Source organism: Aotus nancymaae, unplaced genomic scaffold (assembly GCF_030222135.1).
Source record: "Aotus nancymaae isolate 86718 unplaced genomic scaffold, 86718_ANA_hifiasm-v0.15.2.pri h1tg000250l, whole genome shotgun sequence".
Lineage (NCBI taxonomy): Eukaryota > Metazoa > Chordata > Mammalia > Primates > Aotidae > Aotus > Aotus nancymaae.
Genome location: NW_026988665.1, coordinates 2,538,155 through 2,674,148, shown reverse-complemented (window position 1 = coordinate 2,674,148; position 135,994 = coordinate 2,538,155). Strand labels below are relative to the sequence as shown.

Sequence of the window (135,994 nt, the reverse complement as noted above, 5' to 3'; positions counted from 1 at the left end):
CCACACAGCCTGCTCCCGACCCGAAACCTCCCTAGCTCCAGCCGCCCCCGCCAGCCTCCCCTCCCAGGCGCTCCCAGATGGGCCACTACCTGGGCCTGACGCGCAGCCCCCATCTGGCCTTCAAGCCTCTCTCCAATACATCCACCCCTGTGGCCGGATCACAGGCTACATCGGACCCATCAGCCTGGCACCCAGGGCCCTATGGACTGGCTGCACCTGCCTTCTCTACCCTGTTTGCCCTTCCCTCACAGACCCTCCACCAGGCCTGACTCCCCCTGCTCCACAGGCCCCCTGCCCAGCCCTGCTTGGTTTCCAAGGCCAGGAACAAGGCACCTCCTCTGGGAAGCCCTCCCTGGTTGCCTCGTCCTCCACAGTGTCCCAGACACGACCTTGCCCTGATTTTGAGTCTGCCCTTCACATTAAGATCATGAGGTCCCTGAGAGCAGGGAGCTGGTGCCCACTGCCCTGGAATACTCTGGCCAGGCCTGGCTGTGATGTTTCAGGCAGTGCCTTTCCTTGGCGGCGAGGAATCCAGCCTGACTGATGGGCTGCCCCAGGGACCCGACCCAGGACCCTCCCCCAAGGGCGGCAGTCAGCCCCAGGTGAGCAGATGGCTCGGGGCCAGAGACCCGGCTGGGAGGTCTCAGAGGCCTTTCTGCAGCCTGAGGTCACCACTGAGGACAGACGGCCCTGAGAGGCACACCTGAGCACGGCAGAGAGAGCACGTGCGTGAACCCAATCAATGGACCTAACTGGGTAAATGTGCAATCCTCAGTGGCTAAATTTAGAAAGTGTGTGTTTCATCTTGCACCGGCATCTGCTCTGAAGACGTCCCGTTCTCTATCAGAACTCAAGACAGCGAACATGTGGTCGGATCAGCTGCTTCCGACTCGGCCTGTAGCCCGGGGACAGCCCTGGGGTCGGGGCCAGGCCTGGCCAGCACAGGGGTGGATGGGAGCCCACAGGGCATGCCCAGACCTGACACAGCAGGGCTGAGCCTCCTGCTCCAAGACCCCCAGGCACTTTGCTGCATGGGCTGGTGCCAGCGAGAAGGGCAAGGACACCCTCAGGGCGCCAAAGGGCTGATAGGCACCGCCTGCCGTTGGGAATCATTGAGGTGTGACACACCTTTTTCTCTGAGGGGGAAACTGAGGCACAAGGACAGAAAGGCACCTGCCCGGGGTCCCCAGAGATTTGTTGTCTGGCCTTGAAACAGCCTCTCCGGGTGTGGGTGCCCACAGGAAGGGGAGGGGTGGTGCCTCTCCACACAAGAAGGGAGACATTGGCAAAGGAGACTTTGCTACCAGGTCTAGCAAAATAGGGCCCCTGGGAGCTGGGCCGGGGCTGCAAGGGCATAGTCAAAGCCACTTCTACCCGCAGCCACCATGTGGCCAGAGCTGGGCTCCATCGGCCCGCCCGTATCCCCGGGCAGGCAGCCCACATCGGCGGAGTAGGGCAGAAGACAGTACCGTGGGGGGAACGGCCCCGGCTCCCACCACACACTGGGTTAGCTGGGCCTCCTTGAGGCCCCAGATCTGCAGGGAAGGTGCCCATGGGACCAGAGGCCCCTCTGGCACACAGGGAGGGTGGGAGACAGAATGATCTGAGCCAATTTGGAAGAAAATGGACCTCCAGGCTGTGGGGGCAGGTGCTGGGAGGTGGTGGCAAGAAGGGGCCTTCACCTGCCCTACCCAGGGTGCCCTCCTGGGCAATGGGCGAGGACCATGTGGAGAAGCATGGGCCCCTCCCCTTCCTGCAGGCACCCACACCCAGAGCCCCCGCACTGCCCTCTCTGATGGAGCTCAGGGTCACGCCTGCATGCCCTTCCCGGGGTGAGCTGGAGGGGACGTGGCGGGGCACTGGAGATGGGTGCTGGAGGGAGTACCCTCCCGGACAGAGCCTCCCCTGGGCCTCCGGCTGACCTGGCCAACCCTGGGCCCCTCGGCCTCACTGAGTCATGCCCTGGGGGTGCCAGGGAGCAGAGGCCAGCAGAACCCAGGGACACTGGGCCCTGCCCTCTCTTCTCACCCCACACCACAGGGCCCACCGCACGCCTCCTTGTAAACCAACTGTCGCCTGCACACGGCCAGATGCCAGCGTCGTCTGCTGAGCAGCGTTCATCTCCACGCTTGCTCATTTCCACAGCAAGGAGAAACTTTGCTACCAGGTCTAACAAAACAGGGCCCCCGGGAGCCGGGCCGGGGCTGCGAGGGCATAGTCAAAGCCATTTCTACCTGCAGCCGCCACGTGGCCAGACCTGGGCTCCATCGGCCCGCCCGGATCCCTGAGCAGGCAGCCCATGCCGGGTGTCTGAGACAGGCACGCTCCGAGTGTCCCCAGGGCTCCAGGCCGGGTGTCTGGGAGTGCAGTGTGCCCCTGCCCTGGGGATACTCAGCCCAGGACCTGCAAAGCCAGCACCCAACCACGTTGCCGAGAGCTTTAGAGACGCTGAGGCAGGTGCCAGGCAGGCCTGGAGGGGCCTTGGCGGCTGCTGGGTAAAAACAGGGTGGCAGAGGCAGGCAGGGGCCAGATGGCAGAAGGCCTTCGAGGCCAAAGGAGGAGGCGGCGACAGGCGAGTTCCTGAAAACCACAGAGATGGACGGCCCTGTGCATGGGTGCATGGGCGCATGCGTGCCATGTGCGTGGGTGCGTGGCTGTATTGTGTGTGCACGTGTGAGGTTTGGGTATGTGTGAGCATGTGCTGTGTGTATGTGCACATGTGTTTGCCTATGTGCGTGGTGCGTGGATGTACATGTGTGTGTGCATGTATGTGTGTGCATGTTTGCACAAGTGTGTGTGCCTTCGTGTGTGCGTATACCTTCGTGTGTGTGTGTGCATGCGTGTGGTACGTGTGCCTAGTGGGAGGGACAGGGAGCAGGCAGGCGATGGCCCCTGCGTAGCCAGGTGTGACTTGAGGGTGGTTCAGAAGGGGTGCAGCAAAGAGGGGGTCTGAGACAGGTTGATGGCTCAGAACTAGGCCCGCCACTGACCTTGGAGGAAGGGAGGAGGGGGAGGGGCCTCACTCTTTTTCTGGCCAGAGGGAGAGAGATGATGAGAGCCCAAGTCCCAGCAGCAAATTCAGCCCCACCCTGGGCAAAGCAGATGTCCCCACCCAGCCCCCAGGTGCAGGCCACTCACTCCAGGCTGGGCTGGGCTCCCACCGCACAGGCCATCCACAGTGCTCACCCCCACCACCCCGGCTGTATTCCACAGCCATCAAAGGACCTGGAAACCCAGTCTCCCCTCCTGGACATCACAGCTGGCCAGATGTGCCATGGGCTCTGACAGCCGTGTCACGCTGTACTCAGGCACTGCTGGTCTATCCCCACCTCTGTCCTCCCCAGGGACCCCATAGAGGAGGCTCCAGCCCCTTCCCCAGTCCCTCAGAGAGAGGCCCCCATGCCTGCTGTCCCAGCCTCACCAACACATGGCTCCAGCCTCCAGCCTCGCAGAACATAAAACAGCTTTGCTGGTGCCCCCTGCTGGTCTGAGAGTACTGGTGAGCCCAGAGCCCGGGGACCCTGGGCATGAGCCTCACTCCCCTAAACACCCAAGCCCAGGCGCCCTCCCTGCAGGAGGCAGCACCCAGGCCCCCGCCCACAGCCCCTGCCCAGTCTCTGGCCTGCCCACTGTCCTCAGGTGATGGGGGTTCCTGGAAGAAAGGTCTTCACCCCCGGGACCATCTTGTACATGCTCTCCCTTGTCCGGTGAGCCCTGCCCCTCCTCCAAGCAGAACTCCTGGACTGCCCACTTCTCTGCAGCCCGGGCAGGCCCGTCTGGGTTAGTGCACCTGCCTCCTGCTGCCGGCACAGCCAGGTCCCTGTGCCCCACTGTTCTGCCCGGCCTGCTGCGTGCTGAGGTTCTCAGGCCACAGACTTCTCAGAACAAATCCCCCTGCGAAGCCAGCTCTGGGCCGCGGGGATGCAGGTTAGAGGCCTGCCTTCCCGTGGGGGCTCAGGTCTCCTGGGCAGCCTGGGTACAGCATGGGCACCCGAGGACGTACACAGCTCACAGCTCACAGCTGATCCTACACAACCTGCCTGGGAGTGATTTCCACAGGGAGCCTCAGTTTCCCGGTGAAGCACATCATCAGTGCATGTGGTACCAGGGAGAGGAGCCTGCAAGGTCCCTGAGTGCGTGTGGCTCTCCCCACCTCTCATGCAGCTGGGCAGCCCAGGGCTCCTCTACAGCCTGGGGGAAGGGGTTGCCAGGAGCCAGGCCCTTGCCACACTCAGCCCTTCCAGAACTGGAGGGTCCCAGGGGCCGGTGTCCAGGCTTCTGCATCTCAAAGGAGAGTCAGGGTCCCTGAGGCCAGGGATGGAGCTCGCGCTGCCGGGACCTGGCAGTAGCTGCTCTGTCTATAGGGGCGGAGTTTGATTTTGCTTTCCACAGCCAGGCTGCATTCTGGATGCAGATACAGAGACAGATAAGGAGCCTGTGCATGAGGGACACGCGTCCCTGCCAGAGCCCCCGTGGGTGCCTGGGAGACAAGGGGCCCCATGCTGCCACTACACGAGGAGCCGTGGCCACTTTCCCAGGTTGTAGACGGCTCTGAAGGTGAGTCCGTGTGTCCTGCCTCCTTCTAGAAAAGCCTCTGGCCCGGCTTCAGGCAGGGAGTGACCCAGGGAAGGCGCAGTGCCCTCTGCACAGGCGCCCAGGCAAGGCCCCCGCCAGCCCCCGCCACAGCCAGCCGCCTCCTTGGTCGCTCAGTAAGAAGCTGAAGGTGGGAACTTCAAAGAGCTCGGCGCACACACATCAAACACCGCCCAGGGAGACCCGCCAGGAAGCTGGACGGGCGATGCCTGAGCGGGAAGCTCCTGCCGCCCTGATGACAGCAGCGTGTCGAGTTTCCTGGGTGCCCGGGAGACGGCACTGCTGCATCCTCGGAGCTTGAGGCAGACGCTCAAAGCTGGGCTGCAGAGGAAAATTCAAAGGTTCAAAGGGACCAAGCAGCTGGCACCATCCAGGCCCCTGCACGGGTGCGGGGGAGGGGGACAGGCAGGGGCCCCGCCTAACCCAGGTGCACGAAGGTGCGAAAGAGCCGGGAGGGGACGGCGACGCCTGCTCTCATTTCCCCCCGGTCTTCGTATTTTCCAAAGCTTCTCTGAGTCTTGCTTTCATGACCAGGGAAAAAAGAGACAGACAAGAGCCGCCAACAGAAGGAAAGACAACAGCTCCAGCTCGGCAAGAATGGGGGACACACGCTCCAGCAGCCCCCAGCCCCGAGGGCCACAGCCTCCTGCCAGAGCACACCAGGGGACAAGAGCACTCCGGGGGGCAGGAGCATGCCCAGGACAGGAGCATGCCAGGACACAGGAGCACTCTGGGGGCAGGAGTTTGCCGGCCCAGACAGGCCTCCGCAGCCCCCAACCAAGTAGGCTCGTGCTGCCAGCCTCATCCACACGGAGATGCCCGGGAGGGCCCCGGCAGCCTCAGGTGCACATGTGGTCAGCCCCACGAGACCCGCCTGCCTCTGCTGCAGCGTCACCACCCACACCACAGCACTGGTCCTCCCCGACACCCGACACGTGAGCAGCGGGAGCCATGCGCTGAGCTGGGAGGGGAACAGCGGACGCAGGACCCCCTTACTCTTGCTGGCTCAGTACTGGGGGCCAGCCCTAACAAGGCTCCCGCCTCTGAGTTCAGTGGGGCCCCAGGTCCAAGCTGCCAGATCCTCCCAGAGGGAAACGTGGCCCCAGTCTCAGAGGCGGGAGGGGGCAAGGCGTGGGCACTCGAAGCCCAGCCATGGGCACTGGTGGGTACAGACAGGCAGGGGCCCCAGGTTCTTCTACCCAGCCCACGTGTGAGTTGGGAAGGGAAGGGGCCAGCGCCACAGATCCCTCTTCACTGGACTGACAGGAAAGACCTCCAGGCCCCTCTCAGGGGCGGCTCCTGTGACGCCCCTCCAGACGGGTGATGGGGACCCTCCCTGCTGTGGGAGTGCCATGGTGCATCCAGGCTCTGACCCTCCACCTCTGGCATCTGGCCCCAGGCACTGAGAGACTCGGGATCCGGAGGGGCGGCTCCTAGAGCCTGGAGGGTGCCCTGTCCAGGCAGCTCAGACCCTCGGCACACCCAGCAGGGCCCCCGGGCCCAGGGCGCCAAGAGTGGAGGCCGGGTGCACACCCCAGGCTGCACCACGTGCCTGGCCAGGTGCCCAGTAGTCATTTGCATTCCCCCCACCCGTTAGCCCCCGGAGCCAGATCAAGCTGCTCTAAATGAAAGCCCGTTACCACGGATACATGGGAACTCGGGTAAGGCAAGCTGCACAGGGGATGGGGGGGCCTCAGCCATGAGGGGCCGGCAGGGCAGGGAGGCCCCCAGTACTGTCCCATGACCCCCAACCTGGCCCCATGCTGTCCACTTGCCCCAGTCCCAGCAGGGGTTCTCCGTCCTTCACCCCCAAGCTGCACTCTCAAGCTGACCCGACCCTCCTCCCCATCACTGCTCACGGCTTCAGGGCTGAGGGTGTGAGCCAGGAAGATGAGGCAGTCGCCAACCAGGCACCAGCCCCAGCGCCGTGCGGGCTTCACCGCCTCGTCTGCAGAGCGGGGCCTGGCCTCACTGTGGGTGGCCATGGCCGTGAGTCCCAGAGGAGGCAGCACACAGCTGATGCCTGGTAAATACGTGAGGCTCCACGCAAGCCCCCCAACCCAGGCCCCCGAAACCCAACAGGCCAGGGCCGAGCCCGTCCCGGAGCAGGCCCGAGGCCGCCACCCCCTGGGGCCCTTTGCCGACCACCCCGCAATGCACACAGGTGACTGAGCTGGCATCAGCGGGGCAGGCTCCAGCTCGAGGGAATGGGACACAGTTCAGGCTCAACCAGGAAGGAGCCTCCCAGAAAGACCCCCAGGACGAGGGTAGGCCCGGCACCCAGCAACAGTCTGCCCGCCCTCAGCATCTGCCAACCAGGCATGGGGCGGAAACAGGGACAAGCGGTAGGGACAGAAGCAGGGACGGTGACGAGGCGCAGGGCCAGCAGCAGGAGGGGACACAGCAGGAGTCCCCTGTCCTGGGAACCATTGCCCCTGGACCCGACACTGTTTGTGCACATAGGACTGCTGGCTCCTCCCCGCTCCAGGCCCTGCCAGGGTTGGGGGCTCTCGGGGACTCCGGGAGCCCTGGAGGAGGGGGCGCAGCTTCGGCCTCCCCTCCCCCTGTACCTTCCAGACAGCGCTGAGAGCCACGGCCCCAAGCCCAGCAGGGCTGTGTGCGGCTGCACAGGCGCAGCTCCACCCTCGGACAGGGAGACCTGTCTGGGCACATCTGGAGAATGTGGAATCAACAAGCCGGAGCCACCTCTGCGTGGCATGGGCATGCACAGAGCAGGAACACACGCACGCACTTGGGCACATACCACGCAGGCACAGGTGCAGAGCCTGGCACGTGCAGCCAGACACATGCGCGCGCACTGCCCTGGCTTTTGCCTGGGAGCAGCCGCCCAGGAACAGCAAGGGCCCCCGGGGGAGCAGAAGCGGCAGGTACCGCTGTGCACACACGCGCGCGCAAGGCCACCCAGCAGCAGCTCAAAGTCCCATGCCCCAAAGTCCCACACTAAACCCCAGAGCTATCTGCCGCATCGGGAGACCTTCACCCTTCTGACGTGAGCAGCAGGGGCACCTCTCCCGGACCCCACAGCACAGCAGGAGGGCGGAGAGCCGTCCCCCAGGAACGAACCCAGCCCTCTCTGCCCACACACTGGGAGCTCTTAAATTGCCCGCCAGGCTGCTCCTCTGCATCTGGTGGCCCTGCCAGTCTTGGGGAGCAAACAGAGCCCAGTTCCCTCCAGGTGACATCACGGGACATCACGGTCACTGAACTAAACCCTGAACCATATCCTCCCTGGGCTCCAGGACACAGACTCATTCAGCAGGAAAAGAACAATGTTCTCTGGCTCGGCATGGGCAGCCAGGGCCTCACTCACCCACAGGCAGAATGTTGGCGCTCAAGAAAAGCCACCTGCTTTCCAGATCCGGCCCTGGGTCCTCGGGCGGAAGAGCTGGGCCAGGAAGGGGGCCGGCTGTCGGGGGAGCCATCATGGAGGGACCAAGGACTGTCGGCGAGGGCAGCAGCTGAAAGCTGGGACTGACTGGGATCACTAGCTGCAGCCAGCAGTCCACAGGAGGCAGGAAGAGGCCACTCTGAGGTCCCTCGGCTCCCAGGGCCCGCGGTGTCCTTTGCCAGGGTGCAGCCTAGACCGGCTGCTCATCACACACCTAGAGAGAGCAAGAGGGACTCGGTGGGTGAGGTCTGTCCAGGCAGGTGCATAACTCGGGGGCAGGAGCACAGTGTGTGCCCAGCGACCTCTGCTGGCAGGCGCTGCATTGCAGCCCAGCTCCACTGCACCCATAGGTAAATAGGTCTCCAGGGTGGGTCAAGCCCGGGCAGCGAGGCCGGGCAGCTGTGTCCAAAGAGTCAGGCGGGAAGGACCAAAGGGCAGGGCAAGAGAGCCACAGGACCCTGCCCCAGAACCCCAAGTCTCTGGGGGAGTCGGAGAGGAAGCCAAAGGGCCAGGGACTGAGCCAACGGCTTCCTCACCGCTCCAACTGTTTCTCTGGCTGACCCTGTCCCCACAGCTTGATGAAATTCAAAGGCAGAACAGGAAGCACTTTATAGGAACCAGACGGCCTCCCAGGAACACGTGCAAAGCGTGAGGTGCCGGGTGTCTCTGAGCCCGGCCAGCCCCTCCCACTGTGCTGGGTGCTGGAGGCACTTGCCAACCCTCGGGAGCCCCAGGCATGGCGAGCAGCCCTTCCCCCTTTCTCCAGTCCTGTGGTGTCACCACAGTGTCACTCCTGGGCCAGGGTCTCAGGCTCTTTCAGTCACCACTCAGCCCATGCAGTGAATCAAGGCGCTGCTGGTCCCCCCGGTAACGTCTGCAGCCCTGCCTGGCCAGCTCCAGGCCCCCAACTCTCACTGCTCCCTGAAAGGGGGCCCCGGGCTCCAAGCAGCCTCCTTGTCCTGGCCCAGAGGTTCCATCCCACCAGCCTCTGCTCAGCCTCCTGCCCAGAACCCACCTTCCCACTGCACCATCCGCCAGCCCCTCACTCTCAGGCCAGCTTCCTTCCGAGCCTTTCTGGCACCTTTTCCTCGCTACCCGGCCATCAGGGATTAACGGGGCCAGGCAGGAGGCCTTACCCATTGGGCCTGGATACCTCCCAGCCAGCCCAGTACAGATGGACATCAGGAGGCCTGGGCCCTCAGATGCCAGAGCCATGCTCTGCCCAGGTACGAGGAACAGCCAGGGCTGGGAGGACCTCCTGGTGGCAGGTCTCTCTCCCAGGGCCCTGAGAGCAGCCCTGGCAGGTAGGACTCCCACCTTCAACCTCACCTCCCTCCTCACACCCCATCCCCAGGAAGGAGAGCCCCTCTGCCACCTGTCCCTCACCCTGCACGCCTCAGGCCCCGGCCCTCCAGCCTCACCCGTCCCCTCCAATCGGCACAGACCTGGACTTGGCCGGCCCGGTGCCTCTGGCAGCCCTGGCCCCAGAAGATGGCAGGGAGAGGGCATCAGGCCGCCCGACAGGGGCTCCCAGGACTCATGGCTCAACCTCAACCAAAGGCCTCCCTCTTCGCCCAAGCCCGGTGGTGCCCAGGCCTCTTTCCAGCGCCTCTCACCACCCTGCCCTGGCTCCAGGCTCGCCCCCAGGCATGGGGTCTCCCAGCCCAGGCTCCCCGAGGCGGCTGGAATGGGTGGGCAGCCCCTCAGCCGCAGGGCCCTGGAGGCTCGAGCTGCTCCAGCCACCGTCCGGCGACCGGCAGCTTCCCGAGAAGCTCCTGCAGCAGCGGGAGGAGGGAGCCGTGCCCCGACACGTCTGCCGGGCGCGAAGGCCGGGCGTGGGCTCCGGCGGGGCTGGCACAGTCCAACCTAATTAGACAATAGCGCCACGTCGGCTGCGCAAGCCCAGGCGGGCCGTGGAGGACCGTGAGGTCAGCCGTTGGCGGGGGCCCCACGCAGCACAGACGCAGTTCACGCGTGCCCACCCAGTCCTGGCCCCAGAGTGGCACCCTTGCTTCCAGCCGCTCTGGTCTCTGTGGCTCCTGGAGGGCCTACAGGTCACAGGGGCACCAGCTGGCCTTGTCTCGGGGCCATCCCCAGCGAGGCCTGCTGCTCCTCGCCCTGGCCTGAGAAGGCGACATTGCCGGTGCCAGGTCTTCAGCCTCTGCCTGAATGCTGGCCCTGCTGCCATAGGCAGCTCCCACAGACAACCTCACTTGGGGCCAGGCAGGGCGGGCCATGCTGGGGACAGGGTGGAGAGGTCCCCTGGACTCTGTCCCCGTTGAATCAGGAAGCACAGCCTAGGCCCAGCTCCAAGCCGAATGCCCACAGGACAACGACCAACACCCAGCCCGGCGGATCTTCCTCTAGGCAGGGACCTCTGCCCTCAAAGCCCCCGGAGGATAAAGTGGCACCCACTCAGCAGCCTTGCACCCTAAGTTCCCAGCGCGCCTGCCCACAGCTCACCCACGAGGAGAGCCCAGGTACCTGCTCAGGGACATCGAGTCCAAGCCGGCTCCGGCCTCTGCAGGGCCCCCACCCCCGGACGGCCCCCAGCCGCCTCTGTGTCAACACCTGCGGTGCCTCCTCCCGCTGTCTCTTGGATCCTGAGCTCCCAGCAGAGGTACCAGAGGCCCCCACATGCCCCAGCCTGCTCCTCTGACATCCGCCCCTCCTCCCTCCCACCTTCTGCGGCAGTGCCCAGGAAGTAGGGTGCCACACCCTCGGCTGGCATCCCCTGGCTCCGGAAGCCCCCTGAGGGCAGGTAGAAGTGGGAGCCCCAACCTCTCCAGGAGGGATGTCACAGAGGGGCCCCCTCTCCCTCCTGGCCTGAGGCCCTGCTGGCCACCCAGCCCACGACAGAGTCCACTCTTGGGAGGGAGACTGAGCTCAGAGAGGGCAGGACCCCTCCCCCCAGAAACAACCAGTGGGGGTGGCTGAGCTGGGGCAGGTCCGCCTGCTCCCAACACCCAACTCCTCCCAGACCTCCTGCCCCAGGCCCTCATGTGAGACCTAGCGGGTGAGGGGACAGCCCGCCTGCCCCAGCTGCCCTCCTGGCCCCAGGGCGCCCCACTGCAGCCCACTGCCCAGCTCCTTGACGCCCCCAGGAGCTCCACCCCGTGGGCCCCTCGCCACCGGCACCTGCTCTCACACAGAGGCCACCTCCTGCCACGTCCCTGCTGCCCTGACTGCAGTATCCAGGCTGAACTCAGGTCCCCGGCACAAAGACCCCCAGCCAAGATGTCCCGGGCATGGGAGGCAGGCCGGGCCCCACGGCAGTGGGCCTAGGGCTGGGCCTCTGCAGGGACCGCTGGCTGCCCGCAGTCCTCCCCACTCTCCCAGCCTGAGGCCCCTCTGTGAGGCCCTCTTCCCACCCCTGAACTTAGCGGGTGCAGGGAACACAGAGCTAAGCCCCAGAAGAAGCCGCAGAGAAGCCACAGGCCCCCGCAAGCTCAGCCACTGCCACCAGGCCGGTGGGGCTGCTGGAACCCGCCTGGCTGCACATGGAGACAAGGAACCCAGCAGCCCTGACCCCACAACCGTGTCACGAAGTGCGGGGCCCAGGTCAGGCCCCTGCATGCTCAGAGCGGACGGGAAAGTCGGGCTGCACATCTGCGCCCAGGGGCTGGCTTCACGGAGGGAGAGGACACAGGGACGGGTGTTTGACGAGGGAAGGGAACACCACAAGGGGCCTGTCCTAGGTCAGCTTGGGGGCACTGGGCCGAGCACATGTGTGCAGGCTGGGATCTCAGCCACTCTGCCCCAGAGGGAGAGCCCCCAGGATGCCACGGGGACTCAGGAGAATGCTCACGGCAGCCCAGGAGGAGGCCATGGGATGAGGGACCCCCAGAGACCCCCTCAGTGTTAGAAGCAAGAAGAGAGAGGCTGACTCAGGAACAGGAGGGGTCTGGAAAGCTTAGCACCGGGTGGAGAACGTGATCAGAACGGGGTGCTTGGCCCAACACTGGGCCATAGACACTGCTCCCCAGAGCTCAGCCCACAAAACCCTGAGGTCCCTAGAACCTTCTAGGAGCCTGCAAGGGCTACGCTGTTTCTATATAAAGGAGGCTTCCCTTCCCGAGTTGACATCTGCCCAGATGGTGAAAGGCTCTGATAGTGTGACAGCCTGGGCCTCAGCTCAGAGACAGTGTCCGTCACCAGTGCGTGCTCAGAATTAAAGCAGAGAAGACGCAGTTTCCCTAAAGTAGTACAACGACGAACCGTATTTAACCTCCATTCCGTGCAGGGAGGACGGAAGAACACACACAGCTGCAAAGGGCGTTTTCCCGGGAGGAGGCTCTGGAGCGACCCGGACTCCAACCGAACTAGCAGGAGGACACGAGGCATGGGGGGGAGCACGGTTTTGCCAGAAAGACAGCCCAATCAACCCAAGTGTCCACCAGTGGATGAGTGGGTACAGAAAACGTGTGTGTGTGTGTGTATATGTGTATGTGTGTACATATGAGTATGTGTGTGTATATGTGTATGTGTGTATATGTATGTGTATGTATATGTGTGTGTATGTATGTGTGTATATATGTGTGCATGTGTGTGTATGTGTGTACATATGAGTATGTGTATGTGTGTACATGAGTATGTGCATGTGTGTATATGTGTATGTGTGTACATGAGTATGTGTATGTGTGTATATGTATGTGTATGTATATGTGTGTATGTATGTGTGTATATATGTGTGCATGTGTGCATGTGTGTATGTGTATGTGTGTACATATGAGTATGTGTGTGTACATGAGTATGTGTATGTGTGTATATGTGTATGTATATGTGTGTATATGTATGTGTATGTATGTGTGTATATATGTGTGCATGTGTGCATGTATGTGTATGTGTGTACATATGAGTATGTGTATGTGTGTATATGTATGTGTATGTATGTGTGTATATGTGTGTGCATGTGTGTATATATGTGTATGTGTGTGCATGTGTGTGTGTGTGTACATATGAGTATGTGTATGTGTGTATGTGTGTATATATGTATGTGTGCATGTGTGCATGTGTGTATATGTGTGTGTACATATGAGTATGTGTATGTGTGTATATGTATATGTGTGTATATGTATGTGTATGTATATGTGTGTATGTATGTGTGTATATATGTGTGCATGTGTGTGTATGTTTATGTGTGTACATATGAGTATGTGTATGTGTGTATGTGTGTATATATGTGTGTATGTGTGCATGTGTGCATGTGTGTATATGTGTGTGTACATGAGTATGTGTATGTGTGTATATGTATATGTGTGTATATGTATGTGTATGTATATGTGTGTATATATGTGTGCATGTGTGCATGTGTGTATGTGTATGTGTGTACATATGAGTATGTGTATGTGTGTGTATATGTATGTGTATGTATGTGTGTATGTATGTGTGTATATATGTGTGCATGTGTGTATATATGTGTATGTGCGTGCATGTGTGTGTATATGTGTGTACATATGAGTATGTGTATGTGTGTATATGTGTGTGTATATATGTATGTGTGCATGTGTGTATATGTGTGTGTACATATGAGTATGTGTATGTGTGTATATGTATGTGTATGTATGTGTGTGTATATATGTGTATGTATGTGTGTATGTATGTGTGTACATATGAGTATGTGTATGTGTGTATATGTATGTGTATATATGTGTGTATGTATGTGTATATATGTGTGCATGTGTGTATATATGTGTATGTGTGTGCATGTGTGTGTATGTGTCTGTGTGTACATATGAGTATGTGTATGTGTGTATATGTGTGTATATATGTGTGTATGTGTGCATGTGTGCATGTGTGTATGTGTGTACATATGAGTATGTGTATGTGTGTATATGTATATGTGTGTATATGTATGTGTATGTATATGTGTGTATGTGTGTATGTGTGCATGTGTGTATATATGTGTATGTGTGTGTATGTGTATGTGTACATATGAGTATGTGTATGTGTGTATATGTGTGTATATATGTGTGTATGTGTGCATGTGTGCATGTATGTGTGTGTACATATGAGTATGTGTATGTGTGTGTATATGTATATGTGTGTATATGTATGTGTATGTATATGTGTGTATGTATGTGTGTATGTGTGCATGTGTGTCCATGTGTGTGTACATGAGTATGTGTATGTGTGTGTATGTGTATGTATATATGTATGTGTGTATGTGTGTATATGTGTGCATGTGTGTATATATGTGTATGTGTGTGCATGTGTGCGTGTGTATATGTGTGTACATATGAGTATGTGTATGTGTATATGTGTGTATGCGTGTATGTGTGCATGTGTGTATATATGTGTATGTGTGTACATGAGTATGTGTATGTGTGTATATGTATATGTGTGTATATGTATGTGTATGTATATGTGTGTATGTATGTGTGTATATGTGTGCATGTGTGTATATATGTGTATGTGTGTGTATGTGTATGTGTACATATGAGTATGTGTATGTGTGTATATGTGTGTATATATGTGTGTATGTGTGCATGTGTGCATGTATGTGTGTGTACATATGAGTATGTGTATGTGTATATGTATATGTGTGTATATGTATGTGTATGTATATGTGTGTATGTATGTGTGTATGTGTGCATGTGTGTCCATGTGTGTGTACATGAGTGTGTATGTGTGTGTATGTGTATGTATATATGTATGTGTGTATGTGTGTATATGTGTGCATGTGTGTATATATGTGTATGTGTGTGCATGTGTGCGTGTGTATATGTGTGTACATATGAGTATGTGTATGTGTATATGTGTGTATGCGTGTATGTGTGCATGTGTGTATATATGTGTATGTGTGTACATGAGTATGTGTATGTGTGTATATGTGTATGTATATGTGTGTGTATATGTGTACATGTGTGTGTGCATGTGTGTGTATATGTGTATGTGTGTACATATGTGTGTATGTGTGTGTATATGTGTGCATGTGTATATATGTGTGTGTGCATGTGTGCGTGTGTGTGCATGTGTGCGTGTGTGTACATGTGTGTGTGTATGTGTGTATATATGTGTGTATGTGTGTGCATGTGTATATGTGTGTGTGTACATATGAGTATGTGTATGTGTGTATGTGTATGTGTGTGTATATATGTATATGTATATGTGTGTATGTGTGTATATGTGTGTGCATGTGTGTGTACATATGTGTATGTGTGTGCATGTGTGTGTGTGTATGCACACACAGCCATGCAATGGAAGACTCCTGCCTTTTTTTTTCTTTGAGACAGAGTCACACTCTGTCAGCCAGGCTGAAGTGCAGTGGTGCAGTCTCGGCTCACTGCAACCTCTGCCTCCCAGGTTCAAGCCTCCTGCCTCAGCCTCCTAAGTAGCTGGGATTACAGGCATGCACCACCATGCCCAGCTAATTTTGTGTTTTTAGTAGAGACAGGGTTTCACCATGTTGGCCAGGCTGGTCTCTTGAGGTCACTTCTGGCCTCAAGTGATCTGCCCACCTTGGGCTCCCAAAGTGCTGGGATGACAGGCATGAGCCACCGCACCTGGCCTCAGCCTTTAAAAAGGAAGAAATTCTGTCATTTTCAACAACGTGGATGGAACTGGAGAACACCATGCTAAATGACATGAGCCAAGGCACAGAAGAGAAATACCACGCGTCCTCACTAAACGTTTAGGTAGGATCTCAAACAGCTCAACTCATAGAAGCAGAGTGGAACACTGGCACTAGAGGCCAGGGCTGGGGGGAATGGGAGATGATGGCCGAAGGGCGCCAGGCCTCGGTCAGACAGGTAGGCTCTGTTTTGTGGTTTTGGGGGTTTTGGTTTTATCATACAGCATGGTGAATATAATCAATAATGTGCATTTCAAAACTGCTAAGAGTACATTTCAGACGTTCTCACCACAAAAGATGCTAAATATCTGATTTGAGGGTTATGTTAATTAGCTTCACTTAAACTGAAAAGCTGTATTACAAAGTCACAGCATCACTGTCTGCCTCATAAATACCTACAACTACAATCTGTCAAATATATACTTTTTAAAATAAAAGTTAAAAATAAATGGGCTGAGCACAGTGGCTTGTGCTGGGAGGCCAGGGCGGGAGCACCGTCTGAAGACAGGGATTGAGACTGAAATCATCCCTGTAAACTTTATAAAGTTATTCAGGGAAGAACGGAGGGGAGAATGGAAAGTGAGCAGGCTGGCGGTGCCCGCAGCAGCCCGGTGAGGTGGGCTCGCTCTCCAGCCTGCCCTCGTAACTGCCAGTGCCCACTGCCCCAGAATCACACAGACCCTGTCCTAAGATCACAGTTCCCCTAACTGCTGTATAGAGAACAACTTCAACATTGTAAAACATTGCTTTCCATCTGAGATATGCTTTCAGGTCCTGCATAACAGTGAAGTTACTGACACCAGCCGGTCGGAAGGACTCCACAGGAGCTGACTCACCAGCAAATGCAGTTTCCACCTCTTGCTTTCATCCCCTATACCCCGACCAATCAACGACTCCAGTTTCTCCAGCCCCTCACCCTCCATGATCCCCTTAAGAATCCCACCCCAGAACTCCAGGGGAAGCGGATTTGGGGGTCTCCTCCCATCTCCGTGCTTGGCACCTGCAATCATTAAATTTTCTCTGCTGCAAACCCTGTTGTCTCTGTGTATTGGTCAATTACTGTGCAGTGAGCACACCAATCTGGTGGCCCTGTAACAAGGACAGCCTGGGCAACATAGCAAGATCCCATCTCTTCAAAACAAATTAGCTGGGTGTGGGGGAATGTGCCTGTGGTCCCAGCTACTCAGGAAGCTGAGGCAGGAGGATTGCTTCAGCCCAGGAATTCAAGGTTATAGTGAGCTGTGACGGTGCCACTGCATTCCAGCCTGGGGGACAGAGCAAGACTTTGTCTCTAAAACAAGCAACGAACAAACAAAAAACTAAATATAACCCTCTCCAAAACAACACAAAACAAAACAGCAAATTGCAGGATCTATTGCCAATAATAAAATTCAAGCTAAAGTAAAAATCAGCATCTTGGAAAACTTGTATTCATCACTGTAAGTCTACCAGTTTCCAAATATTTAAAGGCTTTTATCGTGAGATCAGGGTGATAGTAATGTGATTTTATATTATTGTAATATTTACTATTATAATATTTAATTGTAATAATGTAGCATTTAATAAAATGTGTCAAAATTTAAAAAATCTTCATAACTCAGTAAACCACTATTTTTCAAATTATTCATACCAAAACATGGCCTTCCAAAATTATGCACAGGTAAATTTCCACTCAAAGTGAAAACCTGGGCCAGGTGCAGTGGCTCGTGCCTGTAATCCCAACACTTTAGGAGGCCAAGGTGAGAGGATCCCTTGAGGCCAGAGTTTGAAGCTGCAGTGAGCCACGATGGTGCCACTGTACTCTAGCCTGGGCAACGGAGCAAGACGAAACACGAAGTGAAAACAGACCAACAGATGATAACGTAACAGAACACAAGAAGTCCATTGGTCCGGTTTCAGATTCCGTTATCGAAACCACCTGTAAGGATCTCCGCCGTTCACCCAGTCTGGGTGCGCCATCAGAGAAGAGTGTCCACAATTACCTGACAAGGTGGCTCCGCCCTGTGGGGCCAGATCTCGTCACCGATTTCAACCAAGGCACACTGCGACAGGTGGAACGCAGGCACAGACGAGCATTCCAGAGACTGCAAAAATGCAAAGCCACGTCCCTCCTTTTACTGGATTCTTATGTTTTGAACAGTATTTTTCATAAAATGTTAACAGGCTGTTTCCATTAATATGTCATTGGTTTATCATGTGTTTGTTTGTTTGTTTGAGATGGTCTCACGCTGTCACCCAGGCTGGAGTGCAGTGGCATGATCTCGGCTCACTGCAACCTCCGCCTCCCGGGTTCAAGTGATTCTCCTGCCTCAGCCTCCTGAGTAGCTGGAATTACAGGTGCCCACTGCCATGCCAGGCTAATTTTTGTATTTTTAGTAGAAACGGGGTTTCACCAGGCTGGTCTCAAACTCCTGGCCTCAGGCGATCCTCCCGCTTCGGCCTCCCAAAGTGCTGGGATTACAGGCGTGAGCCAGGGTGCCCGGCCCATTGTTATTTTTAATAAGCCTTCATTAATAAATATCTTTAAATGATCAGTTTGAATTTCTATCGTGGAAAATATCAAACGACGTAAGTATTGTGCTAGTCAAGATTTAATGGCAGCTCTCTCTGCTCTGGCACTTTCCGTGGCGTAAACATTCCCATGCGACCCCACAGAGCACAGAGACGCGCACAGACCGCACCAGATATACCCAGATAACAGCGAGGATTACGGTAAGCCAGAAATAATTCGGAAGCGATACATTTTGAGTGTTTATGTCCTTTGCTTTTTATAGCATTTTTGTGTTTTACATAATTTAATTAGTTAAATTTGATTTGAATAATGGTTGTGTCCAACAACCAGCTGACGAGATTCCTGGAGATGCTACCGCAGGCTCTGGTGAGGGGCACAAGCCTGCTCCTGCACACACAGGAGACGCACCCCAAAACCAAAGCTCCTCTGGCTTCTCAACAGCTGCTAAGAGTGTTGGGGCCCCGCACAGTGGCTCAGGCCTGTAATCCCAGCACTTTGGGAGGCCAAGGCAGGTGGATCCCCTGAGGTCAGGAGTTCGAGACCAGCCTGGCCAACATAGTGAAACCCCGTCTCTACTAAAAATACAAAAATTAGCCGGGCATGGTGGCGTGCGCCTATAGTCCCAGCTACTCAGAAGGCTGGGGAAGGAGAATCAATTGAACCCGGGAGGCGGAGGTTGCAGTGAGCAGAGACTGCACCACTGCACTCCAGCCTGGGTGACAGAGTGAGACCCTGTCTCAAAAATAAAGAGTATGAACAGGTCCTGAGGCCACAACGTTTGCACCCCACTAATAGTGTTTAAAATACTCACACCAGAACACCACCACCTTCTGGAAAATACAAAAAACAAGAGATACACGCTAAGCACTCCTCAGAAGGGGTCCCAAGGGGGAAGACGGGGGGCTGCTGATGGGGGTAAACACAATGAATCGATCAGTCTCTCCCCGATCGAGAGAGGAACGGCTCCCACAGCCCTCCAGGCCTGACGCTGAAGAAGAAATTCTTCAAAATGGGGGTCCCTGAGTCAGAGGTCAGCTTGAAGCCTGGCCCTACGCTCCCTCTCTGTGACTCGGTTTCCTCATTTGTAAAGCAGGGTGCAGAAAGTGTGCCCCAGCCCTGGGGTCCTGAGAAGCTGGGCCTGGCAGGCGGACCTGAGCCCCTCTCTGTGATCTGGCTCCAGGACTCCCAGGCTCCCCGGCCCTCAGGGCTCCTTCTGCAGCCCCTATAGGGACAGAACCGTTCAGCCCCGCATCCCACTGTGGATGCACTGCCGGGGCCTGGCTCTCCCTTGCCAGCATCACTGGGCCCCACAGGCAGCCCTGAGCCCACTCCTACAGGAGCTGGAGGCTAGCCTCGAACTCCTGGCCTCAGGCGATCCTCCCGAGCATTTGATGCCCAGCCAAGAATGTGCCGTCCTGAACTCACCAGGCCACCCGGGATCAGGACCTGCCCTTGGGAAGCTTGGTCCTGAAACCAGAGGTCAGGGGGCTTAGAGCGGAACTGAGCAGCAGGAGGAGAGACGGGAGGTGGGTGCTGCCTGGATGCTCCCTCCCAGACACGGGCTCCTTTGGGACCCAAGTCTTGGGGAGGAGGTGGGGTCAGCTGAGAGGGATGCGGGATGGGGGGCAGGGGCCTGTCCGAGTCCTTTACCCAGCACTGATGAGCTCCTGACCGATGACCAGAGATGGCGGGGGGCTGGAGAGGCAGGCTGTGCTGGCGGTGCCCGCCCCCTCCCCCGCAGCTGCACCCAGGCCAGCACCAGAGAGGCTGGGGGGAGGGCACAAAGGGGCTGGGTGGGGGGACTCGGCCTGCTATGCTTGAGCTTCGAGCTGGCAGGAGCCCTCTGAGGCGGCAGGTGCAGTGCTTCCGAGGCAGGAAGGGCCTGGCTGGCCCTAGCCCGGGGCCAGCTTGAGGGTCCCAGTCCAGAGTCTACAGACAGCTTCAGATTCATCCCCCAAGGATGAGTATGGCGTGGCCCACAGGAAGAGGGATGAGTGGCCCCACATCTCCTGTTGCTGTCACCACCTCCACCAGAGCCAGCAGCACCTCCTCAAAGCTGGCTCCCAGGACTGTGGATGCCAGGATCAGGCACCGGGACCCTGCAGTGAGCTCTGGGCAGGGAGAGCTGGCGGGGTGGTGGGGTGGTAGGGCTGGAGAGCCCCGGGCCCCCTGCCTGCTCCCCTTCCTCCCTCACCGGCCTCACATGCACAGGGGAGACCCCGCACCCCACTGCCAACAATAAACGGAAAACCCCACCTGACCAACGGCCGCGGCTGGGGCCTCAGAGGGTGTCATGGCTCTGCAGAGGCGCCCGCACGGCCCGGCACCGCTGCCCCTTCGATCCCCTCTAGGCGATGTCTCTTCACAATAAGTGAGAAACTCAAGGACCAGCAAATAGGACCTCCAGGGGCAACCAGGACCGGCTGAGCTGGGGGAGCAGAGGGACGCTGCTGGCGGGGGACAGATGGACGGACGGACAGCAGCACAGCCCAAAGCCCCTGCTGCGGAGTGAAGCCGCACCATGCAGACCAGGCCGGCAGCCAGGAGGGGACAGATGACCACAGGCTGGCAGGTGGGAGGGGTCAGGGCAGGCTGTCCTAGGACGGGCCCCACACAGGGAAGGGCAGGGAGCTGGGCAGAAAGATGGGGGAGGCTCGAACGCCACATTCTTGGCTGGGCGTCACATGCTCGGGTCAGAGGATGAGCCATGCCAACGACAGAGAGGGGCGTCAGGAGCAGACCCCAAGGGTGGGTGGGTGGCGAGGTCCTCTCTCGGGTAGGGGAGAGGTAGGAAAAGTCAAGGGTTATTCGGCTGCAACCTCAACAAGCTGGGTCTTTCACCAGCATTTCCCTGCCCAGTGTGGGCTGAGGTGGGCAGAGACCTGGGTATAACTGGGCGCTGGGAGGTCGACAGCCAGGGAGAGGGGGCAGCCAGGTCAAGGCCGTGTGCAAAGGACAGGCCGTCACGGTACACAGGTCGGGTGTCTGCAGAGCGCATGGCTGACTCCCATTCGCAGAACAGGACCTGCAGAGGCAGGCGGGTGGCCTCGGGAGTCCAGGACAGCATCCCTCTAGAACTTGGGCAGCCTCTACCTGACTGAAGCCCCTGAGCCCTGAGGAGCAGCCTCGTGGGGAGCCCTTACCGTCCACGGGGCATCAAACGCCAGGTTCAGACCTAGAACTTCATCCTAGGAGCTGGGACGCCCGAAGGCAGCAGGACAGAGAACAGGAGCGAATGACCTGCACCGTCCAGCCGGTCGGAGGACAGCAGGAGGCAGTGGGGGGCCCTCCTGCCAGCATGCAGCAGGGCAAAAAGACCAGAGCCCCTGCCCCCTCCGCTGAGACGCCCAGAGCTCACTGCGGGAGCCCCCGTGCCTGACTGGCGGAGGCAGCTCCGGTCACTTAAACGTGCCCCTCCTCTCTCTCTGTCTAACTGAAGGTGCTCGGAGGATGCTGAACGCTTACTGTCAGCAGCTGCTCGTCGGTGTGAATCAGTTCTGGGCAGTTTCCAAGAACGAAATTCAGAAACCAACTGGCTATGGGGCCGAAGACAGAACAACGTGGGCTTTGCCCGGAATTCTCGGGGCACCTGCCTCACACCGGTCACACGTCTTCACCGCAGCGGCTCTGCAGCGCCTGCCCATCCCCTCCTCCCAGGGCTGCCCAGCTCCAGGCCCCGACCCCACCGTGGGGAGGCTGTGCCGCGGGAGGTGGCTCCAGGGTGCCCTCCAGCACAGAGCCCCTCAGTGGCTGGCCACCCTCAGCACAGCCCGGCTATGCAGCACTCCCAGGACAGGGCTGGACTCTCCACGGCCCACCCAGATGCTCACATCCAGAGTGGATGGCACTCCAGCTCAGGCCTCCCTCACGGCCCCTCTCTGGCCTTGCCTAGTGCCCACAGGTCCCAGACTCACCAGGCCCCCTCCCTCTGGCCTCACAGAGGAAGCTGGGAGGCTGGGCAAGGCCCATCCTTAGCACCCCCCGACACAACACCCCCAGCCTCCACATGTCAGAAAAGGCCATGCCTCTCACATGGACAGAGCCCTCCCTCCCTCTTACCATGCAAAGTCTCTTCCTCCAGGAAGTCCTCCCAGAGCTCTTCTTTTGGGGGCCCTTGGTTTCCAGCCCTCAGTTATCAGCTGGTTCAGCCCAGGATGACAGCTGCACAGCAGGACCCCTTATTTCCCATCAGCAAGGTCACAGTGCCCAGCACCCCTCCCCAAGCCCAGCAGCAGGTAGAGACTGGAACCCGAGTGGGCAGAGTGACCTGGGATCCGCCCTGTGCCTGCCTCGGACCAGGCATGGCCTGCTGGGCTTTGGTTTCTCAGCTCAGGCCCATGCCCCTTTCTCCACAGCCGCCCGACCCCTGTTTCTCGTTTCCTGTCCCTCAAAGTCCTGAGAGCAGCCCAGAGCCTCCGAGCCCCAGGCTGGCTCTGCTCTGTCGGACCCACAGTTCTGCCAGGAATTCTTGCCTGATGGCCCCCAGCCAGCAAGGAACATAGGCAGAGCCCCCGGCCACCTGCCTGAGCCCCAGAAGTGCCCAACGTCACTTCCCGGGCCAGCCCACGCCCAGACCAACCCTCTGCACTCTGGGCCCTTGTCCTGACCTCACCTACTACACCCCAGCCCGGGCACTGTTCCCACTGAGGCTCCAGGAGGCCTTCATCCACCAGCACTTCCTGCCTCTGCCCGCTGGGCCCTGCCCTCCCCAGCTTGGTTCTGGGGCCTCTGCCTGACTGTGCTCGCCCAGGGCTCGCTTCCCCTCCTTGGGCCCAGTGCTGCCCGGCGCCCACCCTCCCCCAGCTCACACTCTGTAGGTAGCTCCAGGGCCCGGGTCTGCCACAGCCAGTGGAGTGTGGCTCCCAGGGCCTCCAGCCAGGCGGAGGAACCCGTTCTCCTGGTTTGTGGCTGGCGCTGCGAGGGGCTTCCTGAGGGCCGCACCCTAACGGTCCTGTCCCCGTACCTGGGGCCAGCTTGGGGGAGGCTGCTCCTCAATCTCAAAATCCATTTATAGCTAAAGAGAAGGGAGGGGACACAGCCACACCCCTGAAGCCAGAACTGCCACCCTGGGCAGGAGCCACTCCCCTCAAGTGGCACGAGCACCCACCCCTGCTCTGTGTTCCAGGCACCTGCCCAGTCAAGGACCCAGACATGCTTCATCCAGCTCCTGGGCCACCCTGCCCTCCTCGGCGTCCTGAGCAACTGCTGGGTGCCAGGCAGCATCCCAGGCGTGACAGGCACAGCAGCCCCGTTCTAACCCTAACCCCACCACAGAGGGAACAGGGAGCAGCACCCGATGCCGTGCCAGATCACCCGCAGGGCTGCCCACTGCGCTGGGGGTGTGGGGGTGGAATGGGGATCCGAAGGGTGGGACCGACGCTGAGCTTCCTCTCCGCCCCGGACCCTGAGCTCCCCAGAGCAGAGGAACTGAGTTCAGAGGAGCCACAACACAGACCCTCCAAAGGAAGGATTGGGATGGGACGCCACACCGGCCGCTGCTGGGCGGAAGGGGGCAAGTGTGAAGGGCAAAGCTGAGAGGCCTGCTCCATGCAGGCGTGGTCTGGGTGCTTGCTGGGAATGCAGAACCGGACCTCGGTCCAGGCCCATCCAGCCGGACCTGCACTGTGACCAGATCCCAGGCTATGTGTGCCCCAGATGAGAGCGAAGCAGCCTCTTAATAAATACCAGCTGATTCTTCCCCATTCCCATTCCACAGGCCAGAAGACGGAAGCGCAGGGGAGTCAGATGGAATGGGTGTGAGAGCCCCCTGAAACGGCAGGGCCAGCGGAGGGCACGGTGGGCTGCAGTCGGAGGCCAGCCCGGAAGCGCTCCTGTGCCATGTCCCCAGAGCCTGGCTTGAAGCACGGCGGGATCTAGGCTGAGTGGCGAGAGCTGGAGAGGTACATCAGGGTTCCTCGATTACAGAACAGGCTCCTCTAGAAGGATAGCAAGCACCGCCAACAGGAATAACACTCGCTTTAAAGACTGTGCTGATCCCTTGCTGGAGCCCAGCACGTGGTGGTCAAGAGACCCAAGACTCAGGCTGGACCCTGCCGGCCAACGCTGCCCGATGCCTGAAATCCACAGCCTCCACCTTCCTGCCCTCGATCCCAGAAGCAGAGAGGGACAGAGTCTGTGGCAAGTCCCATGGGCTCGAGAGAAGACAGCCACATGGAGGCAAGGGTGCCAAGCAGCAAACACCCCCTCTCCTGGCAGGACCCCTTATACCCCGCCCCAGAACCCTGGAACCAGCCAGAGCTCCCAGGATGCTGCAGGACAGGGAGACCTGACTCCTGCCCCACCTCCCTGGGAACCGCCCCCAGCAGGCACTTCCTTCCCTCCGCCGTTTCGGGCAGATGGTCGCTCCACTTCGCAGATGGTCATTCCACTTCGCTGGTGGTTCTGATCTAGGTTCAGTTGACTTTGGGGCAAAACTTACTGCCTAATCCCCTATAACTCTAGTGGGGAGCTGGGTGGAGAGCAGATGGGCCAACGCTGCCACCTGCTGGCCATCCCAGGATAAGACCGCCAAATTCAAATCGTCCTCAGGAAGGACCCTCAGGGCACCAGAGGCCTTCAAACACCCAGTGAGTGAGGAAACTGAGGGTCAGAGGCACCATGGCATGACCCAGCCAAGGCCTAGAGCCAAGGCTTGAACCCTGGAGGACCCCCTAGCCCCACCTCCCCAGGAGCAACAGACACGGAGACACTTGGCTTCTGGTCTTGCCCAGGCCCCTCCCGCTGGAGGCTGGGATTTGTGTGCAGATGAAGAGTGTCGGATATGCCAGGACAGTGGTGGGGACACCTCCCGGGGCAGGCCACCTGCCAGGGGCCCATCCTAGAGCCGAGCGTGAATCCAAAGGAGGTACCAAAGCCTCCTCCTCAGAATCAGACTTGGAGCTGTGACCCCAGGGCCCAGAGTGGCTCAAGGGCCAGGAAGGAGTGCTGCACCTCGAACTGTTGTCTAAGCATTGACCAGAACACACGATCACCTCAGCAGCTCCTCATGGGCGACGCCTGCTGCCTGGCCCATGGATGAGGGGCCTGGCCAAGCTGCCCGGCCCAATCAGAGGGCAGTCTCTGTGTCCAGGACACATGGGCACACCTGCAGGGTCAGGTCTCCAAAAGGGTGCAAGGGGGCTTCAGTAACCAGAGGGGTTGCGGAGCCACCAGGTCATGCCCCTTCCCTCTAAGAGGGGCCATTCCTGTAGGGTGGGGCTCTGGCTTTGTCACTTAGCTGTGTCAGTCTGGGGACCATGCCACAGCTGAGCCCCTGTAGATGGAACCAGAGGTGAGGCAAGGAACTGCACGCCCCCCCCACTGAGGTCATCAGAGTGCAGATGCCCCCTTGTCAGTGTCCCGCCTTCCTCCTGCAATCCTAAAGGCCTCCCTAGCCCAAGTGCTGCCCTGGGCCAAGACAGGGCCACTCAGGGCTGTGCGGGCTGCCCTCCCTGGCCAGGTGGCCCCAGAGGCACAGGCCGCAGAGACCGCGGGGACCTGCGTTGGCCTCCAGTTCCCACCCCAGTCCCTCCCATCCCCAGCTCCAGACAGGTCCAGCTGTGGCCAGCGGCTGCGGAAGGCTCTGTCCTTCCAGGTGTGCGGCTTTGGCAAGTGCCTCAGGCCTCCCTCTGCCCCTCCCCTGTGAGCAGAGGGGTCGAAGCGCCTGCGATGTGGGTCCCCAGAGTACCTGCGGGGCTCAGGACAGGCAGGGTGGAGTGTAGAGGGCCACCTTCCGCCCGTCCTGAAACCACGTGGCGGCCTCCCGGCTGCCCCCACCCGCCAGGCCCTGCCTGACGCCCTCCCTCCCGTGACCTCTGCCCTGCGTGGGCACCAGGGTGGCGTGCACACCAAGCCGGCCGTGTGTTTTCGCGAGGGATGACTGGGGAAGGCGGCTGCTCGAGGCCTGGAAGGTCCCGGATCTCGCCTAGTGCCCCTCTGGCCCCCAAACCCCCCGGCGCCCCGGAACCGGCCAACCCGCGCTTAGAGCCCGCGCAGCTCAGAGGGCGAGATGGCGAAAGCGCGGGACCGCCGCGGCCGGCACGAGGAGCTCGGCTCCCGGGGGCCGGTCCAGAGCCAAGCGCCGGCCTCCGTCTCCCCAGCGGGAAATCGGTGCGCACCGTCTCCACTCCGCGGCGCTGTCCCCAGAGGGAGATCGGCCCGTGGACGCGCAGGGAGCAGGGCGGGGGGCGGGGGCAGCGTAGGACCCTGGGGGCGCCGCAGACGCACCGCCCCGACTCCCGCCCCGCCCCCGCCCCGCCCAGCGCCCGCCACTCCCTTCCCGCAGCCCCGCCCCGCCCCGCGCCGCGCCCCGCCCCTAACTCCCTTCGCGCCGCGCTGGTTCTGGCTCCAGCCCTGCTTCCGCCTGGGGCCCGGCCCCGCCTCCTGCCCCGGCCGGCCCCGCCCCCTAGCGTGACGCAAGGCCTGCGCCGCACGCCGAGCCACGTCATGCCGTCATCAACCCTCGCCGCGTGGGCGTGGCCAGCGTGGCTTCCCGGGACCACCCGAACCCGCGGCCATGTCCCCGGCCGCCGCAAGCCCCCCGGAGGTCATCCGCGCGGCGCAGAAGGACGAATACTACCGCGGCGGGTTGCGGAGTGCGGCGGGTAGCGCTCTGCACAGCCTGGCGGGTGAGGGCCGGGCGCGGCCGGACGTCCCCGCGAGCGGCCCAGGGGGCGTTGCCCCTCAAGGAGGCGGGGTGTCCGCCGTGGGTGGTCACCGCGGCGCGAACGCCTCACACCTCGGTCCCGTTGACATTGACCCGGGCCTTCCTAGGTCTGACCAGCAGCCCGGGCCCCTCGCCCTGCTGACCCCGGGGTAGGCTCAGCAGGCCCTGCCTGTCTCACCAGGCCGTGAGCTGAGTACAGAATCCAACGAAGCATTGCCTGTCATCCCAGCACTTTGGGAGGCGGAGGCGGGACGATCGCTTGAGCCCAGGAGTTTGAGACCAGCCTGGGCAACGTGGCAAGACCCCGTCTCTACAAAAAAATCTAAAATTAGCCAGCCGTGCTGGCGGTGCCTGTAATCCCAGCTCTTCAGGAGGCTGAGGCAGGAGAATCGTGTGAGCCCGAGGGATGAGGCTGTAGTGAGCCATGACTGCGCTACTGCACTCCAGCCTGGGCGACAGGGCCAGACTCCATCACTAATTTAAAAACGAAAAACAAAAACGGGCACGGTGGCTCACGCCTGTAATCCCAGCACTTTGGGAGGCCGAGGCAGGCAGATCACTTGAAGTCAGGAGTTTAAGACCAGCCTAGCCAACATGGTGAAACCCCGTCTCTACTAAAAAATTAGCTGGGTGTGGTGGCAGGCGCCTGTAATCCCAGCTACTCGGGAGGCTGAGGCAGAATCACTTGAACCCAGGAGGCAGAGGTTGCAGCGAGCCGAGATCGCACCACTGCACTCCAGCCTGGGTGACAAAGTGAGATTCCGTCTCAAAAAGAATAAAAATTTTAAAAGGCAACGCCATCAAGTCTTTGGGGGTGGGGCAGGCAGTTGTTAAAGGCATCAACTCCCAGGAGAACATTACCCGGAGCAGTGGCACTGGAGCCCAGTGGCAGGGATGTCGTGGCAGCAGGAACAGTGCCATGGGACAGGAAGAGCATGCATAAATCTCAGAGGACAGCCAGGCTCCGTACGGGGAGGGCCATGGGTGGCAGGTGGCAGCCATTGGTGGATTCTGAACCGGAGAGTGACGTGGTCAGATTTGTGTGTATTTTACAATACACTTGGCACCCCTGTGCCGCACACTGTTCTCCATGTGTTACAAATATTAACTTATTTAATCTTCAAACATCCCTACAGGTAGGACCTACTATTACTTTTCTGATAGATGAGCAAACCGAAATCCCAGAAAGGCCTCACAACCAGGAAGTTGGAGAGTTGCTCTTTGATGCTAGACAGTTGGCCTCTGGCCTGCACTCTTACTACCCAAGACCGTCTTTCCGTGTGGCCCTCGTAGGCCCTCCCAGAGCGATAGATGGGTGCAGGTGGGAGGTTCTCAGGAGACTGCAGCTCAGGCTAAGGAAGGTCGAGGTGGAGACAAGGTGGTGCCTCCAGAGACAGAAGCAGAGACGGAGGCTGGGGAAGAGAGTGTTGGCTTCGTGGAATGGTGGGACTGGATCTGGGCCTGGGCAGCTGGGGGGGATGGTGGTCCCTCATCCTCAGGGGATGCCCGCCAGCGCCCCCGGACTAACACCGTTTCTCCTCTCAGGTGCGAGGAAGTGGCTGGAGTGGAGGAAGGAGGCTGAGCTGCTCTCAGACGTGGCCTACTTTGGCCTCACCACACTTGCAGGTAGAAGCCCCCTCAGGACCTCAGGACTGAGGAGCAGCCACACACCAAGTCCAGGGCATGGTGGCCAGGGGGCTGCCAGGCAGTGTGAGAAGCTCCTGGAACTGGCCGAGGTGGTGATGCTGCCTCAAGGAGAGCAGGAGGTGCTGGCCCGAGAGAGGCTAGGCATCAGCTCCCAGCAGGGAGCCCATCCTTCCAGCCTTCGTGTGTCCCTGAGGACCTTTGTCCAGGACTTTACCTCGGGTGCCATTGAGACGCATTTCTCAGTGGCCAGTCCTGGTGGCACAAGCAAGTCACAGTGCTGAGCCATGTCACAGGGTGCAGTACCCTGTCAGGTCCAGGCTGGGCATCAATTGGGTGGTGCCGGCTGTGTGGGTGGTGGCCAGCCATGGGACCAAATCCGAGCACTGGGGCTGGGGGAGGGGGTGGGGGCGGCTGGGGAGAAGCCGGGAACGGGAGGAACACCGGCCAGCCAAGGTCCCAGGAGCCAAGGGCAGCCATTGGCCGGGCCTGTCACGTGCTGCCTGAGGTCACGGTGAGACCGATGGGCTTAGCAAGAGGAGGTCATGTTGGCCTCCGCCAGTGTGGGGCGACAGTGGGCTCAAGGGTCACAAGATGGGGCTGTTGACAGGAGCCAGCAGAGGGCGTGGAGGCCGGGAGCCCGTCCCTGTGACAGGCCCTCTCAGCTTCCACGTACCCATCCTCTTCCTCGTAGGCTACCAGACCCTCGGGGAGGAGTATGTCAGCGTCGTGCAGGTGGACCCGTCGGGCAGGCGGGTGCCCTCCTGGCTGCGCCGTGGCGCGCTGGTGACGCTGCATGCCGTCCTGCCCTACCTGTTGGACAAAGCCCTGCTCCCCCTGGAGCAGGAGCTGCAGGCTGACCCTGACAGTGGGCGACCCTCGCAGGGGAGCCTGGTGCCAGGCGGGCGCGGCTGCTCAGGGGCGCGGCGCTGGGTGCGTCGCCACACTGCCAGTCTGCCTGAGCAGCAGAGGAGGGCACTGCTGCGGGCGGCCTTTGTTCTCCGACAGGGCCTCGCCTGCCTCCAGCGGCTACACATTGCCTGGTTTTACATCCACGGCGTCTTCTACCATCTGGCCAAGAGGCTCACAGGGATCACATACGTAAGTAGCAGATGCTGAGGACACAGCCGCTTCGGCCACCCTTGTCACCCCTGCTGGACTTGGGAGTGTGCACAGAGCTGGCCCTCCAGGCCTCTCAGCCAACAGGGTTCCAGCATCCATGTCGAGGAGGAAACCCAAGTCCTGTCCTTGGAAAAGGCAGGTTTTGTTTAGTTGCACTTGGCTGAAAAATCCAGGGACGTGCAGACCCCGAGGGTATCATGAGCCCCTGCTGCAGGCCCTGCACTCAGCCTTACTGACCGGGGGCCTGGGTCATGCCTCACAACAGATCCCTGAACCCGGTGGGCCTGTGACTGCCCATGTCACTGCTCTGGGGAACAAGCAGCTTCTCCCAGACAGTGTGGGAGCAGGGACTCCGGCCCCGGCCCCTCACACCTCACCCCTGCACGCCCAGCAGTCTGCCCCATCAGACGGCCATTCTCACCTCTCCCCTCCACAGCCGTTGGCACCTCTGCCCATCATGACCCCCAGCTGACGCCCCTGCTTCCAGATTCAGCAACAAAGCCTCCCCCACAGTCCTGCTGCCATGCTGCACATGCTCCTTCCAGAACAGCCCTCCAAGGGACCCCCTTCCTTCCTTCCGTCCTCAAGGGCATGCTAGGCTCCTGAGTCCCCAGTCACCAGGCGACCTCACCTCCACACACACCCTGAACAGGAGGCCACCATGACCTCATCACAGAGCTAGTGGTCAGGTCTTGGTCCTCAGCGTGCCCAGCCTCACGTATTTGATGTGACTCCTCGCCGTGTCCATGTTAGCGAGGGTTTGCTGAGCTGCTGTGACAGAGGCCTGGAAACAGGGCTCAAACCAGATGGGAGGCTCCCTCGCCTAGGACAGCCAGGAAGTGTCGACCCCCAGGGCCCACGCTGGTGGTGTGACCTGCACCTCCGTATGCTTTCCAGCCCTGAGCTGAGGCCATTTGGCCATCTCCATTTCCCAGCCAGTGGGAAGGGACACAGGAAGCCGAGGGCAGTCAGCTGTCCTTCCACAGCACGGCCAGAAGCCACACACGTCGCCAGCGGCAGGAGAGCAGGAGCCACATCCCTGGGGCCAGGTGCCTGCTACACTGGGGCTCGGTCCCTGGAGCAGGGCAGCTGCGGGGCACATCTCCAGCCCCCCATTTCTGCCCCCCAGCTCCTTCTCTGGCCGCCCTGCAGGAAGTCCCTGGATACCCCCACGTCCTCAACCGCTCCCCCGCTGCACCAGCCTCCTCATAGTTCAGAGACCCCCTCTGTGCTGATGATGCCAAGGCCAGTCTGGAGCTCGGCCTCTCCCTTATGCTAGGCTGCGAAACGGGCACCTGGGACACCCTGAACCTGTCTCCCTAGTTTGTTTTTGCCGGGCGCTCCCAGTGCCAGGGAGAGGCCTGGCTCTAATGCCACCCTCCCAGCAGGCGCTGAGGCCAGATCCCCTCAGGGTCCTGATGCACGGTGTGGCACTGTCTGCCCTACAGCTCCGTGTCCACCCCATGCCCGGAGAGGACCTGAGAGCCCGCACGAGCTACAGGCTACTGGGGCTGGTGTCGCTGCTGCACCTGGCGCTGTCTGTGGGGCTGCAGCTGTACGGCTTCAGGCAGCGGCAGCGAGCCAGGAAGGAATGGAGGCTGCACCGTGCCCTGTCTCACCGCAGGTGTGCTCGGGGGCCACGTGGGGCTGGGGGTGCCCTGGGCACTTGGCGAGGACCTGCAAGGCGCACCCACCTTGACACTGTGCCCCACCTTCCCCAGAGGCTCCCTGGAGGAAAGAGTCGTTTCCAGAAACCCCCTGTGCACCCTGTGCCTGGAGGAGCGCAGGCACCCGACAGCCACGCCCTGCGGCCACCTGTTCTGCTGGGAGTGCATCACCGCGTGGTGCAGCGGCAGGGTGAGGCGCGCGCCTGCCGGGGTCCTGGGGTGGCCGCAGCACAGGTGGGGAGTCTGGCTGGAGGGTAGGGAGGCGGGCATCTTTTTAAAGACTCCCAGGTAGGTCAGATGTGGGGCCACTGGGGGGTTAAAGTTCCAAATTCAAGCATACTGAGGCTCTGCTGAACGCAGGTTGGGGCAGCAGCCAGCCCTGAAAGGCGCCATGGCTGCCCCATGCACCCCAGCACATCTTTCTTCCCAGGGTCCTCACCACACTTGGAAACCCTGGCACACTGACTCACACCCACCCAAGACACCGGCAGGGTGAGGGCATCACCTCACCAGGAGCCAGGCTGCCTGGGCTGTGTCAGCTACAGGAGCAGGCGGGAACCTCAAGGCCGAGCCAGCCCCCAGCCCCGCCCCAGCCCCCACTGGGACTTGGCCTTCTGGGAAAAGGCTGCCTTTCTCTTTCTTGGTCATTAGCTGAAGGAAATAGAACATGTTTATATTCAATGTCATGGGCAGAGAACGTGGACGGGACAAGAGGTGCCAATGGGTGTGGGCACGGCGCAGGCGGTCTCAGCCGCTGTGACCCTTCTTCCTCTCTGCAGGCGGAGTGTCCCCTCTGCCGGGAGAAGTTCCCACCCCAGAAGCTCGTCTACCTTCGGCACTACCGCTGAGCCGCACCTGGGCGGGCCTGGGCAAGATGACTTCCACCGGAGTCTGACCGCCAAGATTTAGCCTCAAGGTTCACCTTGCACAGAAATTAGAACATTCTCACACTGTCTGGTTTTTGTCCTGTCATACACTAACCCAGCCACCCTGGCAGGGTGCCCGAACATGGAGCATTTCCCCAAGCCCAGCCTGGCGCGACTCAGCCACTTCAGCAATCTCACTGTTTCCCTCCCTTCCCCGCACCACACAGTTGAGAACTAACTTCAGAAGTAGCCAGAAGACACTTTATTCATTTGTATTGTGAGAAGATGGTTCCATCAGGCTCGTGTTAAGGCAGTGGACTGAATGAGTGTGTGTTGAGTTGGGACGGGGCACCGGGGGCTGTGGTTTGCTTCAGCCAGAGTGGTCAGAACGACAGCCCCAGGGCCCCTGTGGGAGGCAGTGGGATTCTCCCCCGGGGCAGCTGGGCAGGGCCTTCCACCAGGACTCAATGACCACACGGGCAGAGAGAAACCAAGGAAGGTCAGCACCTGTCTGAAGCCTTTGGCACACCTTAAACACACATCAAGGCTGCTTCCAGTTCTAGAAAATAGAGGGCTCTTCCTGACCCACACGCACTCGCATGCCAAGTCCTCGGGCGGAGCAGGGTAGGGGGCTGCCAGGGGCACCCAAGCCCTCTCCTGGGGGCCTGCTGACCTAGGGTCACTGCTGTGTTCAGCCCCTCAGCTCAGCCCCAGCCTATTTCCTGCCTCCCTTTGATGTTTCCAGGTTTTTAAAACTGCATTTAACCTGTGCCAGAGACAACCTCGCCACTGGCATATTTAATAAACTAATTCCACTGAAATGTGGGTGCGTTAATAACAAGACTGAACTTGAGAGTTCGCGGAGCGCGCTGTGAAAATGCCTCAAGAGCGTACATCACATTCCCCTGCTAACTTAGGAACACCAGGTTAGTCAAGGTCAGCTTGCGGGGTGGGGGGGGCTGGGACCCTCTAGACTGGGCGGAGCACCAGGAGAGGCACTGGGGGCTGCAGACGGGTGGGCAGATGCCTCCGTGCTTCCCACAGAAAGCGCGTGGTCCTCCACGGGTCCATCCATCGGCACCCAGTCCTGATGCACACTGTGCTCTGGCCACGTGCACGCAACTTCCTGTCACATCTTGGGCCCGAGCGCTTACTAGGAAAACAGTATGGAAAGTGACAAACGCTCCTGTCTGGAGTCTGAGAACCCCGAGTGCCTCAACACAGCACCAAGAGCACCAACTGGGAGCAGCACTTGCTGACCTGGGTCAGGGACACACGAGCGGGACGGGCCTCTTGAGCTCGATGTCAGATATGCAGACACTGGCGAAAGAATCCAGACCAACATTCACCGTCTAAATTCTACGACGGAAACGCTGCCCAGCGTGGGGCGCCTGCAGCCGGGGGCCCTGGAGAGCCTTCCCTCACGCGTCCGTGTCTTTCGCCTGGGACCACCGCAGGGGTGTTCTGCTGCTGGCAAAACGGGCTCGGCTTTTGGGAAGGAGCTTTCTTGTGTCCAGCGACATGTTTTAGATAAAGACTACACAAGAAAGGGCACGCCGTCTTTAATAAAGGTGGAGTGAAAAATCACTTGGTAAAACGGTTGAGTATTTCTTCTATCACATCAAAAGAGCTGACATGCAAGTGGGTTCTGCCTCCCCCCGGGCAGTGGGGGGGCCGAGGGCTGAACCCACAAAGCCAGTCCGCTGCCGCCAGCTTCGCCACCCCTTGTGGGGGTTGCATGAGGACAGATTTAAATTAAAAACGAAACACTCTTTACGTATCAAATGTGTCAAAATAATCTCAAACAATTAAAATATAATATATATATTTATAATTCCAGGCCCTCAGAAGCAATCATGGTAGTTAAGAACAAAGTTTTGAGTCATCAGGATAGAGGCCGACTGTAAGCATCTCCAGTGAGATGAAACGAGGAAACTGGCATCAGAACCCCACAGTGACGTGACAGCCCCTTTCAAGCGTTCAGTTCTTTCAAACACGCAGGAATCAGGCTAGATGGTCCCTGAGGCTCCGTGGAGCGGCTGTGGCACCACCTCCGGCTGGTAGGGAAGTCGGCCTGGCGGGGAGCGGCCGTTCCTCCCTCACAGGCCTCACTCCCGCCTGCCCACCCGGCACCGCGGGGGGACCGGCCACCCGCCCTCGCCCCCGTGGGCTCCACCCGCCTGGCTTCCTGCCTGCAGCTGACAAGAATTCCATCCATGACAAACACCTGAACGTCACTGAAAAAGAAATCCATTCGATTTGGTTTAAGTGCCAGTTTCTTCAAGAACCTGATATTTCAGCTACAAATCACTGAAGCTCCTTTTTAAAAAGAAAATTCGACTCCCACGTAATCAACTACTTTATGTGAAGAAAAGGCATTGTTAACAATGGCTCAAAACCGCCCTGCAGCGCGAGGCGTCCTCAGTCCGCTTCTAGCTGGCGAAGGCCTTGCCGGCGTCGTCCTTGCCTCTGTACCTCCTCTTCCCGTGCGTGAACGGGATGTACCGGTACTTAATCATGTGCTGTGGAGAGAAACACGCAGCTTCTGCACCACCGCCTCCCGTCAGCCACTGTCCCCAGAGCTGAGTGCCAAAGGTCCCCCATCTTTTCTACGCATCAGACAAGGGGAATCGGGACCCCGATGGCTTCTTGCGCCCCCGTCAACAGAGCAAGACCTTCCAGAGCCCACGAGTCCCAGGTCTGAAACCCCAGCAATGCAGGTGTTTCGTGAGCCTTCCGTGGAGGAAGGGAGAGGGGGACGGGAGGTGGCCCAGGGCCGTCTCTGCGGCCAACACCCCAGGCACAGAGTGAGGCCGAAGTGGCAAAGCCACCCCATCAGGGCACAGTCCGCAGTCCTGGCCGGCCTCCCCCTAACGCCCTCCTCCTTGGGCAGGCTGGCGCAGGGCCCTGGGTGCCCTAGGAGGAGCCACAGGACGCTGCACACACGCAGGCTCTCCCATCCAGCTCCCACCAAGCTTCCACCAAGAGCCCGCTCGCCCCGACAGCCGCGCTCCCCGGGCCATTCACCGGCCGTGCTGGGGAACGGAACGGCGTCCTTGTCACACACAAGACTGCCACTTAGCTCCACATTCACACCAGGCAGACTCTGCCGCCACCCGCCACAGCCCAGCACGGCTCCCCTGCGCCTCGGGAACGGAAGAGCGGCAGCGGCCGGCACGGCGGCAGCACCTCCTTTACCTTGATCTGTCTCTTCATTGTGATACAGAAGAGCATGATGAAGTACATCACCAGGATGGGCCAGAACACCGGGACGTTGAAAGCGTCGAAGAAAGTACAGACCATAGCCACAAGGATGCCCTTGGTAGCCGCGTGCCTTCAAGTGGGGAGAGAAGGTTAGCGCCGCACCTGCAGCCGGCACCAGGCCCCTGCTGGCCGCCTCCAGCCTCACAGCCCCACCGAGCCCGCAAACAGAAGCCTCCCTGTGGAGAGGAGGGGTCTGCCCTGGGCACAGCAGGAGCACGAACCTTCACACGTAGCTCACATACATTACTGCCCTAACCACAGAGACGCCTGCTCTCACACCCTTCAAAGGTACAACTCTTCTTACAACTACACAAGGTACAAAGCATCAGGGCCGAGGCAGCGTGCCCCATGCCCGCTGCTGGACCTGCGATCTGGAGAGAAACCCAGGCTGTGTCTTGAGGACCGTCCAGGGCCTTCAGCTCGCCACTGTGGCATGGCCACCAGTGTTCCCTCCCGTCCCAGCACATGGCCGGCAGCTGCCATCACCTTCAAGAGACTCAGCTCTCCCTTCCTAGTCCAAGCTTCTGTGGGCTTCCAGAGCCCCTGATCTTTCTGCTCCACATTCCACCCTGAGAGCTCAGCAGGCTCCTTCCGTTCACTGAGCCAACAGACCTGGGTTCCTCCCCAGGGTGGGGTATGAGGGATGGAGCAAATGCATGCAGTCACAGAGCTCCCGTCATTCTGGTGGCTGTGTCACCCACCTCTGCCTACTCGTATAGACACGGGCACTTCTGCTCAGGCCCATCTCAAAAATGTCTCAAGGAGAAGGCTAGTCCTCCTCTGCCAGCCACAGGGAGCCACAAGGCTGGGGATGGGAGAGAGGGAGGAGGGAGGGGAGAGAGGGAGGAGGGAGGGGAGAGAGGGAGCAGGGAGGGGAGAGAGGGAGCAGGGAGGGGAGAGAGGGAGGAGGGAGGGGAGAGAGGGAGGAGAGAGGGGAGAGAGGGAGGAGGGAGGGGAGAGAGGGAGGAGGGAGGGGAGAGGGAGGAGGGAGGGGGGAGAGGGAGGAGGGGGGAGAGAGGGAGGAGGGATGGGGAGAGGGAGGAGGAAGGGGAGAGGGAGGAGGGATGGGGAGAAAGGAGGGAGGGGAGAGAGGGAGGAGGGAGGGGAGAGAGGGAGGAGGGAGGGGAGAGAGGGAGGAGGGGGAGACAGGGAGGAGGGAGGGGAAGAGGGAGGAGGGAGGGGAAGAGGGAGGAGGGAGGGGAAGAGGGAGGAGGGAGGTGAGAGGGAGGAGGGAAGGGAGAGAGGGAGGAGGGAAGGGAGAGAGGGAGGAGGGAGGGGAGGGAGCAGGGAGGGAAAGAGGGAGCAGGGAGGGGAGAGAGGGAGCAGGGAGGGGAGAGAGGGAGGAGGGAGGGGAGAGAGGGAGGAGGGAGGAGGGATGGGGAGAGGGAGGGAGGAGGGGAGGGAGGAGGGAGGGGAGAGAGGGAGGAGGGAGGGGAGAGAGGGAGGAGGGAGGGGAGAGAGGGAGGAGGGAGGGGAGAGAGGGAGGAGGGAGGGGAGAGAGGGAGGAGGGCAGAGAGAGGCGGGAGGGAGGGGAGAGAGGCGGGAGGGAGGGGAGAGAGGCGGGAGGGAGGGGAGAGAGGGAGGAGGGAGGGGAGAGGGAGGAGGGAGGGGAGAGGGAGGAGGGAGGGGAGAGAGGGAGGAGGGAGGGGAGAGAGGGAGGAGGGAGGGGAGAGAGGGAGCAGGGAGGGGAGAGAGGGAGCAGGGAGGGGAGAGACTGGCCGAACAGACACGCCCTCCCCAGGCCACGACAGCAGAAGCCAGTGAGCACTCCATCCCAGAACCAGCCGCCTCTCCGCCAGCCTCCAGGGCACTGGTGCTGACTTGAAACCGAGCACGCGGCAAGATAGTGAGTGGCCTCCCCAGGAGAGCCCCTGCGACTCCCCGGTGCCCCGCCCCGCCCCGCCCAGTATAGCAGTCATCTTTTTGGTGACTTGAACAAAACTCGGCGCAGTCTCAGAGTCTCATCGGCCACCCCTGAGCACAACGCTCCTTCTCAAATACCGTGAAGAATTAGCTCACCAAAATTTAAACTCTGGAAGCCTTCGAATGAAGGGGCGAAATTCCTCGTTCTGTTTGGTTGGCAGCGAAGGACCGTCATCTGCAAGGCAGAGCAACCGTCAGGGACAACGCGCCTCTTTTTACTTCGACCGCATCTCTAAGTGTTCTCCTAAAGGCTTTTGACTAGCAGGCCTCACAAACGTAAACAAAGGTTTGTATCGTTTAACCAAAGATAAAAATGGGGGTCTGCGGTCAAGTCACCCATCAATTCATCAACTCACTGCTTTTAGAAGACACTGGCAGAATCTTTTAGAAGACGTCCACGTTTTAAATGCACAAAGAACTCAACCACACACAAACGTCCAGCAGCACATCAGCTGTTCCACATAAAGGAACAAAACCCAGCGCAGAGAACAGGGCGGGGCCGAGGCGGCGCTGACTGTGGAACCCAGGGCCAGGCCTGTCCCACCAGCAGCTGCGTCAGGCCCACTCTCACCCCACCTCCCTGCCGGTCAGGTGCCGCTCCCCATTTACAGATGGGAAAACTGAGGTCTGCAGAAAAGGGGCTCGTTTTCTAGTCTCCCCCAAACAGCAACAACAAATGAGAGGAGCCGTGTTCCCGTCGAGCTTTCCATCACATGCTCTACACAAGACTCACAGGCTTCCGGCCCCGCGATGAGAAAACACTGCTCCCGACAGCAGGTTCCCCAGCACGGGGAGGGTCCTGGTAGGGGCTGCGCGTGCGTTTCCCCACAGTGGCCACGACGTCCTGGAATGCACAGGTGTCTGCTCCTCTCCTGGGGCTGGCCTGTCAGCCATGAACTTGGGGCCCCTACCTAGCCAGGCAGGCCCAGGAGCAGCGTTGAGTCTCCAGGCACGGAGCACAAAGCACCAGGAGCGCTTCAGCTCACGGCTCCTCAGAAACCAGAGAAGGCCGCCCGAAGCCTGGCCTAACCTGACGTTGGCATCAGGGTCCCGGCGGCCTCCGTGAGCCAGTGAGCTGCCTGTGGAACCCTCTGCCCAGGGGAAAAGGTAACCTCGCCATGGCCTCCTCCAGTGATTCTGAGGGGCCACTGACTGGGGTGGGGCGGGTGCTGGAGTCAACCATCCGCCTCAGACCCCTGCTGTCTGCGGTGCTCTCTGGCCTTGAACACGTTACCTAGCCCTCTACGCCTCAGTTTCCTCATCTGCAAAGTGGGAAAACACAATGGACACCCACTTCGTGGCTGTCAGGAGGGTCTGAAGAGTGTTTCTACAAACGTATCCTGATCACCCAACATAACACGTACATTTCAACCCCAAGAGCAGAGCCTCGGGTATTTCCAGAGGACACCAGGCAATCCCGTCGGAAATGCAGGCACCAGCTGCCACACAGCCCAGTGCACAGCCACTCCCTACCTGAGTCTTCCATTAAGGAAGGATCCACTTTGGGAGAAAGAAAAGCTATGAAAAGGTTGAGATGGTAGATTCCCAAGGCATAGGTCACAATGTACCACCCCTGAAAGAGAAGGAAAGAGAGTCAGTGGTGCACTCCAATGCCCGTCCGCCTGGTCCAGCTCATGGCTGCACTCCGGTTCACTCCCAACTTGGCTTCAACTGATCTTAAAAACATAGAAAATTTACTTAGAGCAAGGACAAGGAAGTACAGTGAAATCCCATGGTAACAATTTACCTCAGATTACACCCTGTGGGTCCTGAGACTAAGTGGACAAGCCAGGGCCCAAATGAGCAAAGCTCTTCAAGGATCCAGTTAGACCACGTGGCCCCTGAAGTCACAGGCGCCCCACCAGGAGCGCAGCAGAAAAGGAGGCTTTTCTCAAGAAGCACATGGCCGAGTTACACCACAGGCTCGGGCGGCCCAGGCACCTGAGGATGCTGGGCAGAGCCCCAACCAGGAGCACGGTCATCAGAAACAGAGGGCAGAACCTCAGCTGTGACGAGAGGCATGCTGGCTGATGTTCCTCCAACAGACGATTCACATCGCCAGAAACACTCTGCCAGGAGGGTTAAACCTTTGCCCAGAAGAAATCCACACAGGAAATCAAGAATGAGGCTTCGAAAAATGTGCTTCAGCCAAGCCTTCCTCAAGAGATGCAAAGTGGGGAGAATTCTGGCAAGATGCCTGCATGCAGCACACTTACTTGCAACTAATTCATCTTTAAAATGATGAGGTATATCCCATTAGAAGCCAGGACTGCATTCTCAATTTTAAAAGCCTTAAATTTCTCAGCCAGGCGCGGTGGCTCACGCCTGTAATCCCAGCACTTTGAGGCCGAAGTGGGTGGATCACCTGAGGTCAGGAGTTCGAGACCAGCCTGGCCAACATGGTGAAACCCCATCTCTACTAAAAATACAGAAATTAGCTGGGCATGGTGGCACATGACTGTGGTCCCAGCTGATGGGGAAGCTGAGGCAGGAGAATCGCTTGAATCCAGGAGGTGGAGGTTGCAGTGAGCCAAGATCACGCCACTGCACTCCAGCCTGGGTGACAGAGCAAGACCCCATCTCAAAAAATAAAATAAAATAAAATACAAAAGCTTTAAGTTTCTCATACAAACAAGAAATCTTTCTGCCCACAAGCTTTTCAAGTCAGACGGCTAAATGCTGTATGTGAGAGTTAACTGGATGTCTGTGTATCCGCCTTCCTGCCACAGGGCCACGCGTGAAGGGCCTGGGTTTACCACATAGTAACCTGTGGGTGTTGCACTCTTCCCGCCCCCTCCTCCTGCCTGAAATCCCTGATTCAAGGTTTCCAGGTCATTCTTTCCATCAGAGAATGGACCGAGTTCAAATTTTAAAAAAAAACTAAACTGAAGCCAATTAAGGTGTGTGCTCTAAACAAGGAGGTATTTTCCACAGTCCCCAGAGAGAAAAGAGCCCGGGCAAGGCTTTAAACCTTCCTGCTCTGCACACAGAAAGACTAAACAACCTCCTCTAAAGATCTGCAAAGAACTCCCATCTTACAAGCTTGCTCCTAGAAATCACGTGTTTACTAGAAAGTAAAGGAGCACCCAAGGTGAGGTCTGAGATGTCGCCTGACCCAGGGACGCCTGGAAACACACTAAGGAGACCCTCGAACCCCTTCAGTCAGTCTCTTATTTGACTCGTCTCAACCCGCACTGTCCTCTTTGGCCTCATAGGAGGTAGAACTCAGGAAAGGCTAAATAAACCCTTTCGAATGTCAAATCATTCACGACACCCAAAGCATGGAACCTTCAACCGAGGAATGAGGCAGCCGCAGAGCGCCACCTTGTCCTGACCACCATGCAGCAGGGTCAGTGGGTCAACAGCGGCTCACTGTCCAGGCCTGAACACGCCCAGGGCAGGGCCAGGCTGGGCTCAGGACTGCCTGGGTGCACTGAAAAGCCTGGAGAGGGGACGGGACAGACTCCAGGTGAATCATAAACAACCCTGTGTTAAAGACAGTCCCTGAGATCGTTCTGACACTTGGCACTTAGCTGAAAGTGACTCCTAGAGACCACGTCCTGCAAGACAAACGATCAGCACCACGTCCCGGGAACACAGACAGAGCTGAGTCCGCCACCTCAGCCCACACCTACCTGTAGCAGGTAAACTCGAATCATGTAGACGAAGCTCAGGCCCAGTGTCACAACCCATCGCACGGCCGTGTAGGGTGTGGACTTGTCTAGCCAGGACTGATAAATCTAGAAAGACAAGAATGCAAAGGCATGAAGCAGGCCCTGTAAGTTCTGCACTGACCCTGCCACAAAATGCATCTTCTGCTATGGCTGGTTTTCCACTCTTAAAAAGCTAAGTAGAAGAGTGAGTTAAAACAGCAAGAGATCGTCTGTGTATCGGCACACAGCATGACTACAATTCATCCAAATGTATTTGCAATAATTCCTGAAGCAGGTTCATCTCTTAGGCAAGAACATTACACAACAGTCTCCTAGAAGATGGTGACATGGTGCTGGCCCAAAGGGCTGACTACGGGGAGGACCCAACGTCACCCCACAGACGACTGTGCATCTCAAATCCCCGCCCTACAGCACAGCCCTTATCGCCACGTCCCAGGTCAGCTCCCTTATCTGCTGCCGCCAGCGCCAGCCTTGCCCCGCCCCCAGGCCCACTGGCCACAGCCGGACCCCCGCAGCCACACCTGCATGTGGGGGCGTCCAGACGGCTATGGACGAACCGTGGGAGCCCTTAGTCTTTACATACATACATATGGATGAACTTTTACATTTTTGTGGTTTTTTTTGAGATGGAGTCTCGCACGGTCACCCAAGCTGTAGTGCAGTGGTGCCATTTCACCTCACTGCAATCTCCGCCTCCTGGGTTCAAGCAATTCTCTTGACTCAGCCTCCCAAGTAGTTGGGACTACAGGCATGCACCACCAGGCCCAGCTAATTTTTTTTGTATTTTCAGTAGAGATGGGGTTTCACCATGCTGGCCGGGATGGCCTTGATCTCCTGACCTCATGATCCAACCGCTTTGGCCTCCCAAAGTGTTGGGATTATAGGCAAGAGCCACCTGACCCAGCCAGGATTTTTAAATTTTAATTTTGAAATTTAATTTTTGTAAAACTTCAAAATTCACAAAAGTAAAAAGATTGTGTAAGCCCATATATACCCATCACCCGACTTCATAGATCGTCATTTTCATGTGTGATTTAATTACGAAGTTGACAGATTTTTATCCGAGCTAGAGCCTCAGCAGCTGGAACTGCTGGGTGACCCAGGCTTTTCCTGAGACGGAGCTTCAGGCTCCAGTGATCAAAGGCAGCTCCAGGCTCCTCACCCACCAAGCAGCGCACACACAGCCCACAAACACGTAGCCCAGGCCCCAGGGCCACACAAGAGCCTCCCGCCCTCAGGGGCAGCACCGTGGATGGTGACACGGAGAGGGTGGGGGTCCCAGCACCAGGGGATGTGGGTGGCCAGGAGGGGACAGCAAGAGCAGAAAGCAGCCGCGACCACGTCTGTCCTGCCTGGGAGCTGAGACTGGGCTTCATGTTTTTAAAGGTTGGTAAAAGGAAAACAGAAACAGAAAACACTTATGTGACAGACCACATGTGGCCCCAGAGCCCGATCCCTCCACAGCTGGCCCTTGACAGAAAACCGCAGAGCACAATACGGTGGAGAAAGCACCGTGCTCGGCAAGTTCCAGCCTGAGGGTGTCACTTCTCCATCGGGAACACCAGCAAACGGATCCTTCAGGAAAATGCTGGGAGTCCACAATTTCTTTTTTAAATATTTACCAAAAATATTTAAAATCATCTACCAAATCATCCTTTTTAAATCATCTACCAAAAAACCCACCAACCTGTCCGAGTCTCGTGAAAAATCTGTACACCACCGAAGGCTTCCCGTGAACGGACTCTCCCACACTGTCCCCTTCAGACATTCTGCAACTGAGAAAGACACAAGACGTTTCAATAGGAAGCATTCGAGGATGTGAAATCTTGGCCCTATGTTCACCAGCACTGTCAAGTAGGTTCCAACATTCAGCATCGCGTCCACACCATTTGTGTTTTTACCATCAACTGTTCAGGAAAAAGCAGCAGGTGCACAGGCTTCCGTGGAGGGGAAGGGCGGTGTGAGGCGGACTTGCCCAGGAGCACGAGTCCCACTGCCGGCACCTCAGTCACCTGCGCGTGGGCAGCACCGTCCACCCCACTGGCCCCAGGAGCAGACTGGCTGTCGGGTCCCTGGGCTGGTGCCTGGCACGTGGCATTGTACATCCTCCCTCCAGGGATGTGGCTCCCTCGGGGTCCCCCCCAGGCACCTGTCCTGGGTCTCTGGTCCGGCAAAAGGGTCCTGTCCTCTCAGGGCCAGGTCCTCCACCCCACACACAGCAAAACATTAGCTACAGTTCTCAGCTAGTCCATCCGTCTGCGTCCCAGTTTCTTATCTGGCAAGTGGAGGTAACGGATCTGCTCCTATTTCAGCACGCTGCTGTGATGCCGTGAGGAATTCACCTCAGAAGCCAGGTGCCAGAGGTCACAGTTTATCCACTTAATTCCCGGATGCCCAAGTGAAGGGCATCCTTACCCCCATCTCACAAAGGACCTAGTTGCAAACAGTGGAAGCCACGTGTCCAAGGTCCCGTCACAGTTCTGCTTTTGAGCAGGCCGAGCCAAGCTTGACTGCCACCTGGCTGCTCAGCCGAGCATGCGCCCACGTCACTCCTGAGCCGAGCTGGCTTCAGGACCCGCCGCTCTTCCGGAAAGTGCTGCTGAGTACCCAGGGCCTGCCAGTTGTCACTCCTACTTTACAGATGAGACGCCTGCTGGCCCCTGAGCTAGAGAAGATGCCAGGGCAAAGTTCACGTCCTCCCCATCCCCATCTCTGCCTCGGCAGGGCAGTGAGGAGAAACAGCCTCCAGTCTCAAGTCTGGCTTATAGTCCCCCCTGTGCTAAGTGGCTGTGAGGCCTTCAGGAAACCCTCTGCAAGCAGCCAGCCTCCGTTTCCTCATCTGTAAAACGAGGCTCTAAGAAACTGGCAGGCACTGGCCGGGCGTGGTGGCTCACGTCTATAATCCCAGCACTTTGGGAGGCTGAGGCAGAGGGATTGCCTGAGGTCGGGAGTCGGAGACCAGCCTGGCCAACATGGTGAAACCTTGTCTCTACTAAAAATACAAAATTAGCTGGGCATGGTGGCGTGTGCCTGTAATCCCAGCTACTCAGGAGGCTGAGACAGGAGAATCACTTCAACCCAGGAGGCAGAGGTTGCGGTGAGCTGAGATCTCACCATTGCACTCCAGTCTGGGCAAGGAGAGCGAAACTCCATCACAAAGAAAAAAAAAAAAAAGAAAGAAACACCAGACACAAAGGCAAAGACATTATTCCTCAGCAACCCTTGCAGTCAGTCTTACGGTTCTCATTTACAGATAAGAAAACAGGCTCACAAAGGCTAACGAGGTGCCCCCGCCCATCAGCACGGTCCGCAGTGGGCGTGAACTGGAACCTGCACCTTCCTGAAACCAGCGCTTTTCCAGTCACCGAGCACCGGGGCATCTTCCCTCGGGGTTGAAGGAGGCAGGTGGCCAGAATCGATCCCCCAAGTGCCTCCACTTTCCCATCACAACTGAAGCGCTGAAGTGATCCGGGCAGCTCCCTCCACATCGCCAGGGCTGTGCAGAATGTGGCTCCGTGACCGCTTCCTGGCTCCTCTGTGCAGAGGCCAGGCAGGCTCGAGGAGACCAAGGAGCCCTTTGGACCAGCCGTGTAAACAGAAGACACGCAGGAGCACCTCTACTCTGCACTGAGAACTCCACATTTAAACAGGGGCTACACTAGAATGCACCACCTGGAATGGGCACCCTATTTAGGCCAAAGCCAGGCCATCTGAAAGGGACTTCAGTCACATTCTTCGTCCTATTGCTCCTTACAAGTTTCCGCCTATTTTACTCAGACGGAATGTTTCCCATCAAAGCACCTTTACTTGGCTGGAGGTGAGGAGTAACGTTAGAGAGAAAACTCCTGGCTCTCCCATGTAAGGGTGTTCTCTAGGTAAAGCTCAGAACTTCTCACTCTCCAGCTGAACATGTGGAAAACCTACTAAATATGCATCAGTCAATTCTGCTTGTCTGACACACACAACACGTATACCAAACACGGCTCGCACTCTAAACAGCCCAAGGCAGCGCGGCAGGAGCAGGAACGTGCACTTTGGACTTCAACGGCCTTTCAGAGCCCGGCTCTGCCTCGCTCTGCCAGTGTGACCTGGACACGCTATTCCAGGATGCCTCAGGCTCCAGTCTGTGCAATGGGACAACAGCACCTCTCCTGCCTTCACCAGGCTCTCGCGAGGAGTCAGTGGGCAGCCGTGGAGCACCCTCAGCGCCAGGCGAGGCAGTGCCAGCCCTGTTCCCAGATCAGGGCCAGCCCTCACAGCAGCTGCCCCCCTGCAGTCCTCTTCTCTGCTGTTTGAAGGCCACCTCCCCTTAAGAAGCCTCTGTGACCACCCACACTGACCCCAGTCCCTTACATCACATCACCGTTATTTATTTATTCTTTTTTTTTTTTTTTTTTTTCTCAAGACAAGAGTCTTGCTCTGTAACCCAGGCTAGAGTGCCATGGTGCAATCTCAGCTCACTGCAACCTCCGCCTCTTGGGTTCAAGGGATTCTCCTGCCTCAGCCTCCCAAGTAGCTGGGATTACAGGCACCTGCCACCATACCCAGCTAATACTTGTATTTTCAGTGGAGAGGGGGTTTCAGCATCTTGGCCAGGCTGGTCTCCAACTCCTGACCTCATGATTCACCCGCCTCGGCCTCCCAAAGTGCTGGGATTACAGGCGTGAGCCACCGTGCCTGGCCCATCACCCTGTTTTATTTTGTGTACAATTGTTTTCTGACACCTTTCTGGTTTCTCAATTTTCTGCTAGAATGAAGCTCCTTGAGGGGTCCCTCGTCGGGTTCTAGACTGGGCCCTACCACCTAGAAGTCCATCACATAGTAGGCAGCCCATCAGTTACCTGTTGAAGATGACTACTTTAGGCCCAGTCACAAACAAAACAAAGAGGCGGCGAAAACCAGTGCAAGCAGAGGCCATGAGGGCATGCCGGGAAGTGTGAAGCTCTCCATGTGCCTTGTTCCACGGCTTGCCACATTCATCCACGTGCGTGGTCCTTCACTAAGACAGGAAGCGCTGCGTGGCATGGATGAGTCCTCTGCCTCCCGCCACCTTTCTCTTCACGTCCCCATCCCAATTCCTCAGGACGAGGAAAGCCCCGCCTGCCGCACCAGGCTTTATGCCTCTAGTGTTGTTCCGTCCTCTGAAATGCCCTCCCAGATCCTGTCTCTTCCTTCTTCCCAAGGCCACATTCCAGCCTGGGCTCCTCTCTCCTCTGCGCCTGACCATCTCACATCTGCACCTGGCTCTGACACACCGTAACCGCGGTCACCTCGGGCACACGGCAGAAGCCAGCCAAGTGAGAGTTTGAATTACTGAGGACCCTTCATCCACTTAGGGGATAACTGCATCTTACTAGGAAATGTCAACCCAGCTAAGAATAAAGTGCTTTCGAAACTACCAGCCAGTCCCTACTCTTCATAAAGAGAGAGCGGGAAAAGCCCCCTGAAGGTACTGAGGCTGAAAGCAGGTCTCTGCGCGGAGGACGCCTGGCAGGGACACGCACGGTGACTTTATCAGTGGGACCACACACCAGTACCAAGTCAGCCGGGAGCATTTATGACTTTATTGCCTATTTCGAACACGATCGAAACCGATGTGGCCAGTTTCCCTCCAGCCCGTCAGGGACGCCTTCACCCCAGGGCTTAACACTAAATCCTACAGATTTGCTCTGACCTGGACGCCGGATGGGCAGAGGGCACATCCCCGCTCGAATCCAGCCCAACGCAGACCGCTGCGGGTCGGCAACTGCCCGCTTGCCCGGATGCCCGGCAGGGGAATCGGACGAGACGCGGCCCGGGTGCGGAGGGCAGCAGCCCCCGCCTGGCCCCTCTCCCGCTCCCCCGCCCCTCGCGGGCCCGAGGACTCGGCCTGCACCTCCGGACCCCTCTCCGCCGCCACCCCCCAGGCCCCTCTTCCCGGGCCCGCCCCGAGGCGCGACCCGTACCCCCCGGGGCCGCGGGTCGGGGACAGGCTCCCCGCGGCCACTCGGGCCCCGACGGCCCTCCCCGTCCGGGCCTCAGCGCGGCCCCGCCCGCCCGCGGCCTTGACAGCCCGGAAAGAGCGGAGGCGGCGCTGCCCAGCCGTTCCCGCGCCACGCAGCCCTTCCCGGCACCTCGCAGCTCCGCTGCGGCCGAGCCGCGGTCTCCCTCACGGCCGCGGGAAGGAGGACGGCGGGGCAGGGGCGGCCGCCGGCGCTGCGCTCGGGCTCCGGGAAGGTGCAGCGAGCACTTCCGCTCCGTCCTGCGCGGCACCGCCTCCAGGGCCCCCAAGATGGCGCGGGGGCGGGGCCGAAGGATCCAACCATTTCCGCTTCCGGCGCAGACGCGCAAGCCGTTGGCGGGCGTACCTCTCGGCGGAAGAGACGACAGCGGCGGAAACGCGCCGCGTGCACAGGCGCAGCTACGTCCTCTGGCTCCGGGTCCGGCTAGCTTCACTCCAGAGATTGCGCGAGCCCAGGGACTAGGCCCGTGGCCACACCCCCTTGCGACAAAGACCAATGGAAGCGTGCGTTGCTGGTCGTTAAGGAAACCCCCGGCAGCAAGATGGCGGCGGCCGGCGAGGGCACCCAGAGCTCCCGCGGGCCGCGCTGGGACCCGCCGAGGCGGCCGCCCCGGGACGGTAACAACTGCGGGCTACAGGGCGGGTCGCTGTCCTGGGCTCCGTTCGGAGTGCGATCGCTCTACGCCCTCGACCCCCAAATGCTCACCTCGGAAAATGGAGGTCCAAGTGCAGCGGCAGAGCCGGGGCCACCCCCGCGTTCCCCACTCCCATCCAGAACTCGCCGGGCGCCTACCTAGGCCGGGCTCGCACCCTTTCCCGAGCCCTCCTTCCGCAGCGGGTCCAGCCCTGCAGGGGGTCGCCCCCCGCGGGCTCCTAGCAGGGAAGGCCGGGTTCGGGCTGCAGCGTCGCAGCCAGCCGGGTCTGGTGTTGCCATGAGGATCCCTAAGCTCAGGACGCGGGGCGAGGGCAGGCGCAGGACCAGCACCAAGCCTCATGCCTTCCTGGCAGGTGCTGTCTAGAAACTCGAGGATGCATTTCAAAAGCAGTTTTTGCCTGTACTCCCGGCACTTTGGATCACCTGAAGTCTGAAGTTCGAGACCAGCCTGGCCAACATGGCGAAACCCTGTCTCTACTAAAAATACAAAAAGTAGCCAGGCGTGGTGGCGCTTGTAGTTCGAGCTACTCGGGAGGCTGAGGCTGGAGAATAGCTTGAACCCAGGAGGCGGAGGTTGCAATGAGCCGAAATCGAGCCGCTGCACCCCAGCCTGGGCGACAGAGCAAGACTCCGTCTCAAAAAAAAAAAAAAAAGAATAGTTTTTGATAGGAACTGTTCCTAGAATCAAATAAACGGGTCTGAAATGAACTCAGAGCTCACACCAGTATCTTCAGGTAGAACCTTACTGATTTGGGCATATACAGGAGCCTGTGGGAACCCCCTGCCCTCCTCCCCGACATTTTCCCATAAACCCTGCCCCCAAGATGTGCCTGGGAAGCTGGTGGGGAGGGAGCCTTGCCCCTTCCAGGAACTGCGGGAGTTGACTGGCACACTCAGCAACTGAGCGGGAAGACATGAAGCTGGCCAGGCCCTCCTTGGGTATGAGTGTGGATTTTGTCCCCTGAGGATAGGAGGCCCCTGAAGGGTCACAGCAGGGAATGGGAGGGTCTGCTCCTCCCCTGTGTGCCTTCACTGACGCTGCTCCTGTGCCTTCCCCCGGCTCACTCATCCCCTCTGCAACAAGCACCTCTGCTCTCTCAAGGACCTGCACTTGTTTCAACCCAGCCCTCCTCTCGCTGGGCCTGTCTTCTTTGCACCAAGTAGGTGCTCATCCTTGTCCCATAAACACATGAGCAAATGGATGGACCAACAGTAGACAGGAGAGCTCATGAACCCCACAGGGCATTTCTGGGCAGTGGAAGGTGAAGGGCACCAACCCCTTGAATGCCCTTGAAAGAGCTGCACTCCCTCCCCCACCTCTGAGTGCTCACCTGTGTGTCTTCTCCGTGCTCAGGTTACGGTGTCTATGTATACCCAAATTCCTTCTTTCGATACGAAGGAGAATGGAAAGGAGGGAAGAAACACGGTGAGAAGCCTCTGGGGTCTCTTCCTGCCACTGCCACCCCGAAGCTGATGGAGCCGGTTTCTCCCCGGGAGGTTGGGTGGGCAAGTGGCATTTCCTGTAACTTTCAAGAACACTGAACCCTGGTGCTTCCCTGGCTGCTGGGGGTAAGGCCAGATGGGCAGGGGAAGCAGGATCCTGGGAGACCCCCCCCCACCGGAGGGACACCTTTAGCAAAGGAAGCTGCGACTTAGAAATTCTCCCTGGAGATTGAGTTTGTCTTTTCCAGAATGAAAACTGACTTTATGGTTTATTTCTGATATAAAGAGAACCTACTGTTGTAGAAAGTTCAAGTAATAGAAAAAAGAAAGGATAAAGTCGGGCCAAGCACAGTGGCTCACGCCTGTAATCCCAACACTGTGGGAAACCAAGGTGGGCGGATAGCTTGAGGTCAGGAGTTCTAGAACAGCCTGGCCAACATGGTGAAGCCCTAACCCTATTAAAAATACAAAAATTAGCTGGATATGGTAGTGCACACCTGTAATCCCAGCTACTTGGCAGACTGAGGCAGGAAAATCCCTTGAACACGGGAGGCAGAGGTTGCAGTAAGCTGAGATTGTGCCGCTGCACTCCAGCCTGGGTGACAGAGTAAGACTCCATCTCAAAACCAAAAACAAGTATAGTCGGGACCCCCCAACCCCAGGCAAGTGCCATGACCCTTCTGGGGGGACCCTCCTGTCTCCATGCTCCTCTCACACAGTTTTGTGTCTGCCATCTGCCAGTTTTATTTCTTTTTTGAGACAGAGTTTAGCTCTTGTTGCCTGATTGCAACCTCTGCCTCCCAGGTTCAAGTGATTCTCCTGCTTTAGCCTCCTGAGTAGCTGGGACAACAGGCGGGAGCCACTAGGTCCAGCTAATGTTTGTGTTTTTAGTAGAGACGGGGTTTCACCACTTTGGCCAGGCAGGTCTCAAACTCCTGACCTCAGGTGATCCGCCCACCTTGACCTCCCAAAGTGCGTGAGCCACCACAACCAGTCACTCTGCCCAGTTTTCTTTTTTTCTTTTAGCTAGAGTCTCACTCTGTCACGCAGGCTGGAGTGCAGTGGTTCGATCTCGGCTCACTGCAACCTCCGCCTCCCAGGTTCAATCGATTCTCCTGCCTCAGCCTCCCAGTAGCTGAGATTACAGGTACTGCCACCACACCTGGCTAATTTTTTATGTAGCTTTTTAGTAGAGGCGGAAGGGTTTCACCGTGTTGGCCAGGCTGGTCTTGAACTCCTGACCTCAGGTGATCCGCCTGCCTTGGCCTCTCAAAGTCCTGGGATTACAGGCGTGAGCCACAGCCCCCAGCCACTCTGCCGTTTTCTACTGGAGGGCTGGTCTTCTGGCATTTTTCTATATGAGCTATTTTTGTATCTGCCAGTATTTTCTGTATTTTTAAAACGTTTAACTTTTTTTTAGTGTTTTACTACACAGATGCTTCTTTAGGGTCTGATATGAAAGATTCTTGTCCCCCAGGCAGGCCTGCTGGCTCCTGTCCATGACTACTGTCAGAACCTGGCCTGGACGGGACGTTCCCCCTTTTAGAATGTGCTCTTCTGTGGCGCTGTGTTCTCCAGACTCTTTCTTTCCTCACGTTGACAGGAGCAGGGTGATGGGAGTGTCCCCTCAGGAGGCTCAGGGATGAGGTCTCATCCTGCACTTTTATTTATTTATTTAGTTTTGAGGCGGGGTCTCACTGTCACCCAGGCTGGAGTGCGGTGGTCCAAACATGGCTCACTGCAGCCTCAACCTCCTGGCTCAAGTGGTCCTCCCACCTCAGCCTCCTGAGCAGCTGGAACCACAGACACGCACCATCATACCCGGCGAATTTTGAAGATGTTTTGTAGAGTCAGGATCTCTCCATGTTGCTCAGGCTGGAGGTGCAGGCTGCTCAGGCATGTTTCAGCGGATGTTTTGAGAACTTTTTTTATTTTTAAATGCGTGTATAGCATGAGTGATGGAGCCAAACACAGCTCTTCGCTCTAAGAAACGTCCCGATACTGCACAGGCCATTCGTAGCCATCCCAACCACTGACTTCCCGTGACGCTTTCTCTTGCCAGGTCACGGGAAGTTGTTATTTAAAGATGGCAGTTATTACGAAGGGGCGTTTGTGGACGGAGAGATCACGGGAGAAGGTCGCCGGCACTGGGCCTGGTCAGGTGAGCGCCAGTCGGGATGGCACATCCACTCCGTTCTCATAACCCACTGGGCTCAGTCGGCCCCTCGAGTCTGGATGCGGAAGGTGTGATGTGTAGACGGGGCCTTTGTGCTATGAGGAGACTGCCCTCTGGAAAGCCCTGGGATCAATTACTTGGACTCTAGGGAGGCTCTATGGTCACCACGCAGAGCAACTCAGGCTTCCAGAGACACTTCTCTGGAGTAAAGATGTGTCAGTCCCGAGTTACACTACTGCTTTTTTCTTTAAAGCTATTTCAGCCACGTTGTCTCTCTAGATGGGAAACCCACCGTGGGGACTCCATGCGGGTGGCCAGGAGCTGTCTCCAGGAACCTCAGAGCCTCAGGGCAGAGCGGTCCGTGGGTGTCCAGTGGAGCTCTTTCCTCTCAGGCTTGGCTTTCAGTTTTTAAAGAGCCAGGGAAAAAGCTCACTCTGCAGACTCTGACCAGAGGGTCCTTTGCCCCCTGGCAAGGGGAGCGGAGCCCTCGGGACGGATGCCCACAGAGAGTGTGCCTAGGCTGTCTGCCCGCCCAGCTGTTGGGGAGGCCAGACCTGCTTACCACGTTTTCCCTCGTGAACCAGACGGAGTGCTGTGATGAAGGCAGGGGCGCCCGTTCTGAAGGGGTTCCTGCGTCTCGCAGGCCAGGGGCGGCGGAGCCAACTGAGGCTGCAGGCCTGACCCAGGCTTTTGTCGCTCTTCTCGTCCACACGCAGGGGACACCTTCTCTGGACAGTTTGTTCTGGGAGAACCTCAAGGACGTGGCGTCATAGAGTACAAAGTCGGCGGGCGTTACGAAGGGGAGGTCTCCCACGGCGTGCGGGAAGGTCTGGCGTTCACGGGAGACGGTGCTGTGGGGGCGGGCGCTTTTGGGGGCTCGGAATCTCCCATCCACTCAGGCTTGGGAACCTCTGATAGGACCTGTCTGACTTCAGAGGGTGGGAAAGGAGGTGGGGAGGGCCCGTGCCCTCTTCTCCCCACCTCACCGTGGCCCATGCCCTGCACACCCCAGTGTGCCCACCGGGTCCTGTGGCACTCGGTGCATCTCCGTTATTTGCTGCCACGGAACTCATGCCCGTGGCTTAGGGGTGAAAACGGCCACTGCTTTAGTAACTGCTCCTGAGCCTGGGCCCCACAGGGAGGGGCTTCTGGTCACATCTCACATGGGGTCACTAAATGGCTACAGTCACAGCAGCTCTGCCAGGCCCGAGGGTCCCCGAGGTCCTCATAGGCCTGGGAAGCCAGCTCCATGTCCAGGCGTCTTGGTCAGCTTGGCTACTTCCTCCATACTCTGCGGGCCCAAGCAAGTCAGGAGGCCAGACTCAAGCCAGGAGGGCACTCTGCCCTGTCCCTCTACCCAACCAAGCCAGGCCCATTGCGGTCCGCAGTCCCCCGGCCAAAAGGCCACCCACACCTGAGCAGGAGTCTAACGCGTAACAGCCCCACCCCAGATGGAGCTTCCTCTTTGTTTTCCAGCGTTTGCCTTATGTTAAAAAGCAGAGGCCAGGCGTGTAATCCCAGTACTTTGGGAGGCCAAGTCAGGAGGCCTGACTTGGGCTTTTGTTCACTTGAGTTCAGGAGTTTGAGACTAACCTGGCCAAAATGGCGAAACCCTGTCTCTACAAAAAATACAAAAATGACCTGGGCATGGTAGCAGTGGCCTGTAGTCCCAGCTACTCGGGAGGCTGAGGCAGGAGAATCACTTGAATCAGGGAGGCGGGAGTTGCAGTGAGCTGAGATCAAACCATTGCGCTCCAGCCTGGTTGACAGAGCGAGACTCCAAAACAAAACAGAAAAACAAAAGAAGCAGAAATACTCAAATGTCTGAATTGTCCAAAGCCTGAAAATCCCGCAGTTTACTGAAGCCCCATCCTCTTGAGCTTTTCCTCGTTCGGGTCAAGCCCCGCCCTCCTCACTGTGAACTTGGTTTCGTGTAAAAACAAACGTCAGGCCCAAACGGAACCTGTCTCCACCCAGAGGACACGGAGGCCATGCAGTCTCTAACGCGGGCAGTCTGCAGGGCCCCTTCAACTGCACCTTTGAGAGCGGGACCCCAGGGCCGCTTTTGCTGCCCTGTGGACTGACAGCCCTTCCCAAAGCACATCTGCCCTTCCCGTTCAGAGCCTCCCCGAGCCGTGCCGGGGCCTCTGTGTAGCTGGGCCTGGAGGGTCCCTTGACCTCCTGGGGGGCCCTGAGCCCCACGCCTCTCCTAGACCCCCTGCTTCCCTCCTGCCCGCCCTCCGAGGAGTGGGGTGCAGATGCCTTCTCTGATGCAGGAGGCACAAAGCCACATGTGTCTTGGTCCCTCCTCCAGGACACGGGTTTCTGGTGGATCGGGATGGACACGAAGCCACGTGTGTCTTGGTCCCTCCTCCAGGACACGGGTTTCTGGTGGATTGGGATGGACACGAAGCCACCTCTGTCTTGGTCCCTTTTCCAGGACACGGGTTTCTGGTGGATCGGGATGGACACAAAGCCAAGTGTGTCTCAGTCCCTCCTCCAGGTCACAGGTTTCTGGTGGATGGGGATGGACACGCAGCCACATGTGTCTCGGTCCCTCCTCCAGGACACAAGTTTTTGGTGGATCGGGATGGACACGAAGCCACGTGTGTCTCGGTCCCTCCTCCAGGACACGGGTTTCTGGTGGATGGGGATGGACATGAAGCCACGTGTGTCTCGGTCCCTTCTCCAGGACACGGGTTTCTGGTGGATCGGGATGGACACGAAGCCACGTGTGTCTCGGTCCCTTCTCCAGGACACGGGTTTCTGGTGGATCGAGATGGACATGAAGCCACGTGTGTCTCGGTCCCTCCTCCAGGACATGGGTTTCTGATGGATCGGGATGGACACAAAGCCAAGTGTGTCTCTCGGTCCCTCCTCCAGGACACGGGTTTTTGGTGGATCGGGATGGACACGAAGCTACATGTGTCTCTCGGTCCCTTCTCCAGGACCCGGGTTTCTGGTGGATTGCAATGGACACGAAGCCACGTGTGTCTCTCGGTCCCTCCTCCAGGACACGGGTTTCTGGTGGATCGCGATGGACAGGTGTACCAGGGCTCCTTCCATGGCAACAAGAGGCACGGGCCGGGGCAGATGCTCTTTAAGTGAGTATGAGTCGCGCAGGCGCTGCCTGGCGAATGGCAGATGCAGAGCAGGTGTGAGGCCACGTGGCCTGGGGACATAGACAGGACTGACTATAGGACACCCCGGGCCTGATCCAGCCCCTGTCTGCCCCCAGCCCCTCCAGGGCCAAGTTGTTTAACTGCATTCTGTGGTTTTGGGTGTCATTCTCCCTATTTATTGAAATTGACCGATTGTGTGTTTAGTAGAGAAAGCGTGACCCCTGCCCCGTTAAAATACCTCCTGAGAAGATCAGGCAGGCGGAAGGGTGGTGCCACAGGAGCCCCTCCAGGTCTGGATGAGGATGGGGGCGCTCTCCGGCCGGCAGAGCCTCCCGCCTTCAGCAAGTGCTAGATGTCTTCAGCTGTGTTGAAATTCCCGAGGCAGAGGCAGAGTCTCCACTGGCTGTGGAGACTGCAGGCCCCTCCTGCTGCCTCTCCCGTGTCATTGCCTGTTTCGAGTGGTGGAAGCCGAGTGCATCCCGAGCGGGCCTGCCGTCTAGGGTGGGGGTGGGCGGATGTGTCCCCACCGCCTGTCATCGGCCTCCAGCTGGCCCTGGCGAAGGAGGAGCTCTCGGGGCCATCTGCTCAGGCCTATTTTTGCTTTGGTCCCTCGGTGCCTGCGGAGCCCGGTGGGAGGAGCTGGTCTGAGTCACCGCGGCCACCTGGCTCCCCATGCTGACAGTGGACTCTGTGCATGTGTCCCCCAGGAACGGTGACAAGTACGACGGCGACTGGGTCCGGGATCAGCGTCAGGGACACGGGGTGCTGCGCTGTGCCGACGGCTCCACCTATGAGGTACCCGGGGGCACACAGCGCCCACTGCCCAGAGGGTACAGGACTCACAGTGGGCAGGGCGTGTGGGGTGTGTAGGGAGCCTCGCCCTGGCAGCTTCTCCACGTGCCAGGCCCTGCTCATCCCTCATCATCCTGTGTGGGAAGAGAAGTTTCCCTCTCCCCTCACAGAGAAAAACAAACAGGAGTGGGTTCGTCTGTGTACCTTGGTGTGCTCGGGGGGTACCAGAGAAGCGGGCAAGCTCACAGGCGGCTCTCGCCTTGGGTTCAGATTCCATCTTCAGCCAAACCAAAGGGAGAAGGGTGTTGGGGACCAGTCATGGGTAAGGCTTGTGACGTGGCTGAGGTGGGGCCTTCTCCACCGACAGGAGCTGTCGCGCCTCGATGATCTGGGGCCTTTCTCCTCCTCGTAGGAAGAGGAGACACTCTTACACGTGGAGTTTCCTTTTGGATGCAAATTTTTCTTACACAAGGGAAACTTCTACTCTGTTTTCAGAGCTTCTCCTGTGTCTGCAGTTTCTCAAAATAATCAGCTCAAAATAGTGCTGATGCCAAAGAGGCAGATTTTGGGGTGGCACATTCTAGTCTGCAACAGACCCTACGAGGCAGGGACTAGGATTGTTCTCTGGGGAGAGGGTCGGTGGCCCTGCGCATGCAGAGAGCAAATTCAGGAGGTTTGGAGGAGAAGGTGCCGGACTTGTGGACAGGTTGGATGTGCGGGCAGGGGCAAGGGAAGAGTCGAGGCTGGCGCCTGGGCTTTTGGCCTGTGTTCAGTGGACAGTGGGACCTGGTTCAGGACGCAGTCAGGAGACAGAACCACACCCATTGCCAGGCACGGTGGCTCACACCTGTCATCCCAGCACTTCGGGAGGCTGAGGTGGGCAGATCACCTGAGGTCAAGAGTTCGAGGACAGCCTCGCCAACATGGTGAAAGCTTGTCTCTACTAAAAATACAGAAATTAGCCAGGCGTGGTGGTGGGCACCTGTAATCCCAGCTACTCAGGAGGCTGAGGCAGGAGAATCACTTGAACCCAGGAGGCGGAGGTTGCAGTGAGCTGAGATCGCACCACTGCACTCCAGCCTGGCAACACAGTGCAACTCCGTCTCAAAATAAATAAATAAATAAGAAGCCACACCTGTCACTCCAATGGGGAAAGTGTAACGAAAGAGTCACTAACAAGGACGAGGCAGCTACCAAAGGGGCAAGAGAAGGGATGGCAGCATCGCAGAGTCAGGAGGGGTCCCGCTGACAGCCCCTTCCGTGGGGCCTGCGGGGGCTGCAGCTGTTGCCCGGGCTGGACTGCAGGCCTGAGCTCCCCTGACTAACAGGAAGGAGCCACACGTGCAAGTCAGCGCGGCGGCCAGGGCCTCGGAGAGGACTCCCTGGGTCCTTCGGGCCTCCGGGCTGCCATTGGTGAGAAATGCAGCGTTGATGGTGTGGGTCGCAGAATTACGATGTCAGCTGAATTCCCACGCTTGCCAGGATTCCCATGTGAACGTTGGAGCCATGGTTGGAGAGAACGGTCCCTGGAACTGGGAGGAACCCAGCACCCTCCTGAGACTCAGACCTCAACAGAGGGTGTGGCTGCCAGCCCAGGTGGGAGAAAGGTTTTCTAGGGTTCCAGGGGCCAGAGCTGCTTCTCAGGAAACTCCCCCTGAGGCACAGGAGACCCTTGCCAGAGACCGGACACTGGGGGGTTTTCTGCAGGCCACTGGCCCCGGCCGTAGGAGTTAAAAGTAGACACACTGCCTCCCACAGTCTTACCTGGTTCTCTTTGACAAAGCCTGGCATTGCACTCGCTGGCAAAGGAGAAACGTTTACAGGGGCCAGCTCCCATCGGAAAAAGTGGGCAAGGAAGGGGGTGCTGGGAGTTGAGAGGTGATGCGTTGGCAGTTGGCATGAGGCCTCATGGGATGGAGGAGATGGGGGTAGGGATGGGAGCCTCGTCCTGGCTGGTGCAGCTGCCCCGCAGCAGGGCCTCAGAGCTGGTCAGATGTGGGGCCCTGGAGGGGTGATCAGGCTCCCCCTCCTCATGCATGTCCACCCTCCCTGCTCTTGAAACAGACCATCCTGCTTGGGTAAAAGTGCCGCCCATGCCCACTCTGGGAGCGTCCTTGCTGGGCCGTGGGAGTCCACGCCAGCATCGCTGCTGCCCCCACTGGCCTGGGCCGGTGCTGCCGGTTCCCACCTGATCCACAGGCAGGAGGTGCTGTAGCCTGGCCAAGGCTCCACCTCTTCTCTCCCAGGGACGTGTGCTCGTCCTGCAGGACCAGGCTTCACGGCGTGCCGGGACAGCCACGACTCCCTTGCCTTCCCTCTCCAGAGTGGCAGTGGGAGAGACGGCCACGGGAGTCTCTGGGCAGAATTCTCTTCTCCCTTCCTAAGGCTGAGCGGGGCCTCGCCTTGCAGGGCTGGGGCGAGGCTGGGGCGGCTCTGGTGCACAGCTCTGGAGCTTGGGCTCGGGGGTGTGGTTTCACTTCCTGGATGCCAGATTCTGCCGTCTGCCTTTCAGTGCATTGGCTCAGTGCAGAGCGTAGGTGAGGAAGCTAAGGCACAGGGACCACGGGCTTCCGCGCCGGGGAGTGGACGCGCAACCCTGGGAGCCCCCGGCCACTCACCAAACCCGCACATTCCCTGAGACTCGGGAGGACCTGGTCAGGGCCCGTCTCACGGCCCAGGGACTCGAGTGCCACCTGCTGCCAGACAGGCTGTCCCCTCCGGCCTGGGCTGGGCAGGGCTAGGCAAGAAGCAGCTCCTGTTCCTCCAGAGGACCACAGATGGCTTTGTCCTCCCCACCCCCACTCCCAGCACAGCTCTGTCTCCAAAAGCTGTTCTGTCCCACGGGTCCCCTGGCTGCCACCCAGACACCAACTCTGGGCTACGCTGCCTGCTGGTCACCATTGGCCTGGGCCGAGAGAGGACGGGGCAAGGGACGGCTCCCTCCTTCCTGGGCTGATGGCAGCAGGGCACTCGGCGCGTCCACCAGGGGGCAGCCCAGCCCCTTCCCGGCACCACACTGGCCCGGCCTCGCTGGAGGGAGGCGGCTCCTCCCTGGGAGCCTGGAGCTTATTCCCAGCCCGCGGTGTGGATGGGCCCTGGGCCTGAGGGCTGGCTGCACACTCCTGAGAACAGGCCGGCTTGGCCCCCCAGCGCTGCTGTGCGGCTCTGTCGCCCCGGGCCTTTCTACTTGGGATGGTTTTTCCTCTTGGTGCTACAGCCTTGAATTCCTCAGAGTTTTGCAGAGGATTCTACAAAGGTCTTGGTGCAAACCCTTTAAGTGACCTACATTCCTTGGGGTTATAACATGACCTCCCTTCCCTCTGCCGTCCAGGCCTGGAGGACTGGATGACCTGGGCGGGCCCTGGGACTGCCGGCCAACCGAGGCCCACACACCCTTACCAGGCAGGCCAGTGGCCTGAGCTCCTTGAGGACACTGCTGTGTGCAGGTGCTCGCCGCCCCCTGTGGTCCCCTGGGCAATGTCCCCAGCAGCAGCAGTCCCCTGGCCGTGTCCACACTGCTGACACCTGCAGGCTCGGGCAGACCGTGGCCAGTGCCTGCAGCCACCGAGCCACCAGCTCCTCCCGTACCTTCTACAGGCATTGCCCCATGCCCAGACCGATGTAGACGCTAAGAACAGAGAAGGGCGCCCGAGGCCAAGAGGACAGGCTGGGCCCCATGCCCTCAGGATCAGGGCCGGGCCTGGGCCGCCTCCCGGGCAGCACCGTGGAGCTGCCAGACTGCACTTCGGAGGCAGGAGGTTTTCACATGGCTGTTTGCGCAAGAAAAAACAACCAGGTCTGTCCCCTGGCCTCCAGTTAATTAGGAGAAGCGAGGCTCTCGGTGCGTGGCGCCCGCAGCCCAGCTGCGCAGCTCTCTGCTCTGCGTCTTAGTGCTGGACCCTCTGGCCACGGTGCCCCTCCACCACCTTCAGCCTGGACAGTAAACGCAGTAGACCCAGGGAGGCAGCAGCGGCTGGAGAGGGGAGTCCGGCCGCACATCCCCAGGCCCGTCCCGAGTGAGGGGACGGCCGTTCCTCGTGATGTCATTCGTCAAATACTTAGCCCGCTTGAAAAAACACTTTGTCAGCCAGGCACAGTGGCTCGCACCTGTAATCTCAGTACTTTGGGAGGCCAAGGTGGGAGTACTGCTTGAGCCCAGGAGTTGAAGACCAGCCTGGGCAACATAGGAAGACTGTCTCTACAGAAGAATTTTTAAAAAGTTAAAAATTAGCCAAGCATGATGGCACACACCTGTGGTCCCAGCTACTCAGGAGGCTGAGGAGGAAGAATCACTTGAACCCTGGAGGCAGATGGTTGCAGTGAGTTGAAATCATGCCACTGCACTCCAGCCTGGGCAACAGAGCAAGAACCTGTCTCAAAAAAATAAACTGAAACACCAACTATTTTGTCATGGTAAAATACATGTAATATAAAAATTACCATCTTAACTACTTTTTATTTTGTAGAGGCGAGGTCTCACCGTTGCCCAGGCTAAGCGTGAACTCCTGGGCTCTCAGGACTTCTGCCTCGGCCCCAGAGGGCTGGGATTTCCCGCGTGTGCCACTGCACGGCCACACCCGTGGTGAGGCACGCAGTTGAGTGGCAGGAGGCACGCACATACCACGGCCACCTCCAGAACCTTGTCATCTTCCTACCCAAAGTCCCCCGCGCTGCCCCGGCAGCCAGCATGCCACTATGTATCTCTGGACTTACTGCTCTAGGGGCCTCCTGTGAGTGGCATCACCCACGGGTGTCCTTTCATGCCTGGCTCGTTGTACCCAGCACGGCGTCCCCTGACGCATCCATGACAGGGCCTGTGCCAACCCCTGCTTCCTTCCTAAGGCTGAGCAGGGCCCCGCCTTGTGGACAGACAACACTGGGGAGGCTTCCTGCGCCTGGGTCCTGTGGGTGATGCTGCCGTGAGTCCGGCTGCACAGAGACCTCTTCAAGTCCCTTTGGGCTGCAGACCCAGAAGTGAGATTGCTGCATCAAGTGCTGACTCTGCTTTTAATTTTTGAGAAGCTGCCATGCCGCTTCCCACCACGGCATCCCCGTCTTACCCTTCCACCCACAGCGCGCACCGCTCAATTCCTCCCCAGCCTCACCAACGCTGCTGGTTTTCTGTAGTTTTTGTAAAAGGTTACCCTAATGCGTATTAGCCCTCTTAACAATAGCCACAATTGAGACGCAGGCCCCATCCGCTGTCGGCTGTGGCCACCACGGCACACCGGGTCTCACTCCTCTCTGCCGCTTCGTGGCAGCTGTGGTCTCCCCCAATCCTGGCCACCAGCTGCCCCCATCCCGGAGCACCTCCCCTCACCGTGTTGGCACTGCCAGGCTTTGTGGAGTGCCCGTGTGCACAGAAGTCTGGACCTTTGGATTTCTTCCCTGGGAGCGTGAGCCGTCGAGCGAGGCCACGAGCCAGGCGCCGGCCCTTCTTGGACACTGAGTTGCCTTTGAGAACTGCCCTGCCGCCCCAGCCACACCCAACCAGCCAGCTGTTCACTTTTCAGAGATCACTTTATATTCTGAGAAGACTAGAAAGTGGTGAGTCCTCCCTTCTCTCGCCCCTGGCCTTCGCCTCTGCCCACCTCGGAGTGTGCCCTCAGCACCTGTTCCATCAGCTCCGATCCTCCCGTCTATAGCAGGAGCAGCTCCAGGACACGTCGGCTGTACCCAAGGCAGCATGAGCTCCAGGCTGGCGAGGCCCTCTGGAGACCTGCTCTCCCTCCCGACAGCAGGTGTGTCTACTGCAAACCGTGCCTCCTGCCTTGCAGCCAGCATCCCTTCATGCAGAGCTTTGTGAAGAACCTTTTTTAAAAATGTGTTCTGGAAAAAAATGCACTCCTGAAAATAAATGTCTTACAGCTTCTTCTGACGAAAAACAAGAACAGCAGATCCCTAAGCAGAGAAGGCTCCTCTTCCACAGCGATGGGAGCCACGTGGCTCAGGCCAGTCCCGGAAGCCACAGAGTCCTGGGCTGCAAGCACCCCTCAGCCATCTCCGTCCCCGGCACCCCTGCTTTATGGCTTGCTGCCTCGACCTCCCAGGACCCGAGGGCTTGGGCAGACCCCACGCATCCTCCAAAACGTCCTCTCTGGGAGCCGGACCGGAATTCGGAGCAGATGGAGTGGACCACGCGTGTGTGCATGTTGGAGCGTCTCCTGCCCGTGTTGGCGGCGCGCCCCTCTGGGCGTCCCTGGCTGCGTCAGCTGCGCCACGGTGTTGGCTGTCTCATACGCCAGCTTTCCCAGAGGCACCGCTGGGCGCCGAGCACCTGCTCACCGCACAGAGCAGGTGCCTCCTTCTGGGCAGCTTCGCCCGCTGCAGTCCCCCAGCCTCCTCTCCTCAGCTGGGCATGTGTGGGAATGCCCACCCAGGGTCTCCACGTTTGGGCCTACTACCCTCGGACCCAGGGGTCACAGTCCAGGGAGCCAGGACCAGTGGGGGAGCCCAGGGGTGCACGTAACACTGAGAACCATGTAAATAACTTGGGGTGCTTGAGCATGGCATTTGGGGAATCTGGCCTGCTTGCCTCCCTTGGACCCTCTGCCACCCTGTGGCAGCGGAGGGGGCTGACTGTCAGGCCGTGGTGGAACCAGTAGGGTCACTAGGGCAGGCCCCATATCCCCTCTGGAGCTCCTCACAGTTCACACCTTAAAGCCTGGGCACTCGAGATGGGACCAGCGAGGTCAAATGCAGGACCTCTGGTCCTCGCTGTCCCTAGGAGGTGATGTGAATGGCCGGGCCTCAGAAACTGGAGGCAGCGGCGCCCAGCCCCTGGGCAGTCGAAGGGCCCAGCCAGGAGGATCCGGCAGGTTCCTCCCCCGTGACATGGCCTGAGGGGGCTGGGCAGCTGGTCCGGGAGCCCTTACCTGGTGCACTAGGCCGTGAACCTCAGCGAGGCCCCGCCTGCTGCAGGCCTCAGGTTTGGCAATGGTTGGGGTTACTTTCTCCAGACCACAAACCCTCGAGGCTGACACTGGGGAAAGCTGGACCCCCGCTCTTCACCCCCACATCTAGGGGGTGTTGAACCCCAAGGAGCACCAGACCCAGGACCCCCAGGAGGGCTGGAGGCAGGAAGTGCCTGATAGTGCCAGGGGAGGGTGGGCGCCTGACCGGGGCCTGAAAACAGAGGGAGTCACTTCCAATAAAAGCACAGAAAGGAAACAAGACGAATGAAGGGACCAGAAGTGCCTAAAACAGCGCGAGTGTATGGACCAGAAGTGCCTAAAACAGCACAAGTGAACGGACCAGAAGTGCCTAAAACAGCACGAATGAAGGTACAAGAAGTGCCTAAAACCACGCATGAAGGGACCGGAAGTGCCTAAAACAGCACGTGAAGGGACCGGAAGTGCCTAAAACCGCACGAGTGAAGGGACCGGAAGTGCCTAAAACAGCACGAGTGAAGGGACCGGAAGTGCCTAAAACAGCACGAGTGAACGGACCGGAAGTGCCTGAAACAACACCGCGTGAACGGACCGGAAGTGCCTGAAACCACTCGTGAACGGACCGGAAGTGCCTGAAAACTGAAACAGCACGCGTGAATGGACCGGAAGTGCCTGAAACAGCACGAATGAACGGACCAGAAGTGCCCCCCGGGGTGAGAATCGAGCACTCAACCTCTTCCACCTCAGGCTTTGCAGTCAGCCAGCACCCGCTCAGCCCACGAAGCTCTTAACTGTCAAAGGAGGTGTGAGCCTTCGGCCAAGTGGTGCTGGGGGCTGGGGAGAGCCAAGCACTGCCCAGGGCCTCCTGAGTGCTCTGCCACCCCCGGCGGAGCAGGGCAGGGAAGGGAGGGCGCTCACAGAAGACACCCTCATGGTCCTGGGGTCACCATTGTGATGGCGGGACGTATGTGCGTCAGCTTCACCTGCGTGACCGCGTCCTGACTTTGAAACCGCTGTTTGCCTCTGTCTTTCTTTTGGGTGTGGACCTGGACCCCAAGTGGCCCTTCCCCAAAGACCATGTCACCATCACCACCGCACACCTGTGCTCACCTGGGTGCCAGGCAGTGCCCGGCAGGGAGGAGGATGCAGAGCAGGCGTGGCATGCCCACTCCTCAGCACCAGCCTCTCTGCAACTGAGGCCCTGCGCATGGCTCTCCACACTGGGCATTGGCCTGGACTGTGCCTGGGTGTTCCCCAAGGCCTGGGCGGGAGGCAGCTACTCCAGGACTCTCGGCGTCCCAGTCTGTGCCATCAGCGGGAGCATCAGGAGCCTCCCCTATACCCTATTTAATACCCTCCTGCTTGTTCCTGCTTGGATGCATGCCACAGAAACAGCTGAATTGTCAAAGGTGTGATTGACACGAATTAATCAAGACCATGCTATTGGACCTGTTGCATTGAGCACTCAAATGTGCTTGGACTGACCAAGTGCTGCATCGAAGCTTGCCTGGCACTGCTGCGCAGGCTCAGCCTCCCATCTGGACACCAGCAGTGGGTGCCGAAGATGCCAAGCCCTGACCTGCTTGCTGCGTACCTGGGGAGGGGGATGCCAGCCAGGCTTGTACCACATATGTTAGCTGCAGCCCCACACCAACCATGGCTGAAGTGACTCACCCCAAAGGCGGGCTCTGCACCTCTGCGTTTCTCATGCCCTGAGTGTGTCTGGCTTCCCCTGCTCAGTCATGACCTCACTGGGTACTCACCCTGGGCAACACATGGCAACTGGTGTCACCCGGCCCCGCAGCTCCATTTTCCTCCTCCTGAAAGCCCAGGGCGCCTTCCAGAGGCCAAGCAGGTGGGACGGGGCAGAGATGAGCCATCGCTATTCTCATTACTGACAGTGATGCAGACGCCCTGAAGAGCCCTCAGCTGCGCGCTGACTCACGCTCTCGCCGTCCAGCGTGAGCAAGATGAGGGGCAGAATGAGAACAACGGTCCCAGGAAGGGACTCTCAAGAAGTGCCAGTCACATGCAGTGGACGCTGGCTCAGTTTGATGGGAATGTCTGGAGTCACAGGACAGAGAACCGAGGGGGCAAGGCTGAGGGGAGGTGCCATGTGCATGCAAGGGCACCCTCGGCTCCAAGCAGGGCATGGCCCCCAGGCAGGCCGTGAGGCAGCGATCGGGGCAGCCCTTGGACTCTGCGCCAGTCCTTGGTATCTGAACCCCAGAACTGCTCTCACCTGACCCCCGTGTGCGGTCGGCCCTGGGGCCCCCACTGACTGTCATTGCCAGTGTGGGTGGCCCTCTCCCAGCACCCAGGGTGGCACAGTGAACCGGGATATGATCTTCAGGGCAACTGTCTGGGCCAACGGGCCAACATCAGTGGCGCGCTCAGCTCAGAACAGGGCAGGAATGCAGCCAGGTGGGTGCTGGCTGGGATCTTGGGGTCTGCGTGCTGGAGGGACAAGAGCCTCAGGACAAGGTCCCTGCCCAGACAGCAGCCGGTCCTCTGCCCACCTGGCACCCCCAGCTGGCTGCTCGGCCTCTCCTGAAGCTGAGAGCTGTGTTTTTGCTGCCGCCAGGCACCCACTCGGGCTAAGGCTACCAGTTGACTTGGAGTCCCCTGCCTGGAGGCGTGAGCCGTGCTCCAGGCCAGCGGCTGCCAGCCGCCCTGCCCTGCCCCGCCCACCACTGGTGGCCTGGACCTGGAGGCTCCTTTTTAGCCCATCTGCAAATGCAACTCACTAGCCCTGCCCCACACACACACACACACACACACAGCTCCTCTTGCACCATGGCTTTCCCTAGCCTTTGGGAGCAATCCATTCATTACCTTTGGGGCTGTGGCCTTCAGGGCTGTCTGCAGAGGCCCTGTCTCCCTGCGGCCAGAGAGAGTGCCGGCACCATCCCCTTCTCCCTGATCTGCCTGCCTCCTCAGCCCTGGCCCTAGACCCTCGCTGGTGTCCCGCCTCTCTTCCACGCATCCCAGGTCCGTCCCAGGATCCGTAGAGAGACCCCGGAAGGCACGTGCTGCGCACTGCAGACCTGCCACAGCTGCCTTGGGGCTCCCCTGGAAAAGGCACCCTGGTAGGGCTGGGCAGGGAAGCAGGAGCCCAATTACCTTCTGCTGAAGACTGAATAGAAGCAAAACATGCCTTTGGTTAATTTTTCTGCTAATGGAAGTAATTCAGAGTCAAATGAAACACCACTTCTTCAAATTTTCCATGAACGTAATCACCATGCTTTTCCCATGATTCTCCCAGGCTTTGTTGTATGACTTGGAAACCAGGCTTGTTATGCAGGAGGCAGAGCTGGGGTGTGCAGTGAACAGGCAAGCACACAGGCATGATTTTTCAAACTGTGTGTTTTAATTGGCCCCTTCATGTATAAATGAACAGTGTGACGGACAATCAGGGCACCTTAATCCCAACGCCACAGTCGAGCGCTTTGCAGGTTCAGGCCTCCTTTATGATACATGGCACAAACGCAATATCTTTGTGTTAAAAGGATTTTTGTGCTAAAATGTGCCCGTTCAAGTTTTTGTTTGCATTTTATATACTGTGCCATTGTTCCCATACCTCCTGGCATCGTTAAAATTCAAAGGGGAGTATATTTTGCAAAGCAAATTGGATCACATTCTAATGAAACATAGTTTCTCACCACCAAGGGACAGGCTGCAAGGACCCTCGAGACAATGTGGTTTTCTAGCAGCCTTTGGTCCTGGGGCTCCGAGGTAGCCCCAGGGAGCCGCAGTGCCTTGCAGGGACCCACTCAAGCCCCTTGGGAGCCACCAGCCTGAGCCTCACCTTTCTCTCTACAGGGGCAGTGGCACAGCGACGTCTTCAGTGGACTGGGCAGCATGGCCCACTGCTCAGGGCTCACCTATTCTGGGCTGTGGATCAATGGCCACCCAGCAGGTAGGTGTAGCTGGCTTCCCGTGGGTACTGTGAGGTCCACTGTGGGGTGGGCCCGGCCACAGGACAGTCACATGGGAGACACCCAGAGCACACGGGGGAGGAATGTGGCAAAGTGGAATCTAAAACCTCACCCCCTTCTTAAAAAACATGGTCTAACCCGACCTCAGAAGTCGTCCTGCTGCCAGTGGGGCCTCCCAGACTTGAGGCCTGAGTGTCTAGGGGTGTCAGGTCATGGTTGTGCTATACCCCAACTGACCTCTGTCCAGTTTCCCTGAGGCTTCTGCATGGTGATGCGACCTCTGGGGGGGCTCAGGCTCACAGAAGGACCACCCAGTGGGGCCACCTCTGAGGTGGCCTCCGTGAGCCACCTTCCCTCTTCAGGTGGTGTCCTGGTGGACTGGTGGCCTCAGAGTGGCCGCTCCATGGATGCCAGAATGAGGCTGATACCCGAGGGGTCAGTCTGATCAGAGACACAACGCTTGTCCAAACCGTGGAACCAAATTGGTGACACAGGTGCAGATGATGCCAGCACTGACTCAGGGTCTGCACCGGGAGCATATGAAAGGTCTGAGCCTAGGAGACCCACAAACCTCCTCAGATCCACACACACCTCTTCAGACAGCTCCACACGCACCTCCTCAGACACCACCACACGCGTCTCCTCAGACAGCTCCACTCTCACCTCCTCAGACACCTCCACACGCGCCTCCTCAGACAGCTCCACACTCACCTCCTCAGACAGTGCCACACACACCTCCTCAGACAGCTCCACATGCGCCTCCTCAGACACCTCCACACACACCTCAGACAGCTCCACATGCACCTCCTCAGACAGACGCACACACACAGACAGCTCTAAACACACCTCCGCAGACAGCTCCACACTCACCTCCTCAGACAGTGCCACACACACCTCCTCAGACAGTGCCACACACCCCTCCTCAGACAGCTCCACACGCGCCTCCTCAGACACCACCACACACACCTCAGACAGCTCCACACGCACCTCCTCAGACAGACCCACACACACAGACAGCTCTAAACACACCTCCTCAGACAGCTCCACACTCACCTCCTCAGAGAGCTCCACACTCACCTCCTCAGACAGTGCCACACACACCTCCTCAGACAGCTCCACACGCGGCTCCTCAGACAGCTCCACACGCGGCTCCTCAGACAGCTCCACACGCGCCTCCTCAGACAACTCCACACGCGCCTCCTCAGACAGCTCCACACGCCCCTCCTCAGACAGCTCCACACTCGCCTCCTCAGACAGCTCCACACGCGCCTCCTCAGACAGCTCCACACGCCCCTCCTCACACAGCTCCACACGCGCCTCCTCAGACAGCTCCACACTCGCCTCCTCAGACAGTGCCACACACACCTCCTCAGACAGTGCCACACACACCTCCTCAGACAGCTCCACACGCGCCTCCTCAGACAGCTCCACACTCACCTCCTCAGACAGTGCCACACACACCTCCTCAGACAGTGCCACACACACCTCCTCAGACAGCTCCACACGCGGCTCCTCAGAAAACTCCACACGCGCCTCCTCAGACAGCTCCACACGCGCCTCCTCAGACACCTCCACACGCGGCTCCTCAGACAGCTCCACACGCGGCTCCTCAGACACCTCCACACGCACCTCCTCAGACAGCGCCACACGCGCCTCCTCAGACAGCGCCACACGCGCCTCCTCAGACAGCTCCACACGCGCCTCCTGAGACACCTCCACACGCGCCTCCTCAGACACCTCCACACGCGCCTCCTCAGACAGCGCCACACGCGCCTCCTCAGACAGCGCCACACGCGCCTCCTCAGACAGCTCCACACGCCCCTCCTCAGACAGCTCCACACGCGCCCCCTCAGACCGCTCCACACGCGCCCCCTCAGACAGCTCCACACGCGACTCCTCAGACAGCGCCACACGCGCCTCCTCAGACAGCGCCACACGCGCCTCCTCAGACAGCGCCACACGCGGCTCCTCAGACAGCTCCACACACGCCTCCTCAGACAGCTCCACACGCGGCTCCTCAGACAGCGCCACACGCCCCTCCTCAGACACCTCCACACGCGCCTCCTCAGACAGCGCCACACGCGCCTCCTCAGACAGCGCCACACGCGCCTCCTCAGACAGCGCCACACGCCCCTCCTCAGACAGCTCCACACGCCCCTCCTCAGACACCTCCACACGCGGCTCCTCAGACAGCTCCACACGCGCCCCCTCAGACAGCGCCACACGCGCGCCCTCAGACAGCGCCACACGCCCCTCCTCTGACAGCTCCACACGCGCCTCCTCAGACACCTCCACACGCGCCTCCTCAGACACCTCCACACGCGCCCCCTCAGACAGCGCCACACGCGCGCCCTCAGACAGCTCCACACGCCCCTCCTCAGACAGCTCCACACGCCCCTCCTCAGACACCTCCACACGCGGCTCCTCAGACAGCTCCACACGCGGCTCCTCAGACAGCTCCACACGCGGCTCCTCAAGACAGCTCCACACGCGGCTCCTCAGACAGCTCCACACGCGGCTCCTCAGACAGCTCCACACGCGCCTCCTCAGACAGCTCCACACGCCCCTCCTCAGACAGCTCCACACGCGCCTCCTCAGACAGCTCCACACGCGGCTCCTCAAGACAGCTCCACACGCGGCTCCTCAGACAGCTCCACACGCGGCTCCTCAGACAGCTCCACACGCCCCTCCTCAGACAGCTCCACACGCGCCTCCTCAGACAGCTCCACACGCGGCTCCTCAAGACAGCTCCACACGCGGCTCCTCAGACAGCTCCACACGCGCCTCCTCAGACACCTCCACACGCGCCCCCTCAGACAGCTCCACACGCGCCCCCTCAGACAGCTCCACACGCGCCCCCTCAGACAGCGCCACACGCCCCTCCTCAGACAGCGCCACACGCGGCTCCTCAGACAGCTCCACACGCCCCTCCTCAGACAGCGCCACACGCGCCCCCTCAGACAGCGCCACACGCGACCCCTCAGACAGCTCCACACGCGCCCCCTCAGACAGCGCCACACGCGCCCCCTCAGACAGCGCCACACGCGCCCCCTCAGACAGCTCCACACGCGCCCCCTCAGACAGCGCCACACGCGACCCCTCAGACAGCGCCACACGCGCCCCCTCAGACAGCGCCAACGCGCCCCCTCAGACAGCGCCACACGCGCCCCCTCAGAAAGCGCCACACGCGCCCCCTCAGACAGCTCCACACGCGCCCCCTCAGACAGCGCCACACGCGCCCCCTCAGACAGCGCCACACGCGCCCCCTCAGACAGCTCCACACGCGCCCCCTCAGACAGCGCCACACGCGCCCCCTCAGACAGCGCCACACGCGCCCCCTCAGACACCTCCACACGCGCCCCCTCAGACAGCTCCACACGCGGCTCCTCAAGACAGCTCCACACGCGGCTCCTCAGACAGCTCCACACGCGGCTCCTCAGACAGCTCCACACGCGCCTCCTCAGACAGCTCCACACGCCCCTCCTCAGACAGCTCCACACGCGCCTCCTCAGACAGCTCCACACGCGGCTCCTCAAGACAGCTCCACACGCGGCTCCTCAGACAGCTCCACACGCGGCTCCTCAGACACCTCCACACGCGCCCCCTCAGACAGCTCCACACGCGCCCCCTCAGACCGCTCCACACGCGCCCCCTCAGACCGCTCCACACGCGCCCCCTCAGACCGCTCCACACGCGCCTCCTCAGACCGCTCCACACGCGCCCCCTCAGACCGCTCCACACGCGCCTCCTCAGACAGCTCCACACGCGGCTCCTCAAGACAGCTCCACACGCGCCTCCTCAGACAGCTCCACACGCGGCTCCTCAAGACAGCTCCACACGCGGCTCCTCAGACAGCTCCACACGCGGCTCCTCAGACACCTCCACACGCGCCCCCTCAGACAGCTCCACACGCGCCCCCTCAGACCGCTCCACACGCGCCCCCTCAGACCGCTCCACACGCGCCCCCTCAGACCGCTCCACACGCGCCTCCTCAGACAGCTCCACACGCGCCTCCTCAGACAGCTCCACACGCGCCTCCTCAGACAGCTCCACACGCGGCTCCTCAAGACAGCTCCACACGCGGCTCCTCAGACAGCTCCACACGCGGCTCCTCAGACACCTCCACACGCGCCCCCTCAGACAGCTCCACACGCGCCCCCTCAGACCGCTCCACACGCGCCCCCTCAGACCGCTCCACACGCGCCCCCTCAGACCGCTCCACACGCGCCTCCTCAGACAGCTCCACACGCGGCTCCTCAAGACAGCTCCACACGCCCCTCCTCAGACAGCTCCACACGCGCCTCCTCAGACACCTCCACACGCGCCCCCTCAGACAGTGCCACACGCGCCCCCTCAGACAGCTCCACACGCGCCCCCTCAGACCGCTCCACACGCGCCCCCTCAGACCGCTCCACACGCGCCCCCTCAGACCGCGCCACACGCCCCTCCTCAGACAGCGCCACACGCGCCCCCTCAGACCGCTCCACACGCGCCCCCTCAGACCGCGCCACACGCCCCTCCTCAGACAGCGCCACACGCGCCCCCTCAGACAGCGCCACACGCGCCCCCTCAGACAGCTCCACACGCGCCCCCTCAGACAGCGCCACACGCGCCCCCTCAGACAGCTCCACAGCGCCCCCTCAGACCGCGCCACACGCCCCTCCTCAGACAGCGCCACACGCGCCCCCTCAGACAGCGCCACACGCGCCCCCTCAGACAGCGCCACACGCGCCCCCTCAGACCGCTCCACACGCGCCCCCTCAGACCGCGCCACACGCCCCTCCTCAGACAGCGCCACACGCGCCCCCTCAGACAGCGCCACACGCGCCCCCTCAGACAGCGCCACACGCGCCCCCTCAGACAGCGCCACACGCGCCCCCTCAGACAGCTCCACAGCGCCCCCTCAGACAGCTCCACACGCGCCCCCTCAGACACCTCCACACGCGCCCCCTCAGACACCTCCACACGCGCCCCCTCAGACACCTCCACACGCGCCCCCTCAGACACCTCCACACGCGGCTCCTCAGACAGCTCCACACGCGCCTCCTCAGACACCTCCACACGCGCCTCCTCAGACACCTCCACACGCGCCTCCTCAGACAGCTCCACACGCGGCTCCTCAAGACAGCTCCACACGCGGCTCCTCAGACAGCTCCACACGCGCCTCCTCAGACAGCTCCACACGCGCCCCCTCAGACAGCGCCACACGCCCCTCCTCAGACACCTCCACACGCCCCTCCTCAGACCCCTCCACACGCCCCTCCTCAGACCGCTCCACACGCGCCCCCTCAGACCGCTCCACACGCGCCCCCTCAGACCGCTCCACACGCGCCCCCTCAGACCGCTCCACACGCGCCCCCTCAGACCGCTCCACACGCGCCCCCTCAGACCGCTCCACACGCGCCCCCTCAGACCGCTCCACACGCGCCCCCTCAGACCGCTCCACACGCGCCCCCTCAGACCGCTCCACACGCGCCCCCTCAGACCGCTCCACACGCGCCCCCTCAGACCGCTCCACACGCGCCCCCTCAGACCGCTCCACACGCGCCCCCTCAGACAGCGCCACACGCGCCCCCTCAGACAGCGCCACACGCGCCCCCTCAGACAGCGCCACACGCGCCCCCTCAGACAGCTCCACACGCGCCCCCTCAGACACCTCCACACGCGCCCCCTCAGACAGCGCCACACGCGCCCCCTCAGACAGCGCCACACGCGCCCCCTCAGACAGCGCCACACGCGCCTCCTCAGACACCTCCACACGCGCCCCCTCAGACACCTCCACACGCGCCCCCTCAGACAGCGCCACACGCCCCTCCTCAGACCGCGCCACACGCGCCCCCTCAGACCGCGCCACACGCGCCCCCTCAGACCGCTCCACACGCGCCCCCTCAGACAGCTCCACACGCGCCCCCTCAGACCGCTCCACACGCGCCCCCTCAGACCGCTCCACACGCGCCCCCTCAGACAGCTCCACACGCGCCCCCTCAGACCGCTCCACACGCGCCCCCTCAGACCGCTCCACACGCGCCTCCTCAGACAGCGCCACACGCGCCTCCTCAGACACCTCCACACGCGGCTCCTCAGACAGCTCCACACGCGCCCCCTCAGACAGCTCCACACGCGCCCCCTCAGACAGCTCCACACGCGCCCCCTCAGACAGCTCCACACGCGCCTCCTCAGACAGCTCCACACGCGCCCCCTCAGACCGCTCCACACGCGCCCCCTCAGACCGCTCCACACGCGCCCCCTCAGACAGCGCCACACGCGCCCCCTCAGACCGCTCCACACGCGCCCCCTCAGACACCTCCACACGCGCCCCCTCAGACAGCGCCACACGCGCCCCCTCAGACAGCTCCACACGCGCCCCCTCAGACAGCTCCACACGCGGCTCCTCAGACAGCTCCACACGCCCCTCCTCAGACAGCGCCACACGCCCCTCCTCAGACAGCGCCACACGCCCCTCCTCAGACAGCTCCACACGCGCCTCCTCAGACACCTCCACAAGCGCCCCCTCAGACAGCGCCACACGCGCCCCCTCAGACAGCTCCACACGCGCCCCCTCAGACAGCTCCACACGCGCCCCCTCAGACCGCTCCACACGCGCCCCCTCAGACCGCTCCACACGCGCCTCCTCAGACAGCTCCACACGCGCCCCCTCAGACCGCTCCACACGCGCCCCCTCAGACCGCTCCACACGCGCCCCCTCAGACAGCTCCACACGCGCCCCCTCAGACCGCTCCACACGCGCCCCCTCAGACCGCTCCACACGCGCCCCCTCAGACAGCGCCACACGCGCCCCCTCAGACAGCGCCACACGCGCCCCCTCAGACAGCTCCACACGCGGCTCCTCAGACAGCTCCACACGCCCCTCCTCAGACAGCGCCACACGCCCCTCCTCAGACAGCTCCACACGCGCCTCCTCAGACACCTCCACAAGCGCCCCCTCAGACAGCGCCACACGCGCCCCCTCAGACAGCTCCACACGCGCCCCCTCAGACAGCTCCACAGGCGGCTCCTCAGACAGCTCCACACGCGCCTCCTCAGACAGCTCCACACGCGCCCCCTCAGACAGCTCCACACGCCCCTCCTCAGACAGCTCCACACGTGCCCCCTCAGACAGCTCCACACGCGGCTCCTCAGACAGCGCCACACGCACCTCCTCAGACAGCGCCACACGCGCCCCCTCAGACAGCTCCACACGCGCCCCCTCAGACCGCTCCACACGCGGCTCCTCAGACAGCGCCACACGCCCCTCCTCAGACAGCTCCACACGCGCCCCCTCAGACAGCGCCACACGCGGCTCCTCAGACAGCTCCACACGCACCTCCTGGGTTTGAAGGACCTTGGCAGCAGAATGCAGTGCAAACCAGTGCCCTCAGAGATGCCCGCAGGCCCCGCAGAAGTCACGCTCGCCGCCAGCACTCACCCCGCCCCAGGTCCAGCACATTAGGGTGCTGACTCAGATGCAGAGATTGCAGCGCCTGAATCCTGACCATTGGGAAGCCGTGCCAGAACATTCCACAGGCAGGAACACCTTGCAGTCCTGCGCCACCCACTAGTGTGTCTGCCATGCTTCATGGCCCCTGGAGTCTACTGGACTCCATCCCAGCTTGCTTAAGTCCCGCAGCGCCAAGCCTCATCGTCCGGCTGCAGCAGCTGCCCCGCTGGCGCCTCTGCACGGCGTCTTGTTTGGGGTCAGCCCCAGCGTGCACTCGAGTTCTAGCTGCCACCCCGAGCTCTAGCAGGTTCCCAGGGCGCCCACTGCTGAGTCAGCACCAGTAAAGCCACACTCTGTCCTCTCCCAGAACAAGCCACGAAGATGGTGATCTTGGGTCCGGAGGTGATGGAAGTGGCCCAAGGCTGTCCCTTCTCGGTGCACGTTCAGCTGCTGCAGGACCAAGGGGAAATTGCCCAGAGTAAGCATCTCCAGGAGGGTGGTCTGATGCTTCCAGAGGAGAAACAGGCATCAGGTGCTGAAGCAGTGCAGATGCTGGCAAGATGTGCCATGTGGCTCCCAAGGCAGAGCAGAGCCTTTGTGCCCGAGCCTGGCAGAGAGGCTGCAGGCGTGCCAGCTCCCCTGCCAGTCGGGCACCTATGGGTGTGTGCTCAGGGGTGTGTGTGTGCAGGGGTGTGGAAGGGTATAATGTGTGCATGTGTGTGCATGGGTGTGTGTGCAGGCGTGTGTGTACGTATGTGTGTGCAGGGGTGTGTGGGGGTGTAATGTGTGCATGGGTGTGTGCAAGCATGTGTGTACATGGGTGTGTGTGCAGGCATGTGTGTGCATGGGTGTGTGCAGGCGTGTGTGCATGGGTGTGCAGGTGTGTGCATGAGTGTGTGGGGGCATGTGTGTGCATGTCAGTGTGCAGGTGTGTGTGCATGGGTGTGTATACAGGTGTGTGTACGTGTGTGCAGGGGTTTTTGGGTGTAATGTGTGCACGTGTGTGTGCAGGTGTGTGTGTGCAGGCGTGTGTGTACATGGGTTTGTGTGCAGGCATGTGTGTGTGCATGGTGTGTGTGCAGCAATGTGGGTGTGTGCAGGGGTGTGTGTGCAGGAGTATGTGCAGGGGTGTCGGAGTGTAATGTGTGCATGGATGTGTATGCAGGTGTGTGTACATGTGTGTGTGCAGGGGTGTATGGGGTGTGTGTGCAGGTGTGTGTACATGGGTGTGTGTGCAGGCATGTGTATGGGTATGTGTGCAGGTGTGTGTGCGCATGGGTATGCAGGTGTGTGCATGTGTGTGTGCAGGCATGTGTGTGCATGGGTGTGCATGGGCATGTGCAGGCATGTGTGTGTGCACATACTGTGATGTGCGTGCTCGCATATGTGTGCTTAGGGTGTCTTCCTTGCACATATGTGCACAGTTCTGCATGTGTATATGTGTGTGTGTGGACACGTCTGCCTCCGTCGGCACGTCCTTCCTTTCTGGGTGGATGGTCTTCCGTTCCCTTCAGGGGCCACTGTCTGCTCCCCCACTCATCCGCAGGTGGACACCGCGGCTGTTTTCACTGGGCGGTTATGAGCAGTGCTGCTGTGAACATTTGTGTACAGGCTTTTGTGTGTTTTCATTGCTCATGGGTATGTACCTACGAATGGAATTGCTGGATCACATGGTAGATTTATGTGTGAACTTTTAAAGAAACTGCTCAACTGTTTTTCAAAACAGCGGCAGCATTTTGCAGTCCCACGGCCACACGTGGGGGTTCGGATTTCCCCACGTCCTCCTAACTGCCCTGTGGGTGGAAAGTGGTGGCTCCTCGTGGTTTTGATTTGCGTTTCCCTCATGACCGGTGATGATGAGCAGCTCTCACCATGCTTGTTGGCTATTTGTTTATCTTTTTTGGAGAAATGTCTATTCAAATATTGTACCCATTTAAGAAAAAGATTGGACTGTCAGGCACAGTGGCTCATGCCTAAATCCCAGCACTTTGGGTGGTTGAGGTGGGAGGATCACTAGAGCCCAGGAGATCAAGACCAGCCTGGGCAACATAATGAGACCCTATCTCTTAAAAAATCTGAAATTGTTTTTAATTAGCCGGTCATGGTAGTACATGCCTGTGGTCCCAGCTACCCGGAAGGCTGGAATTGGGAGGGTCCCTTCAGCCCAGCAGGTTGAGGCCACAGTGAGCCCCGTAACTGCACCACTGCACTCTTGCACTCGAGCCTGGGTGACAGAGGGAGACCCTGTCTTAAAAACAGACCAAAAAAAAGGTTGTCTTCTTATTTTTGAGTTACAGAGTTCTTTGCCTGTCCTGGATATAAGCTCTTTATCAGATACATCTTTGCAAATGTTTTCTGTCTGCCCATGGCTTGTATTTTCATTTGCTTAATGCTGTCTTTGGAACAGCAAAAGTTGTTAATTTTGAAGTCCAATTTGTCCAGTTTTTTTTTTATGGATCATAGTTTTGGGAACTGTATTTAAAAATTATTTGCCTAACCCAAGTTTCACAAAGATGTTTTCATAGCCCTGTAGCGGTTTGATAGTTCTAGCTCTTACATTCAGGTCTGTGATCCAGTTTAATTTTCGTGGAAAAGATAAAGTTCTAAATTCATCTCTTCTTCGTGGGGATGTTCAGTGGTCCCAGCATCATTTGTTGAAAAGACTGTCCTTTCGCCATTGAGCTGCCTTGCACCTTGGATGAAACTCAGTTTGCCCTAAGAGCCAGGGTTTCTGTCTGGACTCCCAGTTCTGCTCCGTTGGCCTGTCGCTCCTGACGCATCCTCGGCCTACGCCAGGACCGCACTCTCTGGACTACTGTTGCTTTTAGCACGTTTTCCAATTGGAGATTCCTCCAATTTCATTCTTCCTTTTCAAAATTATCTTGACTCTGCTGGGACCTTTGCATTTCTGTATAAATTTTTAAGATCAGCTTGCCAATTTCTGCCACAACAACAAAAGGAGGCTGCTGGGATGTTGATGGGGGTGCGTTGAACCCCTCCGGAGAGAATGGCCGTCTCACCAAGACCGAGGCCTCCGGTTCCTGAAACAGAGCGTCTCTCCATTGAGTCAGAGCCTGACTTTCTCTGCCCGGTGTCTGGTTACTCTCAGCACACATCTTGCCCTTCTATACGAAATCTATTAATACATAATAATGTATTATCATTAGATATTGAATTATAATTATTAATATAACTATTAATACAGTAATTAAAGCACTGATAAATTTGGTGTATTCTTTTTATGCCATTGTGAGTAAAATTTTCTGAACTCCGTTTTGGACGTTGCTGGACTGCAATTGATCTTTACATGTTGACCTCATTTCCTTTGACTTCCTTTACTCATTTATTCTACTGCTTTGGAGGATCCCTTAGGACCTTCTCTACATAGGATCATGTTGTCTGTAAATAAACACAACGTTACTTCTTGCTTTTCAGTCTGAACGTGAAAAGCTATAGGGTTTTACGTCACCCCGTAATGAATGGGGGTTCCCACGGCTCCGCACCCTCCTCGGTATTTGCTGTTGTCTTTTTTACGTCACCCCGTAATGAATGGGGGTTCCCACGGCTCCGCACCCTCCTCGGTATTTGCTGTTGTCTTTTTTACGTCACCCCAATAATGAATGGGGGTTCCCACGGCTCCGCACCCTCCTCGGTATTTGCTGTTGTCTTTTTTACGTCACCCCGTAATGAATGGGGGTTCCCACGGCTCCGCACCCTCCTCGGTATTTGCTGTTGTCTTTTTTACGTCACCCCCGTAATGAATGGGGGTTCCCACGGCTCCGCACCCTCCTCGGTATTTGCTGTTGTCTTTTTTACGTCACCCCCGTAATGAATGGGGGTTCCCACGGCTCCGCACCCTCCTCGGTATTTGCTGTTGTCTTTTTTACGTCACCCCAATAATGAATGGGGGTTCCCACAGCTCCGCACCCTCCTCGGTATTTGCTGTTGTCTTTTTTACGTCACCCCCGTAATGAATGGGGGTTCCCACGGCTCCGCACCCTCCTCGGTATTTGCTGTTGTCTTTTTTACGTCACCCCCGTAATGAATGGGGGTTCCCACGGCTCCGCACCCTCCTCGGTATTTGCTGTTGTCTTTTTGACGTCACCCCAATAATGAATGGGGGTTACCATGGCTCTGCACCCTCCTCGGTATTTGCTGTTGTCTTTTTGACGTCACCCCAATAATGAATGGGGGTTACCATGGCTCTGCACCCTCCTCGGTATTTGCTGTTGTCTTTTTGACGTCACCCCAATAATGAATGGGGGTTCCCACGGCTCCGCACCCTCCTCGGTATTTGCTGTTGTCTTTTTTTTTCTTTTTTTTTTTTTTTTGAGATGGAGTCTCTCTCTGTCTCCAGACTGAAGTGCAGTGGCATGATCTCGGCTCACTGCAACCTCCACCTCCTGGGTCCAAGTGATGCTCCTGCCTCAGCCTCCCAGGTAGCTGGGACTATAGGCACTCGCCACAACACCTGGCTAGTTTTTGTATTTTTAGTAGAGATGAGGTTTTGCCATGTTGGCCAGGATGGTCTCGATCTCCTGACCTCATGATCCACCCACTTCGGCCTCCCAAAGTGCTGGGATGACGGGTGTGAGCCACTGCGCCCGGCCTGCCTGTCTTTTTGATACAGCCATCTGTGTGGGTGTGAGGTAGAGCCTTCTCGTGGTTTTGATTTACATTTCGCTAAAGGCTGGTTGTTGAGCACCTTTTTGTGTGCCTTGGACCATTTGTAGATCTTATTTTGAGAAATGGAGGTAGGAGGTGGCCCTTGCTGCCAGAAGTGGGGCTGAGACACAGGACCAGTTGAGGACTAGATAAAACAGTGCCAGGGCAGAAGCAGCCTTCTGTAAGACATGCCGACCAACGCATCATGCCAGTTTAGCATCACCCTGGTGACACCTGGGAGTTACCGACCCTTTCCGTGGCAATGACTTGATGACCCAAAAGTTGCTGCCCCTTCCCTAGAAATTTCCGCATAGAGCACCCTTTAATCCGCATGCAGTTAGAAGTGGGTGTAAATATGACTGCAACGCTGCCCTGAACCGCTGCTCTTCACCTGCAGGGTAGCCCTGCTCCACAGGAGCAGTCACAGAGCTGTAGCCCTGCCCCTCCCATACCTCCCGCTCGCCCTTGAATCCTTCCCTGGCCAAAGCCAAGAACCCTCACAGGCTAAGCCCTCTGTGGAGCTCACCTGCCCTGCATCAAAATGTCTTAAGAGTTCTTTATATATTCTGCATACAAGTCTCTTATCAGATATCTAATTTGCAATTTTTTTTCCCCATTTTGTGGGCAGTCTGGCAGTTTCTTGATGGTGTTCTTTGAAACACACAATTTTTAAGTTTTGATAAAGCCCAATTTCTCTATTTTTCTTTTTGTTGCTTTGGATGTCATATCTAAGAAGACTTTGTTTAGCCCAGACTCCTATGCTTTCTCTTAAGAATTTTATATTTTTAGGCCTGGCGTGGTGGCTCATGCCTTTGATCCCAGCACTTTGGAAGGCCAAGGCAGGTGGATCACCTGAGGTCATAGGTTCAATACCAGCCTGGCCAACATGGCAAAAATCTGTCTCTACTAAAAAATACAAAAACTAGCTGGGCATGGTGGCCAGTGCCTGTAGTCCTAGCTACTTGAGAGGCTGAGGCAGGGAGAATTGCTTGAACCCAGGAGGCAGAGGTTTCAGTGAACCAAGATCATGCCGCTGCACTCCAAGAGTGAGACTGTCTCAAAATATATATATATATGAAAGCTAAATATTTATATTTATATATAAAAAGATTAACTCCAAATAGTTCCTAAATGTAAAAGCTAAATATATATAATAAATGTATTATAAATATATTATGAATATAAATATATATAATATATTTATTATATATTATATTATATATAAATAAATATATATTTGTATTTATAAATATATATGTGTGTGTGTATATATGTATATTTAGCTTTTACATTTAGAAGCCATTTGGAGTTCATCTTTTTGTGTGGTGTCAGGAAGGGGTCCAACTGCTGTATATTCTTTTGAATGTGGATATCTATTTGTCCCAAGATCATTTGTTAAAAAGAGTATTCTTTCCCCAATTAATTATATTTTTGTTTGTTTGTTTTTGTTTTTTTATAGAGACAGAATCTCACTACATTGCCCAGGCTGGTATCAAACTCCCAGGCTCAAGCAATCCTCCCACCTCGGCCTCCCAAAATGCTGGGATCACAGGCATAAGCCACCATGCCTGGTCTTTTTTAATTTTTCTGTTTTTGTTTTTTTTTTTAAAATAGAGCAATAAATTATCTTGTCCTTCAGTTTACTAAAGTTTTGTTGGGAATTTCTGTATCGCTGTTCATGAAAGATATTGGCCTGAAATTTTCTCTTCTTGTAATGTCTTTGTCTAGTTTTGCTATCAAGGTAATGCTGTCCTCATAGAATGAGTGAATTGGGAAAAAGTCTCTCTTCAATTTTCTGGAAGAGTTTGTGTGCACTTGAGAAGAATGTGAATTCTGCTGTTGAGTACAGTATTTTCTAAATCAGGTCAATTTTGTTGATATTATTGTTTAAGTTTGTTATATCCTTGCTGATTTTCTGTCTGCTTGTTTTAGCAGTTATTGAGAGTAGTATACTGAAATATCTGACTATAATAGATTTGCTTTGCCGGATGCGGTGACTTGTGCCTGTAATCTCAGCATCTTGGCAGGCTGAGGCGAGCACATCGCTGGAAGTCAGGAGTTTGAGCCCAGCCTGGCCAACATGGAGAAAGCTCATCTCTACTAAAATCTCTACTAAAAATACAAAAATTAGTCAGGCATGGTGGTTCACACCTGGAATCCTAGCTACTTGGGAGGCTGAGGCAGGAGAATTGCTTGAACCTCGGAGGTGGAGGTTGCAGTGAGCTGAGATCACACCAATGCATTCCAGCCTGGGTAACAGAGTGAGACCCTGTCTCAAAACAAAACAAAACAGATTTGCCTATTTATGCTTTTATGTCTATCAATTTTTGGTTCATGTATTTTGAGGCTCTGCTATTGGGGGCATACACATTCAGAATTTTTGTTGTTTAATCAGTTGATCTCTTATCACTGTGAAATTTCTTTCTTTATCCCTAGTAACTGTCTTTACTCTTACATCTACTTTCTGTGATATTAATATGGTCACTTTTTATTTCTTTTGACGAGAATTAGCATGATATAGCTCTATCCATCCTGTTACTTTTACCCTGCTTATGTTTTTAAAGTGTACTTTTTGTAGGAAGCATATAGTCGTCTTGCTTTTTTATCCAATCTAACAATCTCTGCCTTTTAACTCAACTGTTTATACCATTCACATTTAATATGGTTATTGACACAGTAGGATTAAATTTACCATTTTACTATTTTTTAATTTGCCCCAGCTCTTTATTTCCCCCATATCTATTCTTATCTTTTTTGAATTGGGCATTTTTTATGATTCCATGTTATCTTCTCTGATTTTTTTTTCGAGACAAGGCCTCACTCTTTCACCCAGGCTGAAGTGCAGTGGTGCAGTTGTAGCTCACTACAGCTTCGTACTCCTGGGCTCAAGTAATCCTCCTGCCTCTGCCTCCTGAGTAGCTGGGACTACAGGTGCACACCACCACACCTGGCTAATTTAAATGTTTTTTTTTTTTTTTTGTAGAGAGAGGCTCTCACTCTGTTTCCCAGGCTGCTCTCAAACTCCTGCTCTCAAGCAATCTGCCCACCTTGGCCTCCCAAAGTGCTGGGATTATAGGTATGAACCATCATGCCTGGCCCTCTGCTGACATGTTAATTCTAACTCTTTGTTTTGTTATTTGAGGGGTTACTTTAAGGTTTTACAGTTCATGAAGTGGAAGGGGATCATCATCAAGGTATTGGAGGAGGAGGAAGAGGAAGGGTTGGTCTCGCCATCTCAGGGGTAGCAGAGGTACTTGGCTTACCACAGTTACTCTCTTTCTTTCTTTTTTATTTTATTCTTTACTCCTGGCACCAATATTTTCAAGAGATGTAATTCTGCTTCACTAGTAAAAGCTGTATAATGCTATACCTTTTTTGCCACTCCCAATTTTTGTGCAATTGTTTTCATGCATTTTATGTTCATTTATGTAATAAAATTAATAATACATTGTTATTTTTATTTAAATGACCACTTAGGTTTTAATGTTTACTTAATAGGCAGAAAACAGCCTCCTCTGCTGACCCGCGTCACTGCAGCTTCTGCGGCTTCTCGCCCTTCTGTGGGTCCATACCTCCATCTGCTCTCATCTTAAGTTCAAGTGATTCTCCTGCCTCAACCTCCGGAGTAGCTGGGGTTACAGGCGCTCACCACCATGCCTAATTTTTTTTTTGTATTTTTAGTAGAGATGAGTTTCACCATGTTGGTCAGGCTGGTCTCAAACTCCTGACCTCAGGTAGTCCTCCCACCTCAGCCTCCCAAAAGTTTCATTTTTTTATAGATAATTTTGCCAGACATAGAACATAAAACCTGCTGTATCTTTCTTTTCTCTTCTTTTTCTTTTCTTTTCTTTTTTTTTTTTTTTTTTTGAGACAGAGTCTCACTCTGTCGCCCAGGCTGGAGTGCAGTGGCACGATCTTGGCTCCTTGCAACCTCTGCCTCCAGGGTTCAAGTGATTCTCTTGTCTCAGCCTCCCAAGTAGCTGGGACTACAGGTCCCTGCCACCACTCCTGGCTAATTTTTGTACTTTTGGTAGAGACGGGGTTTCACTGTGTTGGCCAGGCTGGTCTCAAACTCCTGGCCTCAGGTGTTTTCATTAAACTTGGAAACTTTTCAATATTCCATGTATTTCCCACAGTTAGGCTACTTGCGGTCGTTCCTCTATTCACTGGTTCCCTTCCTTCCTTCCTTCCTTCCTTCCTTCCTTCCTTCCTTCCTTCCTTCCTTCCTTCTTTCCTCCCTTCCTTCCTTCCTTCCCTCCTTCCCTCCTTCCCTCCTCCCTCCCTCCCTTCCCTCCTTCCTTCCTTCCCTCCTTCCCTCCTTCCCTCCTCCCTCCTTCCCTTCCTCCCTCCTCCCTCCTTCCCTCCTTCCCTCCTTCCCTTCCTCCCTCCTCCCTCCTTCCCTCCTTCCTCCCTCCCTCCCTCCCTCCCTTCCTCCCTTCCTTCCCTCCTTCCCTCCTTCCCTCCTTCCCTTCCTCCCTCCTCCCTCCTTCCCTCCTTCCTCCCTCCCTCCCTCCCTCCCTTCCTCCCTTCCTTCCCTCCTTCCCTCCTCCCTCCCTCCCTTCCTTCCTTCCTGTTTTTTCTTTTTTACTCTTTTGTTCCTCCATGGTTTGTTCGGAATGCCTCCTATAGCTGCACAGTGGACCCTGAACAACACAGGTTTGAACTGCGAGATTCACTCATACACGGTTTTCCTCTGCCTCGGCCACCCCCACAGCAAGAGCAACCCCTCTTCCTCCTCCTCAGTCTCTTTGGTGTGAAGGTAATAAGGATGAAGATCTTCATGATAATCTGGTTCCACTTAGTGAATAGGAAATATCCTTTTTTTCTTTTTAAGACGGTCTCACTCTGTCCCCCAGGCTGGAGTACAGTGGCGCAATCTCGGCTCACTGCAACCTCCACCTCCCAGGCTCAAATGATTCTTCTGCCTCAGCCTCCCGAGTAGCTGGGATTACAGGTGCCTGCCACTACACCAAGCTAATTTATTTTTTGAGGTGGAGTTTTGGTCTTGTTGCTCAGGCTGGAGTGCAAAAGCATGATCTCGGCTCACTGAAACCTCCACCTCCCAGGTTCAAGCGATTCTCCTGCCTCAGCCTTCCGAGTAGTTGAGATTACAGGTATGCGCCACCATGCCCAGCTAGTTTTTTATTTTTAGTAGAGACGGGGTTTTTTCATGTTGGTCAGGCTGGTCTTGAACTCCTGACTTCAGGTGATCTGCCCACCTTGGTCCTCCAAAGTGCTGGGATTACAGGAGTGAGCCACTGCGCCTGGCCAATTTTTGTATTTTTAGTAGAGGGGATTTCACCATATTGGCCAGGTTGGTCTTAAACTCCTGACCTTGTGATCTGCCAGCCTCAGCCTCCCAGAGTGCTGGGATTACAGGTGTGAGCCACTGCGCCTGCCTGGCCGTGTTTTTTTTTACTATGATTCTCTTAATGACACTGTCTTTCCTTGAGCTTACTTTATTATGAGAATACAGCATTTAATACATAGAACATACAAAATATGTGTTCACAGTTTCTGTTCTCAGCAAGGCTTCTGGTCAACAGTATGCTATAGCAGGTAAGCTTTGGGAGAGACAGAATTGATACATGGATTTTTAACTGCGGGAAGGTCAGCGACCTTAATCCCCATGTTGGCCCAGGGTCAGCTGCCTTTCCAGGTTCATAAATCTTTTCTTCTGCAATGTTTAACCTGCCACGAATCACATCCAACATATTTTCATCTCATACATTGTAGTTTTCATCTCCAGAAGTTCGACTCTGTTCTTGTTTCTTATTTATTTAGTTATTTATTTATTGAGACAGAGCCTTGCTCTGTTGCCCAGGCTGGAGTGCAATGGCACCATCTTGGCTCACTGCAACCTCCACCTCTCAGGTTCAAGTGATTCTCCTGCCTCAGCCTCCCAAGTAGCTGGGGTGACAGACACATGCCACCACGCCCAGCTAGTTTTTCGTATGTTTAGTAGAGATGGGGTTTCGCCATATTGGCCAGGCTGGTCTCGAACTCCTCACCTTAAGTGATCTGCCCGCCTCGGCCTCCCAAAGTGCTGGGACCACACGCGTGAGCCACCTTGCCTGGCTCTTTGTTCTTTTTTATATGTTCTGTGTCTCTGTTTAACTTTTGAACATGGAACACAGTTATGATAGGGATGTTTAAATGTCCTTTACTGCTGATTCTAACATCAGTTCTGGGCCACTTCTGTCGACGGATTTTTCTCCTCATCACGGGCCACGCTTTCCTGCATTCTTTGCATGCCTCGTAATCTTTGATTGGGTGCCAGACATTGTAAATTTTACCTTGTTGGGTGTTGGATATTTTTGTATTCCCGTAAATATTCTTGAGCTTTATTCTGGAGTACAGTTCGGTGACTTGGAGACACTTTAATCCTCTCGGGTCTTGCTTTTATGATCTGTTAGTGCTGCTGGAGACCTGTCTGCCTCACACCAATTACTCCCCAGGACTGTCGCAAGACCCTTCTGAGAGCTTGCCCCAGCTTCCTGTGACTTCTCCATTTCCCCAGCCTGGCTGAGAACAGGCGCTATGCCCAGTCCTGTGTGAGCCCCAGGTCCCGGTCCCTCTAGTTCTGCAGATGGTTCTTCCCCAGCCTCGTGGAGTTTCCTTCTGAGTGCGCTGACCGGTGCTCCGCTGAATACTGCGGCGCCTCCTGCAGGCCTGCAGCCTCCTCCCTCTGCTCCGGGTCCCTCTCCTCCGCTGCTCTGCCCTTTGAACTTTAAAACTCTGACTGTGTGTCTTGTTCCCCACGGTCTCTGCTCTTTTTTTCTCAACTGAGGGGGTTTAATTGGACTCTGCCTCGGTTTCCTCTCTGCAGCTCATCCTAAACGTTCTTTTAAGTGGCCAGGCTAATTGTAGAGTCCACACCGGTTGTTCCTTCTTTCAAGGATCCCTGTCCTGAGGTGTCCGCGATTCTGACCATCAAGTTTCATTGCACTTTGCTTTCTTGGTTGTTTGAACCAGGGTGTCACTCAGTCCCAGTCACTCCACCCCATACAGAAGTCCAGCAGGCTACGCTGGAGTTTTTACACGACATTCGACGTCTTTTCTTTCCCAGTCGTGTGTCCTTTGCCAGATCTTAGTAAGATGAGAGCTGACTTCCTGTTGACCTCTCCTCCATGCGACCATGACCTCAGAAAGCACATGAGCAGGCCCTGGACACTGCAGGGTGTGATACTTCAACTGGGTGGTCGGGCGCAGCCCCGGGCTCTGAGGTCACCCCTCCATGGCCACCCCAAGCGGGAGCCCGCCTGGGCCCTGCTTTGTCTGAGTGCCAGTGTCGCTGAAGTCCAGTCGCTTCCCCATTCCTCTGTGAACTTGGGGGCCCGTCCCAAAGCTCGGCATCCACTCTGGGCCCCCATCCATTCATCTCCTTCCTCTTCCTCTTTTCTTTTTTCCGAGACAAAGGCTCTCTCTGTCGCCCAGGCTGGAGTGCAGTGGCATGGTCTCAGCTCACTGCAGCCTCTGCCTTGTGGGTTCAAACGATTCTCCTGCCTCAGCCTCCTGAGGAGCTGGGATGATTATGGGCACCCACTACCACACTTGGCTAATTTTTGTATTTTTAGTAGAGATAGGGTTTCACCATGTTGGCCAGGCTGGTCTCAAACTCCTGACCTCAGGTGATCCGCCTGCCTCGGCCTCCCACAGTGCTGGGATTATAGGCGTGAGCCACCACGCCCGGCCTCCTTCCTCTTCCTCCTGCTCCTCTCGGCACAGCCATCTTGCCTCCACCACGGTGCCCAAGCCACTCCTCCCTGCTATCCGGCCCCCAACATGGGGTCTTCTGGGTGTGGCTGAATACCCAGCTCTACCTGCCCAGCAGGGCCCAGAGCATCTGTGCTTGGAAACTCAGAGGGACAGTGATGTCCACTCCTTGGGCACGGTCCTCTGGGGGCCACTGCAGCCCGAGGTTCCCAGGAGTGATGGAGTGCAGCCACCTGCAACTGGAGCAGATGGCTTGGCATTTAGTGGGCACTGGCTGTGTGCCAGGCCCTGTGCTGGGTACTTTGGTGGAGCGGGGAGCCAATCCCCCTAGGTTAGGGTGGGAGATGAGCCTGATATCCACCAGGGTGACGAGGACCATGACGGAGGCCCCAGGAGCTTGCAAGTGCCAGTGCCACCCCACGCCCCTGACCAGTCCAGGGCCTGGGTGTGCCTGAGGTGAACCCATGAGGCTGGCCAGCACAGAGAGGCCTTCCTATAGTGTGCTGGCCCCAGGCCAGGGCAATGGTGGAGCCAGGGCTCCCCAAGGCCCAGAGGTGGAGATTTGGGATCCAGGACCTGAGGTGAGGGGTGCAGAGGTATTGGGGTGAGTGTGGCCAGCACCAGAGATCCCAGGGCTGGGACACTTCTACAGGGCATGGGAGAGGAGCAGAGAGGCCACGGAAGGCAAGTCAGGGTCCTCAGCAGTCACGGCCACCGGCAAATGTGACCCTGCTGTTACAAACACGGCATCCCAGAAGCCTGCCCCGAGCCCCTGCCCCCAGGGGAAGTCCTGGTGAGCCTGCGCCCATGCACCCCACTCTGGGGTGCCTGAGTGCTCACGGCCTGCTCCTGTCTCCTGGAAGGTGAGAGAGGCCGGGTCCTGCAGATCTCAGCGGCTGTCAGATACGTGCAGCTGCCGGCGCACTCTGACGTCAGCTTTTTCCAAGTGGACAGAGACAACCAAGAGACGCTCATCCAGACCCCGTTGTGAGTACACTGGGGAGGGCGGGGGGCAGGGGGTCCCTCCTTAGCTTTCAGGAGGAATGGATGAGAATAAGCCCCACCCGGAGCCCCCGCCGCCCCTCGCTCTGTTGCTGCCCACGTGCTCCCCACCCACCAGGGTTGATGCAGGGCTGGGCGCAGCCAGGACCAGCCAGACACAGACGTACAGTGCAGTGGAGGGAAGACAGGGACGAAGGCACCCCTGGATGGCGAGGGGCCTGGGAGGAAGGGGAGCCAGGCAGAGCCACAGAGGCCAGGGCTGCGGCCATAGCTCTGTGTTCCTGAGTGAGGCTGGCTGACGTCCCTCCCTCATCCCTCCCTCCTTCCTTCCTTCTTTCCTGCTTCCTTCTTCCTCTCTTTCCAAAGAAGTTTTTTCCTCATCACGGGGCCTCGCTCTGTCGCCCAAGCTGGAGCAATCAAGGCTCACTGCAGCCTTGACTGCCTGGGCTCAAACGATCCTCCCGCCTCAGCCTCCCAGTGTGCCGGGATTATAGGCCCCAGCCGTGGTGCCAGCCATCTTTAAAACCCGCTCATAAACTTTGGGAATAAGCTGTGATCGTTGGCCCGTGATACCTCCTATAGGCACATCAGCCTCCACCCTCCAGCCTCCAGTCGTTCTCATTCAAAGTGTATTAGGACAGATCCTGCCTACGTCCAGAGGCTGCAGCTGTCCCAGGTCAGAGATTGCTGGGGGACTCAGAGGTGGATTCTTGGGGGCTCGCTCCTGGTCTCAGGCCCGGACTCCCTCAGTGTCTGTGGGGAGAGGAGTCTGCCTGGGCATGGAGGCCAGCTTCCCAGGCCCTGATCATCCTGTGTGAAGGCAGCTAGGCGCCTTGAGAATGTGTTTCAATGAGAACGCTACCACATGAGTTCGTTTTGAGTTCGTTTAGATCATATTAATTCCTTGTTCTTTTTTCCCTGGACTAAGTCCTGGTTATGACAAATGAAATATTCGATGTCTGTTTAAGGAAACAGCTCCCTTGAACTTCAGTATCTGACCTCTGCTGTGGCCCTTCTTGCCTTCTAAGACAGCGAGCCCCTGGTCAGAGGCCCCAGTCTCCCGCAGCGCTCGGCCCCCAAGCCTCTGGGCACGGGTCCGTGTCTGGAGTGAAGACATCAGGACCCTGGCCCTCGGTGTTCCTGGGAGGGCGGTCGGCTGCAGAGATGCTCAGGCCTCTCGTGATGCAGCCAGGAGGAAAGCAGGTGCCCCTCCCCACGCACACTCACCAGGCCTCCCAGGAACACACCGGACCAGACCAGGTTGCTCACAAACCCACACGCAGAGGCCTGAGCTGCAGGACTCCAGGAGGAGGCCTCACTCTAAGCCCCATGGCATGGAAATCCATGAATTGTACCATTCACAGTCAGAACTTAGCCGTGCCCGGGCTATCAGAAATCAGTCTGAGCCGCAGTGCTGACACTTCCTTTCCCACCAGCCCTTCTCCAGAGTTAAGGACGGTCGGGCATTTGGGGTAAACTTGGACCCACCGTCAAAGTCAGAACACACCCGAGAGGCGACGCTGCTGGAATCATTGTAAATAATAACGGGGCGGCAGGCAGCTATTCCCTTAAGCCGAGACCTGCCATCTTCTCCCTGGCGAGGCCTTTTTCTCTCTGGGTCTCCATTGGTCCCATCCCAGTCGGAGACCCCCCCCGAGAGAGGCTGAGTAGTGCTCCCTGGACTCAGCGCTAGGCACATCCCGGGTCCAGGGCATGGGCCATGCTGTCTCACTGCACCCTAGCTTGGTGTAGGGTGAGCAGAGCCAAGCCACCCCCCTTCCTTTGCAGTGGGTTCGAATGCATCCCCTACCCTGTGTCCAGCCCCGAAGCTGGGGTGCTGGGGCCCACAGCTGCCAGGGGAGCTGCAGAAGCTGACGTGCCCCTGCGCGGGGGAGACGAAGAGCTGGATTCGGATGCCCTCCATGGCCAGGAGGACACCCTCGGTGACCAGCTTGGTGAGTGGCGTTCACAAACCTGCTGGGGTTGGGTGGCCTCAGCAGTCAAGGGAGTGTGGGGTCTTAGGGGCCCAGAACCAGGCCGGAGCAGGCCTCGGCGAGGAAGCAAGCCACGCCTGGGGTCAGTCATCATGCGTGGGAGAAAGGAGGCAGGGCCGGCCAGCCCACATCCCCAGACAAGCAGTCCCAGGCGGCTGAAGACGCTCAGGTCGATTGCTCGTCTGCCCTGAGCCTGGCAGGGCCTGCAGCCTCGTGGGGTCCTCGCAGAGCAGAGTTCTGGGTCTGCCTGGCTGAGAGCAGCAGACTCGCCCAGGCCTGGAGGCCCGTGGCCATCCTAGACACGGCCCCAGCCACTCCTGCCGCCCAGGAGCCCCCACAGTGGCTGCCAGCCACGGCTCTGGGGTGCCACATTGCCAACCGCTCCCTCGAGATCAGGGTTTCCCGCACTTCGGGCAGAGATGCTGAGGCCTCTCTTGATGCAGCCAGGAGGGAAACGGGTGCCACTCCCCACGCCTCGAGTTTCAGGCTCCAGATGCTCCAGCAGAGCCCCCCAGCCCCCAACTCTGCCCCCCAGGCTGGGCCGGGTGAGAATTGCGCTTCCATAGAATGTGCGGCCTGGGCTTCACACGGATTATTCCAGAGTTGCTCATGGAGTTGAACGGAAGCTTCATCGCTGCAGCTGACCATGCCCAGTGGCATTCCGTCTTCCCATGCAGCTCAGCCTGCTGTAAACTCAAAGGGTGTGGCTCAGGGCCAGAGTAAGGGGACACCCTTGGTGGCGTTCGGGGGCCCTGCAGTGCTGCAGGCCACTGGGTCCTCCTTGCCACAGCCCTGCACCTCAAGGCACAATAAATGGGGGTTGGGCGCAGAGGTCCCCACTGGACAAATGCCTGGCACTTTGAGTTTGGGGGCCTTTGAAGAGGGCCCAGCTGATGGCTGAGGTCCCCGACCGCCACAGTGAGGATCTGAGCCTGGGGCGCTGCTTGGGAAGGGCACAGGCTGCCAGTTCCTGGGTCGAGGAGCGCGGGGCAGATCTGAGAGCCTGTGGTGAGCCCAGATCCAAGACTTAGCCGGTGGGGGAAGCGGCAGCGAGATGGCCCTTGCCACCCTGGGAGGCACCTCCGCCAGCAGGGCCACCTTCCGTGCCTGTGCCCCTGCCCCGGAAACCTCACCCAGCTACTGGCAGAGGCCCCAGAGCCTCAGAGCCTCGGGGGTCTGCACTTGCAGGGAGCTCACTTTTCTAGGATCTGACCAGCCTCCCTCCAAACAATGGCCGTGAGAGGAGCAGCAGGGCGGGGGCGTCTTTCACAGAAGAGAGTGTGCGGGCGGCCCGGGCGGGACAGCAGGACCCGGCACCTCTCCATGGGAGGCCAACACAGTGAAGCCTCGGGCCAGCAGGGCCACGGGGGGGCCAGCCCTCGCCCCCTTGTCTGCCTTCACCTCAGTTTATAGAAGCAATTTTACACCACATCGGTGGAATAGCTCTCATATTTCTGCATAAAAATACTTACCGGGCGCCACGCCTTCTACTTGGAGAGATTTTCGGAGCCAAGAATTGAGGTCTCGATTGAAACCAGCCTCATGCCTGCATCACACCCCACCCCCGGCCCCCCGCACCAGCCCTGCGGCCTGGGTCTGAGCACACCCAACCTGGGGGCCTCCCCAAATCCCAGCCCCGTTCAGGCTATTTCTAGCTTGGCTCTGGTGTGACTGTCCAGCCATAAATTCTCCAGCACAAAAGAAATTTCCTGTGGGACACCTAGAGGAACATGCTTTTGTTTTTGTGAGACCTGGTGAGGCTTGAACCCCAGACATCTGGAGTTTGCTCCGAGCTCTGCGGGCCTGTGGGAAGCTCTGCCTGGGCCTCCTGAGTGCATCTGAGACCAACCCTGGAAGGCTGGGCTGCTGTTTGCACACCAGTGTGCAGCCGAACCTCTCTGTGCCTCAGTTTCCTCATCCGTAAAGGGAGGGTGACTGAGGCCTGTGCAGAGGCGGCCTGGACGGGAGGAGCCTGGCCTGGTCCAGTGCAGTCAAGTCCAAACCGAGACAAAGCAGCTGGGGTCAGAGAGGGCACGCCCTGTAAGCTTTTACTTTGTCGCCCAGGCTGGAGTGCAGTGGCATGATCTCTGCTCACTGCAGCCTCCACCGGCGATTCTCCCACCTCAGCCTCCAGAGTAGCTGGGACCACAGGCACGAGCCACCATGCCTGGCTAATATTTTGTGTTTGTTTATAGAGACAGGGTCTCGCCATGTTGCCCAGGATAGTCTCAAACTCCTGAGCTCAAGCAATGCTCCCGCCTGAGCCTCCCAAAGTGCTGGGATTACAGGCATGGCCACCACGCCAGGCTGCGTTTGTGTTCCTTAAAACTGAATAAGTTCCTCATGGGAAGGGGCTGGTTGGGCAGATTTCCCCTGGGCACGGTTGGCAGGGTCCTGGCTTTGTCTGTCTCACATCTCAGCGACTGGGCCAAGGACCCAGCAGGACCCAGACAGGTAGTTCTGAGTCCACAGGTCCCTCCTGGGCGGAGCTGCTGAGCAATGTCTTGTTCCACGGACTGCAGCCCCGCCCAGAGGCAGCTCGGTCCACACAGCCCTCCTCGGGAGGGGCAGTTACCGGGACAGCTGAGCCGTCCAGCAACCCCACGTGGATCCCCCAGGACCAAGCATCAGACCCCACGCCTTGGGAACACTGTCAGCTTTGGCAGAGTCTCCTGGGCTGCTGGGTGTCATGTGAAATCCAGATCCCTGGCAGGAAAGTATGCAGGCCAAGCACAGTGGGAAGGCTGGGCCCCGGTAAGGGGCTCCGCTGTTTCAGAGTCTACGATGGACGTCACCGGGATGCCCTCCACCCTCTTGCTTTAGTCTTTTTTTTTTTTTTTTTTTTTTTTTGAGCTGGAGTCTCACTCTGTTGCTGGGCTGGAGTGCAATGTCACAATCTTGGCTCACTGCAACCTCCGCCTCCCAGGTTCGAGTGATTCTCCTGCCTCAGCCTCCAGAGTAGCTGGGATCACAGTTGCCTGCCACCATGCCCAGCTAATTTTTGTATTTTTAGTAGAGACGAGGTTTTACCAGTTGTCCAGGCTGGTCTTGAACTCCTGACCTCACATGATCTGCTCACCTTGGCCTCCCAAAGTACTGGGATTACAAGTACCCACCAGCAGGCCCAGCTAATTTTTGTATTTTTATTAGAGGCGGGGTTTCACCATGTTGGCCAGGCTGGTCTCAATCTCTTGACCTTGTGATCTGCTTGCCTTGGCTTCCCAAAGTACTGAGATTACAGGCGTGAGCCACGGCGCTCGGCCTCCTCAGTCTGTATTGACCCTCCTTTGTGCCATCCGTCACCCAGTTAGGACAGATTTATCAGGCTTGCCGCTTCCAGACCACGACCCGTGAATCTTCACCCTCGTTCCCTGCAGCAGTCGACACAAACTTTTCTTCCCGATTCCCGTTTCCCGTTGAAAGTCTGCCCCCAACGTGTGACCGTCACAGCACCCTGGGACATGGTGGGGAGATGAGGTTTCCCCGGCCCGGACCAGCAGGGTGCTGAGCAGAGGGTCCCACTCAGTACTTGGGCCTGGGGACTTGATGCCAGCCAAGACCCCTGCAGAGGAAACGGAGTCGTTTTGAAGTTTCAGGTCCAGCCAGGACAGCATTCATCCCTAAGTAAGGGAAAACTGAGACAATCATGACTTCGGAAAAGAGGAGTCCTGGCCGGGAGGCCTGGAGGTATCAGCCCCAGGCTGGAGAGCCCCACTGCGTCAGGAACCCAGCTCTGTCGACCCGGGCCCACCAGTGTCACCCCGAGGTTGGAGGCAGCTCCCAGAGCCCGTCCCTTAGTCAGCAAGCGCTGCTCACGGCCGGAAGCGTGGGCGGATTCCAGACAGGCCCAGGCCCCGCCCCACGGAGGCCCCAGGACCAAGCAAGACGTCACCACCTGCCAGCGGGGCCGGGGCCAGCTTGCTTTAAGCCATCCACCTAAAAGAAGACAAAAAAGGGCGGTGATCTGAGACTGCCCCGCATGTCCAGGGAACAGACACCAGCAATCATTTCCTTGTGAGTGTGAACTTTGCATTCTCAAAAAACCAAACCACAGTCCCTTGCTCACACTCGTCCCTGGCCCCTCACAGTGCTGCCTGCTTGGCTCCTGGACGGGCGTCCTTCCCTCTGACCCTTGCCTGCAGCTCGTCCTGGGGCCGAGGGCGCCTGCGCCGGTTCTAGCCTCAAGTCTCCACCTCGGTGCTTACCTGTGAGAGAGCCGGGGCCATGGGACGCAGGATGCCCAGTGAGAATCCAGCCCCGTGGCTGCAGAGACAGCACCTGCAGAAACCTGCCAGCCTGGCACTGGCCGTGGGTCTTTGAGTGTCCACGTGTCCTCCAGCCCCAAGCCAGGACCTCCCACCTGACAGCCACTCACGTGCAGGTCAGAGACATCAGGCCAGAGAGCTTCAGGCCAGAAGATAATCCAACATGAGACCTGAAAGAAACCTGGGCCAGAAAATCTCCAGGGTACCTGTCCGTCAGAGTTCCTTCCGAGTACTCCTCTGATCCATGGCGGAAGCTCCAGGTCTGGGGGTCCCTCTCACTGCAGGACCCAGTGCTGCCTGACCCAGGTGTCCTCAAGCCCCTGCCACGTGTGGCTTCCTCCCGGCAGGCCGTGTGCTTAGGATGAGATGTGACTGCTCTTAGCAAACAACACTAGAGTGGCTTCAGCCCAGCCATGGTGACTTCTCGCACACATAAGAGCTTGAGGGAGAGCTGAGCTCCCTCCCCAACCACTGGGGACCCCAGTTCCTGTTGCCTCTTCTGCCAGTGTCATCTTCCTGCACCACCTCGTGGTCCTGGATGGCTGCACAGGCTCTAGCTGTCACACCCCCATTCCAGCCAGCAGAAAGGGGGAAGCATAGTGGCAAGGAGAAGGGACCCCGCTTGTAAAGAAGCTTCCTGGGGCGCAACACTCACCGCTGTTGCTCAGAACTTGGTTGCACGGCCCGGCCACATCAGGCCACACGGCCACACAGCCACACCAGGCCACACAGAGACAAGAAGCACAAAGTGCTGGCAAAGACTCCGTTACCAGAGAAGGGGAGCATGGAGGCTGCCAGTCAACCGGCCATCTGCCAAATAGCCCATCATGAACGTACCCCTACTGGGCCCCCGCTGCTGCACCAACCAGTTGGGAAGTCCTGGGGAGGGCTGGCGGGCAAGGGCCTAAGTCTCCAGCCACCCCTGCCGGAGGAGCCCAGGGAACCAGAGGTCACACCCTCACTCGCATCTCTCACAAGTAAGCGGGCGGGGCACCCTGCCGTGACCCTGAGCCAGCCTGCAGTCTCACCCCCATCTCCACAGAACTCTAAGTCTGCCGCTTTAGCAGCGAAAGCCCCGTGCTGGGGCTGAGTGTGTGGGGAGTGTGGGCACAGGCTCTGACCTGGCCACCCTGGGCAGCTGTGCTCACACAGCACCCCCGCCGGTCCCAGCTGGACTTCGGCTGGCAGGACACCCGCCAGGCTTCACTGTGGCCTCTGCCCAGAGGTCGTGTGTGAAGAGCTGGGCCGGCCCCACCAGTGGGTCATGCTGCCTCCCTGCCCTGCTCCACCTGCCACAAACAAAAACTGGAACGTTCTCAGCCACCTCCAGACTTCACATCCTTTGGGCTTTGGGACGCAGAGGTCAGGCTGTCCTGGGGAGAGGAGAGAGGGAAGGAGGGCTTCGAGAGAGCGTGGACTTGAGTCAGACCTGAAATAAAGCTGCGCCGCGCTGCCTCGCGCTTTAATGCAATTGCCAATGCCTCGGCCTGTTCTGAAGCTCAGGGCAACAGCTAGGGGCAGATGAGCACCTGCCACGGACGCCCAGCATGCCTGTGCTGCCCCCTGTCACCCCGAGCCACCCCTGAGGTCTCTGGGCCCCGGAAGCCACTCCCTGCTGGGTCAAGGCCACTGGGGTCCCCCAGGAGCGCTCCAGCCCTGCCCCCATGCCCAGGTTGGAAGGAGCACAGGCCTTGCTCCTCTGTCTGTGGAGGAGGCTGGAAAGTCAGCCCAGCCGTCCGCACCCCGGGGAAAGGCCTCCCGGCCACTCACACTCCTCCCACAACTGGCATGGACTTGGGGTCCAGGCATCTTTCCTCCCTGACCCGACAGTAGCCGGAAACCTCCCGGGAACCTGGCTTTCATTTGTACAAATAAATCGACCGAGAGGGCAAATCCGCTCTCTTTCTGGAGGCTGAATGTCAGTGACACGTAACTGCACATCACATACTTTATGATTTTGTTGATATGAAACATTTCAGTTGCTCACTTGTTTGTAACTTTCAAATAAGGATTTGCATTTCGTTGAGAAGAAGACAATTTCCAACGCGTCGACTATTAGCAGATATTCGAAACCCTATTTTGTTTAAATTACAGCACCCAGATTTTAGTGACAAAGCACATTGATTTTATATTCAAAGGGTTTTTATATTTAGTCTCTTAACCTTTTGTAATTCCCACCCACAGCTTGCAGCACGGAGCCCTTTTCTGTCCTTTATTGTCAGTGGGTGTCTGCCTGGGCCCCGTAATTTGGGCCATTGAGTCGGAGTGCAGGTGCTGCCGATGACGGGTGGACATTGTCAGGCCGGCTGGGCCCCAGCGCCCCAAACAATCCCCTGTGAATTGGATTTGGGAACGCAGAGAAGCTGCAGCCATGAGAGGACATCAGGTTTCTTTTCTTTTCTTTTCTTTTTCTTTCTTTTTTTTTTTTTTAAGTGCACAAAACCCTCCCAGTGAATATTTTCAATGGATCTGAGTGGTTTCTCTTCTTCATGTGTTGGACAAATGGTTTTGAGTATTCATCAGATGGGATCTATGAAGAATCAATCATTATTGTAAGATGATTTTAAAAATCAAGGTGCCTCTCCCGCTAATTCAATCTTGCCAGTAAAGGTGTCGGGATGTGCGCAGAGAATTTCAGGGAATTTCATTGCCTGGTGAGGTGATAACAGCTTTAAATATTAATTGTCTATGGTTAATTACGGCAGAGTAGCCTGGAAGAGCCATATTTTTAAAGGAATGTTTGTGCTATAAATTCTTCTTCTGGGAATCACATCATATAGAGCGACTGTCCCAGAAAACACAGTATAAAAAGATACCACGTTGCTTCCAATGCCAGAACAGTGGATGAAAATGGAAATGAACTCAGACTTCGGGGTGTATGTCTGTCTAAAACTAAGCCGGGATGTTCGAGGGGGCCGGGACTGGGAGCGAGGCTGATTCTGTGCTTCAGGCAGGCTTGTGGGGGCTGGCAGGCGGGCGGAGCACCCCCTCCCTTGGGGTTAAGCAGCCTCCTTGGAGGTAGCTGCTCTTTGGGGTAACAGTTTAAGCTTTCAGGTTTTCTCCTCCTCCACAGGTCGGCGCTTTCCTGTTCCCCCCCTTCCCGCTTGGAACAATTCAGTCCTAACGCCTTCTAGTCCCTCCAAGTGAGGTGGGCATCGGGGTCTCAGAGCCTCTGCTCTGGGTGTTGGGCCCAACGGGACAGGGAGGGGCCCGAGAGGGTGATGGAGGCAGCGTCCAGCGGGTACAGACACAGAAAAGGGGGGACAAGAAGGAACACCTGGGTTTGCGCTCGGGTTAGTGTGGCCTGGGGGTTTGCATCATAGAGAGGAAAGTGAACCTGTGCATTTGTGGGCAGGTCTGCGTGCACATGGCTGTGTGTGCGTGCCTACGCAGGTGCGTGTGTGCGTGCGTGCATCCGTGTGCGTGCACATGTGTGTGTGCGTGCCTACGCAGGTGCGTGTGTGCATGTGTGCATCCGTGTGCGTGCACATGTGTGTTCGTGCCTACGCAGGTGCATGTGTGCGTGCGTGCATCCGTGTACTTGCGCACGTGTGCGTGTGCATGCATGCGTATGTGTGTGCCTGCGTAGGTGCGTAGGTGCATGCATGCATGTGTGTATGTGCCTGTGCAGGTGTTTGTGTGCGTGCGCATGCCTGTGTGTGGGTGTGTGTGCGTGCGTGTATGGGTGCGTGCACTTAAATATGGGTGCTCCTGGGTGTGCATGCGAGTGCACTCACTCTCCGGCTCGGCCAGGGCCAGTGGGCAGCAGCTCCCCAGCAGGGAGGAGCAGACTCAGCACCCAGGTGGCATCTCTGAAAAGAACTGGGGTTGCCTGGAGAAGTGGCGGATCTGGGCTGGGGCAGGACGGCGGAATTTCCCCACAGAGGGCAGAGGGAGGAGGAGTGAGCTCGCCATGGAGATGCGGCCGCCACCCTAAGGGAGATGGTTCCCTAACGGAGCCGTCACAGTGGACTCTCTGAACAGTGAAAATCCTGCCCCACCCAGCAGCGCGGGCTGAGCAGACCACAGCGTCGCATCCGAGCCTTTCCTCCCAAAGATGCGTAACCCCGGGTTCTCTGTGACGAGACCTCAGACAAGGCCAAATGGGGACCCTTATCTGAAAGGCCTGGCCTGGAAGCTTCCAAGACACCAGGGCCCAGCGGTCAGGGAAAGGCCCAGCATCACTTGATTACCAGGCGTGCCGGCAGGAGCCCCTGTACTCAGACCTGCTGGGGGCCGGAGCCCCGAGGGCGAAGGTTGTGCACAAACATCCCTCTTAGGTCAAGATGGGTGACGGGGAAGGGGGGCTTTTTTGTCTTTTCCTTTAAAATTTATCTCAGGCCGGGTGAGGTGGCTCATGCCTGTAATCCCAGCACTTTGGGAGCCTGAGGTGGGCGGATCACCTGAGGTCAGGAGTTCAAGACCAGCCTGGCCAACATGGCAAAACCCCGTCTCTACTAAAAATACAAAAATTAGCCGGGTGTGGTGGTGGGTACCTGTAATCCCAGCTACTCGGAAAGCTGAGGCAGGAGAATCACTTGAACCTGGGAGGTAGAGAAATATAAAAAATAAAATTTATCTCGAGGCCAGGTGAGGCCCCTGCAATCCTTAGACTCCTGGGCTCAAGTGATCCTCCCGCCTCAGCCTCCCGGCGCTTGGTAACAATCCTGGGCCTTTCCCTGACTGCCGGGGCCCTGGTGTCTTGGAAGCTTCCAGGCCAGGCCTTTCAGAGTCCCCGGGTAGCCTTGTCTGAGGTCTCGTCACAGATGCAGGTTATGTCTTTGGTCGATGTGGAAAAGGAGACAAGAAAGAAGCCACGGGCTTGGGATGTGTGAGCTCGGGCTGTGAGTCACAGGGGTGAAAGCAAACGTGTGTGTGCCTGGCCACGTGCACGTGGCTGTGTGGGCTCTGACTCTCCAACAGGGCCTGTGAGCAGCGGCTCTGCTGGCGTGAACTTGGCCGGCGTGGGCACCTGGGCATCTGGGGTCAGAGCTGCACAGCAGGGTCTGGCCCTGGGCTCTCAGGGCAGTTTCTGTTCCTCGAGGAGACTCTGGGACACAGGGTCCATGTGCTGCTGGCTAGCATGCCCTCGTCTCTGTCAGTGGTCAGCAGTGATGCTGCTGGCAGCCTGTGTCCATGGGCGAGGGGCGAGTGCTGGGGCTGCTCCTCGGAGCAGCCTGTGTGTCCGGCTGGCAGGGCAGGGGGTCTCCTAGTGCAGAGCCTGGCCCTTGTCAGAGCCACATAGGGTGGGCCCGAGGCTCTCCAAGGAGGTTAGAGGCGAGGCAAGTGCCCCGAATTGTCCTGTGCCCCCCAGCAAGGCCGCCCATGCTCAGCTGCCGGCGGGGAGCACAGGCAGGAGTCTGCCGTGAGCAGCGGGAGTGTGTGGCTGCTGCCCCAGCAGGTGGCGGGTGGCGGGTGTGCAGGCCTGGCCCTGGTCTGGGGGAAGGAATGGGTTGGAGATGCCAGGGGCAGAGGCAGACCCTGGGTATGGCAGCATGGGGACCACGGTGTATCTGCGTGGGTGCGGGTGCGTGTGGTCGCACATGGATGTCCATGAGCACAGAGGGTGAGCTCGCGTGGACCCCTCAGAGCAAGAGCTGGTGTGGACCCCTCAGAGCAAGAGCTGGTGTGGACCCCTCAGAGCAAGAGCTGGCGTGGACCCCTCAGAGCAAGAGCTGGCATGGACCCCTCAGAGCATAAGCTGGCGTGGACCCCTGAGCGTGCACTCATGTGGACCCCTGAGCGTGCACTCGCATGGACCCCTCCCAGAAGCTGACCCCGTCTTCGTTGCTCTCTCTTTGTGCCAACAGAGGTGGCCATGCGCCCTCTGGCTGAATTCTGCATTTAGGGACTTGGCATTTGCTGTGGCCAGCTCCAGCCCTGGCCCCTGGGCCCTGCAGGTGGCTGCTGTGGCTCTTAGAGCCAGCATGTGGGCACAGCTCTCCCCACAGCACCAGGATGAGGGCCCCGGGGAAGGAGGCTGGAGCAGGCCGGGGTCCTCATGCTTGCCCTGAGATGCCAGCAGGGACCAATGTGTCCTTCACACAGCCCGGCCCATGCAGGACCCCCTCTCCAGAGGAACTGCTGTCTGCACTGTCCTGCTCCTGGCCTCCTCACCAGTGACAGCCTGGGGGCTCCTACACCCCACCCCTTGCCCCCCAGGCCTTTCCCAGCCCCCCATGCCTCAGGAAAGGCAGGGGAGCTGTTACCAGGCCCCACCCGTGATCCCAGCACTTTGGGAAGCTGAAGCCAGAGGATCGCTTGAACTCAGGAGTTCAAGGCCAGCCTGGGCAACATAGGGAGGCCCCATCTCTATGACAAAATAAAGTATTGAAAAAGGCAGAGGAAAGGCCAGCACAGGTTCCTTCTTGGTGACAGTGCCAGGGAGCAGGCTGGCTCTGCTGAGGGAGGTCAGGCATGGTGATGGCCTGGCCCACACCTCCCTGTGGCTCTCAGGTGGCTTGATTCAGCAGGGCCTCGCCTGCTCCCCGGTGAGGGAGGTGAGGAGGAGGCCCTGGTCTGGGGACAGCAGGGGAGCCTGAGAGGTCCCCGTGCAGCTCGTGTCCTGGCCACATGTCCCCGCTGACTTCTCCAGGCCCCGCCCTGCATCTCTAACGAGCCGCGCTCCCAGCTGACTGATGGACTCTTAAAGACTAATGCCCTGTGTCCAGTCACCTCCAAATGATACCGTTCTCGTCCCCTTAAGGCCAATAACGTTTTATTTTTTGAATCTACTTAAACGAAGCCGACGTTTCCGCTTCAGCCTGTCCTTGCGATGGCCGGGTCCTGGGCTTGCCGCAGACGTTCCCGGCGCTGGCCCGTCCCGAGCAGCGTTGATGATTCCAGCAGCGTCCCCACCTGCTGCCTGCGTGCCCTACACAGATGACTAGGGAGTCTAATTGAGTCCGCTGTAAAAAGATAATGAATTGGCATTTCCCTCTGGAAAGGTCAAGCTACCCGACCCTGTCCCGGGCTAGCTCAGCCTCCCGGATCCCGAGGCCCCCTGGAGGTTGCACAGTGACCTTTATCTTGCTTATAAAGCCATAATTGTTGTAATTAAAACTGGCATAAAGGCTTTGGAAGTCACTCCTGAGAGCTGGGGTGGGCACGCCTGCCAGGAGCCCTGCCTCAGTGGGTGGGCCTGCCCAGGCGGCAAGGAGCATGGGCTCGGGGAGGAGTGCCCAGACACTGCCCGGGCCCCTGACTCTTTGGCATGAGCGGTTCCTTTGGGGCCTGTGGAGCCCAGAATTTGATGAGCTGATGCATCCACCACAGAATTTGTCTCCCTAAGCCTTGGGGTGCAGCCCACTTGGGCTGGCGGGCGCCACCCAGACTGGGGGAGAGGCTGTCCGCTGACAATGGGCACCGCGCTGTCCGAAGGCAACTCCGCGTCTCATCCCTGCTGAGTGTGGGGCACGCGCCGTCAGAGTTTCCGCCTTTTCTTTTCAGTGATTTGGCCTAATGGGAGCAAGTTTGCAGACCAGGGGCGCAAGAGAGGCGATGCCCAGGAAGGAGGTGACATGGGGCAGCCACACTGTGACCAGCAAGTCAGCTTGGCCAGGCACGCGGCCGCCACACAGTCAGCAACATGCCTGGGGCCAGCTGGGGACTCCCGGGGACAAGGCAGGAGCGGGTGCTCTGTTGGGGACAGACCCAGGAAGGGGAAGCCGCAGGAGCAGGAGATAGGGGGACACAGTGGGACTGGGAGAGGCTCCGTCAGGAGGGCCTGCCGGACCAAGGTGGTGTGGGGACTGGGGCAGAAGGGCAAGGCCAGCCTGCACCTGACGGGCAGCAGTGCCAGGGCCAGAGGGGCAGAGTGGAGACAGGCAAGGAGGAGAGGACTGGAGGGCACCTGCATCACGGCCTGCTTCACAGCTCGGTGTGGTCTGCACTGTGGACCCCATGTTTTGGCCTGTGTGGCAGCCCTTGTCCTGGCCTATGTGGTGGCCTGTGTGGCAGCTCTCGCTGTGGCCTATGTGGTAGCCTATGTGGTGGTCTGCATCATGGCCTGTGTTGGAAACAGACGCCAGTGCCACAAAGAAAAATCAGCACTGAGACAAAGGATCTCTCAGCAAAGCAATGTTTACTTCTTGCAGGAAGGATACCTTGGCTAGCCACCGGGCCACGAGAGTACAACAAACAAAGGAAAAGCTGACCCGTTTATCCCTTACGCATTGGGGTCGTCCCTACTGCTGCGTCTGATCTCTGCTGGTTGGAGCCAGACCTCACAATCTAAACTAAAACCTGACTGGGTAATAACTTAAAATTTTTCTAAACAGGTAAAAGCAATGGAGAAGTCCAAGTAAGGAAGGGGCATAGGCTGGGAGCTGGGACACGCCTGTGAGCGCATCCGGCACAGGTATCTTGGTTAAAGTACAAGGACACAATGTACTACGTGCCTGTGAGCCTGTCTGACAGCTGCATAGGATAGGGTTTAACAGAGTTATTAGCACACTTATGATTTATTCTTTAACAAGAAAGGAAACTTTGAAGAGGAACTTTTACTTCCCACAGCCTATGTGGTGGTCCACATTGTGGCCTTTGTGGTGGCCCATATCACTGCCTGTGTGGCAGCCTGCATTGTGGCCTGCGTGGTGGCCTTTGTGGTAGCCCATGTCATGGCCTCTGTGGCAGCCTGTACTGTGGCCTGTGTGGTAGTGGCCTTTGTGGTAACCCACATCACAGCCTATGTGGCAGCCTGCATTATGGCCTGTGTGGTGGCCTTTGTGGTGGCCCAAGTCATGGCCAGTGTGAAAGCCTGCACTGTGGCCTCTGTAGTGGTGGCTTTTGTGGTGGCCCAAGCCATGGCCTGTGTGGTGGCCTTTGTGGTAGCCCACGTCATGGCCTGTGTGGCAGTCTGCACCATGACCTGTGTGGTGGTGGCCTTTGTGGTGGCCCACATCATGGCCTGTGTGGCAGCCTGCACTGTGGCCTGTGTGGTGGTGGCCTTTGTGGTGGCCCACATCATGGCCTGTGTGGCAGCCTGCATCGTGGCCTGTGTGGTGGCATGTGCTCACATTGCAGGAAAAGCCTCTGGCCATTTGGAGCCAGTGAGTGACAAGGTTCACCTACTGCCTTCAGTACACCGTGTGCTGGAGGCGAGCAGTGCTGGAGGTCCTGTCCTGGGTGGTCCTGTCCTGGGTGACAGAACCAGGGATGCTGGAGGCCAAAAGACCCACTGCAGTCCTCTGAGCCAGGTGGTGGCCTGGACCTCAGGACTGTAGCCTTGAAGGTACCCACAGGAGGATCCAAGAGGTTTGGGGAGACTTGCTGGGCAGAAGACTGCCGTGGCGCAAGGGGAGGAGTCAGTGACTGCGGGATGCTGAGCTGGAGGAGGGACTCGGGTCACCTCTGGTGGCTGCAGAGCATGGGATGCACAGGACACAGTGTGAGGTGTCTGCTGGCTGCCAGGGCTGGGCATGTGGCCCCTGAGGAGGCAGGTGCTGGAGGTCATCTGGTTCAATGTGGTGCTTCTGTCCATGGGAAGTGAGGTGACCACCCAAAGAGAGGTGTGGACAGGAGAGGTCAGCCTGCCCCCGGGACAGCAGCCTCTGAGGTCCCCAGGGGGCCCAAGGGCAGGAGGAAATAGGGCCTGAGAGGACAGTGGCCAGCTGTAGCCGATGATGCCGGGGGAGGGAGTGGGGGTTCGGGCCAGGGCCAGCCTGATGTCAGAGGCAGAGCCTGGGCACAGCCTTGGAAACCTGCCCCTTCAGTAAACGTGGGGAAGCTGCATGGCAGGAGTGCTGCTCCTGGGCGGAGGGGGCCTTAGCAGGGGCAGCCAAATGGATTCCAGGCCTTGCTCGGCAGAGAGCCTCTGGCTGGGCCGTCCTGAGCCCTCGTTTTCTGTAGGGGATGGCGAGTTGTGTGGCATTTCTGGCCCAGCATCAGGCAGGGGCCAGGCCGGCTACACTTCCGGCCCTTGGCAGGGGGGACTGACCTGGCTTCTGTGTGAGGTTCCCGTATAAACAGCGGACTGAGGGGCGAGGGGGATCCAAAAGTCAGCCTCCAGCTGAGGGCAGTGCCAGTGACTCGGTGGGAGACTCTGGGGCCGGGGGTGTGTGGCAGGGCGGTGGGGAGCCTTGGGGGTCCAGGCACAGATATATTTTGAAGGCAGTCTTGATGCCAACCTTGTTACTGCAGCTGCAGAAATTGTGGGGGTACAGGATATGGGACGGGGGCAACTGGAGGCTGACCCCCAATTTTCAGCTTGAGCACCTGGGGGTTGCGGTGTCAACCTCAGAGAAGGCGGTCACAGCCAGCACCCGGGGCCGCCGGGTCAGCCTACAGCCCCAACTCTGGGAGTGCACGGCAGAAGTGGACCTAAATTTCTCGTGGCCAGAGTGTCCCCACTACGAGTACACGGCAGAGGTGGACCTCCGTCTCTCATGGCCAGGGAGTCTCCTCCCCACGTGGCAGCAGAAACCCCCCTCTGCAGGCCTGTGCCATGCGGTCAGAGCCTGAGGAAGGGAGAGGTGAGATCCAGAAGAAAGCGACATGGCGTGGGCTCCCAGATCCAGAGGCTCTGGGACCTAGAGGGCTCCTCCCGGGCCAGGGCTGGGGACACTCCTCCCCTGCTGCTTTTCACCGTTTCTCGTTCCTCCTGCAACAAAAGGCATCTTGGCCAACCCAGAGGGCCTCCTCTTCACTGTCAGACAGGGGCCACACACAGGGAGCTTCTGTCTGCATGTCCGGAGACCCCACGTGTCAAACCCACATGAGCTCAAGGAACCCGGCTTTACGGACGCCCTGATGTCCTCTGTCCTCTTCCTGCTGAGCTGAAGGCCGTCTGTGCTGCCAGGAAAGCTGCCTTTACCTAACTGAGCCCAGATTCTCATCAGCCGGGCAATCACGACAGAGCCTTTCCTCTGAGGGGAGTGGGGATGTCGTGGGAACCTGCCTGAGGGTGCCTGGCATCAGCCACCATGATCACCGTGCAAAGGAGACTCTGCAAATGGCTCGTCCGGAAGGCCCGAGCCTCAGAGCTGCAGACGCCCTCCAGGCTGCATGTGGATGTGTGCTTATTTGCACACCAGGAATGCCTGCTGGGCTTCTAAAATACATTTTCCAATCTCCCACCCTGCCCCGTGGAGATCCAAAGCCCTCGCCACCGTGGGAGTCGCCTGTCCCGGGGGCTCACAATCCGGGCCCACTCTGAAGCAGTCACCTTGCCGAGGGTGAGGGTGTCGCATGGTTAGGAGCCAGAGCCGGCGTCCTTATCATCTGGGGGTGTCGATAAAGGATGTGGTCCAGGTTAGCTCCAGTGCGGTCCATGCAGGAACCATCAGCGCGTCGAGAAATGGAAATGACGCCGTCAGCAGCCAGTTCCCGGCCATTGCCCCGGGCGTCAGGAGAGCCGGGCCAGCAAAAGCTGCTGGGGGTAGTATGCCCGTTAAAGAGTGTCCTTGCAGAAGGGACGACTTTCTCTCTATAAAGCGCCATAATGATTACATTAAGACACCTCCGAGAGAGATAATTCTCCCACCTATAATTTGGAATTACTTCTGAGGCTGACTCTCCCTGGTGTCCCTGTCGCTCCCTGTAGAAGTTGGGCTCTGGGGAAGGGACATTAATGCCTCCAGCCCTAAGGCCCTCTCCAGCACCCCTCCATTCACTCAGAGCCCCACAGAGGGTCCTGCTTCCTGGGATCTGGCCTCAAATGAATCCGAGCCCAAACAGACCCTCCTGCGCACCCCTCAGCAGGCCCTGGTTCCGCCTTCCATCCTGGGGCTGGGCCTCTTCTGTTTTTTGATGGCATCACTGCCCAGTGAGGACACTCATTTGTGGCCCTAAAGCCACCGCCCCAGCTCGTGCCTCCCACTCAGAATTCCCCCGGTGCATGCAACTCCAGCGCCGACCTCCTGCCCTCAGCACATCAGTGGCCTCCTCCGGCACCTCCTCCCAGTGGTGGGTGGTACCCTCGGGGCAGGGGTATCCGGAGAGCCCCGAGAGCCCATGGAAACATGGCCCTGATGTGTGCATGGAGGGGCTGCTCCGAACTTCGCTCCTTCAAGCTCAGCCACTGACCGTCCTTGTAAAAGAGACAGCAGGGGGGACCCTGGGGCCGCAGCTCCATGTGCGCATGGGGAGAGCAGAGGGAAGCCACCAGATCTCACATGCGGGACCCTGCGAGAGGGGCTGAAGGAACCAGGATGGGCAGGGGTCTGCAGGGGTCCCACTGAGGGATGCACAGGCTGAGCTCCCCATACCCTCCTCCGATGCTGAAGGACTTAGGGTCCCGGGGGCTGCGACCACTCGGGGGGGCAGCTGGCAGCTGCCCCTGATTCCTCCCCTCAGGGTCTGATGTGAGGCCCGGCTGGATGTGCCACTGGAGCAGAACCATCTTCCTCCTCACGCTGTGCTCACAGGACGGCATGTGGCTGTGCCGCCGCGCACCGGCCAGTCCGGCCTGGTCCCCGCCCCGGCCCTACCCTAGAAGCAGGTGCCTCGGCTGGCAGGGGCTGCTGATGGGAGACCCTTCCCACCGCAAAGCACTGGCCTCTCAGGCACTGAGGGGGACTCAGAACGGGACAGGGGGCATCACGGGGCTGTGGACGCCGAGGCCCCCACCTCCGCCCTCGGCAGCCAGAGGAAGCATCCAGGATAGACTTGCTCCCAGCGAATCGGCCTCGCTGCCTGGCCACAGCCACACCTCAGCACAGCCACGAGCGGCTCCCTCCGTCTCCACCCCGAGCCTCACAGGGCCCCTCTTCGTTCTGTCTCCACAGCCAGGGGATGCGCGCCCTGTTGTCCCGGGGCCTGTCAGCGAGTGGAGCAGGGCCGTGCCGCGTTCACAGATGTCCTCCTGGGGCCGCCCCCACCCGGGTACCACCCCTTCCTGTTCCTGGACAGCCTCCACAAGGTGGGTGCCCACAGTGGGGGGCAGGGAGGCCACCCCACATCACTCAGCCAGTCCCTACCCACTCACCGCTTCAACACCCAGGCCACGTGCACCCGGGGGGTTGGAGCAGAGCCCTGGGCTCCCTTCTGAGCCTCTCCCTCTCCCTTCCTCCTGCCCAACCCTTCTAGAAGGCAGGCAGCAGATCCAGAGGCGGCCCACGCCCCGGTGTAGCACCACCCACCGCACAGGAGCCACCGGGAGGCAGCAGGTAAGGGCCCGCCCATCCTGTGCAGTTGGAGGGTGAGCTCTGGCCTCCTCATCAGCTGGGCCAGGAGGACGTGGAAGGCCTCGGGGAGCCAGGGCCTGGTCCAGGAAAGCCATGAGCCTACACGGCCTCACTTCAGGGAGCCCCCACCGGGGTCCCGCGGGCCGACAGCTGCCCTGCCTCGCCTGGGCCAGCAGAGAGTGGGCAGAGCTGGAGCCGGTCCATCTGCTTCCATCACCGCAGCCCCAGACGGCTGGGTGGACCAGGTTGCGGGCTTGCAGAGGCAGAGAGGCGGGAGGGGCTGGGGGGCTCCCAGAGGAAGGCGGCTGGTGACCGGGGTTTGGGGCCTAAGGGGACTCTGAGCTCGAGAACAGGAGCGGGCCCAGCTGCACGCAGCAGCACGGGTGGGCGGGAACACCGTGGGGGCTTTGCAGCAGGCACATCTCGCCATCCTGAGCCTGGCAGGGCCACCGTCACAGCATATGCAGGGTCACAGACAGCTGCTTCTGCCGGGGAGGAAGCCGGGGCCCGGGGCCCACCAGCATCTCCCACACCAGGTCAGGGCTGTCTCTACACCTTGGAGGCGGCTTCTCACTGAGCTGTGGAGGCAAGGAGGCCCGCTACTGTGCCCTGGGGGCCGGCCTGAGCCGGAGGACACGGTGGCTTCTCCCACCAACCCTCATGTGGCCCTGCAGGCTGTGGAGGAGCTGGTAGGTTCCCCGCAGAGTGACCAGCACCCACCCCACCCCGCCCACCTGCCAGGCTCTCTTTCTCGTTTCCTTGGGTGGAACCCGTGACATCTGGGATTCCCGATTGGAGCAAAACATTTTGGTGATGCGGTGCACAGACCCTGTGAGAAAAATCACCTGCTCCTGAGAGACATGAGCTCTCCTGGGACAGGGTGGGTACTGGGGGCCTTGGGCAAGGCAGGTGGGTGGAGAACAAGACCCCTGTGGTGGCCAGAGAAGGGCTTCAGGGACAGAGGAGGCTCCGGGCGTCCCCAGCGCCCCCCAGGACCAACACGAGGTCTGGTGCCCTCAAGACCTCCTCTGCCTCCGCCCATCCACCAAACAGAAGTGGATGTGTGTGTGTGTGTATTAGTGGTGAGTGTGAGCGTGTGTGTGTATGTGAGTGTGATTGTGAATGTGTGTATGTGAGTGTGAGTGATTGTGTGATTGTGTCAGTGTGTGTGTGAGCATGTGTGTATGTGAGTGATTGTGATTGTGTGTGATTGTGTCAGTGTGTGAGTGTGTGTGAGTGTGAATGTGTGTATGTGAGTGTGTGTGATTGTGTCTGTGTGTATGTGATTGTGAATGTGTATGTGAATGTGTGATTGTGTGATTGTGTCAGTGTGTGTGAGCGTGTGTGTGTATGAGTGTGATTGTGAATGTGTGTATGTGTGTGAGTGATTGTGATTGTGTCTGTGTGTGTGTGAGTGTGTGTGATTGTGAATGTGTGTGAATGTGTGTGAGCTGTGTGTGTGATTGTGTCTGTGTGTATGAGTGTGATTGTGAATGTGTGTATGTGTGTGTGAGTGATTGTGTGTGTGATTGTGTCAGTGTGAGTGTGTGTGTATGTGAGTGTGATTGTGAATGTGTGTATGAATGTGTGGTTGTGATTGTGTCAGTGTGTGTGAGCGTGTGTATGTGAGTGTGAGTGTGAATGTGTGTATGTGAATGAGTGTGTGTGATTGTGTCAGTGTGTGTGAGCATGTGTGTGTGATTGAGTGTGTGATTGTGTCTGTGTGTGTGTGTATGTGTGTGATTGTGAATGTGTGTATGTGAATGTGTGAGTGATGTGTGTGTGATTGTGTCAGTGTGTATGAGAGTGTATGTATGTGAGTGTGATTGTGAATGTGTGAGTGTGAGTGTGAGTGATTGTGTGTGATTGTGTCAGTGTGTGAGTGTGATTGTGAATGTGTGTATGTGAATGTGTGTGATTGTGATTGTGTCAGTGTGTGAGCGTGTGTGTGTATGTGAGTGTGATTGTGAATGTATGTGAATGTGAGTGTGTGATTGTGTGTGTCAGTGTGTATGAGCGTGTGTGTGTGATTGTGAATGTGTGTGTGAATGTGAGTGTGAGTGATTGTGTGTGAGAGTGTCAGTGTGTGTGTGAGTGTGTGTGCCGGGCCGCCTCCTGCTTCTGGAATTGGACAAGGCCCGGAGCACAGACCTGGGGCACAGGCGCAGGGGTGGAGCTCCAGGGAAGAGGTCCGGCAGAGGGGAGGAGGGCCTATTGCAGCCCCCCGCAGTGAGGCAACTGTGGGGGACACTCAGGGGCTGCCCAGGCGCTGGCACTGGCCTTCAATGACACTCGCTTGGCGGTGCTGGGACGGGAGCGTTTCCAGGGGAGGCGCCGCCCTCTGTCCGGCTCTGAGTCGTGGTTTGTGAATTAAATATGAAGCTCGCTTTGTACAATAACTTGAGAAGCAGAGACTAAAAAACAGCCAAGATCCTGCAGGCGCAGGGGCCCCGTTTGCCCAGCTTCTCAGTCTCGGAAGCATCTGCGAGAGCCAGAAGCCAAGACACTCCGAGAGTCACCCGAGTCACCCCCACAGACGCGCAGACCCAGCGCCCAGCGTGGCACGCCCACTTCAGTAACTGTGGCAATCTCAGAGCTGAGGGCGATGCTGAAACGTCTGATTTCAGCAAAAAGCAGGCTTTCACCGTCTTCTGCCTGAGAGATGGAGTTGCATCTCATCCCAGCCCGGGCAGCGCCCACAGACAGCTGTCACTGCCATCAGGTTAAGTGTCACTGGACTAGGACAGTCCCAGTCCCAGGAGGGTGTGGCAGCGGAGTCGGAGTTTCCCATGCTAAAATGACGCCGTCTCCTCTGGGCACACGTTTGCCATCAGCGGCCGCTTCCCCTGCCTCCTGTCAGCGCCACGGCCACACCGCCAGGGCCCTCCCGTCGCGCAGGGCGGACAGCCCAAAAGGAGACCAGCCCCGGCCAGGGAGCCGCGCCCTCTGTGCAGCTGGGCGTGCGTTCCCTGGGTGCGGAAACCCTGGGGGCTCTTCCCCATTGTGAACTCTCCGCTAGCTCTGCCCGCTCCTGGGGTGAGGATCCAGCATGGGGGTGAAGGGCCGCATGTTTGCAGGCCTCTCTGCCATGGGCCCTGGGGCGGCAGCGGCTTACAGACAAACCTGGACTCTGCCTCTGGCCCTCCCCAGAGCCTGGTTCCCCGGCCCCACCACGGGGTCCTCGCCGCCACATGACTTCTCATAGCCCTCTGCCCCCGCCAGGGGCTCCCCAGCTGTGCAGCCTGCTCTGTGCTGGGGAAGAAGCTCTGCGGTCTCCCACACACCCCGCCCTCCAGTCCTGCTCCCAGCTTCCCGCAGCAGGTCCAGAGGCTCTGGGCTGGAAACCTCCTTTCCAGCATTCTAAGAAGGCCATTCTTTCCAGCAGCGACCGGCTCTGGCCAGTCCAGAGCCCTTGAGCACTCAGTCGGCCGCATCTGGTTTAAGGAACCCTCCCCGCTCCGTGGCCGAGTCACTCCAGGCAGGGTCCCAGCTGGTATCTCTGCTGCTGGGCACACAGGACGTGGGGCCTGTCTCCAGCCCTGCCAGACGTGCCCACTGGCCAGCATAATTATGCACCAGGAGCATCTCCAGGCCAAAGCCCGCCACTCACTGAACTTCCTGCCTGGAATGTTTTGGAAGCCCCAGTCCCCCCACACTCAACACATGGCTGCCTTTTTCTCCTTCCTGAGGACCCCAGCGTTACCAGCTCCCCGGGTTTTGTTCCCTTCTTTATAGTCCCACCCTCCAGTTCCAGAGCGAGCCCCTTCGGGGGACCTCTGGGGATCAGCTGGAGGTTGGTTGGGTGAAGGCTCAGAGTCACTGGGGTGGTCATCCTGGTGGGCAGCACCCACAGAGGACACGGAGCCCAGCCCTAGCCCCAGCCCCCGACAGAGCTTGGTCCATCGAGGCACAGCCTGGGAGCCCGTCTGAGACACCAGGTCCCTGGCTACAGCTCCTCACCTCGTCTCCCCACAAAACCGCAAAGCCTCGCTCACTCATGGAGGTTTTCACCCCATCCCAGGACCCTGACGGGAGCTAACACGGGGTCTCCGGGCCATTCCAAACCTCGGGCCACACAGGAGACTCTGCAGTGTGGACAACAAGTGAGTGAGGCGGGAGCCCAGACGCCACATCACGCCCTCCAAGTGAGACGGGAGCGTGGCCCCTTCCACGTCCAGACACCACATCACACCCTCCGAGTGAGACGGGAGCGTGGCCCCTTCCACGTCCAGACGCCACATCACGCCCTCCGAGTGAGACGGGAGCGTGGCCCCTTCCACGTCCAGACGCCACATCACGCCCTCCGAGTGAGACGGGAGCGTGGCCCCTTCCACGTCCAGACGCCACATCACGCCCTCCGAGTGAGGCGGGAGCGTGGCCCCTTCCACGTCCAGACGCCACATCACGCCCTCCGAGTGAGGCGGGAGCGTGGCCCCTTCCACATCCAGACGCCACATCACGCCCTCCGAGTGAGGCAGGAGCGTGGCCCCTTCCACGTCCAGACGCCACATCACGCCCTCCTGGCCCCCAACCCGGGCCTGTGCCGAAGACTGACACGCCCCTCACAGCGCCGCCCATTCCCACAATGTAGAAGCCAAGTCCTAGTGGCCTGCATGGGGCCAGTGTCAGACACAGAGCTGCCAGGCGCTCTGGCCTCTGGGGTTACGCGTAGGGGGACAATGGGAGAAGCAGCGAGTCCAGGCCCAGGTTCCTGTCCACCGGAAGGAACCTGTCCCCAAAACGGCTACATCTGTGCCCCCTTCCCACAGCTGCACCTCAGGAGCTCCTGTCAGCATCCACTGAGGGATGCTGGTGCCCTGGAGAGGACAGGCAGCCCCACTGGGCACCCGGTGCCCCCTGGCACAGCCCCCACCTGGTGGCCCCTCAAAGCCCACATCAGAGCCTGTCACTGTCATCCAGGAGGCTCCAAACAATAGAAGTGATTGAAAAAACCCGACAAAGATGCAGAGTGACACATCACCCTGTAATTTCGGGAGAGGCGCGGCGGCGGGTTTTAATTTACATAAGGAGCACAGCGCCCGCCGGAGAAGCCAGTGCCTTTGTTCCGACTCGGGAAGGATTCTGCAAGGTCTTCTCTGACTGATCCCTAAAATAGGCAGAGGAAAGAGGGGCAAAGTTTCCTTCACGAGCTGTGCCTCAAGGTGAGCGCAGGTTTTGTGGGCACGGAGGCCTTGTCTGCCCTCCCAGAGCCCAGCTGGGGCCACCAGGACCCCCTCAGGCACGTTCTGACCCTGCAAAGCCCACCAGAGCCTGGTCACCCGGATGTAGAACAGCCAGAAAGGGGGTCTGGCCGCGAGGGTCCTGCAGGTGCAGCCAGAGGCTGAGGCCCGGCACCCGCCTGCCCGGCCACCCCAACTGCCCCAGCACCTCCAAGGATGTCAGGGAGCCCCACCCCTACGGCCACATGGGGCAGAGTCCAGGCCTGGAGGGCCACGGCTGACCCACGCTGCCTCTGGCGGGATGGCAGGGAGAGGCAGGGTCCGGCGTGGCTGAGGGAGGGTGTGCAAGGGGCTCTTGGGCCGCCTCCGAATCTGGCTCCCAAGTCACTGCCTCACCACACACCCCACGTCCACCTGGGGCCGAACCCCAGCTTGTGGGTGGGGAGGCAGCGTGGACGCGGTGGACACAGACCAGACTGGAGGGCCCCGCACGCGCTGGGCGGGGACACATTTCTGAGAGGGCCTCTGGCTGCATTCCTGCGGAGACATTCCAGGCATGTTACGGAATTCCACAAAAGGACAAAGCTCTGTCAGTTCCTAAAAGATGTGAAATCATGTCAGCGGCAGAAGAGGGACTCGATTTAATCAACGTGGCCGTGACTTCCTCCAGCCACACAGGAGAATTCCACAGGAACGGTGGAGGCGGGGGCGGAGGCGCTGGCCCCAGCAATCCCAATTCCATGCTTTGTGACAGGAAAACGCGGCGGCCCGCACCCCATCAGCCTGAGACGGTCCCATCAGCCCATCAGCCTGGCCACGACGCGGCTCAGCGCAGCGACCTTGTGCATCATTGTTTTTGGTGGCTGTCGGCGTCCAAGCCGCTCCCCTAAGCCCTCGGAGCCCCTCCTCCCTCCTCCCTCCTCCCTCCTCCCTCCTCCCTCCTCCCTCCTCCCTCCTCCCTCCTCCCTCCTCCCTCCTCAGCTCCGAGAAAAATGGGCTTAATTAAGACTTCTGTGATTAGTCATTTAATCAGTCATTAGGCCAACACAGATGGAGTCCATTAATTTTTTTTTACTTGCAAAGATCGTGGATGCTCCGCAGCCCACAGAGCCCGTTCCTGGCGCCATCGTCCGTGACCGCTGAGCGTCCCACGCAGGCCTTCGTCCCCCCTGAAAGGCCACTGGTGGGGACAGGCCAGCACCCGGTTCCTCAGCTGTCCCAATTCCAGAGGATGCAGGACGCAGACCTGTTCCTCCCTCGTCCGCCACAAAGAGGTGACAGGAGCCAGGAGAACGGCCTTGGAGATGGTGGCCGCCATGGGCCCCTGGAGACACTCGGGGTGAGAGCCTGCCACCCACCGGGCCCATCGGGGTTGTCCAGGTCTGAACAAGGACGGAGCTCGGGGCGGCGGCATGTCCTTTCCTGAGCATGAGTCCTGGCCAGCTGCTGGGGCCAGTCAGGGGCAGCCTGGCCAGCAGAGCAGGTGGGGAGGCCCACACCGCCGGCTCACCCAGACGAGGGGTGCGGAGGGAGGAGGCACAGAGAGGCCGCGCAACTGCCCCCACCCCAGCCCCAAGACGTGCAAATAGGCAATTCCCACAGCACAAGCCAGGGGTCCCCCCTCACCCAGAGCTCCCCCAGACCTCTCCTGGATGTGCTGGTCTCCGCCGTAAACACACAGACACAGTCGGCCCCGAGCCGGAGACTGCTCCGCCTCCTCCGCGCCGCACCTCATGGGGCCCACCCAGCGGGGCTTCAGGGAGCATGGTCTGGAATAGACTCGCAACAGACCCAAAAGGGCTACGTGATGGGGTGGCGACCCGGCCTCCTCAGTTCTCCTGCCCGCCCTCCCCAAGGGCTCTGCCTCCCGTCTGGGCCTTGCCACCTGCTGAGCCCATGGCCAGGAGGCCCCACTCAGCCGGGTCCCTCCATCCCCAGGGACAGCGCCCAGGAGACCCACCAGCCAGTGTGTCTCGGTCTGCAGCTGGCTGTGGTCCTCATGGGGCCTGGCCCTGGGGCGGAGGATTGGGCTCTGCATTCTGGGGGCTGGGCCCCAGCAATGAGAGCTCCTGGGACAATGGGGTGGGCTGCAGGGAGGGTGATGGGCAGCTGGGGCACCGGGGTCCTCTGTGGGTGGCCAGAGAGAGGGGCCGCAGCCCTGGGCGCAACGGCCTCTTCGGCCTCAGGCCTGAGGGCTCAGCCCCACCTCCCTGGAACCAGGCACCCGGGCCCCGCTGCTGGAAGCGCCTCCAGGTGGGAGTTCTGAGAGCCACGAGGGAAAGGGATCGATTGGGTTCTTCTTTAGAAACTTTTAAAGGTTGAAAAATGAGCTGTGTCTTGTCCAAGCAGGTGTGAGGGCCAGGCGGGAGCAGCAGGGATCCTAAGCCAGAGCAGGTGTGAGGGCCAGGGAACAGCTGGGCCGGCGGATGAGCCCAGCGCTCAGCGGACTGTGGAATGGTAACCCACAGCGGACAGAGGGGCCAGGCGCTGGGGCAGAACCGCCGTTAACTCTTTGAACGCCCACACCGGCAAGGGCGTTGGGGCCCCACAGGCAAACAGGCTCCTCCAAACAGGGAATACCCCTCAGGCGTCCCAAGGCCTAAAGCTGATGGTCCACTGGGGACAGGGCACCTAGGGGTCTGAAGCGCTGGCTTCCCTGAGGTCAGAGGCCGAGAGTCCAAGCGCTGATCCTCTTCGACCTGGAAAAGAGTCATAAAACCCCCATCGTCTCCCCGGGCTGCGGAGGCCTGCGTATGCAGAGAGGCCTCCCTGGGAGGGTCCTCACCCAGGCCGAGGATGAGAGGCTGCCCTGGTGCTGGCACATTCTCCAGCTGCACCCTGGTGCAGGACACAGGGCTGTGCTCTCTGGGGAAGAGCTGGGCTGACATCCACTCCTGTCTGCGTTCGTGCCTAGGGCTGTCGCAGGAGTGCATGGCCCATAGCTGCCATGTCGTGGGGATAAGGAGGTGACAACGGTTTCCAAGTCGGCCCCAAGTCTTCGACTGCAGTCCTTGATTTTCAGACTTTCACGGGGGCTCTTGGGGCTGCAGCAGGCAGGGGGAGCCTGGGCCGCTCCTCCAAGTCACAAACCCCCGGGTGGCCAGGGTGGGGAGAGCCTGGGCCACTTCTCTGAAAGTCACGCCCCCCTCCAGTGACAGTTTCCTCCCAATCATTTCTTGCTTGGCTCTTGCCTCAGCAGCCCCTGGCACATCCTGGTGGCTCTAGAGCCCGCGTGGAACCCCAGAGCAGGGCAAAAGCTCCTGCCCCTTGTTACCAGCATCTGCCTGGACCTTGTGGCTCCCAGGCATGGCCCCTGACCACTCCAGTGGGCTCCCTTCTCCAGAGGCCTAGACGCCGGGCCAGGCTACGAGAAGGGGTTCCCTGGACGTCACACCCCTGCCACCAACCACCCTCCCTGACCTGGCAGCAAACTGGCCTCAGGCGTAGCTCTAACTTCTCACATCCACATCAGGGCTCAGGCAGTCCGCGTGCCAAAGCCACGCGCGAGGAGCACGTCCACCTGCCCATGTCACAGATTGGAAGACTGAGGCCGGGCCCAGGCCCGAAGGCACGGTGTGGGTAGACGGGGTCCAGGGCCACAGGCTGCCAGAGGTCCCTTGCTCGGGCTGCACTCGGCCGAGGCCTCTCTGATGCACTCCCTGGAGCTCTCGGCGGTACCAGATATGCTCAGCCTTCGTCTGCACACAGAAGCCCGTCAGGGGACTCCTGGGGACGTCCCGGCTCCTCGGAGCACCTGGCCTAGGAAGGCACAGTGAGGAGAGCTGCTGAGGCCAGGAGCTTACTTATGGCCGCCGAGGCGTGGCGCAGGCCCTCCGGAAAGCCGCCTTCACCTGTCAGGGTGGTCGAGTCAGCCAGCGGGCCACTCTGGTCACCACCAGAGGCACGGGCGAGAGGAGGGGGCCAGGCACGTCACCTTGTTGGTTTGCAGAGATGGTGCTGGCTGGGCCTTCAGGCCCAACTGCACCTGCCCCTCCTCACAGCCCCATCTGCCCATCCGACCTCACCAGGCTGCCAACAGCCGGCCGTGGCCTCTGGGCCTGGGGTCAGCAATGGAATCTCTGCGGCCTGCATACCGCCCACTGTGATTCTGTGTGTGTCAGCCCCAGCTGCGTCCACGGCACGAGTCCACGCCGCCCACTGTGTTTCTATGTGAGTTCCAGCTGTGTCCACAGCACAAGTCCACACCACCTACTGTGTTTCTGTGTGAGCCCCGCTATGTCCACAGCACGAGTCCACGCCTCCACTGTGTTTCTGTGTGAGCCCCGCTGCATCCATGGCCCAAGTCCACACCAACCACTGTGTTTCTGTGTGAGCCCAGCTGCGTCCACGACTCAGATCCACACCACCCACTGTGTTTCTGTGTGAGCCCTGGCTGCATCCACGGCACAAGTCCACACCGCCCACTGTGTTTCTGCGTGAGCCCAGCTGTGTCCACAGCATAAGTCCACACCACCCACTGTGTTTCTGCGTGAGCCCAGCTGCGTCCATGACTCAGATCCACGCCGCCCACTGTGTTTCTGTGTGAGCCCTGGCTGCATCCACGGCACAAGTCCACGCCGCCCACTGTGTTTCTGTGTGAGCCCTGGCTGCATCCACGGCACAAGTCCACACCGCCCACTGTGTTTCTATGTGAGTTCCAGCTGTGTCCACAGCATAAGTCCACACCACCCACTGTGTTTCTGCGTGAGCCCAGCTGCGTCCACGACTCAGATCCACGCCACCCACTGTGTTTCTGTGTGAGCCCTGGCTGCATCCACGGCACAAGTCCTCGCCACCCACTGTGTTTCTGTGTGAGCCCTGGCTGCATCCACAGCACAAGTCCACGCCTCCCACTGTGTTTCTATGTGAGCCCTGGCTGCATCCACAGCATGAGTCCACATCGCCCACTGTGTTTCCGTGTGAGCCCTGGCTGCATCCACGGCACAAGTCCATGCCGCCCACTGTGTTTCTGTGTGAGCTCTGGCTGCATCCACAGCATGAGTCCACATCGCCCACTGTGTTTCTGTGTGAGCCCTGGCTGCATCCACGGCACAAGTCCACACCGCCCACTGTGTTTCTATGTGAGTTCCAGCTGTGTCCACAGCATAAGTCCACACCACCCACTGTGTTTCTGCGTGAGCCCAGCTGTGTCCACGACTCAGTCCACGCCGCCCACTGTGTTTCTGTGTGAGCTCTGGCTGCATCCACAGCACGAGTCCACATCGCCCACTGTGTTTCTGTGTGAGCCCTGGCTGCATCCATGGCACGAGTCCACAGGGCAGCACAGGCCTAAGATTTTCAGCACTGCAAACAGCCACACACAAACCCTGGGGGAGGCTCGGGCCACTGTGTCCTCACCCAGGCCCCCAGACACTGACCTTGAGGCAGAGGCCGAGACTACCGGGCCGATGCCGGGCCAGGCCTCTGAAGGTCAGGAGGGAACAGGACGCATTGGTGGCTGCTGCCTCGGGCAGAACCGGGGTGCTGTGGACTCACTGGGCACGCCATAGGGCAGCCGGTGTTGAGCTCGTGAGAGAAAGCGGTGAGGGGCTGGCACCTGCGTGAAGGTGCAGTCTAGGCATGCAGCAGGTGCCCAGATGCCCACCTCCCCACTGCCCAGGGCTCCTGCACCGCCTCCCCACATGTGCCCAACTCCCAGGTCTCTGCCGACACTGGCCTCGGGCCTGCTCGCTATCTGTGGGACCGATGACTGGGAACTCACGCCACCTCCTCCCTGGGCTGAGACTCCCGAGCTCCTTCCTGGCTCCGCCTCTGTGTTCTCAAAGCCCTGGGGGTTCTGCAAAACTCTCAGGATTCCTATAATCCCATTGCTTTCTCTGAGGCTGGCAGCCTGGCAGCCTGCAGTTATTCTTGGTGCTGAATTATTCGCCCCGCTTCCCCTCCTCGCCTGCTCTCCAGCGTCTCACGTGGGTCCTGGGGCCAAGCCAAGGCCACTCTCCCCACTTGGAATGAAGTCATTTCAAAGTCTTTTGTCTTTAATTATTTATCATTCAGTTGCTGCCTGTAGGATTTAAGTTTGTTGAGGGGTAGGAACCTGGCCAGTCAAGGAGCCCTTGTCTCTGACCCAGCTCTGGGCGGGTTGTTGACCCCCTTGAGCCTCAAATGACAGGAATGGGCCAGCCACAGGGGCCGGGGGGAGAGGCTGCAGGACGGCACCAGCCTGTCGGGGCTTCCCCGGGCCCACTGGATGATGACGCCCGACACAGCCCAGCCCCGCGCACCTGAGGCCTCATGCAGAAAGAGCATCTGGGCAGGCTGTGCCATGGGGCCTCACGCCTGTAACCCCAGCACTTTTAGGAGGCCAAGGTGGGAGGACAGTTTGAGACCAGTCTGGGCAACATAGTGAGACCTCGTCCCCACAAAACAGTTAGCTGGGCATGACGGCACACGCCTGCAGCCTTAGCTACCTGGGAGGTTGAGGCTGCAGTGAGCCGTGACGAGGCCACAGCACTCCCGCCTGGGCGACAGAGTGAAACAAATCAACAAGGCCCAGGTGCGGCGATCCCAGCACTTTGGCAGGCCGAGGTGGAAGGATTCTCCTGAGCCCAGGAGTTTGACACCAGCCTGGCCAACACAGTGAGACCTCGTCTCTAAAAATATGTTTTTAATTAGCTGGGCGTGGTGACACACGTGGTGTAAAGTTTTGCAATTAGCCAGGCTTGGTGGCACACTCCTGCAGTCCCAGCTCCTTGGAAGGCTAAGGTGAGGGGATCGCTTAAGCCCAGGAGTTGGACGCTGCAGTGAGCTGTGATCGTGCCACTGCACTCCAGCCCAGGTCACAGAGCCAGACCCTGGCTACAGAAAGCAGTGAAAGTGGAGTGAGCGAATAAGAGAAAGAAAGAGAAAAGGAAGGAAAGAGAAGGGGAAGGGAGAGAAAGCACGCGAGCCTGGCAGAAGCGCACCTCACAGCCGGGGAGGAGGGTGGGAGTCCGACGGGGCCAGCCGCCCCCCACCATCCCTGCAGCGGAGCCTCGGAGGCGCCTGCGGCCAGCCCAGCATCCCCATGGGCAGAGGCTGCTTCCTCGCTGGGCCACGGCCACGTCCTCAGAGTCCACCTGCTCCCCTGACCCAAATCTCGCCTGACCACAGCCCCGCCCCAGCCCAAGGGTCCTAGAGGCACCATCCAGGCAGGAGGAGCAGGCCCGTCACTTGTTGCAGATCAGAAACCCGGGTGGGTGGTGGCCCCAAAGATTGCCTCAGGGCGGGAGCCGCACCCCTCAAGGAGCCAGGGTCCTGAGTGTCTCCATGGGGAGTCCCCGGCGGACCCCTGGGCCCTCCCATTCTCCCTGCTACCTCCTTTCCCAGCCATGATGCCCCCAGGTGACACTGGGCCTCTGTCGCTCTGAGGGGACACAGTGCCCCGCCGGGCCTCCTGGTCCCTCTTGCTGGGACTTCCCCGCCACTCCTAATCGCTCCCTGCAGGCTCCAGCATCAACGTCTGCACAGGGCCCGGGGCCTTCCCTGCCCTCCAGGATCTTCCAGGCTGCACCCTGGGAGGCCTCCGCCTCGTGAGAAGCCTGTGGAAGTGGGATGGTGGGTGCCACTCCTGCTCCAAGGGCACAAGTCTGTCAAGGATTTAAACAGAGAGGGTTTGCTCGGTGCAGCCTGTGGGCCCAAGGGGCAGAAAGCCAGAGGCAGACCTCTCCCGTCCCACCCGTGGCCCCGAAGTGGGGTTCACACATCTCCGCCATCCTGCGGCCCCAGTCCACCCTGTAGCCATTAGCCCTGGTTCAGGTCGGGGAGAGCATGTCCCGGGGGTCCAGGCAGGGCATTCAGGGCCTCACTGTGTCATCTCCACAGGCCTGACGGGAGAGCCACGGAGGAGCGGGCTGCTGCGGCGCACCCAGGTAGGTGGACGGGACCCATGTCTGTCATTGGCCACGCCACTCTCTGGAGCTCTGGAGGGGCAAGAAGCCGCAGTCCAGGGCTGGGGAGTTTGAGACCATCCTGGCCAACACAGTGAGACCCCGTCCCCACAAAAGTAGTGGGCACTCAGCCGCAGCAGCAGGTGGAAGCGGGTGGGGATGTGGGAGCAGCCGGGCCCTCCCAGGGACCTGAACGATAAGGGGCTGGTGGCTTGGTGATGGGGGATGGTCCGGGAAGACGTGAAGTTGGGCTGACACAGCCCTTGATGTGGGGAATGTCCTAGAAGGGAGGAAAGCCTGGGGCAGGGCACACGGGGTGCAGAGGCCTTGGAGGCTGAGGGGAGCTGCCAAGGCCCAGGGTGGCTGAGCCATGAGGGTCTGCTCCCCAGCAAGGCCGGCAGCAGGGCCTGGGGGGCCTGGGCTGGACATGAGCCTCCTCCCGGCGTAGGAGCTGCTGTGGGGACAGCAAGGAGGGTCGCAGTGAGGGCCTGGAGGAGGCTCAGGTGCAGACCCCCAGGCCATGGGGCCTCGTCCAGTAGCCGCAGTCCTGGGGCTCAGCTCCACCGCCTGAGACTGGTATCCCCCCCCATAGCCTGAGGGGCGGAGTGCCAGGGCGCCTAGGCTACACCAAGTTGTGGTCCCCAGCAGGGCATGGGTGCTGTGGCTGTCAGGGTGCCTGGTGGAGAGGAGAGCCTCTCTGGACCCTGGGCCAGTGAGAGTGACCCTTCCTCTGGTGTCTCTGGGGTTCTGGCAGGAGAGCCGAAGGCTGGGAGGTCTGGGCCCACCGCTCACTGGGGTCTGGATGCCTCCACGGAGCTGCCTCTGGTGCAGCCAGAGAGCAAGCAGAGCCACTCTGGTTGTGGGGACGGCCTGGTGTAGCTGGGGCTGCAGCCAGCGAGGCCTTGGGTCCTGGGTAGCGTCTCCCATGGTCCCACAGCAGCCCTCACACCATCCACCGGGCCAGCCCCATCCTGGCCATCCCAGGAGGAGCAGGTGGGTGAGGGTGGGGGGTGGGGACATCTCACACCGACAAGAATCAGCTGGGTCCGGGCGTCTCTGTGCAGCCCCCAGCCCTGGAGAACACCACCTGCCCACCCAGGGTTTCTGAGCTCCGCAGAGATAGCTCTGGGGGTGAGGAGCCAAGGGATGGACGTGGGGCCGCTCCAGTGTGGCTGTGGCTGAGGCCCGGGGGAGAGCTGGCCCAGGGCGAGGTCCCGTGGCCGCCAGGGCCCGTCCCGCCTGCCCTTCCCGTCCGCCAGGCTGCCAGCCTCAGGAGCGGGGTCAGATGGGGCTTGTGGCCGGGCTCCTCGGCCGCTGCCTGCCGAGCTCTCCCGGCCCCGGCCAGCGCTTTGGCTGCCGCTGGGCGAGCTGTATTCCTGGGAACACCTAGAAACCGGCTGCTTGGAAACACTGTGGCGTTGCCATGCACGGCTCTCCCTCCGCCCGCCAGGGAGGCTGGCCCCGGTGCCCACTGCGCTGTGGCTGCAGAACGTGTGCCCCCTGGCGAGGCCCCCTCCTCCCCCGCCCTTGGCTTTTTCTAAAGGAACTGACTCAGGGCCAAGCACGCGGCCCCAGTTCCCGAGGCTCGCGCTAGTCCCGCCCGGGAGCGCACAGGCGGCAGGGCCCGTGCTCCGCTCTGCTCGGGGAGGGCGCGCTGTTTTCCAGGCCGGCGGCGTCTGGAATGTGTCTCTGCCTTGCGGTGTGAGCCGACTCCTGCCCCGTTTCAGCGCGGCGGCATTCCTGGTGTGAGCCCGGGCCAGCCCGGCGCCTTTTCCACGCTCCAGTGCCAGCCCTGCGGGCTCAGGGGAGGGGAGAGGACGGTTTCCATGGCAACCTCACTTTTTGTTATTTCTTATTTTCTTTTTTACGGTTTCTCCAACTTTGAAGCTCTCCAGACAGTTTACATTTTCCGTCTCTCCCGAGTCCCCCCAGCAGGGCCGCCCCCAGCCCCACCTAGAGAGCCCGCCGCGGGTGTGGGGAAGGGGCTGGGCCGCGGGCTTCAAAAGCAAACCAGACAGGTCTTGCCTTCGGAGGGTTCATTATTTTTAAAAACAGTTTATGGAGGAAATGAATGATTTTTCTCCTAAGAAGGTAGGAAAGTATTTGCAAAAGAATGCCCCGGGAGCCCCCGCAGCAGGTCAGCAGGTCAGCACCAGGGGCTCCCAAGCGGCCGCCTGGCAAGGGTCGCTTTCGTCCTCACCAGCCTCTGAACGGGAGGCCGTAGCTGGGCTGTGGCCTGAGGTCAGAGGTGGTTTGCTTCACCCAAAATCAGTTTATTCACCTATGCCGACTGGGCGTCTAGCACCTCAGGACTGGTCCAGTGGCTGGTCATGCGGTTACCGTGCCACGAATCCCAGAACCCAGGCAGGGATGACCGGGGTGGGGGACACGGGGGCCAGTGGGGACACGAGACAGAGCTGAGGCCGGGGAGGGGCGTGGACAGGAGCCTGACTGAGGACCAGCCCAGCCCATCCCCCACAGGAGAGTACGTGGTCATGATCCGTGACGTGACCACCCCGCCATTCCTGGGACGCACGCTGCCCACTGCCTTCAAACACCTGCGGGTCGTAGCAAACAGCTCTGGCCAGCGGCCCCACGTCCTGGAAGAAGGAGGCGCTGAAGCCTCAGGTGGCTGGTAGGCCACCTACAGTTGCACCCCAGAGTCGGCAGTGCCTCGGTGAGGCCCCGTGTCCACAGGTGGCCACCTCGGCGTGAACAGAACGAAATGCTGCCTCTGTGTGCGTGCAGGCCCTGCTCCCCGATTCCCCGGACAGCCCAGAGCCCTGCAGCTGCCAGCCTGAATAAAACGCTCAGTGGTGGTTCTGAAGGGCACTGCTCCTCGGGCCCCACGCAGGCAGCTCGGCACTCCCCACACGCCCGCACACTCACGGAGGGACTGGAGCCCGTGCCGCCACTCACCACTGCGCCCCTCCTCTTTGCGGAGCCCTGGGGTGCCCGGGGTGCAGGCGGGACACAGGGTGGCTCGTCTCAGTGCCTCAGGCCAGGCCTGTGGCCGTCCCCCAGGCACCCTTCGAGGCCAGCACGTCTTTCCCACCCACCCTGTTCCCAGGCCCAGCCGTGGTTGGTGCCGGAATTCCCTGCCGGGCTGGGGCTGGGAAGGAGGGTCCCTGTCGCCTGCCACAGAGCTCTGCAGTGGAGCCCAGCCAGCCAGCCCCGACCTCTGCCTGGTACTACGCACTCCAGGCAATCCTGCCCACGGGACGGGCTCCCACGGCGAGTGGCAGGAACCATGTAAACCGCTGTCCGGACCCGGTGTCCTGCTGCCTGACCCCCCACCCCACACTGACCAGGGAGGACGGTCAGGGGCATTCTACAGCTGCCTCCAGAGGGCCCCTCAGCCACTGAGAGGGGCCGGGAGGTCATGGGGAGGGGAGCTGAGGTGGCCCACAGGCACCGGCCACTCAATCGGCACAGAAGGCGGCCACGGCAGAGACCTGCCTCCTGGCTCCACGTGCCTGCCCTGGCCCCTGGCTTCACCATGCCCACTTGGGGCCTGTGCAGACTGACTGGTCTCACCTTCTGCCGTCCCTGCGCTGGGCAGGGAGCAAGCCTCCTCAGACCCGTACTCTCCTGGCCCCTCCCGGCAGCTCCTCAGACCGCCCCCGTCCTTGCAGTCCACCCTCTCAGAGGGACCCCGCTTGGAGCCCTGGGGAGGAGGCCATCCAGGGCCCAGACCCAGCCCCACACCAGGCCCGTGCCAAGGCCCCCGATGCTTCCCTCAGCATGAGGGCCACGCCGCTGTCCCCGACACTTCCACGACTACACCCACTTCCCTGTGCTGGGCCCGACCCAGCCTCCCGCTGTCCGGGCGCCTCGCCCTGGGAGCACACCCATCTCCTGGCCGGCTGCGGCCTGCGTCTCTCTCCAGACCCGCACAGGCAGCTGCTTCTTGGGCAGCCATGGACAGAGGAGCTGCGCTGGCAGCAGCACAGGAACCCGGGGCACACGGGGGTGAAGACCTGCCCGGGAGCCGGGGTGCTCCACGGTGGGGGCCTGGGGAGCTCTCAGGGAGAGCCTGGCTGGGGCCAGGTTGGGCACAGGGTGGTGGATACGCTGAGGAAGGCCGGCTGCCCCGGGGGCAGAGGGGCAGGCTGGCGGGGGCACTGGTCTGGGAGAAACCAGACCAGATCACGGGGTGCTGAGCCCCCATCCTTGGAGGTGACAAGCTGAAGGCCACTGGGGCTGCAGTGATGGGACCCCTTCCTCTGCCAGCACGGAGTGTCCCCAAGGCCTCCTGGTTCTGAGCTCTGCCAGTCTGAGGCCGAGCACATGTAGGGGGCTCTGGCATCCCCAAAGGTTCCCCAGATACCGAGGCTTCCATTCCAGACAGCAAGGAGGTAGCTGCCCCCCTGCACCTTCTATCCCGGCTGTATCTACCCCCTGCACGTTCTAAGAGCCCAGAGCCAGTGGCGAGGCTGTATCTCCCCGCTGCACGTTCTAAGGGCCCAGAGCCAGTGGAGAGGCTGTATCTCCCCCCTGCACGTTCTAAGGGCCCAGAGCCAGTGGCCAGGCTGTATCTCGCCCCTGCACCTTCTAACGGCCCAGAGCCAGTGGCCAGGCTGTATCTCCCCCCCGCACCTTCTAAGGGCCCAGAGCCAGTGGTGAGGCTCTATCTCCCCGCCGCACGTTCTAAGGGCCCAGAGCCAGTGGCGAGGCTGTATCTCCCCCCTGCACCTTCTAAGGGCCCAGAGCCAGTGGCGAGGCTGTATCTCGCCCCTGCACCTTCTAACAGCCCAGAGCCAGTGGCCAGGCTGTATCTCCCCCTGCACCTTCTAAGGGCCCAGAGCCAGTGGTGAGGCTCTATCTCCCCGCCTCACGTTCTAAGGGCCCAGAGCCAGTGGTGAGCTGTATCTCCCCCTGCACCTTCTAAGGGCCCAGAGCCAGTGGCGAGGCTGTATCTCCCCCCTGCACCTTCTAAGGGCCCAGAGCCAGTGGCGAGGCTGTATCTCCCCCTGCACCTTCTAAGGGCCCAGAGCCAGTGGCGAGGCTGTATCTCCCCCCCGCACCTTCTAAGGGCCCAGAGCCAGTGGTGAGGCTCTATCTCCCCGCCTCACGTTCTAAGGGCCCAGAGCCAGTGGTGAGCTGTATCTCCCCCTGCACCTTCTAAGGGCCCAGAGCCAGTGGTGAGGCTCTATCTCCCCGCCTCACGTTCTAAGGGCCCAGAGCCAGTGGCGAGGCTGTATCTCCCCCTGCACCTTCTAAGGGCCCAGAGCCAGTGGTGAGGCTCTATCTCCCCGCCTCACGTTCTAAGGGCCCAGAGCCAGTGGTGAGCTGTATCTCCCCCTGCACCTTCTAAGGGCCCAGAGCCAGTGGCGAGGCTGTATCTCCCCCCTGCACCTTCTAAGGGCCCAGAGCCAGTGGCGAGGCTGTATCTCCCCCCCGCACCTTCTAACAGCCCAGAGCCAGTGGCGAGGCTCTATCTCCAGCTGCAGCGTCCTCGAGGCTTCCGTTGCCCAGGGCTGCTTGGCCACAGCTCCAGCCTCTGGTCCCTGGAGGCCCCATGGGTGCCCTGCGCTTCTGACACTGTCCCTTGCCCTTGGGGTTGGCTCCGCCCGTCAGAGGGGAGGCTCCTGGACTGCCTGGACCTGGGTCACCTGCCTCCCAGGGGTCCAGGCAGACGTCGGCCAGGCTGGGCAGATGTCGCCGCGTCATGCTGCCCCTGGCCCACTGCAGCGGAGCTGCGCCCACCTGGGTCTGCCCCTCACGTTTGGCAAACCGCTTTGTGGCTTTTTTTCACTTCAGGATGAAACCACATTTGTGTCACAAGAAAAACAGAAAATGTTGTTTCAATTTAGAAAGAAAAAAACTGCTGGGAACAGCAGCAGCTGCTGTGTTTCCCAGCGTGTCAAGAGGTGCCCTTTGGGATTTAATTCCCCATCAGCATCCTCGGCTTTTAAAGTCACAAAACCCACGATGGGAAATCCAGGGCTGTTTTCTCCACCCGGGATGCGGCGGGGCTGGGGGCCTGCACCTCGGGGGGCTCTCTGTGGCTGACAGGCGAGTCTTACGGCCATCGAGGCTGACTTTTTGGAAGCTCTCTGCACACACAGAAGCCTGGGGCTGCCAGCTTCCTTGGTGATCACAGCAAACCCCGGGGCAGGCATCGGCGTCCCCTGGGCTGGTGGCTAGGGCCACTGAGGGCCTGAGAAGGTGTCCAGGTGGCCTCCTGGCGGAGCTCCTCTCCTCCTGCCCCTCCCAGCAGGACAGGCCCCAGGGACCCTGGGAGGGACCAGAGCGCAGGGGCATCCTAGGGCCGGGGTGCCTCTTCCAGCCAGCGCGCCTTGGCGCCGATGGGGAGCCACCTTGGAGGGCCGCTGTGCTGGGCCTTGCCTGGATTCCCGCCCGGCCCCACTTAGCCCACTCCTCACACCAGATCCAGAAGTTAAAACACGTAGAAATTTGAATGTAAAAAGAAAAAAAAAAGCTGCGGGGGGAGAGGCGCTGTGGAGACAGCCTCGTGGCCACAGACAGTGCCCTTGAGGACCGGCTGTGGGGGAGGAGCCAGGTGGGAGAGGGAGGCCTGCGGGGAGGGGCAGCATCCAGAGACCAGAGGTGCTGAGGTGGCGGCAGGCCAGCCCCACCCAGGGACTCTCTCGGACAGCCCTCGGGATGGGCCACGGAACACCAGGTCCCGTGTCCCTTCACCCTGGCTTCTGGGTCTGCTGGTCCCCATGGCCCTGGGGAGGCCACAGAGGCCGGCCTGTCTGGTCCAGGCCACCTCTTAGGCAGAGTCCCAGGGCCCCTTGCTGTCCTGGGGTGGGGAGGTAGACCCTGGAAAGAGGACCCAGAGCCCCCCACATGCATCCCCTGCCAGCACACGGCCCTGTTCTGGGGTGCGCCCCTCCCCCGTGAAAGACCCTCCTCCATCGCCTGCCCTCGCTGGCTGGGACCAGCCCCTGAGTGCCGGGCCCAGGGTGGGGTAAGTGGAAGGATGGGGGCCCATGGGCTGACCTCGGCTTGCCGGCCCTGCTCACTGGGCCTGCATCTGGACCGGGCACTGATTCCCAGGCACCGGCCTCACATGCTCCCAAAGGCCTTGGCAGCAAGCGGCCATGGTCTCCCAGGCTCCCTGGGGCTCTTACGCAGCTCCCGCTCCGGTGCCAGGGCTGCTGTGCCACGTGACCGCCCGGCTGCCAACACACCTGAACGCGAGCTGGGCTGAGGCCTCATCCCAGGCTGGGCAGGGGCTCTGCTGGGTGCCCCTGGACCTAGTGGGCATGGTAGGGGCTAGGTCTGCCTCTGGCCTGGAGACCAGGGCCTGCTGGCACCGCCCTGGAGAACCCGAGGCCAGGGCCAGGTGGAGGCTCTCTGGCAAGCTCCCAAGAACACTGTGGCAGAGGCGGAGTCCCCACCCCCAGCCAGCACCCCCTCCTGCCCCCAGATGAGTCTTGGGGAGGGAGTGCCCGGTCCCAGCCCCGTGCACCTCCCTGTGCCCCTCCTGTCCTCTGACCTCCCAGACAAGGGAGCATCGGCCGTTCCTCCCACCCACAGTTAGAGCTAAGATGACACGGGGAGAGAGCATCACACCAGGTGCTGCCACGGAAGACAGTCTGAGAGCCAGAGAGACAAAGACACGCAGGGACAGAGTCTGAGACAGACACAGAGACACACAGAGATAGGATGGGGACGGGGGGGGCACCTCGCTCACCCCGCTTCAGCAAGGCCTCAGCCAGGACACCCTCCAGACCAGGCCCGGGCCTCTTGGCATTAGCAGAGGACAGCGGAGCCAGGCCACAGCCAGGAGCCAGACAGGACCCGCCTGGCCTGTGGACGTCCCCCTCCCAAAGCCTCTCCGTCTTCGCTCCTGGCGACTGGGAGTGTCAAGACCGGCTGTGCAGAGCAGCCCCTCCCAGGCAGGCTTCCTGGAGGGCCAGTGCCCAGAGCCCCTAGGCTGGTTCCTGCGCAGCCTGGGGGCCTTCCCTGGGAGTCTCAGGTCTGGGCCCAGGAAGCCAGGAGCCTCTGGGCCTGTGGGCTAGCTCAGCGAACCGCTCAGGCCTGACAACAGACCCCCAGCCCCTTCCAGACCTGCTTCCAGGCACAGGGACAGCCAGCAAGGCCAGGCGCTGGGCCCTGATGAAAGAGCCCCAGGTTGGGGCCTGCAAGGGCAGCTGCCAGGCCCAGAGCTGCCAGCCCTTCCGAGAGCCTTGGGGAAGACCACCTGGGGCCAGGGTGGTGCGTGGCTGCCCTCTCTGCCCCCAATTTGGCCCCTGGCAGTGGCACTCCGGCAAACACTGGACACCCCTCCTGGTACTTACCCCTCCCACCCAGGGCAACCAGAGCCAGAAGCCCAGCCGGGGGGCTCCAAACAGGTCCAGGACCAGCGGGGCCTCCGTAGTCTGCAGGACCTCCTTCATGGGGACCCATGGGGAACACAGGGAGCTGCTCACCCCAGCCCCCGGCCTCCTTGGGGACCTCGTCCTGAGGTTGACCACACCCAGGGAGTGGCCCCCATCAAGGGTCCAGGTTTTGCCCACCCCTGCCTCACAGCCCGGGGCCCCAGAGGGCGAGACCAGGACTCTGCCCCAGCTAGGACCTGCTCTCTGCCCCTGTCCTGCTGCCCCAGACCTGACCCCACCGGGTCCTCATCGCCCCACACATCACTCGTGCCGCCTGCTAGGACTCCATCTGGGGACAGGAGAGAGGGCACAGCATGGGCTCCGAGGCCCTGCCCAGGCAGAGGGAGACAGGCTGGGTGCCACAGGCCTGCTGTGCCCCTGATGGGGGCTGGCTGCTGAACCTCAGTGCCTGGGGGCATTTCCTTCCAGGGAGCTCCAAGCAGGAGAAGCAGCCTGGGGCACAGCCAGGCTCCCTGTGGGGAGGGCAGGTTTCAGCCCACTGCTCAGTGCATGGGTGTGTTTCGTGGGGCTGGGGGTCCCATCCTGATGGCCTGAGGGGGACAGGAGGCCGGCAAGGAGCCAGGGGCAGGTGAGCAGGAAAAACGGCTCTAAGGGGCAGGTCTCAGCCAGCTGTCCGGGTCTCGCGGTCTCCTGTGGTTGGATCCACCAAGGCCTCCAGGTCCCTGTGGGTTGTAGCGAGGGGCCGGAGAAGAAGGGGGCGACTTGCCGGCTGGGGCCGGCGGGCCGGTACGGGGGGCGGTGGTTCTTCCCGGGAACGGACCCCCAGCCGAGCAGAACAGGGAGGCCGCGCCCCAGAGAGAAAAGGAGAAAAGCACCGGGCCCAGCTGGGAGCTTCCGAGAGGGCGGGGTCGGCAGGGACCCCCCCACCCTGAGCTCGGCCGAGCTGCAGTTCCCGACTCCGCCGCTGGGGGTCGCGCCGCCCCTCCCCCGCCGCTCCCATCCGCGGGCCGTGAAACCTGCGCCGCCTCCGCGGGCCTGGGGTGGGGACAGGGAGTAGGGACACGGGGGTGGGGAACGGGGAGCGGGAGGGGCGCTTCCTGTCACCGCCCCGCTCTCCGAAGCGGCCTCTGGGGGCGACAGCGCCCACCAGCGGAGGGAGCTGCAGCCTCCGAGACCTCCGCTCTCCGTCCGCCGGGTTGGGGGTAATTCCCGCCCGGGGAGCCGCCCCCGACGCCGCAGGAAGCTCCAGGCCGCCCGTCCCGCCCCCGGCCCCGGCCTGCGGCTCCGACCCACCGCCCCCAGGCCGGAAGCCCCCGCCCCGCTCCGCCGGAATCCGAGGCGGCGGCGGCCGCGAATCTGGGGGCCGCCCCGGACGGCAGGGAGGGTGGGGGAAGCGGAAGCGGCGGCGGGGGCGGAGGGGAAACTGAGGCGGCGGGGCCGGGGGGAATTGAGGCTGCAGGGCCGCCCCTCCGCGTGGGGAACCGGGGCCGGCGCGCTCCGCCTGACTCGGGGCCCCGTCCCCCCGGACCGGGAACGGAACCGGCGTCGGAGCGGCAGCCCTGGCCCTGAGGACGCAGCGCGGTCCGGGACGCGAACCCCCCACCTCCCCCGCCGCGCGGCTTCCGGCCTGGGCGAAGGAGCGGGATTGGGAGGGTTCCTCCGCCGCCGCCCGCGTGGCCGGCATCCGACTGGGCCTCTCCGGGTGGGCCGGCCCCGGCCTGAAGCCAGAAACAAGATTTCCCCGGATGCCAGGACAGCGCCGGGGCGGGGCAGGTGTCGCGCCTGCCGCGGTGTTTCCTGTCCCGCGCACCCTTGACCCCGCAGACCTCGCGCACGGGGCGCAGGATGGGGTGAGGGTTCGGAGCCTCAATCCGCAGACCCCCAGCGGCCAGTGCAGGCTTCCGACCACTGTCGTGTGCAGGAGTGACCCTGGGAGCCCGCCTTGGGCTGGCCTGGGGGGATTCTAAACACCGAGGGGCCACACCCGCCACAGCCCTCCTGGTGTCCCTGGGTCACAGAATAGGACAGCCTTCCCCCCCACAACTTCCCCAGGCCTCGGCAGGAGCAGCTCCACCAACCACCTTTCCTAGGACTGTTTTTCCTTGGAAACTGGAAGCTGGGGCGTGGGCCTTGAATGCGTCGGGTCCAGGCCCCACCAGGGGCAGGGCAGAGGGGCTGGACTGCGGGGAAACAGCACCTTGCCCAGCTCCTGCCCCAGGGCGGGAGCCCCACATGCGCCGAGCCCAGAGAGGGCACAGGGTTGTGTCCATCTGGGACTGGGGGCCTGGCCTAGCCCGGGCATAGCACCAACCAGGTCATTTCACCCAGCCGGGGGCATCTCCATCAGGCAGGACACACAGAGCCCCATCATGTGTCCCCAGCCAGCAGTGCCTCCGGTTCCTGCTCGCCCTTCCCCCAAGACCCTAGCCTGCCCAGGGCCCACCTTGCAGGAAGGGTCAGAAGGTTCCGACAGCAGGGAGGGGGACGGGGCTGTCAGCGGGAGTCCAGCAGGGCCAGGCCAGAGGCTGCAGTGGCTGCCACTGGCCAGGGTACACGGGAGCCGCCGGGTCCAGGGCTGGTGGCTTGCCCGGCCCCCACCAGGGCCTCTCGGAGGCCTTTGATCCCCTACATGCCTGGGCTCTGGGGCTGGGTCTGGAGAGCATCCCACCCTGGTTTTTGGGCTGAGCTGGGCAGCCAGGAGCCTACCCTTCCAAGCCAGCCGCTTGTGTCCCCACAGGGCCTGGGCACCTGAGCATGTCCCTGGGCCGGCTGTGGGGAGCAGCAGGGGCTGGGGGACACTGCCGCCTGGGCTGACCCAGGGAGCCCCTGCTTCCAGCCCCCACCTCTCCACGGTTCCCTGTCTCTGGAAGTTTCCGGAACAGGCCTCCTTTGCAGCAGGAGCCATGCAGGCCGAGCCTGAGCTGCGCTTCATGCCAGTGAGAGCTGCCAGGACCAACCATGGGAGAGAAAAGTCCGTTCCCAGCCCAGCCGGACACCTGGCGCAGCACAGGACACCGCAAAGACAAGCCAGGCCGGCCAGGCTGCCCCTGCCGGTCCCCACCCGCTGTGGGGCCACCTGCTCCAGGGCTGGGTGCCCCAGCCACTGAGGCCCCCACCCACCTGGCACGGGCCGGGCACAGATGGTCATGTGCGTCACGGAGACCAGGGGGTGGCAGGGCTGGGCGGGCATCCAGTTCCCAAATGTTCTGTCTTCACCCCCTTTCCAGGGTCCCCTGGGGGTGGGGTGGACAGGGCAGTTTCTGTGGGGAGGGTCGCCCCCCCAGGGCCAACATATCAAGGTCATGACCCCATCCTTTCCTGAGGGCAGATGGCTCTGGGGGCTCCGCACCTCCTTGCAGGGAGGTCTGAGGCTGGGTCGCCTGGAGCAGGACCTGCAGCTGTGCAGGGACTGCGCGGACAGTGGATGGGGGCTGCCTCTTCCTGGTGAGAAGGAAGTGGGGGAGTCAGAGCAGGTGCTGGGGCATAGGGGTGGCCAGGCCGGGGCCAGGATCGGGTCGGGGTCTGGGCGTTGGGCAGTGGGTACATCCCCTCATGCAGCCATGACGGGGTGTCCAACTTGGAATCCCAGCCATGCCCTCGGAGTGTTGAGCTGGGGCAGAGGGGCAGAGGGGCAGGTTTCGATCGGGGTGAGGGAGTCTCCAGGGCTTAGGAGCCACGCTGGGCTGGACCAGTGGCTGCAGTAACTCGGCCGCAGTCTCCACACCACACCAAGGACTTGCCGGCTGCTGCCTCCGCAGACAAGGCCAGGCTGCTCGGCTGCTGTCAGCTCCCTTGACCCCAGAGCGGTGGGTGAAGGCCGGCAGGACCGTGGCTCCAGGAGGAGGGGGAGACCGGCGCAGCTGAGCCCCAGGGGTGGCCCGAGGACAGCTGTTGGTGACTGAGGCAGAAACAAAACGGGTGGGGCAGAAACTAGGGATGGGCGGGGAGCCCTCACCCCTGCCCTGGGCTCATCTCCCCAGCTTTTGGGGACTTGAAAACAGGCACTGCCCAGAACAGGGGTACTGGGAGCTGCCCATCCAGGGAGCCGAGGCTGGAGGGATAACCTGGCCCTGCGGAGGCCCCGCAGGTGTGAACGCTGGGAACCCGGAGCCTGAGGATGCAGAGGTCGGGCATGGAGGGCCGTCTCCTCCCACCTCTGCCTTCCCCTAGCGCAGAGGCAGGGAGCTTCTCCCACTCTGACCTTCCCTCCTCCAGTCCTTAGGAGACCCCTGGACCCCTTGGGAACAGCTTTGGGAAGGGGGTTCTGACCCTGGGTAACAGCCGGCCTGGCTCAGCGGGTGGCCCCAGCCCTTTAATGTTCTAAGTTTATACCCAAAGGGAAAGAGAAGCCTGGGACCTGGTGCCTCTGGGCCTCCAGGAGGGCCACCGTCAGGCCTTGTGGCACTCAGCTCTGAGACAGAGTGCGCGTATGGTCGCAGGGACAGTCTGCAGGGCCCACCGGGCCCCTGCCCGGCCCCTTCCCTACTGCTCCCCATGGGCCCCACTGCACTTGGCCCCAGGCCTGGACTCCACGCTCACAACTGAGTCGTCGTGCCAGTGGCACTCTGGAGCCACCTATCCTCTGCCCCTCTGGACCGTGCCAGTGCCCAGGACCAGTCCACAGCCACTCCTGCGGTGACCAGTGTTCCTTCCCCTCGGCCCACTGCCCCCCACACCCAGGGGCCAAGCCTGGATGGGGAAGCCAGGCCCAGGTGGAGCAGGTGTCTGGTCACAGAGGCGGCCCTGTACCCCCTCCCTTGTGAGCCCTTTGAGGCCCGGGAAGTTAGGCAGGGAAGGAGGAAGCCCCTGTGGCAGCGAGGGGAGGGCCAGTTCTGCTCTGGCCCAAGCTTGGGGATGCCTCCCGAGGGTGGAGGAAGGAGGTGGGAACCTGGCCAGGAGGCCAGGGAGAGGGGCCAGCCATGGCCCCCAGCAGCCATCATTTCTCGGATCACTGGCCAGATGACCTGTCAGGGCTGGATGGGCTGGAGATGCTGGACATGGTGGCCTAAGGAACCCCAGAGAGTTAGTGGCCTGGCACCCCAGGGACCCCAGCCTGCATCTTCTCCTCCATGAAGCGGATGCACAGCACTGCACCCCCACTCCCCAGAACAGGGGTCTGGGAAGGCCCCCCTATGAGGTCAGGCGGGGAGAAGGGCCCTCTGCGTCTCCCTCAGGGAAGCTTGTTGGGGTCCAGGGTTCTGATGCCATCTCTGCTCTCCCCCAGTAAGTGACCCAGGAGCTCCTCAGGGAGCTGGCGATCCACCCCTGGGGACAGGTCTGTCCATCAGGGAGCCAGGCCTGGCCTCAGAGACCCCCAGGGAGGCCCAGCTGGGAAGGCCCCATCCCATCTTCTGTCCTGGCACTGCCCGCCCTCTGTGGGGTTTCCTCCCAGCTTGGCCAATGCCATGGTGGCCTCAAGCCAGGGCTCCAGCCATATCCACCACTATGAGAAGGGACTGCAAGCTCCCTGAATCGCAGAGGAAACATCCGTGGCCTTGCCAGACTCAGAGGGGACAGGGACTAGCTGAGACGGCAGCTGTGCCAGGGTGGCTGCGTGGGCCCCACATGCCCTCCGGGGCCAATGGAGACCCGAGGCCCAAGATCTGACCCATGACAGCGCCCCCACCCTCGATGGCCTGAACCCGAGGGGTCCCAGCCACCCCTGCCTGGCCGGCCTGGGGAGGGGGCTGTGGTGGGCACATGCACGGCTGTCCCCCGTACTCTCAAAGTCCTTTATTGTACAGTGTCATCTGTTTCGGGGTCGGGGAAGGACTAACAGGTACACAGCGAAATAGATAAATATGCCAAGCTCTTTCTTTTCGTTTTAAATCAGGCATTTATAAACAAGAAAGCGTACATTAATCACATAAAAATAGTTTCCGAGTAGCAGAGTGGGCATCATACTGTCATTAGCAGCAGCGTGGGGCACGGGCGGGGCGGGGCCTGGGTGATGTGAAAGGGAGAGGTGGAGCTTTTTCCTTAATTGAAAAAAAAGTCATTTGTGACTCCTGACTTAAAGCAAGAACAAACGTCTCCCTGGACCCTGTTGGGCTGAGGGCGGGTGGGGGCCGGGGCTCCAGACCCGCATGGGGGAGGGGTGGCACGGGAAAGGACACGGGCTCCTCCGCCCCCACCCCCGGCAGGGAAGCGGTTTTTTTTTTTTTTTTTTTCCTCAGTTAAAAACAGCCCAGAAAACAAGACAACTCTCAGGTAAGAAAAGAGTTTCTGAAAAAGGACCCACCATATACACGTATAATACAACGGTGAAAAAAGGCGACAGTATTTACAGGTGAACTGTTTTTACACGGGCTAGTTCTGTACGAAAGCAGACGTTACGTGGATGAGTTAGCTGCTCCAGAGATATGAATGTTATTGCTGTTGTTTATCCCTTCGTTAAAAATCTTTCAGTATAGAAATATAATGAGAATTAAACTGAATACACAATCACCTAGAGGAAGGCCCTCACGCGGGGAGTCAGCAGCCCACGCAGTGGGCACATCTTCCCCCTTCTGCTGAAAAGAAACGGATTTGCAGCTGTGCAGAGGGAGCCAGGCACGTGCCCCTCAGGGCCCAGGGGACCCCCAGTCCAGAACAGCCCTGCAGCCTGAGCTGCCCCTCAGACTCAGACCCCAAGGGTGGAAGCGACCAGGGTGTCCACGCGCCACCACAGCCTCACCCGGGGACCGGACCCTGCTGAGCTGGGGCCAGAGCCGCGTTAACTGCGGGGGAGGGTCCCGAGCTCCGGCCGCCGGTGCAGGGAGGGCGTGCCGCGTCCGGGTCCCACTGACGGCACGACCCTGGCACCTGCATGAAGGGGAGGATCCAGGTGACCCTGGCTGGACCCTTCCAGGGCTGAGCTGGGGAAGGGCTGCCGCTACAGACAGGGCGGTGGAGGCACGATCCTAACGGTGGCCACTGGGATAGAGCGAGTCTGCCCCAGACACAACTTGGAAGTTTCTCTCCCTCTGGGGTCTGAAAACTCAAAGCAAACGGAGCAAACCTGGCGGCCCCGAGGATGGGGAGGGCCTTGACCTGTGACCTTTGACCTGGCGACAGCCACACAGAAGCACGCCAACACACTTAAAGCTTTGCTCCAACTAAACCAGTTTCCCTTGAAGAAGTGACTGAAAAAACACAAGTCTGGTAAAACAAGGCTAAAAACAGCATTCTGCGTGCTGCGGAACAACACCGACCCTTTACAAGACACGGTAATAATGCCCGTCGATGGACCTAGCTACGGCAGGGGTGGAGTCCATGCACACAGATACGACAACCGCAAAGAAAAACAGCAAGGAAAAACCCAAACGCTGCGTATGCATGATGTCCCTTTTGCATTGCACTTAGAAGGGGCGGGGGGCGTCAGCGGCAACCAAGACCCCCCTCAGTAAACCAAGGGCAAAACCCTGCGGACGATTCCGTCACCCAGACGCGAGGGGTCAGCAGTCTCTGGCGTCTGCTCGTCACTGCCCCGAGGCCGTCTGTACCTGGGCCAGTGACCTCCGCCTTCCATGAGCGCGTGCAGCTGCCGTGGGTGTTAGATCGGATTCAAGCAAACAACTCCCGAAGGTCTTCTCGTGTAAATACATACCGTAACTGTCGGACGGGGAGCCGCCTCTTGTCTACTGGGAAATCACTTTTCAAGCTTGGGCATAAGAAACCTTATACAATTTGCATAAACAGGTGAGAGTAAACGAGATTATTTGGAATAAATGCAGGAACTTATTCTGAGGGTGGCAGATTCCGTCGCTACTGAAGACATATTTTGGGGGTAAAAAACGAGTGGGGACCTGCTGTACAAGACGCTGGAAGGCACAGAGCGACCCCCGGAGTTCAGGTTTTGCATTTTCATTTTCTTGTGATTCCCTTGTTCAACCAAGCACCAGAGGGGTTTCTAAGCACTCGAGCACTTAGGATTTGACTGCTCTATAAATCGGTAAAAACCTCAGTTCACTGGGGAACAGAAAGAAGGGAAGGTTGCTGAGAAAGTGCAGTTCTAAATATACGTTTCAATGAACGACAAACAAAAAGTGAAATAATGCTGTTTTGTTCCAATGCTGCAGCCTCAGTCCCAAAATGAAGGGAGCGATGTTTGCCGAACTGAAAAGCACGAGTGCCCGGAGGGGCTGAGGGAGTGACCGCCAGCCACGGCCACTGCCCGACGCAGCTCACCGCCTCGTGGGGGAGGAGCGTGGGCAGAATCACGGAGCGCAGAGGAGCCGAAAAGCGTCCCCTCAGCTCCGGGGCAGCTCCTGTGAGGCTCTGCACCTCCTGGTGCCCGTGGGGGCAGCGCTGGCATGGATGGCGACATGGGCGGGGTGGGCGTCAGTAAGGCGGGCAGTATTCGAGCTCATCTCGCACGCGGCACTGTCCCTGCTCTCCCTGGCAGCAGCAGGAAGACCTGGGTCCTTGTCGCTGAAAAAATAGACTCTGAAGAAAAACCCCTGCTGTTGTCACGCAGCCGCGGACAGATGAGCTGT

At 59.3% G+C, this 135,994-nt stretch overlaps 3 protein-coding genes across 6 annotated transcripts; 2 read left to right on the top strand and 1 right to left on the bottom strand.

The window, feature by feature from the left end:
• The first annotated feature begins 26,602 nt into the window (after window positions 1-26,602).
• Window positions 26,603-33,654, top strand: PEX10 (peroxisomal biogenesis factor 10). Of its 2 annotated transcripts, XR_010340946.1 has the most exons (7): window positions 26,603-26,714; window positions 28,298-28,378; window positions 29,091-29,497; window positions 30,967-31,142; window positions 31,240-31,375; window positions 31,965-32,977; window positions 33,096-33,654. XR_010340946.1 is itself a non-coding variant. In XM_012460976.3 (6 exons), exons 1-6 carry the CDS (start codon window positions 26,603-26,605, stop codon window positions 32,031-32,033), a joined length of 981 nt encoding a protein of 326 aa, XP_012316399.1. In that variant the 3' UTR covers window positions 32,034-33,018. The 2 variants fall into 2 exon arrangements, 1 of the variants encoding a protein (XP_012316399.1); XM_012460976.3 differs by lacking the exon at window positions 33,096-33,654 and having other exon boundaries at window positions 31,965-33,018.
• Window positions 33,655-34,392: 738 nt separating this feature from the next.
• Window positions 34,393-47,064, bottom strand: RER1 (retention in endoplasmic reticulum sorting receptor 1). 3 transcript variants are annotated; one of them, XM_012460978.3, is made up of 7 exons: window positions 47,026-47,064; window positions 42,600-42,687; window positions 40,874-40,978; window positions 38,712-38,811; window positions 37,335-37,413; window positions 35,250-35,385; window positions 34,393-34,573 (listed from the first exon to the last, which is right to left on the bottom strand). In XM_012460978.3, the coding sequence occupies exons 2-7, from the start codon at window positions 42,678-42,680 to the stop codon at window positions 34,484-34,486; spliced, it is 591 nt and encodes a 196-aa protein (XP_012316401.1). In that variant the 5' UTR covers window positions 42,681-42,687; window positions 47,026-47,064; the 3' UTR covers window positions 34,393-34,483. The 3 variants fall into 3 exon arrangements, with proteins under 3 accessions (XP_012316401.1, XP_012316402.1, XP_012316400.1); XM_012460979.3 differs by lacking the exon at window positions 47,026-47,064 and adding an exon at window positions 46,587-46,605; XM_012460977.3 differs by lacking the exon at window positions 47,026-47,064 and having other exon boundaries at window positions 42,600-45,427.
• A 370-nt stretch (window positions 47,065-47,434) lies between these two features.
• On the top strand, window positions 47,435-90,417 carry MORN1 (MORN repeat containing 1). Its single transcript, XM_064371951.1, has 11 exons — window positions 47,435-47,531; window positions 48,923-48,994; window positions 51,074-51,172; window positions 51,904-52,014; window positions 54,201-54,291; window positions 55,017-55,104; window positions 65,814-65,910; window positions 73,735-73,845; window positions 86,612-86,735; window positions 88,539-88,705; window positions 89,933-90,417. The coding sequence occupies exons 1-11, from the start codon at window positions 47,456-47,458 to the stop codon at window positions 89,947-89,949; spliced, it is 1,053 nt and encodes a 350-aa protein (XP_064228021.1). The 5' UTR covers window positions 47,435-47,455; the 3' UTR covers window positions 89,950-90,417.
• The last annotated feature ends 45,577 nt before the right edge of the window (window positions 90,418-135,994 follow it).

Excerpts from the sequence above, each read along its gene's own strand:
- PEX10 (XM_012460976.3), top strand. The coding sequence starts at position 26,603 with ATGTCCCCGGCCGCCGCAAGCCCCCCGGAGGTCATCCGCGCGGCGCAG. Across the intron at positions 26,715-28,297 it reads CGCTCTGCACAGCCTGGCGG|GTGCGAGGAAGTGGCTGGAG; the intron begins GTGAGGGCCGGG and ends TTCTCCTCTCAG. Across the intron at positions 28,379-29,090 it reads TGGCCTCACCACACTTGCAG|GCTACCAGACCCTCGGGGAG; the intron begins GTAGAAGCCCCC and ends TCTTCCTCGTAG.
- RER1 (XM_012460977.3), bottom strand. The coding sequence starts at position 42,722 with ATGCTTCCTATTGAAACGTCTTGTGTCTTTCTCAGTTGCAGAATGTCT. Across the intron at positions 35,386-37,334 it reads CTTCCAGAGTTTAAATTTTG|GCACGCGGCTACCAAGGGCA; the intron begins GTGAGCTAATTC and ends CCCCACTTGAAG. Across the intron at positions 34,574-35,249 it reads CAATGAAGAGACAGATCAAG|CACATGATTAAGTACCGGTA; the intron begins GTAAAGGAGGTG and ends TTCTCTCCACAG.
- MORN1 (XM_064371951.1), top strand. The coding sequence starts at position 47,456 with ATGGCGGCGGCCGGCGAGGGCACCCAGAGCTCCCGCGGGCCGCGCTGG. Across the intron at positions 48,995-51,073 it reads GAAAGGAGGGAAGAAACACG|GTCACGGGAAGTTGTTATTT; the intron begins GTGAGAAGCCTC and ends TTCTCTTGCCAG. Across the intron at positions 51,173-51,903 it reads CCGGCACTGGGCCTGGTCAG|GGGACACCTTCTCTGGACAG; the intron begins GTGAGCGCCAGT and ends GTCCACACGCAG.